General features: G+C 38.9%; 1 protein-coding gene across 3 annotated transcripts; it reads left to right on the top strand.

Moving 5' to 3' along the window:
• The first annotated feature begins 28,632 nt into the window (after positions 1–28,632).
• Positions 28,633–134,787, top strand: TJP1 (tight junction protein 1). 3 transcript variants are annotated; one of them, XM_021680643.2, is made up of 28 exons: positions 28,633–28,809; positions 52,472–52,528; positions 72,187–72,311; positions 73,005–73,107; positions 78,720–78,996; positions 82,933–83,036; positions 83,621–83,789; positions 84,613–84,760; positions 97,436–97,575; positions 98,501–98,606; positions 101,283–101,433; positions 103,944–104,052; positions 104,989–105,208; positions 105,658–105,842; positions 105,946–106,041; positions 109,301–109,383; positions 110,119–110,329; positions 110,640–110,740; positions 114,253–114,603; positions 114,935–115,174; positions 115,800–116,672; positions 116,826–116,923; positions 118,836–119,063; positions 123,883–124,058; positions 126,455–126,932; positions 128,570–128,787; positions 130,622–130,765; positions 133,243–134,787. In XM_021680643.2, the coding sequence occupies exons 1-28, from the start codon at positions 28,783–28,785 to the stop codon at positions 133,335–133,337; spliced, it is 5,313 nt and encodes a 1,770-aa protein (XP_021536318.1). In that variant the 5' UTR covers positions 28,633–28,782; the 3' UTR covers positions 133,338–134,787. The 3 variants fall into 3 exon arrangements, with proteins under 3 accessions (XP_021536318.1, XP_021536316.1, XP_021536314.1); XM_021680641.2 differs by lacking the exon at positions 114,935–115,174 and having other exon boundaries at positions 130,622–130,705; XM_021680639.2 differs by lacking the exon at positions 114,935–115,174.
• The last annotated feature ends 9,392 nt before the right edge of the window (positions 134,788–144,179 follow it).

The raw sequence follows: 144,179 nt of genomic DNA, 5'->3' as shown, positions 1-144,179 counted from the left end.
AAGCATCTGCCTTCAGCTCAGGTCACGATCCCAGGGTCCTGGGATTGAGCCTTGCGTTGGGCTCCCTGTTTAGCGGGGAGACTGCTTCTGCCTCTCCCTCTGCTTCTGCAATCTCTCTCTTCTCTCGTTCTGTCAAATAAATAAATAAAATCTTAAAAAAGAGAAGCCATCCTATAATTGTTAGTACATAGATTCTCTCCCTTGTTTTTAGTTTGTGTGTGTGTGTGTATATATATGTATATATATATATATATATATACATATATATACATACACATGTCTTTCTATATTTTCTAAAATGTTACATCTGACACATGGATTTAGTTTGATAAAATGTATATTTTCCAAGTGATTTTGTAATTTCCTTTGAAAATAGCATGGCAAGAGAATGGTCTTGTCATTTTTCCATGTATTATAAAACTGAGTCAAAGTGCTGTGTGGTATTGATTTTCTTAAACATGATTCATAGAAATCTAGTGGTGATGTGGTGAAGGTCGAACAACCGTCTGCTAGAAATGTGGATGTATTGTTGCTCCCTTGATGTGTTGTGCATCTCTCCTGTGGAAAAAAACAGCTTATCATTTCACTATTATGTAATGCAGAATAGCATTATGTAAGTTATTCTCAACAAAGGATATTCATTTCAGAAGGTCTGGGTTTTGATATTAGGAAATTGCTTTCATGATCCTGCAAATAAACACATTTAGTAACCTTGTAAAATTATATTTTATTGAGCTTTGAATTTTTTTTAGAATGCACTTGTATTTATTTTAGTTTTGATATATTGATAAGTAACCACAGGGCATCAGTTCCTCTTGCTCAGTTTTGATAGCATGGCTATTGTGTTCAATATGAAGCTTGAGGGAGAATAATAGAGCCACATTAAATGTGTATTTCTCCTTATCTAATCTTTATATATTTTTAAGTAAAAATTTTATTGAGATAATTGTAGTTTTCATATGCAGTTGTAAGAATCAGTACAGAGAAATTCCCTGTAACTTTGTCCAGTTTCCCCAGTGGTAACATTTTATGGAAATGCAGTATGTCACTACCAGGACATTAACATTGATACAATCCACTGATCTTATTCAGATTTCCTGTTTTATTTTGTGTGTATGTGTGTACATGTATTAAGTTTTTTGTTTTTTGTTTTTTTTAAGATTTTATTTTTGTGTGTGAGAGAGAATGAGAGAGAGCACATGAGAGGGGGGAGGGTCAGAGGGAGAAGCAGACTCCCTGCCGAGCAGGGACTCGATCCAGGGACTCCAGGATCATGACCTGAGCCGAAGGCAGTCGCTCAACCAACTGAGCCACCCAGGCGCCCACGTGTATTAAGTTTTATACAATTTTATCATGTATCTACCTGACAGTCTATTGTATCTATGACAGTCAGGATACTGAATATTTCCAATACCCCATTATTCTCTTATATTGCCTTTTTATAACCATATAGTTTTCTCCCTTCCCCTGACACACCCAGCTAATTTATCCCCTCTTTCTAAAATTTGATGATTTCAAAATGTTATATAAACAGAATCAAGCATTGAGTACAGAATGAACCTTTTGAGAATGGCTTATTTCCCTCAACATAATTTCCTGGAGAGCTGTCCAAGCCATTGCTTACATCAATTGTTTGTTCCTTTTTATTACTGAATAATATTCCATGGTATGGGTAGATCACAGTTTTTTTTAACTTACCTGTTGAAGAAAATCTGGGCCAATTCTAGTTTTGGGGTTATTATAATAAAACTGCTATGAACACTCATATACAGGTTTTTGTGTGAATATGGATTTTCATTTCGCTGGGATAAATGCCCAGGAGTGTAATTGCTGGGTATGGTAATTGCACGTTTAGTTTTATAAAAAACTGCCGAGCTGTTTTTTAGTGTCTCTGCCATATCACATTTCCAGCAGCAATGCATGAGTGATCCAGTTTTCCCACATCTTTTCTAACATTTGGTGTTGTCACCAAATAGGTATATAACTGCTGGATATGCAGTGATATCTCATTGTGGTTTTTTTTCAAAGATTTTATTTATTCGTCAGAGAGAGAGAGCACAAGCAGGCTCCCCCCTGAGCGAGGAGCCCAATGTGGGACTCGATCCCACAACCCTGGGATCATGACCTGAGCCGAAGGCAGACGCTCAACCGACTGAGCCACCCAGGCAACCCTCTCATTGTGGTTTTAATTTGCATTTCCCTGAAGTCTAATGATGTTGAACATCTTTTCATGTGTTTATTAGCCATCTGAATATCACTTTCGATGAAATGTCTGGTTTTTGCCAATTTTTAACTTGGATTGTTTGTTTTTTGCTGTTGAGTTTTAAGAGTACATTATATATTTTAGCCTTTTGTCAGATATGTGGTTTGCAAATATTTTCTTACAGTCTGTAGCTTGTCTTATCCTCTTAACAGGGTCTTTGGCAGAGCAAAAGTTTTTAATTTTGATGATGTCCAATTTATAAGTAGTCCTTTTGGCGAATTATTCTTTCAGTGTCGAGTCTAAGAAATCTTTGCCTACCCCTAGATCCTGAAGATTTTCTCTTTTTTTTCCCCTGAAGTTTTTATATTTTCACATTAAGTATCTGATCTGTTTTGAATTATTTTTTGTATAAAGTTTGAGGTTTAGGCCCAGGTTCATTTTTTGGGGGTGGATTTCCAATTGCTCCTAACTGTTCTTCTTTCATTGAATTGTCTTTGCTCCTTTGTCAAGAATGTGTTGGGCATATTTGTGTGGGTCTAATTCTGGATTCCACTGATCTTTGCTAATACCACAGTCTTGATTACTGTAGCTGTATAATAGGCCTTGAAATCTCATAGACTGGTTCCTCCCATCTTATTCTTTTTTTTCAGAGTTGATTTAGCTATTCTAATTCCTTTGCCTTTCCATATATACTTTAGAATAATTTTGTTTATATACACAAACATCTTGCAGGGATTTTGACTGGTGGTAATTCTTCCTTAGATATTTGGTAGAATTCTGCAGTGAATCCTTTTGGCCCTGGAAATTTATCTTTTAGAAGCTTTTAAATTAGATATTCAGTTTGACTGTTTCATCTTCTCTGAGTTTTGATAACTTGTAGTTTTTTAGGTATTGGTCCATTTCTTCTAAGTTATCAAATTCCTGAGTATAAAGTTGTTCATTGTATTCCCTTATTATCTTATTAATGACTGTGGGATCTGTAGTCATCCTGTTTATTTCATTTCTGATAATTTTTTTGTTTTCTCTTTATTTTTGTCAGTCTTTCTAGAGGTTTACCAATTTTATTCGACCTTCCCCCCACCCTCCACGCCGAACCCGCCTTTTGTTTGTTTGTTTGTTTGTTTTTTGCTTTTCTTGTTTGTTTTTCTATTTTCGATTTTATTAATTTCTGCTCTTTATTACTTCCTTTTGCTTGCTTTGGGCTGATTTTTGCTCTCTCTTTTTCTCCCCCTAGTTTCTTGTGGTAGGAAGTTGGGTTATTGATTTGAGGTCTTTTTGCATTCTTAATATAAGCATTTTTAGTGCTATTAATTTTCTTCTCAGCTGCTGCTATAGCTGCGTCCTATGTATTTTGATATATTGTGTCTTAATTTTCATTTAGTTCTATGTATTTTTAAGTTTCCTTTGAGGCATCCTTTTTGACACATTGATTATAAGTATTTTATTTTCACATGGTTATTGTTTTCTTGTTTGATTTCACTATGGCAGTGAACACACTTGCATGATTACAGTTACTTTAAATTTTTTGTGGCATGGTTTATGGCCCAACATATGGTCTCTTCTCTTTTTTTTTTTTTTTTAAAGATTTTATTTATTTATTTGAGAGAGAGAGAGAATGAGAGACAGAGAGCATGAGAGGGAGGAGGGTCAGAGGGAGAAGCAGACTCCCCGCCGAGCAGGGAGCCCGATGCGGGACTCGATCCCGGGACTCCCGGATCATGACCTGAGCGGAAGGCAGTCGCTTAACCAACTGAGCCACCCAGGCGCCCCCATATGGTCTCTTCTGATGAGTGTTCCATGAGTGCTTAGAAATAATTTATATTTTACTGAGGTTGGGCTAGTGTTCTACATATGTCAATAAGATCCTGTTAGATAGTGTCGCTCAGATCTTCTCTATCCCTGCTGATTTTTTATCTAACTAGAAGTCCTTAGTTTCTGAGAGGAGGGCTGTAGTCCCCAACTATAAATGAGGACTTATCTGTTTCCCTTTCAGCTTTGTCAGCTTTTGCTTGGTGCATTTTGAGGCTCTGTTGTTTGGTGCATACTAACATTTATATTTAAGTTTAAATTATGTTAAGCATATCTTAAGATGTTGAGAACTCAAGTTCTAGCTATTATTATCTATTTAGACTGCATTTATAGTAGACTAGAGACAAATTTAAAAATAGAAATTTCTAGTATAGTTAATGTAGCAACTATTATTCTAAATAGTTTTCTTTAACAGTTTTCTTACATGTAGGGAACTGGTGGTGCTATATTATTTTAATGTCTTTTTTATATAATAGTAAAGAGAATATATGATTTATAATTATTTAATAAACTTGTTGACTAATATCATCAGTAAAAGAGTTCTAAATTATACTGTAATGGTTGTGAAATGTGATCCTATACATAAGTTAAAAAAACAGAACCAGAATGAAACTTTAAATTCAGTCAAATGGAGTCTCTTAAACTTAATGTCTTGAGTAGGTTTTGTGGAACACCTGGTAGGTTTGATCCTTAGTTAAATTATAATTTTCTTTGTGAAATTTACATATGGCACTTTTACCTTTCTTATATTTGCCACATTCCAATTTATGTTATACTTACTTACATGTGTGCTTGTTTAACAGTATACTATATTATCATTTCTACGGAACCAGATATATAGTGTGATGGTTTTAAAATGTATCCACAAAATCTTTGATGATCTTCCCTTCTGGAAGTGGAGCTTAATTCCCCTCTTGAATGTGGGCTGGGCTTAGTGACCAGCTTCTAGTGAATAGAATAAGACAGAAATGCTGGTGTGTAATGTAGACTTGGTCATACGCAGCACTGGGGCTTTCTCCTTGTTTTCTCTTGGATCCGCCATTCTGAGAAGAGCCATCTGCCCTGTCATGAGGATATTCAAGTAGCCCTATGGAATGGTCTATGTGGTGAGGAATTGAGGTCTGTAGACAACAGCCACATGAATGAGCCACCTTGAAAGCAAATCCTCCAGCCCAGTCAAGCCTATGACTACATCCCTGGCCAACATCTTGATGGCAACCTCATGAGAGTCCCTGAGCCAGAACCACTCAGCTGAACTGCTCCTGGATTCCTGACCTTTACAAACTATGAAATAAGAAACGTTTGTTGTCTCAAGTCACTAAGTTTTAGTATGTAGCAATAGATAACTAAGGCCCATAGCATTTTGTGGCTTTGCATATAGTACGTGCTCAAAAATATTTACTAATTTCTTCAAAAGGGACTGATTTGACTTAGGCATTTATATTTTTTCAGACACTTTTTTTAATCCCAGCCCCTTTATTGCTCCTTGAGCCTCTTTCTGGATCTGACCTTGTTGACCCCTGGCTCTTTCAGATCCCCACTGTTCCCATTTACCTCGACATGCCTAATCTCATGTCTGAGATTGGGATGTGAGAGTGTTGTGACTTTGGAAAGGAGGCAGTTTGGGGTGATGGGAATGCCCAGTGTGTGCCCCTGGGCATGTGTCACTGAGAGGGAGTTCAGATAAGGCAAGTCCAGGGCTTGAGAAGCCAGTGGTGGATGTTGATGGTCCTGCCTGGCCACTGGTGGCCATTGGGCAGGAGAAGAAGTCTGGGAGCCGCATTCTCTGCTGTTTTATAATCATGAAAATACATGATGAGTACTTTTTATTTTGAAGTTTGCCATTTAAATAGAGTGCTTTGTCTTCATTTTTGTTTCACTTTTTATGTATGTATGCTTGTCACTCACCTGGATCGTAATCCCCTCACAAATCTGCTGTGGTCTTGGGAGGTTTCTGTGTTTTCTTTGCTGTTTCTGGGGCTTCCATTCTTCTGGAATTCCTGGGAAGACCAATTAGCCGTAGCTGGAAAATCCATCTTTGAATAGATTCCAGGATATGTTTAGAGTTTAGGGGAGCAGGAGGGAAAGGAGACACATCCTGACCTATATTGTCTCTTTGTCCTTGTGTGTTACAGCCTTCTTATCTCTAGTGTCATTTTAGTGAGATTTAAAAGAGATAAATACATGTGCACACTCTCATGTTTAATTATAAGGACTTATGAAAACATTAAAAACCAAATAAGAAAATGTTTTAAGTTAAAGACTGGCTTTATATACTTTTTTTTGAGGATTGTGGAGTATCCATTTTGGAAAGTTCTCGGTTATCTTCCTACCCTAACGACAGCATATAACACAGTTAGCAGTTAATCAGTCGCTTCCTGAAATGTCTTCTTCACTTGGCTTCTAAGACACTCTCCTCTACCTTACTGGCCACTCATTCTCACTTGCCTTTGTTCCTTCTCCCTGACCTCGCAACACTGGCAGGCCCCAAGCTTGGTTTTGGTTCTTTCTCCGCATTTACACCCACTCTTTTGTGAGCTTATGCACCTATGGCTTAAGGCATCTTAAATTGGTGATTATCAATGCATCCAACCTGGACCTCTTCCCTAACGTCCGTTTTCACATCTCCAAGTGCCTACTCAACATTTCTACATGGATGTCTAGCACTTGCCTCACATACAACGTGTCCAAGACTAGCTCCTGACGTCAGCCTCCAAATCCCGCTGTTTCCAGTCTTTATGATCTTATTTGATGGCGTTTCCACCCTTCCAGTTGCTCAGATCAAAAGTCTTAGCATTAACCTTGACTCCTCTTTTTCTCTATAGTCCATATCTGTCTGTGAGCACATCCTGTCAGCTCTACCTTCGGACTACATCTGGAATTCACAGACAGCACCTCCAGCCATGCCGTCTAGTCCAGGCCACCACAACCCCATCCTCACCGGCCTCCCTGCTGCTTCTACCCTTGTTCTTTCACTTCACTCTCTGTATAGCAGCAGTGGGTTTCTGTTAAAACAATTGCTCCTTTGTCACTTCCTGTGCAGATTCCTCCAGTGGCTCTCCGTCTCACATAGGAAAAAGCCTCTGAGGCCCCATGTGACCTGTCCACCCTGCCATAGTTCTTTACTTCCTTGACATGCTTCCCTTTAGCTCCCCTGCAGCCCACTGGCCTCCTTGCTGTTCCTCAGACACCCTGAGGCCTCTCCCATCTCAGAGACTCTGCAGTTGCTATCCCTCCTGCCCAGAAGGTCTTCCTCAGATACGCACATGGTTCACTCCCTGGGCTCACTTCCTTGTCATCTTCCCAATAAGACCTTTCTGAAGCCACAAAATGAACTGTCCCCTGCCTTTCCTCTGGATTCCCTCTCCTTCTTCACTTGATTTTTCTCCCTAGCACTTACTGCCATCTAACATTTTGCATATTTTTCTTATTTATTTTATTGGGTTCTGTCTTTCTCCAATATAATGGAAGCTGTGTGAGGAAAGGACATTTTATCTGCTCTTAACCACTGAGTCCCCAGCATATAGAACATGATAGATACTCAGTAATTGAATATGGGCTAGAAAATAACTTTTGTCAGGGCGCCTGGGGCTCAGTCGCTTAAGTGTCCAACTCTTGATTTTGGCTCAGGTCATGATCTCAGGGCCGTGGGATCGATCCCTGTGATGGGCTCCACGCTCAGCAGGGAGTCTGCTTGTCCCTCTCCCTCTGCTGCTTCCCCCACTCACGCTCTCTCGCTCTCTTCCTCTATCTCTAAAATAAATAAATAAAATCTTTTTTTAAAAGTAACTTTTGTCATCTTCAGAATGGTTGCTTAAGTTTTCTGACTTTACACAGATATAAAAATAAAAAATAAGAACAGTAAATATCAAATAACAGGTCAAAATTTAAAAAGGAAGCAAAGAATAATTCAGCAAAACAATGAGCAGATATTTATTGAGTGCTTCTGTCCTATTTCATACATGAGCCCATTTAATTCTCATCTCACGAACTTGTAAAAAGCAGTGATTTTCATTTTTTCAATTTATTTTTTAAATTTTTTATTGTTATGTTAATCACCGTACATTACATCCTTAGTTTTTGATGTAGTGTTCCATGATTCATTGTGTATAACACCCAGTGCTCCATGCAGAACGTGCCCTCTTTAATACCCAACACCAGGCTAACCCATCCTCCCACCGCCCTCACCAGTGATTTTCATCTTTATGGATAAGAAAACTGAGGCTCAGAGAAGTCAGATTATTTATACGTAGTCAGCATATATCTGGCAAAGCAAGGACCATGACGCAGTTTTGCTTGTCTAAAACCACAGGTTAATTTAGCATTTCAGAAGTGAAATTTTCTTCTCACATGTGGAGAAGAAACATGTAACTTAAACACTTATCATTCTTGTTGCTTGGGTAGCCCGTATTAAGGGGGCCACAAAATGGTTCTTCCATATTTCTTAATCAGAGATTTGCACTTCTGGTCATACATTCATTCTTCCTTTATACTTATATCTGGAAACTCTCATTTACCCAAATTTTCACCCCTCTCTCAAAATAAGAGAATTTATCTCAGGCTTCCTAGTTAAAAGTTTACCAGAAGATCAAAACACCTCTCTCTACCCTACCACCTCTGGAGATGTCGCCAATTATGGGAATTCTTAATGGGTCTCCAGCCTTTGGAAATCCCAGTTATGGCGTTAAACCCACTTTGTTATGTGTCGTGCTACAAGAAATCAGAAGAAAGAGACCACAGACTCAAATTTGATTCTCAATCAAATCAGTGATGGTCAAAAGGATATAGATTGTATTTTTGGCGATAAGTATTACTTTCTCAATGGCTTACAGTCATTTAAAATTAGTAAAGATAAAGAGGGGCCACAGTTTTGACCTTTTTAAAATCTTGAGGATTTACTAATCCTGCTACTTCTTGCTGGCAAGTTGAGAGACAAGTCAGGACTTCCCAGCTTATACATGACAAAACTTTACTAAGTCAGACTAATTGAGCACAGAGAATGTTGGAATTAGTCAAAAGTAAAATTATAGCATGTAAAGAAATGCAGCCTTTTAATATTTTGCTTATACTGTAACTCCCATTAAATAGTACCTAAGTGTTACAAAGTATAAGTCCTGAAGGGCAGGACTCCTTTTAATGAGTAGTTAAGAATCATTTTTAATCAGCAGGTTGTTTGTACACAAGTATAAATTATTTTCAGTGGGTTAAATATTTTTGCTGAAAGATTTCCCCTGCCCTTCTGCTTGGTAAGCTTTTTGCTGTCGACTAGCCAGACTCAACTTCAGCCTAGCCCAGACTACGTTGGAACCCTGGCTCAGTGCCCTACCACCACGTTTAAGGACCAGCCTTCCAGGCAAGTGGGGAAGGGATCAGCCTCCTTCCTCTTGTCAACCTCATGCAGTCACATTCCCCCTTTGTGGGTTCTTCTTGTTGCTCATGGGAAATGCCAATGTCCTGTTTTTAGAGGAGCAGCCCTCAAATTGGTGGTACCCTTTGAAATATACTTCAAGGACTTTGAAATACAGTGACTCTTATTCTGAGGTCAATTTTTTTCTATTTCAGAGAGTCACACTTCCACCATGTTCTCTCCTAGGGACACCTGCCCCCAAAACTCCCATCCAAGTTCTCCTATTCTCTGCTTCCCTAGTTCTTCTCTGTGTTCTTAGCCCTTGTTCTACTGGTGCTCATCTCCTATTTGATCTCCTTCTCTAGAATGCAGATGCTTTGAAGACAGAGACCTTCCCTTTTTTTCCTTCCTTCCTTCCTTCCTTCCTTCCTTCCTTCCTTCCTTCCTTTCTCTCTCTCTCTTTCTTTCTGAGAGAGAGAGAGCTAGCATGCACGAGCAGGGGTGGGGAGGGGCAGAGGGAGAGGGAGAGAGAGAATCTTAAGCAGGCTCCACACCCAGCCCAGAGCCTAATGTGGGGCTCCATCCCACAACCCCAAGATCATGACCTGAGCTGAAACCAAGAGTTGGACGCCTAACCAAATGAGCCACCCAGGCACTCCCTCCCACCCCTTATTCTTTCTTCTATTCCAAACACCTAGCATGGTGAGTGGCATCTAATAAGGAAACAATTTAGGAATGATGGAGAAGAATGCTTTGTATTCACAACAGAGTGCTACTATGTGCCACTTTACTCCATGGCATTGGAATGTAAAAACTGGACAAGTTTGGAAGTATTCACACTGCAGCCTTCCTACTGTGGAGTTTGCCCCTCCAGCTTCTGTCTCTTCCTTTCCTAGACAAGGGGAAAGTGAGGAGACTATATACAGTTTTAATTCCTGAGCTAAGAATGAAATGGGATGTGGCAGAGAAGGAGGAAGAGAAAGAGACCAGCCCATATATCTGCTCTCTGAAACTTTCCTCCCGGGTCCTCCGGAACCAACACAATCAGGTCAAGATAAGACCAGAGCCAGTAAGAGGGGCCATCTTACTCTAAGGGCCTTCTAGAATGGCGCTTTTACATATCTCACTAGGGTGGCTAGATGTCTTCCGTTGCCTGGTGTCCTGATTCTAGCACTGAAAACCCTGTCACAGTAATCCACTCCCTGGGACCCAAGAAGCCCTGGCTTTTGGTGATGGGCACCGAAGGTTGGGGGAAAAGTACAAAAACCTCCCAAATCGGGGTTGACAGCAGTGGTGCTTTAATGGTGGATGGATACCGCATAGATGATTTACCTTCTGGAGTTGCTGTCGCCGCTTGTCCCCTCACGACGATGGCATCTGTGATTTACGGTTCGTAGTAATGGATCATCTGTTGTTGCAGGACTCTGAGCGAGGAGATATAAGTGTGTAATTAAGGGTGTTGTAATCAGGAGCGTTAAGAATCTGGCTTTGCCTTGGCCTGTTGATTAACTGTTGTGCTTTATATCAAGATAGTGCTTGTTAAAATGTTAACATTGTGAATATTCTGATCGTGTCTTCTAAGAATTCAGATAATTAAAATGATTACAATAGCAATGCCAGCTTGACCCAAATCTCATTGAAAAAGAAGGCTAATTGACTGTGATATTTTAATGACAGATGGAAGGATGTATACAGCTGGATTGGGGAGCTAATGACCAAAGCAGAGCATAATACACAACATACAGAACAAACATTGGAACTGGGCATGGAGAAGGTGGTGTGAAAGCGCCTAGGGAGGCTGAATCCCACTAATTTGGGCTGAGATAAGTGAGTACTTCTAATTCAAAAGTTTCTTCGTGTCCCAAAAAGATACCAATAATTAATTAAAAATAGCTGCTGTGGGCCGCCTGGGTGGCTCAGTCAGTTAAGCGTCCAACTCCTGGTTTCGGCTCAGGTCATGATCTCAAGGTCACGAGATCCAGCCCTATGTTGGGCTCTGTGCTCAGCGTGGAGTCTGCTGCAGATTCTTTCTCTCCCTCTCCCTCTTCCCCTCCCACTCATTCTCTCTCCCTCTCAGATAAATAAATAAATCTTTAAAAAAATAGCTGCTGCTAAATAATCTTAGGCATACCACACCAATGAATATGCATTATGGTTTCATTCCCCTATTGCTCTATGGAACTGACATTTTCTAATTCAGAGGATGCAGTAATGTGCCATGTGGGCAAATGAGAAAACCTAAATCCCAGAATGTTTGCCCCTTATGGTGTAGAGCTGATTCTCTCTGGTCTTCTCAACCAGCACACTATCTATAGTACAAGTTCATCAGATCAAGTGTTCTGCCCAGCTATTAGGTATTTTGATTTAAAATTGAACTTTTGAATCATCATCTTGATTTCTGTGAAGATTTTAATGAAATCTGAAAAAATGAAAAAACACAAAGATTGTTGATATCTTGTTCTACTTTGCTGCTTATTTGCATATCTGGCAGACAGTTCAAATATAAATTTTGAAAATTCCATTCAATCTATAAAGTTCTCACCAAAGAAACTGAAATTATTTTACCTATTAAATACCTACATGGGGGCACCTGGGTGGCTCAGTTGTTAAGCATCAGCCTTTGGCTCAGGTAATGATCCTGGGGTCCTGGGATCAAGCCCCGCATCGGGCTCCCTGCTTAGCGGGAAGCCTGCTTCTCCCTTTCCCCAACTTGTGTTCCCTCTCTCGCTGTGTCTCTCTCTGTCAATAAATTAATAAAATCTTTAAAAAAAAAATACCTATATGCCTTATACACACACTCTTAAAAGAAGCATGATTGTTTATTTACCCGTGATATTGAGGCTTTTATAATGCAAGTTTTGGGTTACTTTTCCATTTCCTCAAAATGTGCAGAAGCATTTAATGAGATGTTTGAATTTATAGAAATGCAAGGGGATGGCCTCTGTAGCACATTTGCCTACAAGATGATTGTCACTGTTGTCAGTTATGAAATGATACTAAAGTGTTGGCTTGCGTAAAATCATATTTTCAAGTGTGGGACAAAAGGAATGTCCCTCTCTAATTTGGAAATACATTGAGGATGAAAATGGGAGAAAAAGTACAGTAAAACAGACATTTATATATGCTCTTTCTTCAAAACTTTTTGTGATTTTTGGTTAGGACATAAGAAGCCTTGAGAAGGATAAAGTGACTGTATCTGAGTCATTTGATACTCTGTTTAGGTTGTGGCAAAAATCCATATGATTATAAAATGAGTCCTTTTTGGAAATGGTTTTCAACTTGGTAAAAAAAAATTATCAGAAAAGGGTCACCAAGTTAAATAGGCTTTTCTCAATGAAACTAAAGCTTTGATCTTAGAAGTTAAAATTACCTTTTTACTTCAAAACTATATTCCTGGAGAAAGAGAGGTTTAACTTATCCATTTGGATTGTTCAAAAATGATAGACAAACTTAAATGTAAAATATAAAACTATAGAACTTCTAAAAAAGAACGTAAGAGAAAATCTTTGGGACTTAAAACTGAACTCATCAAAATTATCCAAAATTGGAACTGATCAAAATTAACTATCTTTGCTCCAGGAAAGAACCTACTGGAAGGATGAAAAGACAATTATAGATTGGGAAAAAGTATTTGCAAAGTTCATATCCAACAAAGTCCTTATATCTAGACTATATGAAGAACTCTCAAAACTCAGTAGTGAAAAAAAAATCCCATTGGAAAATGGACAAAAGATGTAGACATTTCCCTGAAGGAGATATACAGGTGAATTTCTCATTAGCCAGTAGAGAAATGCAAATTAAGATCAGAATGAAATTAACTACATACCTACCAGAATGGCTACAATGAAACATAATGGTAACACCAAATGCTGGAAATTACTCATATGTTACCCATACATCACTGGCTGGAATGTAAAATGGTACAGCTACTCTGAAAAATATTTCAACAGTTCTTCTCAAATCTGAAAAAAATGGATTTACCATAGGACTCAGCATTTGAATTCTAGGGCATTTATCCCAGAGAAATGAAGAGTTATTTTCATGTAGGGATTTGTACACAAATATTCAAAGAAGCTTAACTTATGATAACCCCAAGTCGGAAACTACTCAAATGTCTAAATGGAAAATGGTTAAACAAGCCATGGTAGGTCCGTACAGTGGGATACTACCTAGCAATACAAAGGAAGGAATTATTGATACACACAATAACTTGTATAAACCTTAAGGAAAACATGCTGAGTGAACAAAGCCAATTCCAAAAGGTTACATATTATATGACTCCATTTATGTAATATTCATGAAGTAATATAATTATAGAGATGGGGAACAGATTATTAGTTGCCAGGGGTCAGAGATTGGGGGTGAAGGGTAACGTAAATCTTGAGGCAGAAAGACAGTTGAGTATCTTGGTGGTTGTACAAGACGACAGCGTGATCAAGTTGCATAGAGCTACACACCCACACACACATACACACACAACATAGGTGCTTGCATAACTGGTGAAATTTGAACAGTCTTTAGAATGTACCACTGTCAGTTTCTTGGTTTCCGTATTGTACTAGAGTTGTGCAAGATGCTAACATCAGGGGAGGCTGGGTAAAGGGAGCATGGGATTTCCCTGTACATTTCTCTGCATCTTCTTATGACTCTACAATTACCTTAAAATAAAAAGTTTTATAAAACAATAGATATTTTAGACAGTAATAGCATATATGATGAATTTATAGATGCAAACAACCTGATTAATAAACCTTTAGATAGAAAGTGGATGGACGTTTTTGGAGAAATGGGAATGAATTCCCACAAGTCTAAAAACCTATTCTTTTTTTTTTTAAAGACTTTATTTATTTATTTGACAGAGAGACACAGCGAGAGAGGGAACACAAGCAGGGTGAGTGGGAGAGGGAGAAGCAGGCTTCCCGCAGAGCAGGGAGCCCGATGCGGGGCTCGATCCCAGGACCCTGGGATCATGACCTGAGCCGAAGGCAGCCGCTTAACAACTGAGCCCCCCAGGCGCCCCAAGATTTATTTATTTATTTATTTGACAGAGAGAGAGAGAGCACAAGCTAGGGGAATGGCAGGCAGAGGGAGAGGGAGAAGCAAGGAGCCTGATGCAGGGCTGGATCCCAGGACCAAAGGCAGGCGTTTAACCGACTGAGCCACCCAGGCGCCCCCCCTAAAAACTTGTTCTTGCTAGTAAAGAGAATCATAAGCATTCCATGCTCAAATGGTTTTGTTGAGAGGATATTTAGCTTAATGTCATCACATTGGACTGACACCAGGGATCTGTGTCATGTGGGTTGAAGCTGAACAGAGCTGCAAGTCAAAGTGAATTTTACATATGACTGTATTCAGTTTTGCGGCCACAGAAAGAAACGAGGGGCGTCTAAACTGCTGCAGGTAGTTCAGAGAAATGTTATTGGAAAAGGAAAAGAATAAAAATATCCTATTGTATCCTGGAGCTGAAAGAAGCAGGACATTATTATTTTTTGTGTGCAGTGGGGGTGAAATGTAAGTAGTATCTGTTTAGCCCTGTTGTATTTATAGTTTCCTTTTAAGAAGTCTTACATCTATAAATCTCAAAAATACACAGTATAAAGCCTACAAAATTTAAATACCCAATAAATAATTTTTAAAGGACTAAACTGCTGTATCAGAGGACAGAAAGAAGCATTTTAAAATCTTGTTATATTTTTCTCTTCCATTGTTTACGTAGTCCTATGGTTAGTTACTACTGATTGCCACTACTAACTAGTTCTCCTGTTGTTGTGTTTAACATTTATGTAACAGAGAGGGAAATAATGCAGAATAATATATAATCTCTATCTGCACCTATTTTTTTGTGTTAAAGCCATTACATATGTGTATAATTATTTACTATATATTATATTATTAAGTCTTTTTGTCTGTCATTTCTGCCTGGATTCACTCTGTAAAAGTTGATCACATTGGGAAATAAACTCTTTACGTCGTAGGTGCTAGGAGCCAAAGTAAGTCCAGCCAGACCTGTATGTCTCTTGAGGTGGGGGTGGGGATGGTAAAGAATACGAAACTACTCATCTGTTTGCTCCTCCAGACACCACAGTGTGAAGCATTGACCCACGTGGATTGTGTTTTTCCCTGAGTAAGAGAGTATATTCTGCTTTGAGTTCCACAACTTACATGTACTCCTGAGTAATCTGAACAGGGCGTCATCCCTAACAAAGACAGGGGTGAGAGTGAGGGAGGATGAAGTTAAACGAACAAACAAAACCTGGAAAACTTTTAAATGCAGTTGGTTTCTGGCACATAGGAAGAGTTCTATAAATGCTTGTTGAATAGATGAAAAATGGATTAATGAATGAATGAGTGAAAAGTATGCTTAAGTGTTGCTGAATTTTCTAGTCCAGGTAATTGCATAGGCTATCTCTCAAAAAGGAATTACGAGAATACAGACTAAAAATCTTTTGGGTATTGGGGCACCTGGGTGGCCAAGTCAGTTGAGCCTCCAACTCTTGTTCTCAGCTCGGGTCTTGATCTTAGGGTCATGAGTTCAAGCCTCGAGTTGGGCTTCATGCTGGGTGTGGAGCCTACTTAAAAAAGGAAAAAATTTTTTTGGTGTTTATCACATTTTTTAGTTGACTTAAATTGATTATATATATAGGAATATCATGTTTTATGCTATTTTAGGCTCCAGTTCCTTGCTGTGTTCAGGATATCAGAGAAATGAATTTGGCTTTGTCAGAATATTTCCAAACAATCCAGAGTCAGGAAGCCACACCCTTTGAAAACATACTCTCTCTCACACACAGATTTAAGCTTAGCTGGATTTTTGCATGTTTTCTAATTTGTCCAGCTTTTATAAAACTTTTCACTCTCATATAATATGTGCTCTCACATGGAAATTTAATCATATTTAAAATTAAACACATTTAAAATTAGAGCTTCTCGTAGAAACAGAATCCATGGTTTTATCATCTGTATCTTTCCCAAACTTGTAAAACCTACAAATAACCACATCCAACACTAGCTTCATAGTGTCAGGGATGAAAAGCTTTTGACTGTTTAGATCACTGAAAGTTATGGCTAGAAAAGGTCTTAGAATTAATTGAGCCCCCCACTCCCCAACACACCCCAGTCTCCCCATGTCACTCCCCTCTGTTGTACGGATAAGGAAACTTTAGTCCCAGAAGACCTTTCCCAGATCATTTCCATCTTGTTCTTTCTGATGCTTTCACCATATGTGTCCACATTTTGTTAACAGGAGAGAACATTTATTTTAGTATTAGGTAGAATGATAATGAATCTAATGACTTTTCCTCAGCTCTTTGTATCGCCCTTTCCGAAGGAGAAAGCAGGATTATCAGGAGCAGGAGATCAAAGTGCTGCCCCAAGTGAGGGGTCCTTCTAGGACGGTGGCTTCTGCTGCACCAACCTTCAGCTCAGCTTCAGGTTTTTCCTTTGTCCCCTTCAAGTGTAGTTCCACAAATAATGAAGCTGCCACCAATTTGTCTTTGCTTTTAAAGTCCAGTCTTCCCAAACCCTGTATTTAATGATCTTTCTGCGTTGTTAGACTTTGTTTTATAATGTTAATTCCAAACCCATAGTCCAAAAAAGGCATTTGCAACCTTTACTAAGTAATAGTTTGCTCATTCAAAAGAATATAAAATATGGCCATTTACTTAACAAGATTCTTGTGCTTTAAAAAAATATACTTACGGGCTCCTGGATGGTTCAGTTGGTTAAGCGACTGCCTTCGGCTCAGGTCATGATCCTGGAGTCCCGGGATGGAGTCCCACATCGGGCTCCCTGCTCAGTGGGGAGTCTGCTTCTCCCTCTGACCCTCCTCCCTCTCATGCTCTCTGTCTCTCATTCTCTCTCTCGCAAATAAATAAAATCTTAAAAAAAAATTTTAAAAAATATACTTACAAAAATTATATTGCACCTTTAAAAATATAAATGAAGAAGTTGGATAAATTAGCATGTAAATGTGGGTGGCATTTGTGTGAACAGTAATTCTAATGTACTGAAAATAGCCATATTCATCACAAATTAAAGTATCAAATGAACTTTAAAATAGTTCCAAATGAATAGCTAGTATTATAGAGAAATATTTAACTATCTTGAATTTCTTTTTTAGAAGTTCAGTATTATTTTGCTAATGATACTAAGATGAGCTATGTAATCCTTGGGAGGATTATTTTAAAGTTAATGTGATTTAGCTAGATTAAGCAGTCATAATTTAAAATCCTTTAATATTTTCTTTTAGTAAAAGAATACCTTGGCTAAAACGTCTGTGTGCACCTCAGTGACTTCTGCGTTGTTTTTTTCCTGTGGCACTTTAAACACTCTCTAATTAATCCTTCTACCCGGGCCCAGCATTTGCAGGTGAACATCTGTGGTAAAGAGGAAACAAGATCTGTTCTTAGAGTACATAGGGTGAAACCTGCCTGTTGGAGAGTGTCCCAGATATGTTCATGGGTGCTAGGGTCGCCCCAGCTGTGGCCTGTGGGGGAGGGAGGGTCAGGCCGACTCTCACAGATGTATGCTCTCCTTCTGCACTGGCTACTTGGGTTGCACAATTGAGTCAGGGAAGAAAGGCAGGGCTCTCTGCCAGCAATCCCAAAGACTGGTTCTGTTTTGTCTGGGATTGGTGACTAGAGGCAGAGCCAGACCTTTTTAGTCCTCAAAAAAGAGTTCTACGTAATCCATCGGTCATACCCGCCTCTATCAGTGGAGTGACTACTTGGTTCAATAGCCCTCACTGTACATACAAAAGGAAGTGGTCTACCAAGGTCTCCATCGCCTTTAGAGCAATTTCCAAACGTCCCATTTTTTAGTGACGTGGAATTCCCATTCAGGTCCCTTGATGGAGTACCTGCCATGTACCCCCACAGTCCTAAGAAGCTGATCTTTTGCATATGTTTGTGTAGTACTCCTGTCGATTTAGCCAGACTTCTCAGTTTGTCCTTGCTGTGTAACAAATCACCCAATACTTAGGGTCTTAAAAAACATTCATGATTCTGTGGGCTAGCAACTTGGGCTCAGATCTGAGTGGTTCTTTTGCTAGACTTGCCTAGGCTGACTCATACAGATGCAATCGTCTGTGGCTTGGCTGAGACTGGTTGGTCTAGAATATTCCCTCACTCAAATGTCTGGAGGTTGGCACACTATCAGCCAGGACATCTCATTTCTTTTCCATGTGACTTTGCCAGCAGGCTAAACTGGGCTTCTTCCCATGGTGGTCTTAAGGTTTGCAGCAGCTAGGGAAAGTGCACCCCCCATGCCCAAGTGCTTGTCAAGCTTCTTCGTGTGTCATGTTTGCTTTTTAACTAAAACAGGTCACACAGCTGCCCAGATTCAAGGGATGCGGGGAAAAATGTTCCACCTCTTGATGAGAAGAACTGCAAAGGCCCATTGCAATGGAGTATCCAAACAGGGAATGTCTGACGATTACATATAATCTACCTACCTTTGCTGACAGGAATATTTGTTTTTTATTGTTTTTGTTGATTTTCATGATAAAACATTTCAAATGTACACCAACATTCCAACATACTCCAAAGTAGAAAGAATAATACAATAAACTTTCCATATGCCCATCAGCTAGATTCACCAGTTTTCAAAATGTTACTCCATTGGCTGCCTCTACTTTTTAACTTTTCTCCTTGCTGAAGTGTTCTGAAGCAGATCCCAAACATTGGGCTATTTCAGCTCTGTATGTTTCCATATGCATCTCTTGAAAAGGGATACCTTCCTTTTTTTTTTTTTTTTTTTAAAGATTTTATTTATTTATTTGACAGAGACCTAGCAAGAGAGGGAACACAAGCAGGAGGAGTGGGAGAGGGAGAAGCAGGCTTCCCGCTGAGCAGGGAGCCCGATGCGGGGCTCGATCCCAGGACCCTGGGATCATGACCTGAGCCAAAGGCAGCTGCTTAACGACTGAGCCACCCAGGTGCCCCAAAGGGATACCTTCCTATGTAGCCACAATACCATGACCACATCTTGGTATCGCTGAACACTCAGTCCATAATGCAATTTCCCCAAATGTCTCAAAAATGTCTTTTTATAAAAGGTAGATCTGAAATGGAATCCACCCACAGAAGGTCCATAGCAGTCCCAACTTGCTTTTCTTTTCTTTTTTGTCTACTGACTTGTTTTGAAAACTGGGTCCATTTTCCTGCATAGAACCTCCTACATTCTGTAGTCATCTGTTCAATTCCTTGTGGAGTCCTCTAACTTGCTTCTCCATCTCCTGTATTTCTGTTTATGAAAGTTAGCCCTACAGACTGAGTTTCATTCAGTTTCCACTTTGGGGACATCCATCTTCTGTAGATAATAGTACTGTTTGCTTCCAGTTGTGTCACATGGAGGCATAAATGTTTGCTTGTCTTAGGTTTGAATGATGCTAACATTGCTCAGTGAGTTGATCCCTTGATGACCAATTGCCTGGGTCTGTCGTTTCAAGTGTTTACAAGATGATGGTTTCCTAATTCTATCATTCCAGATTTGTTAGCTGGAGTTATTTTATAAGGAACATCTTGTTATCAGAGTTGTTCCGTTATCTGAAATAGAGTTCATACAAAATATATTCTTTTTTTTAATGTTATGCTAGTCACCATACAGTACATTATTAGTTTTTGATGTAGTGTTCCATGATTCATTGCTTGCGTATAACACCCAGCACTCCATGCAATACGTGCCCTCCTTAATACCCATCACCAGGCTAACCCATTCCCCCACATCCCTCCCCTCTAGAACCCTCAGTTTGTTTCTCAGAGTCCATAGTCTCGTATGGTTTGTCTCCCCCTCCAATTTACCCCCCTTCATATATTCTTTCCTTTAAATCGACAGCTTATAGAATAAGAATTTGGTGCCCAAGTTATATCCAGAGTTGTTCGATAAGTAGTTGCTTGGGGGCTCTCTCACTTACTTTCTTTTTTGTTGTCATTTGAATTCATGGGTTTTAGATATTCATTGTTTTTCTGTTAATTGCCTTTATTTTTCTTTGGGGAGGGCTTAAATTGTTTCATCTTTGGCCAATGGGAACTGCTGTTTGTTGGCTTCTGTATCCTTTTGATCCATTATTCTTTGAGAACTTCCTTGCTTTCTGGCACAAAGTATCCCAAGATTATCTTGTATATTTCTTCTTCTTTTTTTTTTTTAAAGATTTTATTTATTTATTTGACAGAGAGAGACACAGCGAGAGAGGGAACACAAGCAGGGGGAGTGGGAGAGGGAGAAGCAGGCTTCCTGTGGAACAGGGAGCCCGATGCAGTGCTCGATCCCAGGACCCTGGGACCATGACCTGAGCCAAAGGCACACGCTTAACGACTGAGCCACCCAGGCACCCCTATCTTGTATATTTCTTGCTCCAGATCTGTAATCAGTCATTCCTGGCTGGAGATTACAATTTGGGCACTAGATGTGCTCACTGATACTGGGTTTTCATCCTTTCTAGTCTTTTTTATTGGCAAGAGCTAGGAAATCTTTATATACACACATATACATATATATATTTTAAAGATACTTTAAAAATTAAGTTATACTGATTTTTTAAAAATTTAAATTAGAATTGACAAATTTTTATTTAACTTCTTCGATTTTTATACTTTTTTCTCTTTTCTCTTAAGCAGGAAATCTTGGTACATAAGAATGTTAGTGTACCTTAATATATATTGATATATTAACTAATAATATAACCAGTATAAAAGCATACACTATAATATTATCATTATTAGCAGACACTAACCTGTTATTAGCATTATTACTTTGGAATTGTTATATATTTATATGTAACTTTGAAACTATCAAATATATAATATAATGCTAATATTATAAATTGTTGAATGTTAATAATGCTAATATATTAAATATACTAATATATTTGTTAATACACATATATAAATTAACAGCTAATCATTATATATAGGTTAGTGAACTAATGAATATATAACAATTTTATATTAGTTAATGCACACATACATATATTAACAGTTTCAAAGTAATAATGCTGATATTTTTACTAACAGACTACTGAATGAAATTTAAGATTTCTTTGCAGTGCTGTTTTCCTTAGAATATATTATACAAAGAATCTACAATCAAAGTGCTTTGTGCAAGAGGCATTGGAAATAATTCTTTTCTCTGTGGGGTTAGGTCACCAACTTAATGTATGTTTTCTTGCTTCAGTTCATTTTCAGTTTTTACAAATTTTTTTTCTTCTTGATTTCATTTACTTTTTTAAAATATGTAGAATATTTTTATGTTTTCAAAGTTGAAACTACATTATCGAGCATATGTAGAAAAATTATTATTGATGTCCTCTCCTTCCTCCAAAGGTAACTGTATTTATTCTTAGTCTTCTAGTGTTTCTTTTGCAAGTATATGCATCTATTTTATTCCCTTTTAAAATTTATTTTATTCAATTAATTTATTTTTTAGAGAGAGAGCGCACCCTCATGTGTGCGGGTTGGGGGGGGTTAGGGGCAGAGTCAGAGGGAGAGAGAGAGAGAATCCCAACCAGGCTCCACACCTAGCATGGAGCCAGACGTGGGGCTCGATCTCACAACCCTGAGATCATGACCTGTGCTAAATCAAGAGTTGAATGCTTAACCAACTGAGCCACCCAGGCGCCCCTAAAGATTATTTTAAATATAAAAATATATTTACCCTTTTTTAAATGGAGTTTCACTCACTTTTCTATATTTTTTGTTTATTTGTTTTAAAAGAGTATTATTATTAAGGTTTATCACACCACATTGTAAAGAGAATGCAAACATATTTTGGGGGACTGGGTCATTCAGATTCTTTTAAGGAATCTCTCTTTTTTTTAATCTGGTGAGTTTGGTACTCCCTGCCATCTGGGGAGGACAGACTCCAAACTAAAGTGGAGTCAGGAGATTTCTTCTAATCTCAGTTCACTGCTTGAGGCTGAAAAAATATCCCACAGCCTTTCTTTTACAAACACGAGTCTGAGAAAAAAATGTTCCTGAACAGAATAAGAACTGTGAAACTCCAGGTGTACCCTGTGTTGTCCACTGTGACTTTTTGGTTTATACTCTGCCTCATTCCTAGTCCTGTTCACGCACCTGAACTTAAGAAAAGTCTAGAGGCTCAAAATGAACATGTCTAAAATAATTTCCCTAAGATTTGGAAAGGAGGAGGAATCGGCAAAGGTGGAAGAATATGAGAGAAATTAAAGAGTTAAAATTAGCAGAATTCGATGCAGTTTAGTTAATAATATTGTAACAATGTTAATTTTTAAACTTTTAACAAATCTACCACAGTTATATAAGATGTTAACATTAGGGGAAGGTGGGTAAACTCTGTATTATCTTTGCAACTATTCTGTACAGCTAAAATTATTACAAAATAAATTTTATTTAATGCATACCCACACACACACAAGCAGCTGCATTCAATAAAAAAGTATACTTAAAGAACTTCAACAAATCAATAACAGAAGTAACCTAACAAAAAAAAGGGGGAGTAAATGACATAAACAGGCAAGTAATATACCATTTTTGTCAGCCAGATGGGCGAAAATCTAAAAGATTAATATTATCAAGTGTTCATATGGGTGGGGGAAACAGGATAAGTTGATCTGGTATTTTTGGAGGGATGATAGACAGTGTCAGTTTAAAAAATTTATTTTAAATAAACATATACCTCAACCCAGAAAATCACCTTTTGGATGTCTCTCCTAAAGGAAACTTTCACATGTGCACAAGAAGGCATAAATAAGGATTTTCACTGCAGCATTATAATATCAAAACCATCTTAGCTAGACAAATTACAGTATATCCATATTATGGAATACTAGACAGCCATTTTAAAATGATGATGTAGATTTTCATTGCTTGACCTAATCTCCAAGACAGAAATATTAAGTGGAAAAAAATTGCAAAAGTAAATATTGTCTATCATTTGTTTTTTAAAAACCTGTATATTCCTATATATCTACACACACTCTCCCCCCATTCTCTTTGTTTTCATATATATGTGTAAATAAATACAAAAAAAGTTATCTGAAAATACATACTCCGGTTCAGTTTAAATACTAATATTCCTGGGTAATAGCAGTGGGAATGGGAGCATGTGGTCCAGTTGGACTTTTAAAAATGTCTATTGCTTCTTTCATAGAAGGAATGTATGCCTGCATTAGTTGTGACATTAAGGTGAGAAAGAAAGAATGTCAAAGGACTTGGGCATGTCTTGACCACAGAGAGACCTAGAGGTGATAGAGAACTTCTGAGAAACTTGTCACGAACTCATAGAATAGAATCTAAAGGGAGAGGTGGTCTCTAATTTGTGGGGTCCAGTGGAAAATGAAAGTAGGGGACCCTTTGTTCAAAAAGCAAAAGAAACTGCTGATAAAGGTACATATAATTTTTATCATTTATATTGAGCAGTGCCAGTTTTAAAAGCAAAGATCAGAATATTTAACTTGTATGAGTAATCACTTAAATTACACAATCCATATTTTGTGGCTTGTCCCTGGAGTTTGTCCCTCAAGCTGGCCAGAAGAGAGAAGCACAGCTGGACTCAGAAAGGTAGGGAGGAGAGAGGACTCCATTCCTGGGGGGAGCACCCCTGGGGTGACCCTCACAGGGCCCTGGGGGTCCCACTTGCCTCCTGAGTCTACCAGGACCCCCTTCTCACAAGCCACCTGACCTAAATGCCTAAGCTGAGGACAGGGTCCTTCCCTTCCCCAGGGAAGTCAGGCTACAGGACTGCTGCTCCAGCCTATAGTAGACAGCAACTACCAAGGATCCTTAAGCCTCCACCCCTGGCAGCTTGGTACCCCAGTGGAGGCTAGGCAAGAGGCTCACCTCCACTAAGATATGGCCTCCTGTCAGCCTAGGGCTCTTGCCCAGCCCAAGGTGCTAAGGGTACACAAGCCTGACCCCAGCCCTCTCCCAGATCTTTGTGAGGGACAGAGGATGGTAGAGCAGGGAGGGAGAGTGAGCACCGGCAGGGGCTTCAGGAGTTGTGGGAGTGGGTAGCTGAGAAGCCCTCCAGGGAGACCAAAACAAACAGGATCACATGTGAGCTGAGGTCCCCAGTGCATGCCCCATTGTCCCATCACCTTCACTTACAAAACACAAATCCAAAGCGAGAACTGTTAAGACTCAAGACAGTGCTGCATTAAATCCAGTGTAGGGCCCTTCTGAGCAGCTGTGCCAATTGCATACCATCCATCGAAGGTAGCCTGGGTAGGGTCAAGGGTTGCCCTCTTGACCCTCAGCCCCACCCCATCTTTTAAATGGAAGACATCAGAGGAAGCTTGAATTCTGAGATGTAGACTCCTTTGGCTGAGAGAGGATGAAGATGATGGTGAGACAGAACAAAGATGATAGGGCCAGCCAGCCCTGGAGATGGGGTTCAGAGCCCAGGGAGAGCAGAAGACAGAGGAAAAGCAGGTGCCCAGGGTAGGTCTATCATGGTTTGGCAGGAAGGGAAGAGAGTTTCCATTCCTTAATTTCTTTTCCTCTAGGAATCACTGCTTGGGCTGGGGAGGAGGTCTTTGAGGGATCGGTAGGAGAGTATAGAAGATAGGAAACAGGAGCTGGAGAGAAGGGGAGGCAAACTGCTCAGAGAGGAGTCCGAGCCTTGGCTTATCAGTCCGGCTGGAGTCATGGATTCCATGGAATTACGGAGCTAACAATCAGCCTGCTTGTGTGACATTCAGGACCCAACAAAGAGAAAGGTCCACCTTGCCCCAGTCAAGGGAAGGATAGCCTCACTCTTGTTTGAGGAAGGACTGTTCTTTATTCTGAACTGAATAAAAAATGACTTTTTAGTGTTTATACGTCCTTTTAAAAATGAAATGATGTCGGTCATAGTAACATTCTTTTGGTATTTTTTTTTATTGTGGCAAAATGTACACAATATAAAATCTACCATTTTAATCATCCTTAAGTATATTAGTGTTTGTTTTTAAATGTCATTGCTTTGCAAAATAAGTGAAAAAGTTGGTAATCCTATACTGCACCCCTGAAGTGTTTTGTTTTGTTTGAAATTTTACTGGTCTGTGCAGTCTGGAAATTTTATGAGCCTTAGAAACCTTTCTTTGTTTAATCTTGTTCTATGACTTTATCGGCAGGGGAAAACTCTGAAGCAATGTATAGAATTTTTTTTTTAAAGATTTTATTTCTTTATTTGACAGAGAGAGAGAGAGAGAGACAGCACAAGCAGGGACTGCAGCAGGCAGAGGGAGAGGGAGAAGCAGACTTCCCCGCCAAGCAGGGAGCCCGATGCGGGGCTCGATCCCAGGACCTTGGGATTATGACCTGAGCCGAAGGCAGACACTTAACTGACCGAGCCACTCAGGTGCCCCCAATGTATAGAATTTTTAAAGACATGGCATAGGAGTAAGGTTAGAATTACTTTTGTTGTGGTGATGGTGGTGGTTACAATGCTTTGGTACAATTCTATTTCTAGTATTTCATATATCCTCTTCTGTGGCATTATCACAGTTGTCTCACGTTCTGCCATAGTGCCTAATACTTCCCCTTTGCATTTCATATGTAAACTCACATCTCATACCAAAAATAAATGGCTTTTCTAAGGATAAATTTTTTTTTTGTAATGGAAACAAAATATACCTAGATAAAATGCTGGCATGGTTATAGTTGTTCATTTGGTCAAGGGTGTTGTAATAAATGGTTCTATCTAAGATTTGTGAAGATTTTGCGCAGTTTTTTTTTTTTTTTTCATTCTGAGCCGCAGACACCAAAAATCCCACAGGAAGTTCTCTTTGTGAGTGTTGTGGTTTTTTAGTTTCCTGTTCAGTTTGCACTAGGTGATCAGAAATAAGATAATCTGTGCAATCGAAAGAGATTCTTGGTTAAACTTTATTGTTACTCTAAATGAGAATCTCAAACTTGCTTGTTTTCTTCCCATGTGATCAGTCTAGAGGAGCTATAACCACATTCATACCTGAGCATTAAAGTCATGGTTTAATTTTTGTTGTTCAGTGGATAAACTCTTCATTGTTAAAGGGGCAACTATCTGAGATTATGCTCTATGCTTTCCACTTCTTATCAGAGCATCTCCCCAAAAATAAACCATTGGAATGGAGATGTGTTTTTAAGACTTGACAGTAGTGTTTTACTTTCATTTTTACAAGTGACAAAAACTTTCTCTTGTTTCTTTAGAGGAAAGGAAATACATAAAACATGTTACACAGTTTACTTCAGATATTACAAATACCATTGAAAAAATTTTAAAGGGTACTATTATTCACTGAGATAGTTTTATAAATGTAATTCTTAAAGCAAGGTATTCTCAAGGTAAAGATTTTTTGCTTGATTTCATTATGTCTTATACCATGGCAAAAATAAACTAAAATTGTAATCAAATATATTAGATCTTTGACAAATTGTTGTAATCTAGCATTTAAATGATATACGGAAGATGTGATGAAAAGTGACAAATGAGAAAAAAGAAAAGTCTGCATTTTTAGGTATGTCTCTAGGTTTAGGTGCTATTAAAGACACGATGCCTAGTTCTAGGCAGGTTATGCTGATTGCACATCTTAATAAATGGTAAAAGTAATAAAGACATGAAAGGTCTCCAATAATAAAGTAATAAAGCTGTGAAAACTCCCCAGATTTTTTAAAAACAGTGCTTGCCCCTAAGGACATTTTAATTACAATTCTTAAAAGAATAAATAATACTTTGCCCCCAAACAAAAAAATTACACCATAAGTTTAAAACAAAAGTGACTTCAACCATTTCTATGCGGGGGCGGGGGGGCAGAAAGAAAAGAGTAAGGGTTTGATTTGCAGAATGCTTTTTTCTCGTTCAGATAGCTTCAGTTGCAAAATATATGAAAAGGTTACTTTGAGATCTTAATAGATATTTATGTATGATAAACATATTTCTTGGCTAAGAGAAGTTTGATCTTTCCATACAGTTGAGTTCCAAACAGAAAATCATTGTTTAAAATCTGGTGTTTGTGCCTTTTCCCCCTTTCTTGTGTACCTTTTGTGGCACTAGGTTAGACTTTAAGAATGTTATTGTTATGAAGAATTTCTGACATTTGTGGAGAGCTTTACATTTTACAAAGTGTAGAATAATGAGGCTGGAAATGGTTTGTTACATATTCTTTGGCGTTTGCAAGGCGGTCAGCATCGTGGGAAGTGTATGCAGAGACTGATTAAACTTGGACCATGGGCTGCAAGTCTTTAACCTCCTCGTCTGTCCAGATGTGAGCTAGAGAACTTCAGAAATGCAAGGCAGCCTGAGCCCTTCGCTCACCACTAAGAATTGCAGCATTTTGGTTGCCAAAAATACACTTTGGAGATCCCTGCCTACAGGGGTGGGAGAGACTTTGGATATATCTTGAGGCCTAATGTGGGTGGGCCAAGGTATCACAGGTCTCTTGGGTATTTCCCAGCCTGCTTGCCCAGGAGTGCCCACGAAGTTTTAGTTTTAGCACAGTCGGTTTGTCGAGAATGAGCAATCATTTTGACCCTGTTAGGAGCGCTTTAGAGATGAAAGCCACGACGTGCTTTACAGAAAAACGCATTCTGCTTTCAGTGGGGCAGCAAGGCCCGGGCATGTGGTGACAGCTGTGACCATCGATATTTACCACGTTAAGGAAACTACTGTCAGGTATTTGCTGTACCAGCCTTTCCAACAGCCCTTCTGCGTGGGGGCTGATACATCGTGGCTTGTTGAGGAGCAAGCGGACAAGTCTCTGCTATAAGTCGAAAAGGCTTTGGTACACAGGGGCTTTCTCCTTGGGGGTCATTTCTGCTGGACCTTTGATAAAAACAAACAGGAAGACTCGCATGCCAGCGGAAACTGTCCACCAAGTACTTCGGAAACTGGGCTTTTCCTTCCGCGACTGGGGTCGGACCTCGGGAGGAAGCGGGCCTCGGGCCGCTCGCCCCGCCCCGCAGCGGCCCCGCCCCCACTATGGGCCCACCCCACCGTGGCCCCGCCCCCGCACAGCCGGGCATGCTCAGTGGGCCGGGCCGGCAGGTTTGCGTGGCTTCCCGCAGTTGCCGGCGCCGGCTCAGCCTGTGGACGCTGGGTCCCTTCCCCGCGGCTGGTTCCAGGGAAGTTACGTGCGGAAGCCGGCTTCTGAGGAGCCACCGGGCGGACTGCGGGGACGCCAGTGGCGAGCGAGCGGGGCCGACGTGTCTGGGCTGTGAGAGCTTTGGGAGGCCGAGCGAGTGGCCGCACTCGGAGGGAGGCGCCGGCTGGGCGCGCCCCGCGGAGAAGACCCGGGCGGGGCGGGCGGGCGCTTCCCGGACTTTTGTCCGAGTTGAGTCCCCTCCCCGTGGGCCGGGCCTCTTCGGCCGCCCCCGCCCCCAGCACCGCTCGCTCCGGGGAGATGTTTATCTGGTCTGTGGCGTGAGGAGCCGGCGGGCTGGTGGCGCGGAGTTTCGGGTCCGAGGAGCCTCGCGCGGCGCTGGAGAGAGACAAGATGTCCGCCAGGGCCGCGGCAGCCAAGGTGAGCGCCTCCGAGGCCGTCAGGGCCGATTCCGAGCTAGGGCGGCCGCCAGCCGGCGTCGGGCCCGCGCCCCGCCCTCCTCCCCGCGGGCTGCTGCCCAAGCGCCGGGGGCGGCAGCGGGTGGGCCGGGCTGGCTGTGGCGGTGGGCCGCTCGGAGCCCTGCGGGCGGGCCGGCGGAGGGCGGGGGCCCAGGAGGGGGCGGTGGGCGCGCAGAGCTGCGGTCCGGGGCAGGTGCATCGCTGCTGGCGTCGGTGCCTGGCTCCGGCTCGCGGCGGGCTGGGAAGCGCAACAGGTCCGGCGCCGGCAAACTCGGCGACGGGAGTGGGTTCTGCGGGCACTCTGGGGCGAGCCTGCGGCGGGCGGGAGGTCGGGGTTTGGGGTGCCACCTCCAGCAAGCCAGTAGCTGCGGTCTTTGGAGGAGTGGTTGGTCACCGGCGAAACCGTGTAGTTTCGATCTGATGTCAGTGTCCGTGGTATGCGCGCGCCAGCGATAAGACATTGAGGCAGCAGAACACTCAGTGTTTTGTGTGTAGTATGTCGGAATTTTTTTTTCCACACTGTGTAATTTACTTAAGGTAGCATTGAAAAAGAGAACCCCTTAACACTTTCTAATAGTTTAATTTGAATTAAACTTTCAGAAGTAGCACAAAATACTCCTACAAATGGACAATGAGAGGAAGTCTAAAAAATAAAATTAAGAAAGACTTGTTTTTTCCTATCAATTTCTACATGTGCTTTGAAGTACTGGGGCATTTTTTCAGTGCCGTGAAACCAACTTGTATGTTACATCAAAAAGCTGAAGTTCGTAAACTCAGTTAAAATCCTCCTTTCCTTTTCTACATTGTACTCTTTCTCATCGTACAGTAGTACCTGCTCTTTTTAACAATTACAGGCATACAGAAATCTTTCCTAGGCATCCTCTTCTTGGAGAAGAATTTAGTGAAGAGTAAAAATCTCTCTTTGAAAATTAATTCATTACTTCAAACAGTATCGAAGTACTTAAGAAGGTAGTGGTTTTATGTATTTATTTTTCTGTTGGAAATGTTTATTCATAGCATCTGGAACAGGGTATAATATGGCCCTGAAGTTTCTCAACTCAGGACCTTGTTTTTTGGGAGGCAGAAATTAGCAGTTACATTTAGTAGTGAATATATATATATTTTTTAAGGAATATAATATTTTTTCTTTAAGAAAACTTTAGTTTGTACCTTTTTGACCTTATGTTGATGAAGAACAATCTAGAGATGAAACTTGAGCCAGTGATTTAGAATAAAAAGCAAAATTTTGTTTAGATTTTAAAATAAGTTCACATTACTTACCTTTAAGGGGGTTTCCTTTCCAAGGAGGAAAGGCTTTGTTTATATGTTACACATAATGTCACTTTGTTCCTGAGGTGTGATCTATGGTACTTGATAGCGAAGACAACACACTTCATTTTATTATTATTATTATTACTATTACTGTTATTTTTGTAATTAAAGCAACACTACGTGAGGAAAATGCTACCTGACAAGACAACACACTTTAAAAAGGTTATTTCAAATATGGAGAGAAATAAGTTTTCAGTGGATTGTTATAGTAAGATGCTTTAGAAGAAACAATACTTTTCTTCCTGAATTATGGGATTGAGATTTATGGCATATTGAAAAGCATCAGTATTTAAATATTACATTGTAGGGACATGTGTATTCGTAAATATTTATAAATAAAATGTGAGTTGAAAGCTTATTTTGTTTAAATGCTGTATTATGAGCCTACCACAAAATCTGCTGTAGAACAAGGCAGGCGGCCATAAAAAATAGGTGAAATGAAAGAATATTCGCCTTTTCCCTAAGTCACGTTTAATATCTTTTTTTAAAGATTTTATTTATTTATTTAATATCTTGAGGTGACTGAAATGCTTACTACAAGCCAGACTGTGTACTTAATACTTTACATGTGATACTTTTGTTTCCCTACCCTAACCCTCAGTTTAAAAAAAAAACAAAAAGAAGACATTAATTTTGCAGCATGCTCTTTTGTTTTAGCAGAGTAGTTTGTAGAACAACTCTCTAAGCCAATACGTGTGATTCTGTATTCTTTGTAATAGTTGAATAGTCTGTTATCCTAAGAATATGCTGCCGATCATCATTGCCTTACTGACAGACATTTAACTTGTTTTCAGGATTTTGCTATTGTAATAAGTAGCTTTATATTTATATCTGTGCACTATTATAGTGTGTTAAGTCCTTAAAAATGGAATTTTGGGGTCCAAGGGTATGTGCATTTAAAATTCTGATAAATTCCACTCAATTTTTCTCCAAGAAGAGGATGCCTAGGAATAAATACAACATTTGTTGGTAAATTACATGTTATTTTAAAGGACATAAAACCTAAATAAATTAGATGAGGGAGATGGGGAGAGTCAGTATTGTAGAATATACCAATTTTCCCCAAATCGATATATGTATATAAGTGTAATACAACTCCAAATAGAATTTCAGTAGTATTGTAGAAAACTTGACATATAATGAAAAAGTTTATCTGATAAAATAAATGAATGATAGCCATGAAATTTTGGATAAAGAAGCCCCTACTAGAAAACCTAATGTGTTATAAATTCAGAGTAATTTAAAGCAGTCTATCAGCTCAGGAATAGACAGTGGAACCACAGAATCCAGGAACAGTTTTGTATTTATGAGTTTTTAGTGATTATCATCATCAGTATTTAATGTGTCAGCTATTGTTCTAAGTGCTTAACATGAATTAACGGATTTAATTCTTATAGTAACCCCATGAAGTGAGCATTACTATTATCCCCACTTTATGGATGAGGAAATTGAAACACAGATAAAATAATTTCCCTAAATTCACTTAGCAAGAGGGAAAATTAGGAATACATGATAAAAATAATGTAGATTACTGGGGAAAGGATGGGTTATTTATTCAGTAAATAGTGCTGGGACTGTTGGTTATCCTCCCCCCCCCTTTTTATGGTAGTTTTCTGCTTTAAACCATAGGCAAAAAAAAATCCAAATGAACTGTTTGAATAAGAGCAAATAAAATGGATCATAAAATACTAGAAGAAAGTGCAGGATATTTTTTAAGAAATACACCTGAGCTGGAAAGGGCTTCTTTGTATGTGATGTTAAATAAAGGAAAAGGTTTTTATATGTGTAGTGTACATCTGAATTGCAAACAGAATTACTAGTGCGCCTGATAATAAAATTCTAGAGTTGAAAACAGGAATTTGAGGGTGGTTCTCTGTCTAACCAAGGAGTTAATTATGGAAGAAAATGGTGTGGATAATTATTAGGAACATTTCCTATTGGTTGAATCACAGAAAGTGGCTGAAGGAAGTTGCAGTGGCTTTTGGATTTTCAAGCTGTTTCACTTTGGAGGAAGCAATAAAATTTAAGATTGTACTATCATAAATGCTTGTTAGGTTTTGCTGATTAAATGTTTCCATTATGTTTCAGGGACAGTACTTTTTTTTCCTGTGGTTATCTCTAAAATTATAGTGTAGTTTAGTATAAAAATAATTTACATCACTTCTTAGGAATTGATTATATCAAGTGAGGCACAATGTACTTTTCTTTATTTTTAATTTATTTTTATTTGCTTAATTATTTTTTAAAAAGCTGGGCGTGTGCACTTGAACTCAGGGCTTGAACTCACAACCCTGAGATTGAAACCTGAGCTGAAATCAAGAGTTGGAGACTGAACTGACTAAGCCACCCAGGCACCCCTGGACTTTTCTTAATAGCTGAACATTTGAAAGTTAAGAACTGTAGAAAATTAGTCTTTACAGGTAGGAATTGTGTCCTGAGTGGCTGGTACAATGTAGTTTTAGTTTTGGTACTTACTGATCAATGCATATGTGCTGCATATTGCTTTAAAAGTAAAGGAAAAACTCACTGGACTTTATGAGAATTCAGTTGATTGTGTCTGCCAATTTTTAATGAGCTTCACTGTAGTAATTTTTTCTGGATGTGCTAAGTTTATACATTACTTATTTTTCACTAGAAATATTTTTTTATATTAAAGGCAAAAGGCTTTTATTTATGTTAGCATTTCAGACATTTATGGTTAAAACTGTAATTTATGTTCTTTGTTGATCATCCTGACTGTATTTACAACTCTTACGTTCATTTTAGGACAGCTCTGTAAGACAGCTACTTTTCCAATCATAGTGTGCCTTTTCTTTCAGGTTGTGTAATGGTACAAACTCCACTACACTGTTAGGAAAGACCCCCCCCCCTTTTTTTTTTTTTTAAGATACTGATGTTTTCATGTTAGGATCTTAAAACATTTATTTTATATTTAAGAAGGACTCATCTCAGGGTCGTGAGATGGAGCCCTGCATCAGACTCTGGCTCAGCAGGGAGTCCACCTGAGGTTCTCTCTTTACCCCCCACCAAATAAATAAATAAATAAATAAATATATTTTTTTAAAAGAAAGACTCATGCTGCTCATTGATTACTGCCAGGAAGTGATAGAGGAGGTCAGCCATCCACAACCAACAAATAATGAGTTTGGACCAGTCTGTGGCTTTGAGGGCTGTAATGCTGTATAGCTAGAACTGTTCCCTGTTTGAAGGAAAAAGATTACAGTAGTTTCACTCATTTTTTTTCAATCCTGGAAACAGTGTACTGGCTTTGACTTTTACTTGCTCTTTAATCTTTTTTTTCTATTTAGAGACCAAATGTAAACTCTGTACAGTTCTAAGAATAAAAAAGTATAAATAAGACAGATCACCATGCTGCTAAGGAAAGGGTCTTAAAAAATGATTTTGGTGAAAATTTGGAAATGTAATCCTGTTTCTTGACATAATCCTGACATGGTACAAATTCAGTCTACTGAAAGACCATTAGTCTAGCTGTAAATTCGTGTATGGGACTACCCATCCCTGACTGCTCAGTCATAGCTCTTTCCAGGCTCCTGGACACACACATGCACTTGGTATCCAGTACTGATTGAGCCTGGTGGCTGAAGACAGGCTAGTGGAATGAGCAGTTATTTTTTATTAGTAGAGTTTCTGATCAAATGTTAAATGAGACTAAGAGATAGTTGTTGATGACTATTATGATATTTCTGAAATACTTGACTGGAACTTGCTTTCCATCTCTGAATTTTGAAAGGCAGTCTTGAAAAACCTTTTTAGTTTAACAACTTTTAATCTGGTAGGAAGAGGGAGACATTAGAATAGTTTACTGAGGGTTTGCTTGTTTATTTATTTATTATAGGTTTTTAAATTTCATCTAAAATTGGTAGGTTTCAGAACAGTATTTCCAGTATAAGGCAGCAATAAATATAGCCCTTTTGGTATCTCTGACCTAGAATGCTCCTTAATTTATTTATTGTAGAGAAGAGTAGCTTCAGGTTGCTGCTTTATGGGTTAGCCAGGTGCTTTATTTCCATTCCTTCTGAAACAGATAAATTCTTAATAATGAGAAGAGTGCAGTGAGTATATGAGTAGGGAATTTCATTTTATATCTTAAAAATGGATGAAAATAATAGACTCTTGTGTGATCAACTATATCACAGAAACACTGCTTTAGAACAAGAGAAAACCTGTGTTGCCAAAATTTGTACCATAAAACACACCATTTGAGACTTAATAACAAAGCTCTGACTGTTACATATGTAGTCTTAAATACTGAGTCTCAGATGGCCCTTAACTTTGGGATAGATCAGAAGATAAATTTTTAGGGGCGCCTGGGTGGCTCAGTCGTTAAGTGTCTGCCTTCGGCTCAGGTCATGGTCCTAGGGTCCTGGGATCGAGCCCCGCATCAGGCTCCCTGCTCGGCGGGAAGCCTACTTCTCCCTCTCCCACTCCCCCTGCTTGTGTTCCCTCTCTCGCTGTGTCTCTCTCTGTCAAATTAAAAAAAAAAAAAATCTTTAAAAAAAGATACATTTTTATTAGTTTGCCTTGTAGGTATATATGAGAACAAGCTATTTTGTGCAAGTGAAATACTGGGAAGTGAGTTGACTGATGAATGACCTCAGTCATTCTAGTTTATTGTGCCCAGAATGGATGTGAAAACAGAAGCTAATATTACTTTATATGGATACTAACTAGGAACATAAGGTTAGCATATGCTTCTTTTAATTTTTTTTATTTGCTGAAATATTGTTTTTGTTTTTTTTAAATAGTATACATTCCCCAAGAGTGAAAGTTCATTATTTTTTCTTGGTTGTCTTAGGAATTTTCACTCTTTTGGAATTGTCACTAGTAATCTTTGGGGTTTGTACAATTTCTGATGACTGAATTAAACTTAATTCGATTACCTCTCACTTCAGTTCATAATTATAAAATCAGGAGGATTTCAGTAATTGTTGTTGTTAACCCAAGAAACATTCATTGAACACATTTTGTTTTGGATTCCTGTCCTCTAGAAGCTTATAGTTTCCAACTGCCTTACACTGTAATAATCAGTTATGAAATGTGTAATTTAGTTTTACATTGTTTACCCATAAAAAAAATCACACTCACAGACATCTTATAATAACACAGCATCCTGTGTGCTTTCTTTGGTTGGGGAAGGTGGTAGAGCCATATCTAGAGCCTGGGCTTGCTGTTAACACAAGAATTTTAGTATTTTTCTTTGTTAATTTTTAAAAAATGTTTTAATCGAATCTGGATACATCCATGTAAGTATTGTATGCATGTGTTTGGTAAAAATATCTCAAAAGGAGAAAAAGGTTAAGAGTTATAGTCAGAATTTACTTACAACTCCTTGAGAATACTGACATGGAAAATGCACAATATGCTGGCTGTTACTGGTATATTCAGAGTCTGACAAGCTGTGAAATATGGAAAAATTTGGGTTTTGAAACTTTATTCTACATTCAGTAGATATTTATTGGGAACCTAGCATGTGCCAGGCCCTGTTCTAGATGCTAGAGATAGAACAGTGAACATAGCTCTTACTTATGGAGCATTTTAACAGTGTGAGCAGAGAGCAACAAATAAAATACTGTACATGATGATAAGTTCTGGAATTCCTAACATGCCATTTCTGGATCATAGCCTCTTTCTCCCAAAGATTACAACTATCTAGTCTTCTGTGGTACTCATTTTCTAGCTTTTCTTTATAATTTTACCACTTAATTATGCATTCTGTGAACACTGTAGTTTTGCCTGTGAGCTTTACACAAACAGAATCTTCCAGTGTGGCTTCTGTTGTGTATGGCTTCTTTTGCTCAGCATTGCTTTTGTGAGATGTGGGTAACTAGTTCATTAGTTTTCATTGTATTCGTGGATCAGATTCATAGTAATCCATTGTATGAGGACTTAACTGCCAAATCGGCTTCAGAAAAAAAAAGTTTGAAGTAGACTTTTGTGGGGGTTTTTTTTGGAGAAAAATATTGTATTCCTCTGTCTTTGGGGCAAGAATTGGATAAGCCTAGATTAGCCTGTCACTGGAGTATAACAGTTATGTGAAATATAGAAAGCTGCTTTTGGTGTTCATATGATGTTCACCTTGAAAAGTCAAAAGTCAAAACTAAAGTGTTTAGTTTTGAGGGTATTTTATGACTAAGGTCTTAAAATTCATCATCTTGAAGTATATTTTAGTAGGTACCCATTTACCTAACTCTGATCAGGCCAATAAAAGCCACAATCAGGTGAAATACATGCTTTGGACAAAACAAGTAAAAACAGGCCTACTTTTCAAACTATAATTGTAGGAAATCTTTCCCATGGTGTCCTGTAAAGAAACTTTGGAAGATTTATTTACTGGTTGTTGGTTTTAACAGTGTTACGTGTTGAAGTATTTGATCAAACAAATTTATACCAACCCTTATTTTTCTGCTGTGTTGTCTATAAAATCAGAAGACAGCGGCCATGCAAGTAGATTTACATGTGTTGTCAATATGAGAAATGCATGTCAGTAATAAATAGCCCCCCAATATTGAGCACTGATTCTGTGACAAATACTAAGTTACGTGTTTTGTGTGCATTATTTCATTTAATCTTAACAACTCTGTTAGGTACCACTATTCTATTTTAAATGTGAGGTTGCTTGATGCTTTATCCTGCTTATATGCTTTATAATTCATACATGCGCATGCTTATACGTTCGTGTGTTCTAAAGGAGTGTCACAGAGATGAGTGTGGAATGGTGTTAGGTGAGTTTTAGACCAGATAGGTAGCATGAATCATGAAAGCTGGGAGACACAGGGTACTGTGGCAGTCAGAGAGCGCAAGTGGATCTGAAGGAGGTAGCTGTTGCTCAGCTCCAGCTGATTGTTGGCATGGAAGAAAGGCAAGGCAGGCCAGATCTTCCAGTGTTTCAAAACAGGTTGTAAATCTGGATTTTTATGTAAATTATCTTGATTTAAATGTCAGCTGATGTCATTTTTTTATGCCTTTTTACTGTGAAATACAATATCTATATAAAAGTACATAAAGCAGATGTACATTAATAAATTACTGTAAAATGAACACCCATGTAAACACCATCCAGGTCAAGGAATAAAATATTGCCAGCTTCTCAGAAGCTTTCCGCCTTGCCTGTTCCTAATAATATTACCCTAGTAAGGTAGCCATTGTCTTGACCATAAGATCCATATGGTGATCTTCCTAAATAACACCTTTACTCTCCCAAGGCAGTCACTGTTTTGACTTTATGTTTTTAAGATTCGTATGTTGTTGTGTATGAATTCATTCATCTTCATTGCTGTATAGTGTTCTATTGCACGAATATACCACAGTTTATTCATTGTGCTGTTGATGGACATTTGGGTTATTTCCTAATTTGGGCTGTTAAGAGTAATGCTTCCATAAACACTTGTACATTTCTCTTGGTGATCACACAGTTCTCTAAGATTTGTATTTAGGGATGGAATTGCTGCTGGATTATTTAGTGTATCTTCAATTTTAGTAATTGAAATAGTCATTGAATGATGTGTTTTCCAAAGAGGTTGTACCTTTACGCTCTTCATCATCAGTGAATGAGTTTCTTTTGCTTTGTGTTTTCACCAGTACTTGGTGTTATTAGACACTTTAATTTTAGCCCTTCTGGTGGGTCTTTAGTACAATCTCATTGTAGTTTTAATTTGCATTTCTTTGACTAGATGAGATTGAGCAACTTTTCATGTTTATAGCCTGCCTGTTCAAGTTTTTTGTCTACTTTTCTGTGGGACTTTTTCTTATTGATTTGCTTTATATTGTTTGGATAAAAGCTGGTTGATTGCATATATTTTAGATCTATTTTCCAACATGGTGGTTCTCTCTTAATGGTCTTTTCATTAATAGAAGTTCTTAATTTGAATGTGGTTTGAGGGTAGTGGCACAGCAAAAAAGGCCAGCAAAAAAAAGTTTCGAGAGAGAGAACTGTCAGCCGGCCAGATCCTGCAGAGAGAGCGAGCAAGGAAAGGACGGGAAAGGTTATCCTTGAGTAACCCTAAGTTTAGTTGCTTTGCTGTATGAGTTTAGGCTATGGAATCTGAACCTTGAGTCTTGCTTGATAGCTGTTTTCTTATCCATGAAATGCAGATAATGATGACAGTACCCATCTCAGGGTGGTTGTGCACTCTGCACAATGCCCAGCATATAGTAAGCTGTTATGTTAAGCTGTATCTTTTTAAAAAACATTTTAAGTGCCCCCATCTTAATATTAGAGAAGAGGCATGCAGGAATTAGGGTTTTCTGTGTGTGCATCCGTGTATGAACATTTAATTTGTGTATTTATGTATGTATATATTTATTTGATACTGGACATAGATTGGCCTATAAGTTAGATGTCCCAGTCCAGCAAGATGTGCTGTGGTTTCAGAGAAGTCCATGGGCTCTGAGATACTTTTGAAAAATTTATTACAATAGCATTAAGTAAGACATGCAATCTGTATTCTGATGGATTAGAGAATAGAAATTAAAGACCATTCCAAATCCAGTGCACAGTTGGAATATCTACCGGTATGGTAAGTGATTAGCAAATTCTGTTCAGTTTTTAACTCTTGAGCACTTTGTAGTTTTCCACTTGTTCTGTCTGTACTTTCTAGCAACCCCTAAAACTCCCCTCCACTCTCCCCACATACATATACATACATACATACATACATTATAGTCTCTCTGGATTCCTGTAATAGCTCCCTAAGTATAATATACCCCTTCTTTCTCACTCTTTTCAAAATCCAAGTTTTATTAGTTCCCCACCCCAACACAACCTCTTCCTAAAACTCATAGACTTCTTACTGCCTTTAGAAGTAAGACCAAAATCCATGCAATGGTCATTAAGCTCCCTCTGGATTATTTGACCCCTGCCTATTCCTCTGGCCTCATCTTGCATCTTTCTCCTCCTTGCTCTGTGTTCTTAAACTATGCTGTCATCTTTTTGGTTCCTAGTAGATGTTGCACTTCCACCAAGTTTCTTGGAGTTTCTCTCATGGCACTGTTTTTCTTTCCTTTGTAGTACTTACGTAAGCCTGTGATTATATATTTAGTTGTGAATTTTTTTTCTCCCACTAGATTGTAAGCTCCATGAGAACAAAGGTCACAATACTGATTGTGCCCTATTATTCACAGAACTTAACACAGTGTCTAACATATAATAAACTCTCAAATATTATTTGAATGAAAGAAAGAACCTGAGGGCTCTTGCACATACTGTTTTTCTACCTGGAAAGCTTCCCTACCTTCATCCCTCATTCACCAAGCACCTGTTCCAGTTCTGTTCCTCAAGAACCATGTCCTGAGCCCCCAGATTAGGTCAGAACTCTCCTTTAAGCTCTGTACACTTTCTCTTTGTAACACTAGGGCAACTTCTGCATATTTTCTGCTGGTTATTTGGTTAATATCTGATGTCCTTCCTAGACTTAGAGTGGCCTTTTAAATAATATGTTACTCACTTACTGGTAATAGACCAGATTAAAGTCAGTTTAGAGACTCCTAAAAGGTACTAGCACATCTCCAGATCTAGCTGCATTTTTCTTTTCTGAGGGGAGGGGGGCTGCTGAAATAGCCATCCCATGGAAAATTTACTTACTGGCCTGGCATCTTGGTAGCAGCATTCTTTGGGTCTTCCCTAGATCAGTAATTAATTTCTGGTCCCCTCATTAAGGAGTGCGCCGGTTGGATGAGCACCAGGTGTTGTATGGAAGTGTTGATCACTATATTGTATACCTGAAACTGATATAACACTGTATGTTAACTAGCTGGAATTTAAATAAAAGCTTAAAAAAAAAACATAAGGAAGACCTACAGCTGGCCAAAAGACGCATGAAAAGTTGCTTAACATCACTAATCATCAGGGAAAAAGCAAATCAAAACTACAGTGAGATACTACCTCACACCTGTCAGAATGGCTAAAATCAAAAACACAAGAAACAACAGGTGTTGACGAGAATGTGAAGAAAGGAGAACCCTCTTGTACTGTTGGTGGGAATGCAAACTGGTGCAGCCACTCCAGAAAACACTATGGAGGTTCCTCAGAAAGTAGAAAATAGAACTACCCTAAGATCCAGCAATTACACTACTAGGTATTTACCCAAAGGATACAAAAACATTAAGTCTTAGGGAATACGTGCACCTTAATGTTTATAGCAGCATTATCAATAATAGCCAAATTATGGAAACAATCCAAGTGTCTATCATCTGATGAATGGATAAAGATGTGGTATATATATACAATGGACTATTACTCAGCCATCAAAAGAACTAAATGTTGTCATTTGCAAGGACATGGATGGAGCTACAGAGTGTAATGAAGCGAAATAAACCAGTCAGAGAAAGACAAATACATGATTTCACTCATGTGGAATTTAAGAAACAAAACAAGCAAAGGTTGGGAGGGTGAAGAGAGTGAGAGAAACCAAGAAATAGACTCAAGTATAGAGAACAAACTGTTGGTTGTGGGATGGGGGTGGGTGAAATAAGTGATGGGGAGGGGGAGTAAGGAGCACACTTTTGATGAGCACCGGGTGTTATATGGAAGTGTTGAATCACTATATTGACACCTGAAACTAATTTTTTAATAGCTATTTTGATTTTTTTAAAAATATTTTATTCATTTGAGAGAGAGGGAGAGAGAATGAGTGCTCATGAGCAAGGGGGAGGGGGAGAGGGAGAAACAGACTCCCTGCTGAGCAGGGAGCCCAATGTGGGGCCCAATCCCGGACCCCGAGATCATGACCTGTGTCAAAGGCAGACGCTTCATGGACTGAGCCACCCAGGCGCCCCCACCTGAAATTAATATTACACAGTATGTTAACTATATTGGAATTTAAAGATTTATTTATTTTTATTTATTTGACAGAGAGAGACAGCGAGAGAGGAAACACAGGCAGGCAGAGTGGGAGAGGGAGAAGCAGGCGTCCCACTGAGCAGGGAGCCCGATGTGGGCCTCTATCCCAGGACCCTGGGATATGACCTGAGCCGAAGACAGACGCTTAACGACTTAGCCACCCAGGCGCCCCTATATTGGAATTTAAATAAAAACTTTAAAAAAAATTTCCTAGTCCCTTCAATTTATCTTCCCTTTTTTTTTTTTTTTTTTAAGATTTTATTTATTCATTTGACAGAGACAGACATAGCAAGAGCAGGAACACAAGCCGCGGGAGTGGGAGAGGGAGAAGCAGGCTTCCCTCGGAAGAGGGAGCCCGATGTGGGACTTGATCCCAGGACTCTGGGATCATGACCTGAGCCCAAGGCAAACGCCTAACGACTGAGCCACCCAGGCGCCCCCATCTTCCTTTTTTTTTTTTAAGTGGAAGCATTTCATATCCATACAAAAGTGATGAAGAGTATAAAAAATCCCCACATTACCATTACCAGGTACAGTTATCATATTATGGCCAGTTTCATCTATACTTCCAGGGCATTATATCCTCTCTCCCCCATTATTTTGAAGGAAATACCAGGCTTTTTTATCTGTCAGTATTTGAGTATATATCTCTAAAAGATAAGAATTATTTTTAAAAAGAACAGTAATGACCATTATCACACTTTAAAAATAAATTCTAAATCCAAAATTCAGTGTTTAGTCAATGTAAAGTTTCCAATTGTCATAAGTATGAACTTCACTTTCTAAATGTATTTTTTAAAAATCAGGATTCAAATAAGGTCCTCCTGTGTGGTTGTTTGGTGTATCTCCTAATTCTCTTAAACTATAAGGTTCCCCCGGGACACCTGGCTGGTGGAGTATACAACTCCTGATCTCGGGGTTGTGAGTTCGAGTCCCACGATGGGTGTGGAGATTGCTTAAAAATAAAATCTTTAGAGCCTGGGTGGCTCAGTTGGTTAAGCATCTGCCTTCAGCTCAGGTCAGGATCCTGGAGTCCTGGGATCGATATCGTCGGATTCCCTGCTCGGTGGGGAATCTGCTCCTACTGCTGTTCATTCTCTCTCCCTCTCTCTCTCATTCTCTCTCTCTTTCTCTCTCTCGTCAAAAAAAATTTTTTTTTCAAAGAGGAATTCACCTGAGTTTTCTTCTAGTATTTATATGGTTTTATTTTTTACATTTAGATCTATAATTGTTTTGGAGTTTATTCTTGTGCATGGTGAAATATAGATCTAATATGTTTTTTCCAAATGACTGACTAGTTGTTCCAGCACCATTTGATTAACAAGTACATCCCTTACACCAGCAGGTAGAGATGTTACCTTTCTCATATCCTAATTTGCTATTTATTTTGGTGGTCTATTTCTGGATTTTCCATTCTATTCCACTGGTCTATTTCTCTAATCATGTACCAGTACCACACTTCTCATTATAGAATCCTTATAGTATGTCTTAATTAAGAGGCCTTTAACTGGTAGGGCTAGTTCCCCCCTGGTAGGTTTTTTGTTTTTGTTTTTTTAGCCTGTTATTACACTCAAATGGAAACATATAGTATGTGTTCTTTTAATATCTGGCTTGTTTTGTTCAACTTGAACAACATTGTGAGATTCCTCCATATTGGTTCGTGTATTTGTACTTTATTCATTTCATGGCTGTATAATATTGCATCGAGTGAATGTTGTAATGGTTTTCTGTTTTATTGCTCATGGGCCTTAGGTTGTTTTTGGCTTTTGATTATTCAGAATAGTGCTTTTGTGAATATTCTTTTTTTTTTTTAAAGATTTTATTTATTTTTTTTTTAGAGAGCGAGCGAGAGAGAAACAGCATGAGAGGGGAGAGGGTCAGAGGGAGAAGCAGGCTCCCCGCTGAGCAGGGAGCCCGATGTGGGACTCGATCCCAGGACCCTGGGATCATGACCTGAGCCGAAGGCAGACGCTTAACCATCTGAGCCACCCAGGCGCCCGCTTTTGTGAATATTCTTGTAGTGAATGTACACACTTTTGTTCAGTGATCATAGTGTTAATGCATATTGGCAGATTTCAAAGTGGTTATACCAGTTTACACTCCCACTAACTCCCACTAGTAGTGAGTTCTGATTAGATTGTTCACTAACACTACATATTTTCTTTCTCATATTAGCTCATTGTGTGAATTTCTAGTATCCTTTCGTTGTGTTTTTAATTTGTATTCCCCTTTTCATTAATGAAATATAGCACTTTTCCCACATGCTTATTGGCCATTTTGATACCTTCTTTTGTGAAGTTTCTTCCTCGAGTCCTTAGCGCATCTGTTCTTTTAGACTGTCTTTTATTGATAGCAATTCTCTGTGTGTTCTGGATATGAACACTAAGTTGGATATATAGATATTAGCAGGTTATTTTTTATTTTTTGACAACAGATCAAGTTTATTAAACTTTTATATATCTGCCATTAGCATTACTTTAAAAACCCATTTTTACATGAAAATTAATGATGTTGCTCTTTGTTGTATTTGGGAAAAGTCATCAAGTTTTACCTACGTGGCTTGCATTAAAACTGGTATATTTACTCTCTTCGTGTTGAATCTTGAGCAATTACTATAGCCACCTTACTGGTAAGATTTTCAGCCTCAAGATGCCTGATCTTAGAAGCAGGAGGGAGCTCCCTGAACAGTGTGTCTAAGGGAGGCTTACCAGTTGAAACACACCTTGTCACCTTTTGTGCCTTACACATTTTGTGATTCGTTTAAAATAGTTTTAGGGTGTGATTCACTTAAAATAGTTTTAGGGGGGTGCCTGGGTGGTCCAGTCAGTTAAGCGTCCAACTCTTGGTTTCAGTTCAGGTCATGATCTCATGGGTGGTGAGATGCAGCCCAGCATGGGGCTCTGTGCTCAGTGGGGAATCTGCTTGCAGATTTTCTCCCTCTGCCCTCCCCAGCGCCCCCCCCCCACCCTGTGCCCACATGCGGACTCTCTCTCACTCTCTTTCTCTCTCAAATAAATAAATCTTTTAAAAAAAAATAGTTTCAGGGTTTAAGGTGAAGTAAGGCTGATTTTAAAGAAGTGTGACCTGTTGAGTCTGCATATTTGGTCTGTTTTCCATTGAGTGCTTTGTTGTGTATCATGGTTTTTCATGTATCTTATTTAAAAATTGAAAAGATTTTTTAAAACTTCTTTATTTTGAACTTAGAGAAGAGTTTTAAAAATACTAGTTTCCTTATATCCCTCATTGCACTCCCCTTAACATTTTATACAGCCATAGAACAATTATCAAGGATAAGAAATTAACATTGATAAAATAATATTAAACTACAGACTGTATTCAAATATTGCCAGTTTTCAGGATTCTACATTGCATTTGGTTGTTCCTTCCGGTTGGAGTCTTTGAATCTGTAACAGACTCTCAGTCTTCCCTCTGTATTTTATGACCTTTATATTTTTTAAGAGAATTGATCAGTTATTTTGTAGAATGCCCCTCAATTTACTTTGTCTGATACTTTCTTATGATTAGAATGAGATGATACATTTTTGGCAAAAACTATAAAAATCATAATGTGTCCTTGATGCATCATATCAAGGGGTTCATGATGTTGATTTGTATTATTGGTGTTTACCTTGATCACTTGTTTAAGATGGCATTTCTCCACTGTAAAGTTACTATATTTTTGTAATTGATAAATATTTTGGAGGAGATAATGTGAGGATGTGCTAATCCTGTTACTCCTCAAACTTTCACCCACTAATTTTAGCATCTATTGGTGGATCTCACCTGCAATCCCGTCTCATTTGTGGGGTTTGCCTGATGATAATTTTGTTTCCCTTTTTCTTTCCATGTTTGTTAATTGTAAGTAAGGAGTGCTGTTCATTTCCCATTTATTTATTTGATTATATTGGTATGGACTCATGAATACCTATTTTATTTTTTGGGTTAAAATCTAATACTATCATTATTTACTTTGTTGCTCAAGTTATTCCAACTTTGGCTGTTAGAACTCCTTCAGGTCGGTTGCTGTGTTCTCTGAGCAGACATCCCCCTTTTTTCAAGCAGTCCCTTAATTTCTGGTATCACATGATATTCCAGGTTAATCTTACATATTTTCACCGTGAAGCCAACCACTTCTCCACGGAATCCTGGTTGATGTTATTAGAGGATAATATTTAGAAATTTAGATCTCCATGACGGTTGTGCTCACTGTAGTTGGGTTTTTTTGTTTGTTTGCTTGCTTCCAGGCTTTTTCAGCAGATAGAGCTAAAAAATAGACATGTATAATAATCTGTGCATATCTACATGATTCTTTCTGTATCTGTATATATGTCTAAAACCATGGGTTTATGCTTAGATTCCAGTCTAATGGAGTTCATTTTAGCCTTCCTCCTTTTCTTATAACTTTTTTCTCTCAACAGTAGAAACCCGGCTCTCATTATAGTATATTTACTGCTTGGTTCACTTCTAGTATACATACAAAATAGTTTCAAACTTACACCCATACCTCCAGGAGAAAGACTTCTTAACTAGGCTACAGAATTTCTATATAGTTCTTTTTGTTTTTGGCCTTAGAGCATTCAGTCAAGATACTGTTTTCCACAGTTACTTTTTTCTTTTCCACAGTTAAAGTTCTTTTCTTCCCTGCCTTATTCATTTGTAATAGAGTTAGGTTCATTTGTTACTGTTTGTATTCCATTTTTGGTACTCTCCCCTACCCCCATACTTTTGTTTTAATGTTTGGTTTGGTTTGGTTGTTTTTTTGATATGAGAAGGATATATATGGTGAAACAATATTGTGGTTCTAAGAGTCAGAGCTACGTAAAAAGATACACTCAGTCATCCCTGCCACCCCAATCCCTTTTCCCTTTCTGCCTGGAAAGTATTTGAAAAGTCCTTTATCCATCTTGAAGCCATTATAAAATGTCAACCTAAAAAAGAAAGGAGAGAGAGAGAAAGAAAGAAAAGAGTCAACCTAAATATGGTTTGATTTTTGATAACTGGAAAGCACTCCGTTTTCTATAGTGTCTATAACTGTCCCTGATGAGAATTTCTCAATGTTTAATGTATGTATAATGGTAACTTAGTTAAGCTGATTATCCTTTCACATTGATCTAAGGGCAGTGGCAAATACAGTGATTTATTTGTAAACTTGTATTTTAATGTTTTCTGATCATATTTATCATTTGTCTCCTAAATTGCCAACCAAGGAGTTGACAGAATAAAGTAGTTGAAAATTTAACTGATGTTGAGTATAGTGGGGTCTTAGATACTAAATTTACTTACTTTGTATTGAGACTGTCATCCTGTAGTTGCTGCATTCTTATTTTGATCATTATTTGAATTCTTAAGCTTAGTTAGTTCTTAACTTATATTTGAGAAGTTTGTTGAATCCCTGAGTGTCTCCCAAGACCTCTCTTCATTTGACTTTAGATTTATCTTGGACAGCTCCATTTTGCTTGTTTACTTGACAGTCCTTTGGATCAATCCAAATATGTATTTTCCCTACCTTTTAACACGTACTCTAGTCTTTTTCTTTGTACTAGATTTGTATAGCAGTGATCACAATTGAAATTAAATACTTGAAAAGTCAAGGAGGGCAGGGGTCACCTGTTTTATTCACTAAACTTAGGTTGTACTTTTTAAGTTCCTGGCTCAACCTGATCTCAGTAGATAATCTTGCATTTTATTTTGCATGGAAAGTAGCTCAAAACAAAACAAAAACACTTTGGAGAGCAGAAGAATTCGAAAATAATTCAGTGTAGTGGCTCTGCCCACATAAGGACCCCAGAGAGAGAGCGCCACTTGATTTTCCTAATGGAGGACAGCAAGTTACCAAGTGTTCAGCAGGCTGCCTCATTTAAGAGATAGTACTGACTAAACCATTCTAGGTATATATTTAATATTTAAAGGTCCAACAATTTAAAAAACATATGGAAATTTTATTCTTTTGTGATATCTTCCATTTTTATATTTTATTTTGGTGTATTCTCTGAACAAGTATTTTGTATTAGCTCATTGATTTTCCTGTATCCTCACTGGCTGTTCCTTTTCAAGTTCTTTGGTTCTTCCTTTTCCCCTCTAAAATATTTGTATTTAACAGGGTCATCTTAGTCCTTGGGTAATTGGATCTTTTCTCTTGGGTTCAATACTACTTTGTTGATTACTTCTAGATCCTTATCTACTCCAGATCTCAGTCTTGGTCTTCAGCCCTGTATATCCAGCTCCCTACTGCCTGTGTCTCTGCTTCGATAGTTCCACAGGCACCTTCAATTTAAGATGTCTAAAACTGAATTTGTAATCTTTTCTTCTTCCTGCCTTTTACTCAGCTACCCAATTCAGAAACCTATCGCCATCTTTAACTTACCTCCTTTTCACTTTAACTTTCTAACTGGTCTCCCTGCCTTAGATCCATCTTCCCGGTAACAGCCTTCAGATGAGGTCGGACTATGTCACGTGATTGCCTGAAATTCCTTCGTGTTTTCCCATTGAGTTTCAAATCCTTAGCATTATATTACAAGGCCTGTTGTAATGGCACTTTTGCAGCTTCTCTTTTTACCCTTTCCTCTTCCACAAATTGTACGACTCAGCCATCTCAAAGCCAGCTTTATGTGCAGCATCAACAACCTTGCTGATGTGATGTTTCCTTTGAAACATCTCTCCCCAGTTTAACTGGTCATTCTCCAAGCTTGAACTTGAATATTGCTTTCTCTGGGACTCTGTCTCTGATCTTTAACAGGCAGAATCCTCCTCTTCTACACCATTTATGTAGTGTTATAAACTTTCTCCTTGAGCCCTTTAGGGAGAAAGAGGTATCTATTTTTGGCATCCACAAAGCTTAGCATATCTGGTAAATGTTTGTTGAATGAATGAGTGAATAAATGAAGGGTTGCTTTTAAAATAACAGCCGTAAGATGGTAAAACTTAACTGACTATAAATCTTGATCTATATCTAGATAATGTTTAGGAGCTAAGATTTTCCTTCATTTGTAGAACAGTTGCCTTATTTTATTCTATTTTGGATTTGGTTTTATTCCAATTACAGGTTCATCTTGTTTTGTCAGTTCTTGTGTCCTCCTGCCTTTTTCTGCATTTGATCTGTAATCAGCCCTAAAGGACAGCAGAACTGCTTAGAATTGGGATCTGAAGTTTTGGCAGGAATCCCTTCAGAGTTGGTGATCTGAGTAGTGCCTTCGCCAGCTGGAGCTTAGAACAAAGAAACCAAACAAACTCTTGGCAGATTCTGAAATGCAGCTTTTTGCTTCTTCAGAAATTGTGATTCTAGTCAGTTGATGCTGACTTAGAAATGTATGTAGAACTCAGAATCCAGTAGTCACGAATTGCACTCTTCATGCCTGCAATACCTCACTAATTATTGAATATGTAGCCTGTTTGAAATTGGAATTATAATTGGACTACAGTTAGAATTAAAGTCTAACAGAATCTTGGAGCCAGAAAGGACCTTTTACTTGAGATAATTTCATCCAGTTCTTTAATTTTACAGGTAAGGAAAAAGAAGGTCACCTATCTAGTATGACAGATTTGGACTCTGATCTCAATATTTCTGATTTAGTTCATTTTCTGTTTTTATTTATTTTTTATTTATTTTTTTTTAATACGGAACTTTTTTTTTTTTTAAGATTTTTATTTATTTATTTGACAGAGAGAGAGACAGTGAGAGAGGGAACACAAGCAGGGGAGTGGGAGAGGGAGAAGCAGGCTTCCCGCTGAGCAGGGAGCCTGATGCTGGGCTTGATCCCAGGACCCCGGGGATCATGACCTGAGCCGAAGGCAGACCCTTAACAACTGAGCCACCCAGGCACCCCTCATTTTCTGTTTTTAACAGCATCTTTCCAGGTTACTAGGGAATAATAGTGCTGGAATTGTGCTTAAAGGAATAACACTTTTTTCCTGGGTCTCCCAGAAACTTAAATGCTTTGGGAATGAGACTATAGATTTACCAGAAGATCCTTGTCCAAGTTACGCAATTATGCACTGTTTTTCTTTTTAATAAGAAATGAGAAACAAGTTTACAATAAGGATGTTGAGTTTTAACAGTCATTTATTTGAATAGGTGATAGATGAACTTGATAAAACACTATAAAAGGGGTCATAGTGAAAACGTAAGGTATTCTTAGGTATTTTTCCAAAGGAAACCCTCTGCTCCCCCTTTTCTAAAGTATAAAAATTCTCATTAATGAACATTTTTTCTTTCTGTAGTGCTTATGAAAATAGTGTTTGATTTATTAGTATAAGAACTGTTTTATATCAGTTTTACCTTCAGTTTCTGAGTGATTTATTGTAAGAACCCCCTCCCCAGTTTATTACGATCATTTTCTCTTTTTTAAGTTTTTTTTTTATTTATTTGAGAGAGAGAATGATCATTTTAGAACATAGCAAAGTTGAAAGAATTTTACAGTGGATACTTGAATATTGACAAGTAAGAGTCTACCATTATATTTTACTGTATTTGCATTATCACAAATCTATTTCTTCATCTATTCACTTCTCTGTTCATTCAGAACTCCTCATAAGGTCTGCATAGTTATTATACAAACAGCTATGGATAGAATTTTGCTGCTTTTGCCACTGAAGTAACCAAAGGCTAGAGAGTAGAGAGGGAGGACATGCTTCCTGATTTAAACTGGGAATACAGTTTTTTGTTTTGTTTTGTTTTGTGGTTTAAGTGATAAGATTGGCAAGGCATAATATTATAGATTAAATTGGTTTAATGTGCTGGTCAAGAGCCAGCACAACTAACTGCGTTTTTAATGTCTCATTCTCTATTGCCTTCTTGTACTACCTAAGTCTCCCTTGTGATAAATCAAGCTAATAAGGCTATGTTTGGCTTTAAAAGAAAAATGAGCTATTATATTACCCTCTCTTGGGAAACCATTGAATTAGTTGAGATGTGTACTTTTCTAATTCCTCCAACAAAGAAACGTATCAATTTTGATTGGAATGCCGAGAACAGTTGTTGTAGTATTTTTAGTTTTTCCCTTACCCAAACAAAATAAATTTCTCTTACTGCACTTCTCTTGAAGCTTGTACATTAAGACCTTAATGTATTAGATCCCTTACCAACAGTAGAATAAATACTTTTTATGATCAACAGTAAAACATAATAATCTTAAATACTATTTGGTTTCCTAAAACAGTGAATAATAGATATTTGAAGTTTCAAAGGGGATTTGGTGAATGTGGTTTAAAATATATTGGTAGTTTATTCTGATTAGGAATGAAGAAAGGAAAGCAAAAGGATAAAATACCTAGTGAAAAAATGTTACTCATAATCACTTCCCTTTGAAGATGATCATTTTTAACATTTTGTGTCCTTGTAGCCTTCCTTTTACTAGTCATGTTTAAACATAATTAGGATAACAATGTATAAGCTGTTTCATAACCTGCTTTTCTCTTCTTAACATTAAATGAATTTTCTTGTTTGATTAATATTCTTTTACAAAATGAAAAGCTGGTCATTAAAATCATATGGAGGATGATAAAGTGCTTCATACCAAAGAGGGTGTTACCAAGGTACTTGGCTGTTGTCAGATCACTTTCCCTTTACACTGATAGGGAAGAGATTAAAAAGGCAGTGAAGCAATGCTACTGGTTAAAGTGGATCAAGAAAAGATGAGCTTAGAGCTATGCAAGCAGTTCTCATTTTTAATAAGTCAGCTAAGATTGGACAAACTGGCAATTATTGCAGATATTTTTATCATGTATATTTCAGTAGGACTCTCGATGTTTAGCAGAATTACTCATATCATCGTTGCTTCACATTGATGGAGGAATTTTTTTTTTAATACATTAAATCCTGGTCAATTTTTGTGAAAAAACAGAACAGCTTTGTTTCTAGCAGAGGTCTCATTAAAGGGAGGTTTTGCTGCATTTGATTGGAAGATTGAAACAAAACTCTGGTAAGGTTGGTAGTTCTTATCTATGGGAGTGAACAGAGAGATCCTTTCTCTCCCTCTCTCATTCATCTGGCAGGAAAGTTAATCTAGTTGCTTTGAATTTAGGGAAGCAGGCTTTCTTTATAGGGATTCATTTTCTAAAGTGGCATAACCTCGATTAAAGATGCTATGGGAAAGGAGAAATGGGTCCATGGCACCTTGATGGTCATATTCTCGTGATGCTAATGACAGCAGTGTAATAGAAAACGAATCTCACTTGTGAAATCAGCATTTATAACAGTGGGTAACCCGTGATGTTCTGAAATGTGATGCTCAGCATTTTCCCTTTCCATCCTGCCTTTTGTTAATTCTGGAAAGGCCTTTTTTTTTTTTTTTTTTTAATTTTTTTTTTGTTTGTATGGTATATTTTTAGTAACCCAGTTCCATGAAATGAGACTCAATTACTTAAGTCTTTAAGAGCAATTAACCCAGTTTCTAAGAAATGTTTTTAAAATTCTTTAGTGCTTATGCCTTGGATAGTAACTTATTTCCTCTCTAGTAAGAGGTTCTTTTTTTTTTTTTTTTTTTTTTTTTAAAGATTTTATTTCTTTATTCATGAGAGACAGAGAGAGAGAGAGAGAGGCAGAGGGAGAAGCAGGCTCCCAAGGAGCAGGGAGCCCGATGCGGGACCCGATCCCAGGACCCTGGGATCATGACCTGAGCCGAAGGCAGACGCTTAACCATCTGAGCCACCTAGGCGCCCACTAGTAAGAGGTTCTTAACAGGAGGTGAACCTGAACTATACTGTGGTTTGAGTAGTACCTGAATTGGAGCTGGTGTTGTTTTAATTTTATGGTTACTCTTGGGGTATTTTTAGTTATTTGTTTTGCTTTTTTTTGTTATGCCTGTATGTGCATGCATGTATGTGCATGATACATATACTAGAAAAAACTTTTTTTCCTTAGGGTTATAAACAAAGCTTGAGAAGATAATTCTGTAGCAAAACTGAAACTAGGTGGAGCAGTAGTGTTTAACTGTGTGATTTTAAAGCAACCAATGTCCAAACCTATCTAATGGTCTTATCTGGTTTCCTGTAACATGTATATTTATAATTACTGAGTTCAGAGGTATTTGACTTTAACTTCCTTTGCGCAATATAAGGAATACTTTTTAAAATGTTTTGTTTGTCATCAGATATTTTAAAATAGTACTATTCCAACTCTTATTCTTTTCTGTCTGATGTTAAGTATAAAGTTACAGAATTAGCTTGAATACTGATTTCAGCTGGCATGAAATGAATATAGAGCAGCATCTGTCCAAATTAAGTTAAAAACAAAGGAAGTTCCTGTGTGTAGTTTCCTGTCTCTTACAACAAAAACAAAGCAAATAAAAAACCTTCCGTAATTATTAAACTCCTTTCAGAATATCTAATATTAATATATCTATTTTGGTATTTCAGTGTGCAAATTGCTGGATGTTCTCACTTTATTAAAGACATTTTCTTAAAAGATAAATGATTTGTTTTTCTTTTCCTTTATCAGAACACAGCAATGGAGGAAACAGCTATATGGGAACAACACACAGTGACACTTCACAGGGTAAGTTTCTATTGCAGTAAATAATCTGTGTATAATTCAGGATACTGGCAGCTTTGAAAAACAATAGAGGAAAGCCAGATGTCAGGAAGTCGGAAGAAAGGGGAAAAACTTTTCTATATTCCTTTGTTTAAAATTTAGAGTTGCAATAAATTCTTTATTAAGGTTAAAAGTGAACATGATTACTTTTTCATATATTCTTTTGGTGGTTATTTGTATGTTTGTTTTTTTTATCCCTGAGTAAGATATTAAGTGATTTATTTTTAAAAAATTTGAGCCATCGGATAAAAGACATTGTGTGTTGGTATAAATTGTAAACTGCTTCAACCTTTCTGAGTATATGTGCACTTATTGTAGGCTTGGGGTTTAAAATCAAACCAGGTTGTGTGAGCAGTAAAATCTTAAAAGATATTCTTGATTTGAAACATGTAGACCCAAGGTGTTGCTTAAGGAATTGGAGATGGACAGAGAGCACATAGCAGTAAGCTGGGTAAGAGTTAAGAGCTCTGTCTGAAGAGAGACTGTCCTGAATTTGAATCCTAGTGCTGCCTCTTTTCCTTTAGAAATGGGCAAGTGATCTAATCCCCTGCTAAAGCCTGGGTTTTCACAGGTTTAAAATGAGGCTAATGGCGCTTGTTTGTGTTTAACATGAAGTAATAAGCCCCTCCTATAACTCCCCTTTTCCGCCTTTGGAGAGCACTAACTCTTCTGATTACTCTTCCCCTTAAGGAATGAATAGAAGGAGATCAGAGAAATTTTTTCATTCCTTAAGGGGAAGTTTTTTTGAGAGAGTGCTAGTGTGTGCATGAATGGGGAGGGACAAAGGGAGAAGGAGAGAGAGAATCTTAAGCAGGCTCCATGCTCAGCACAGAGCCTGACACGGGCCTCCATCCCATGACCCTGAGTTCATGACCTGAGCCAAATCAAGAGTGGCTGCTTTAACTGACTGAGCTACCCGGGTGCCCTGAGATTAGAGAATATTTAAATACTTCACAGTACTGTTTCTACCAGCTGTGTCCATTACTACGAAAGTGGCAAGGTGTAGGTAAATCATGTTCCTGAACTCTGCCCAACTCTGCCCATGATTATCTTGTGAATGTTTGAATCTGTATGTAATAGATAATGGGTAAATTAATTATTAAAAAACAGTGATTTCAGGGACACCTGGGTGGCTCAGGTGGTTAAGCATCTTGGCTTTGGCTCAGGTCATGATCCCAGGGTCCGGGGATCAAGCCCCAAGTTGGGCTGGCTCCCTGCTTAGTGGGGAGTCTGTTTCTCCCTCTGCCTCTCCAACCACCCCTCCCCACCCCGGCTTGTGCTCTCTTGTTTACTCTCTCTCTCTCAAATAAATAAAATCTTAAAAAAAAACCAAACAGTGATTTCAGATAAGATATACTTGACTTTTTTTTATGTCTCCCTAAATGGTAAAAGAAATCGTTCAGTAATAATGACTTTAACTTTTAATTTTTAAGGCTAAAATATGGCCAATTCCGAAATGTGGTAATAGATAGCAGATTATTTAAATCAGATTAAACATGTTGTAAAATAACTTTATACCTTATAATTGTTTGGTTGTGATATAATTTGGTATTATTTTACCACATTACATTTATTTTCTTAATACCTATATTGCTTTTACTGGTGTAATTTGCATATAGTAAAATTTACCCTTAGAATACAGTTCTGAGTTTGACAAATTCATATAGTCATGTAACCACCAGCACAACCAAAATATAAAACTATCCCATTACCTGAAACTTCTTCTGGTACCCATTTGTAGTCAGCTTTGTTCCCTAACTCTAGCACTTGGCAGCCACTGATGTGTTTTCTGTTCTATACTTTTACCTTTCACACAGTCATGTAAGTGAACTCATACACTGTGTATGTATTATACACAATATATAGCCTTTTGAAACTGGCTTCTTATACTCTCAGCCTAATGCATTTGAGATTTCTCCATGATGTTGCTTGTATCAATAGTTTCTCTTGTTGCTGTTATTTTTAGTTCTTCTTACTGCTTGAGTATCATTCCACTATATGAATGTAGAATAATTTGGGTTGTTTGCAGTTTTTGGTGATTTAAATAATTCTGCTCTCGTGTATGGGTTTTTGTATGAACTTCACTTTTCATTTCTCCTGGGTAAATACTTAGGAATGGACTTGGTCTGGATCTTATGGTAAATGAATGTTTAACTTTATAGGAAACCACCAAACTGTCCTTACCATATTGTATCTCCACTAGCAGTATATAAGAATTTTGTTGCTTTTGTATCATTATCAACATTTTAAATTATCAGGGTTTTTTTTACCCTTCAATTTTAGCCGTTCTAATAGGTATGTAGTGTGTTTTCATTGTGGTTTTATTTTGCAGTTCTCTAAAGACTAATGATACTCAGTATCTGTGAGCCTCTCATCCACAGATCTTCTTTGGTAAAATGTATTTAAATCTTTTGCCCCCTTTTAATTGCGTTGTTTGTTTCCTTTTATTGAGGTGGGGTTTTTTTTTGTTTTTTTTTTAGGTTGTGGTAAAATAAATATAAAATTACTGTCCGTTCAAGTCCTTTGCCCGTTTTTTAATTGGGTTGTTTTTAGTTGTTGAGTTGTAGGAATCTTTATATGTTCTTTTTTGTTTATGTTATGTTAATCACCATACATAAATATCATTAGTTTTTGATGTAGTGTTCCGTGATTCATTGTTTGCGTATACCCCCAGTGCTCCATTCAGTACGTGCCCTCTTTAATACCCATGACCAGGCTAACCCATGCCCCCACCCCCCTCCCCTCTAGAACCCCCTGTTTGTTTCTCAGAGTCCATAGTCTCTCATGGTTCATCTCCCCCTCCGATTTCCCCCCCCCTTCATTTTTCCCTTCCTGCTATCTTCTTTTTTTTTAACATATAATGTATTATTTGTTTCTTACACAATTCACAGCGCTCACCATAGCACATACCATCCCCAATGTCTATCACCCAGCCATCCCACCCCTCCCACCCCCCACCACTCCAGCAACCCTCAGTTTGTTTCCTGAGATTAAGAATTCCTCATATCAGTGAGGTCATATGATACATGTCTTTCTCTGATTGACTTATTTCGCTCAGCATAATACCCTCCAGTTCCATCCACGTCATTGCAAATGGCAAGATCTCATTCCTTTTGATGGCTGCATAATATTCCAGTGTGTGTGTGTGTGTGTGTGTGTACACACACACACACACACACACACACCACATCTTCTTTATACATTTATCTGTCGATGGACATCTTAGCTCTTTCCACAGTTTGGCTATTGTGGACATTGCTGCTATGAGCATTGGGGTGCATGTACCCCTTCGGATTCCTACATTTGTATCTTTGGGGTACATACCCAATAACAATTGCTGGGTCGTATGGTAGCTCTATTCTCAACTTTTGGAGGAACCTCCATACTGATTTCCAGAGTGGCTGCACCAGCTTGCATTCCCACCAACAGTGTAGGAGGGCTCCCCTTTCTCCGCATCCCCGCCAACATCTGTCGTTTCCTGACTTGTTAATTTTAGCCATTCTGACTGCTGTGACGTGGTATCTCATTGAGGTTTTGATTCGGATTTCCCTGATGCTGAGCGATGTTGAGCACTTTTTCATGTGTCTGTTGGCCATTTGGATTTCTTCTTTGCAGAAATGTCTGTTCATGTCTTCTGCCCAATTCTTGATTGGATCATTTGTTCTTTGAGTGTTGAGTTTCATAAGTTCTTTATAGATTTTGGATACTAGCCCTTTATCTGATATGTCATTTGCAAATATCTTCTCCCATTCTGTCAGTTGTCTTTTGGTTTTGTTGACTGTTTCTTTTGCTGTGCAAAAGCTTTTTATCTTGTTGAAGTCCCAATAGTTCATTTTTGCCCTTGCTTCCCTTGCCTTTGGTGATGTTTCTAGGAAGAACTTACTTTGGCTGAGGTCGAAGAGGTTGCTGCCTGTGTTCTCCTTTAGGATTTTAATGGACTCCTATCTCACATTTAGGTTTTTCAACCATTTTGAGTCTATTTTTGTGTGTGGTGTAAGGAAATGGTCCAGTTTCATTCTTCTGCATGTGGCAGTCCAATTTTCCCAACACCATTTTTTGAAGAGACTGTCTTTTTTCCACTGGACATTCTTTCCTGCTTTGTCGAAGATGAGTTGACCATAGAGTTGAGGGTCCATTTCTGGGCTCTCTGTTCTGTTCCACTGATCTATGTGTCTGTTTTTGTGCCAGTACCATACTGTCTTGATGATGACAGCTTTGTAATAGAGCTGGAAGTCCGGAATTGTGATGCCACCAGCTTTGCTTTTCTTTTTCAACATTCCTCTGGCTATGCGGGGTCTTTTCTGGTTCCATACAAATTTTAGGATTATTTGTTCCATTTCTTTGAAAAAAGTAGATGGTGTTTTGATAGGGATTGCCTTAAATGTGTAGATTGCTGTAGGTAGCATTGACATCTTCACAGTATTGTTCAATCCATGAGCATGGAACGTTTTTCCATTTCTTTGTGTCTTCCTCTATTTCTTTCATGAGTATTTTATAGTTTTCTGAGTACAGATTCTTTGCCTCTTTAGTTAGATTTATTCCTGGGTATCTTATGGTTTTGGGTGCAATTGTAAATGGGATCGACTCCTTAATTTCTCTTTCTTCTGTCTTGTTGTTGGTGTATAGGAATGCCACTGACTTCTGTGCATTGATTTTATATCCTGCCACTTTACTGAATTCCTGTATGAGTTCTAACAGTTTTGGGGTGGAGTCTTTGGGGTTTTCCACATAAAGTATCATATCATCTGCAAAGAGTGAGAGTTTGACTTCTTTGCGGATTTGGATGCCTTTAATTTCTTTTTGTTGTCTGATTGCTGTGGCTAGGACTTCTAATACTATGTTGAATAGCAGTGGTGATAGGGGACATCCCTGCCGCATTCCTGACCTTAGGGGGAAAGCTCTCAGTTTTTCCCCATTGAGAATGATATTCACTGTAGGTTTTTCATAGATGGCTTTTATGATATTGAGGTATGTACCCTCTATCCCTATACTCTGAAGAGTTTTGATCAAGAAAGGATGCTGTACTTTATCAAATGCTTTTTCTGCATCTATTGAGAGGATCATGTGGTTCTTGTTCTTTCTTTTATTAATGTATTATATCACATTGATTGATTTGTGGATGTGGAAACAACCTTGCAGCCCAGGGATAAATCCCACTTGGTCGTGGTGAATAATCCTTTTAATGTACTGTTGGATCCTATTGGCTAGTATTTTGGTGAGAATTTTTGCATCCATGTTCATCAGGGATATTACTCTGTAGTTCTCCTTTTTGAGGGGGCCTTTGTCTGGTTTTGGGATCAAGGTAATGCTGGCCTCATAAAATGAGTTTGGAAGTTTTCCTTCCATTTCTATTTTATGGAACAGTTTCAGAAGAATAGGTATTAATTCTTCTTGAAATGTTTGGTAGAATTCCCCTGGGAAGCCATCTGGCCCTGGGCTCTTGTTCTTTGGGAGATTTTTGATGACTGCTTCAATTTCCTTAGTGGTTATAGGTCTGTTCAGGTTTTCTATTTCTTCCTGGTTCAGATTTGGTAGTTGATACATCTCTAGGAATGCATCCATTTCTTCCAGATCATCTAATTTGCTGGCATAGAGTTGCTCATAATATGTTCTTATAATTGTTCATATTTCTTTGGTGTTGGTTGTGATCTCTCCTCTTTCATTCATGATTTTATTTGGGTCATTTTTCTTTTTGATAAGTCTGGCCAGAGGTTTATCAATCTTGTTAATTCTTGCAAAGAACCAGCTCCTAGTTTCGTTGATCTGTTCTACCGTTCTTTTGGTTTCTATTTCATTGATTTCTGCTCTGGTCTTTATTATTTCTCTTCTCCTGCTGGGTTTAGGCTTTATTTGCTGTTCTTTCTCCAGCTCCTTTAGGTGTTAGGGTTAGGTTGTGTATTTGAGACTTTTCTTGTTTCATGAGAAAGGCTTGTATTGCTATATACTTTCCTCTTAGGACTGCCTTTGCTGCATCCCAAAGATTTTGAACAGTTGTGTTTTCATTTTCATTGGTTTCCATGAATTTTTTTAATTCTTCTTTAATTTCCTGGTTGACCCATTCATTCTTTAGTAGGATGCTCTTTAGCCTCCATGTATTTGAGTTTTTTCCGACTTTCCTCTTATGATTGAGTTCTAGTTTCAAAGCATTGTGGTCTAAAAATAGGCAGGGAATGATCCCAATCTTTTGGTACCGGTTGAGACCTGATTTATGACCTAGGATGTGATCAATTCTGGAGAATGTTCCGTGGGCACTAGAGTAGAATGTATATTCCATTGCTTTGGGATGGAATGTTCTGAATATGTCTGTGAAGTCCATTTGGTCCTGTGTGTCATTTAAAGTCTTTATTTCCTTATTGAATTTTGGCTTAGTTGATCTGTCCATTTCAGTGGGGTGGGGGGCTGTTAAAGTCCCCCACTATTATTGTATTGTTGTCGATGTGTTTCTCTGCTTTTGTTATTAATTGCCTTATATAATTGGCTGCTCCCATGTTAGGGGCATAGATATTTATAATTGTTAGATCTTCTTGTTGGATAGACCCTTTAAGTATGATACAGTGTCCTTCCTCATCTCTTATTACAGTCTTTGGTTTAAAATCTAATTTGTCTGATACAAGGATTGCCACCCCAGCTTTCTTTTGGTGTCCATCAGCATGGTAAACGGTTTTCCACCCCCTCACTTTCAATCTGGGGGTGTTTTGGGGTCTAAAACGAGTCTCTTGCAGACAGCATATTGATGGGTCTTGTTTTTTTATCCAATCTGATAGTCTGTGTCTTTTGATTGGGGCATTGAGCCCATTTACATTCAGGGTAACTATTGAAAGATAGGAATTTAGTGCCATTGTATTGCCTGTAAGGTGACTGTTACTGTACATTGTCTGTGTTCCTTTCTGGTCTGTGTTGCTTGTAGGCTCTCTCTTTGCTTAGAGGACCCCTTTCAATATTTCTTGTAGGGCTGGTTTCGTGTTTGCAAATCCTTTAGTTTTTGTTTGTCCTGGAAGCTTTTTATCTCTCCTTCCATTTTGAATGACAGCCTAGCTGGATATAGTATTCTTGGCTGCATATTTTTCTCATTTAGTGCTCTGAATATATCATGCCAGTCCTTTCTGGCCTGCCAGGTCTCTGTGGATAGGTCTGTTGCCAATCTAATGTTTCTGTCATTGTAGGTTACAGATCTCTTCTCCCGAGCTGCTTTCAGGATTTTCTCTTTGTCTCTGAGACTCATAAGTATTACTATTAGATATCAGGATGTTGACCTATTTTTATTGATTTTGAGGGGGGTTCTCTGTGCCTCCTGGATTTTGATGCCTGTTTCCTTCCCCAAATTAGGGAAGTTCTCTGCTATAATTTGCTCCAATATACCTTCTGCTCCTCTCTCTCTTTCTTCTTCTTCTGGGATCCCAATTATTCTAATGTTTCATCTTATGGTATCACTTACCTCTTGAATTCTGCCCTCGTGATCCAGTAGTTGTTTGTCTCTCTTTTTCTCCGCTTCTTGATTTTCCATCATTTGGTCTTCTATATTACTAATTCTCTCTTCTGCCTCATTTATCCTAGCAGTTAGAGCCTCCATTTTTTATTACACCTCACTAATAGCCTTTTTGATTTCAACTTGGTTAGATTTTAGTTCTTTTATTTCTCCAGAAAGGGTTTCTCTAATATCTTACATGCTTTTTTCAGACCCAGCTAGTACCTTTAAAATTGTCATTCTGAACTCTAGTTCTGACATCTTACTGATGTCTGTATTAATTAGGTCCCTGGCAGTCGGTACTGCCTCTTGTTCTTTTTTTGGAGGTGATTTTTTCCATCCTTTCATTTTGTCCAGAGGAGAATAGATGAATGAGAGAACAAAATGCTAACAGGGTAACATAACGACCCCAGAAAAATATACACTAAACAAATCAGAAGAGACCTGAAGCCAGGGGAAAAGGAAGGGAAAAAAAAAAAGGTAAAAACAAACAAACAAAAACAGAATACGAACACATATGATCAGGCTGGTGCATAGATCAGTGCCACACACTAGATTTTGGGTGTATTTTCATCTGTTAAAGGAAAGTGCCTCCCAAAATTTTAAAGAAAGAAAAACACATATGTACAAAAATAAGGGTAAATATGATAAAGGGATGGAATAGGACTGTAAAGATGAAAATTATAAAAGATTGTATAAAAGGAATTGATAAGAACCTGGTTGAAAAAAGAAAGAAGAGGATTTAAAAAGAGGGGAGAGAATGTGATCATGCAGGAGACTAGAACAAAGCCATACACTAGAGATTTAGGGTAAATTTTGGTCTGTTAGAAGAAACTGTATCCCAGAATTTTAGAGAGAACAACTTATATATATATGTGTGTGTGTATATATATATATATATGTATGTATACATACACACCAAAAATAAGGGTAACTACTCTAAGGGACAGAATATGACTCTAAAAATGAAAAATAAAAAAGATTTTTTAAAAAGGGGATTGCTAAGATGTTGGTTGAAAAAGGGGGGAAAAATTCATAAAAAAGTTTTTAAAAAAATTAACTTTGCAAGACTAAGAATCATGGGGAAAAAGCCATGAATTCTATGTGCAGTATTCCCCTAACGCTGGAGTTCTGCCATTCTCATTGATCGGTAAACTTGGTCTTGGCTGGCTGTTCTCCCTGATCTTTTGGGGGAGGGGCCTGTTGCCGTGGTTCCCAAATGTTTTTGCCGGAGGCGGAATTGCCCCGCCCTTGCCGGATCCGGGCTAAGTAATCTGCTCGGGTTTGCTCTCCGGAGCTTTTGCTCCTTGCAAGCTTTCGGTACAGTTTTGGAGGATTAAGGTGAAAATGGTGGTCTCCCAATCTCCGTCCTGGAGGAGCCGAGAATTCGGGGCCCTGCTCCTCAGTGCGCCCCCAGAGAAGAGCAGTCAATCACTCCCGTCTCCCCGGTCTCCGGCCGCACTCCGTGCTCACCCGGCCTGTGACCGAGCGTTTCTATCTCTGGCACCCGACCCTGTGTGGAGTCTCCAAACCCAGCAGATCCCTGCGGTGCGCTCCCGCGGGGCTCCTCCCCAGGGGAGGAAGGGGAGTCTCCCCGGATCTGCCGCTTGTTGGGTCCCTGCTGGAAGAGCAGTGGCCCGACTGTGCCGCGGATCACGGTTTATGGCAACCCCGAGCTGAGAGCCCGCGCCTGGGCTCCGCCTCTGCATCCGGCTTCCCTGCTCCGTTACCTGGGAGCTCTGCCACACTCAGGCACCCCCGGTCTTTCCGTGACCCCGGCTCCTGAGACCACACTGTCCCAGTGAGGGTTCCACCCCCAGCTTAGCCACTGGAGCGACGTCCCTCAGCGGAGCCGACTTCTAAAAGTTCCAATTTTGTGCTCAGCTGCTCTATCACTTGTCAGAAGCGGCCGACGGAGGCCCCCTCCCCCGCCGTCTATCCTCTGGAGTATTGTCTCGGATTCAATTCTCCGCACGTTCTACCTTCCAGAAAGTGGTCGCTGCTATTCTTTTCTTCGATCTCCTGTTGAGTTTGTAGGTGCTCAGAATGGTTTGATCCCTATCTAGCTGAATTCCTGGGACCAGGCGAAATTTAGGTCTCCTAGTCCTCTGCCGTCTTGCTCCTCCCCCTATTATATGAGTTTTTAAATTAGTTTGTTGGTGTAGTTTCTTGATTTTTGAATATTGAACAGCTTTGCATTCTCAAGATAAATTCTGTTTCGTTGTCATACATTATGCATTTTATATATTGCTAGGTTAATTTGCTAGTGTGTTCTTAAGATACTTGTTTCTGTGTTCATGAGGAATCGGGTTAGGATTTTTTCTTGTGTTTTTTTGGTTTTTTTTGTTTTTTGTTTTTTTTGGTATCAGGGAAAGCTACTAGCCTCAAAACAAGCAGTTGGGAAGTATTTCTTCCTGTTGTGTTCCCTGGGAGAGTTCCTGTACAGTTGATGTTATTTCTTACTTAAATATTTGGTGGAATTCACCAGTGTTTACCATCTGGTCCTGGAGGGCTTTCTTATGGGAAAGCTTTTAACTATAAATTTGTTTTCTTTAATTTTAGGTAGGACTATTCAGGTTGTGTATTACTTTGTGAGTTTTTTTGCTTTTTGTTTTTTGGGGTTTTGTTTTGGTAGCTTTGGTAATTTGTATGTTTCAAAGTATTTGTCCCTTTCATCTAAGTTGTCAAATTTATGTACATAAAATGGTTAATAATATTCCCTTTTTCTAATGTTGTAGGATCTGTAATAATGTCCCTTTTGTCATTTCTGATATTGGTAATTTGGGTCTTTTATTTCTTGGTCAGTCTAGCTAGAGGTTTAACAATATTATTGATCTTTTCAAAATACTAGCTTTTGTTTTCATTGTTACTCTTTATTTTGTTTTCTATTTCCTTGATTTCTGGTCTTTTTAATATTTCCTTCTGCTTACATTGGGTTTAAATTGCTATTCTTTATATAATTTCTTTAGGTAGAAGCTAGATCATTTGCGACTGTAGAGGTAATTTGTCATTATCACATTATGTTTGTTTCTTCCTCATACCTTTTTAGTTTTTAAGCAAAATAAGACACTTAAATTAGCTAAAGTTTGTTTCTCCTTTCTACTATTTTGCCTGGTTTTGTTAGGATTTTAAATATAGGGAAATGTTAAGTGCATTTATTACAGATCTGTATCTCATTAGCTTAGGCAAAGTAGGAAAAGATTTTGAATATTGAGAAAACAGCCCAATTTTCTAAATGTGTTAGAAGTCTCATACCACCTCATGGTAGGTGTTAATAGGCAAGTCTTCATTTTCTATTTAGAAGATTAGTGTAAGTTCTTTTCTGTAGCTGACCTCTTGTGCTTTGGTTTTCTTTTGCCATGAGAAAGGTACCAGCCCAGAAAAATGTCATCAGAAGATACATAGTGATCAATATAGAATTCATAATTCTTTGGTTTTAAACATGTTAACTGTTGTGCTGGGAACATAGACCTGTGTTGCCTCCTGGGCCTCATCAAAGAGACTGTGACAGAATAGAAGTTCTCAATAACCATCCCTCCCAGAATTTTTTTTTTTTCAGGAATTGTTTTTTGGAGGTTTCTAAAAATAGCCCTGTCAGTACAAGTTGAGAGACTTATGCCAAAGTATAATTCCATTGACTTCATTCTCTGAGACTGCAGAACAGTACTTTCAAATATGTCAGTCTTTTGGTGTTCCAAGTTGATCCAGAATAAAACTTAGACTAGAGCATTATCAGCAAAATTTGCTGTGACAAGCTGGATGATGAGTAAACATTTTATGTCTTGCAGACCATAAATTTGTCACAACTACTCAACTCTGCAGTGGTATTGCAGAAGCAGCCACAGACAATAGGTCAACAGATCGGTATGGCTGTGTTCCAATAGAACTTTACTTAGTATTTGGCCTGGAGGCCATAGTTTGCTGACCACTGATCTAGAGCAGTGGCTCTCTGGGTTTATTGTAAAGAGAAGTCAATGAGGTCATCCCCCAACTAACAGAGATTCTGATTCATTTGGTTTGGAATGGGGCCCCATGTTTTTAAAATGTTCCAGTTTGAAATGGAGGGCCATGGACTCTGGTATCACATTTTTAAGAAACATTGACAGAGGAATGAGAAAGTCATTCTCGTTGAGGTGAGCTAGTGGGCTTTTGGCAATTGTAAAAAGTAAAGGAGATAATTTGAGGCTATATTCTTTCGGCAGTAATCTGGAGTATAGATACTCAGTATTGCCAAATAAGGTCAAATCATATTCTCTGACATCTGGTGGTCAGTGATAGGAAAGGTTGGAAGTAATTTCTTTTAAAACAACAAAATCCCTGTGGATTAAAACTAACATTTTCTCCTGTTTATTGTCAAGAATAATATATGGTATGCCTCTGTATTGCCTCATTTTTCTATTTGCATTTTTAGAGGAAACTTTCTTCACCTGAGAATACTAGAAGCCATTGAAATCCTATTTAATCTTTAAGGCTAAGTAATTTTGGGGTGCTCCACTGTCTGATAAACACTGTTGTAGTCTTTGAAATTATATCAGAGAATAGAAACAGGCAGAACTCCTTGCCTCGTGGATTCTGGTCCTATTATCCTCAGTGACAGATGAATGTTTTCCTCAGGTTTTCATCTCCTCCATCTCCTACTGCGTTATATAATTTTCTTAAGGGTAGGAAATCTTAATTTTATATCCTCTTGGTGCTTGGTACTTGGTTATGTCCAATAAAAATTATCTAGAAGGTCCACCTATTCAACAAAGTCACTCTTAGGAGGTCTGTAATAGCAGCATTGTCCAGTAGCAGTACACTGCAAAAGCAAACCACATATGTAATCTAAAATTTTTTAGTCTTCACATTAAAAAATACAGGTGAAGTTAATTTTATAATCTTATTTAACTTAATATGTTTAGAATACCATTTTCTGTATGTACTCAATATGTAAAAATTGATATACTCTGTTTTTCATACTGAGTCTTATGAAACCAATGTACATTTTTTTTTTTTTAAAGATTTTATTTATTTGAGAGAGAGAGAGAGAATGAGAGACAGCATGAGAGGGGGGGAGGGTCAGAGGGAGAAGCAGACTCCCTGCCGAGCAGGGAGCCCAATGCGGGACTCGATCCCGGGACTCCAGGATCGTGACCTGAGCCGAAGGCAGTCGCTTAACCAACTGAGCCACCCAGGCGCCCGAAACCAATGTACATTTTACAATTTCAGCACATTTTAGGTAAGACTAGCCACGTTTTAAGTGCTTAGTCATCATGTGTCTAATGGCTATCGTATTGGCAAGTGCAGGTCTGTAGCTTGAGATGGTAAGTGCATTCAGAAGGTCCTGTGTTCCATCCCTCTTGCCACCGTGACACATCCCCACTTTCTTTAGTTTCAGAATTCTCTTAGAAAATGCATATATGTTTTTATGATCCTTTGAGAAATGAAGTAAATTCTCATTTAGGAATTTAAAAGAATGAGTTGGTCATCTTTATTTTCTAAAAAAGCATTATAAAAGATTAAATGAGTATATACTAAAGAATTAAAGGGTGGAAGTTGAATGCAAGGAACCTAGTTAGGAGATAATCCTAAGGGTGTGAGCAGTCAAGTGTTTCAGCAGGGGAGGTGATTGAATGAGAAGTAAGCTTGGAACAAGATGCCAAGACAACACAGTGGGGGAAAGTATAGTCTTTGTAACTGATGGTGCTGGGACAACACCCAGCAAAATAATGGATTTGGACTTATACCTCATACCATGTACAAAATTAACTTAAAATGGATCATAGACTTAAATGTTTAAGGGTTAAAACTATAAAATTCTTAGAAGAAAACGGAGGAATAAATCTTTGTGACCTTGATTTGGGCAGTGGTTTCTTAGATATGATGTTAAAAGCACAAACAACAAAAGAGAAAGAAAACAGATAAATTGGATCACATCAAAATGAAAAGCTTGTATTTCAAAGGACACCCTCAAGAAAGTGAAAGGATAATCCACACAATGGAAGAAAATATTTGCAAACATATATCTGATAAGGGACTTAAGCCAGAATATATAAAAACTCCTGTAACAACAATAAAAAGACAAGTAATTCAATTGAAAATGGACAAAGGATTTAAATAGACATTTCTCTAAAAAAGATACAGAAATTAGCCATCAGGGTAATATACGTCAAAACCCACAGTGAGATATCTTATCTCACCCACTAGAATGGCTGTTATCACTGAAGACAGTAACAGATATCAGTAAAGATGTGGAATTTGGCTGGTGGAAATGTAAAATGGTGTAGCCATGATGGAAAACAGGGAGTTCCTCAAAAGTTAAGCATTGAATTACCATGTGACCCAACAGTTCCACTCCCAGGTATACACCCAACAGAAATGGAAAAAAATTATTCACACAGTAACTTTTACATGAATGTTCATAGCAGCATTACTCATAATAGAAAGTAGAAATAACATAATTGACCACCACCTGATGAATAATGAATAAGTAGGACCCCAGGCCTCTGCCTTCATTTGTAAAAAGGAAATTGAATCGGCTGATTGCTGAGGATCTGTTTGGTTTTAAAATTCAGTGATCCCAGGGTCCATTGCAAAAACAAACAGCTAGAATGAGTTCCATAGAATGTTGAGGGTTGATTGGAAGAATTAAGTGGAGAAGAGGAAAACTATAATTGGCGAAAAAAGCTAGGATTCAGGTAGCTGATTGTAAAAATGTGGTGTGGAAAACCAGGAGAAAAAGTAGAAGGCAACCAGGGAAATCTGTATGTAGAGAATTGGGCATCTTTGAAGAGAATAGAGAAGAATGTTTAGAAAAGAGATTACCCAGATATTTCTGCAACGAATCACCTTTTAGGAACTACTTTTTCCCTTTTCTCTTTTCTTTTTCTTTTTTTTTTAAGGAATCAAGAAATGCTTTAACATGTAAGAGTAGGCAAAGGGCTTTTCTCTAAAGGGTCAGATAGTAAATTGCTTCAGCTCTTTGGGCGATAGTAAGTTCCCTGTCGCAACTACTCAAAGCAAAAGCTGTTATAATGGTATGTAAAGGAATGGGCATGGCTAGTGTCCAGTAAAACTGGACAAATAACTGAACAGATCCCAGGCCATAAATTCCGCTTCCCTCCCAGGCAAAGATATAAACATTTAAGTTATTGCTGCTTGTGGCTGCTTATGGTCTCAAAAGGTTAAAACATGGTGAAAGTAAAAGTCTTTGATGCTCTTCTCCAAAAGCTATAACCTATATATGTGGTAATTTGCATGAGGTGGGGGTTGTACCTCAGCAGGCACTTTTGAAACTGTTTCCAAGTGATTCTCATCCCCAGCCAGATGTGGGGACCACAGACTTCTGGGTAGTCATTAAATGAACTGTAGCAAGCACTGATCAGGATTTACATGCCTTACTAAGAGCCAGGGCTGCATTAGAAGTAGTGGTGCAGGCCAGGTTTTTGACCCTGGCTCACTGCAGCCAAAAACTACACCTAGATTTGCTCATTGAAAGTTTCTGATGTTTTCAGCATTTCTTTATAATATTTTTGTGTTATATTAACATTTTTTAAATAAAAGAATTACCAAGCAAGATGTAAATGAACAACATAAAAGTATATAGAATAAAAGATTAGTCTGAGCCTCTTCCAAGGAGGAAAAAAAAGCAAAAGAATAATCCCACCCCTTACTCCCCACTGCTCTCTAGGTATTCCTTGGGCATTTAGGTTTTCCTCAGTGTTTGTAATTAGCAAACAATCTGCAAGGAGTAACTGTGTATGTATTTTCATATTGTTGGAGATGTATATGTATCTTCAGGGTAAATTCCTAGAAATTAGGGGCGCCTGTGTGGCTCAGTCGTTAAGCGTCTGCCTTTGGCTCAGGTCGTGATCCCGGGGTCCTGGGATTGAGCCCCACATCGGGCTCCCTGCTCCGCAGGAGGCCTGTTTCTCCTTCTCCCGCTCCCGCTCCCCCTGCTTGTGTTCCCTTTCTCGCTGTGTCTCTCTCTGTCAAATAAATAAAATCTTCAAAAAAAAAAATTCTTTTTTAATTCCTAGAAATTGGTTTGCTCTGTCAAAAGATTAGTTCTTTTGTAATTTTGTTAGGTATTAACAAATTCCTAAAGAATTATAGTTTACATATCCATCCGCAGTGTGTAAGAGTACCTTTTTCTCTACAGCCTTCCCAACAAAATGTCTTCGTACTTTTAAGTTTTACCATTCACTGTGTGGTTTTCATTTGCATTTCTCTAATTATGAGTTTTAACATCTTATATATCTTGTGCAAATAATCTGTTTCATTGTTTTATTGTTGTTCTTGTGGGTTCTTTTTCCTCTTTTTCTTATTTTTTAGTAGTTCCTAATATCAGTGGTTTCAAAGTATGGCCTGAGGACCCCAAAAGGTCTCTGAAACCTTTTTAGGCTCCAGGGCAAATTATTTTCCTAACAGTATGAAAATGTTCCTTGTCTTTTTCGCTATAGTTAAATTTGTAGTAAAGGTACAGAAGCAGTGGTGGGTAAAACTAGCCGCCATAGCCCAAATCAAGGCAGTGGCACCAAACGTTACTTAACAGTCACTGCCACACACTCACAGTTTAAAGAACAGTTCCAAGTTTCAGAATGATTCAAAGCGGTAAAAATTACTCGTTTTAGTTTTACCACGTCTCAGCTTTTGAGTAGTTTTAAAATTACGCATTGAAATGGGATATATGCATAAGACACTTTATACTGAAGTACCTGTGTGACTGAATTGGAAACAATTTGTGTGTATGTCTGTGTATGTAACACTATTTTTACTTGACCTGAGCCGATGTCAGATGTTTAACCGACCAAGCCACCCAGGCACCACAATACACAATTTTTAAAAAATATATAATGAAATATGTCATCATTTGAAAGATTTGCCTAAATATTTTTCAAATGACCAAGGCATGCTATTATAAAACCGTGATGGATAAAATACCCATTGGAAGTGCAAAACCTGCCAATGGGTATTTGAGTACAAAAGTTCATTGATAGGTTTCAGATTGTACACTGCAACTGTTAAGAAACTCACACCAAGTTTTGGTATAAAATCAACCATGAATATCCATAATCACCTAAAAGGGCTACTAAAATAACTTCCTTTTTTTAACCACGTATGTGTGTGAAGCTGGATTTTCTTCGTGTACTTTAATAAAAAGCAACTATTACAAGAGATTGAATGAATTTTCTTGAACTTTTTATTTCTTACTAGTAACTGTTGGATTTTTTCAAAGGCCTTTTTAAGGTCTGTGAATATAATCACAGAATTTTTTTTTCCTTTAGATTTAGTAATAGGATATATGTATGATACCAGTGAATTTCCTTATACATGAATCTTGCATTCCTGTAATAAATCCCTTTGTCGTGGAGTATTTGTAGGAAGTTGCCTTCTGTTTGCTCTTTTTTTGCTTAATACTTTTTGTATAGTTATATAGAAATCATTTTGGGCTTTAATATTTGGAGTGAGGTTCTGTTTTTATGGATAGCCACTGTCATTTAGATGTCAATATTATAGTTGCTTTATAAAAAGTTGAGAAGCTTTCCTTCATTTTCAGTGCTCTGGAACAATTTATGGAGCTTTGAGGCTACCTGGACAATGATGTCTTGAAGAATTCTCTTATGAAATCATCTGTGGCTGGTGCTTTTTTTGTGGGATAATTTTCTCTCCTTCATCTCCAGAAATTGCATTGTTTAAATTACATTTTTAGTTTCTGATAGTCATTTCAGTAATCTGTATTTCCCTAGGAATTATCTGGCTCACCTGGGTTTTCTTTTTCTTTGCCTTTTTAAAAAATTTAATTAATTAATTAATTAATTTGAGAGAGCGTGTGAGCACACAAGCGGTGGGGGATGGGAAGGGGCTGAGGGAGAAGCAGACACCCACTGAGCAGGGAGCCTGATGTGGGGCTGGATCCCAGGACCCTGGGATCATGATGAGCCGAAGGCAGACGCTTAATTGACTGAGCCACCCAGGTGCCCCTGGTTCATGTGGGTTTATTTGAATTTGTTCTGTAAAGTAGTTTCTTGTGTTTCCTAATTCTGTGCCAACAGTTGTTTCTTTCTAATCATTTCTTATTTTTGAAATTTTAAGCCTGTTTCTGTTTTGAAATTTGGATATTGTTGGTCTTTGAGTTATACCAAGGGAATGGTTTTGTGTAGTGATTTATTCTTGTAGTAGTATTTTGTGAGGATATATATAGGGAGATGGATTCATACAGATCCATTGTTTTTGGCTACCCAGGGTTTTCCTGTTTATTTTTTTCGACATTAACCTTTTTTTTGCATTAGCTTTATTGTAATATAATTCACATACCATGCAATTCACCCTTCAAAGCATACAATTCAGTGGTTCTTAGTATGTTCACAGAATTGTATGACCATCACCACGTCATTTCTTAAAATCTTTTTATTACCCTCAAAAGAAAGACTCTACCTTAAGCCATTACTCCCCAGTCTCTCCATCCTTTTCCATTCCTTGCTTTAGACAACCACCACTTTATAGATTTGTCTTTCTGCTTTTACAGATTTGTCTTTTCTGAACATTTCTTATAAATGGACTTATACTATATGTGGTCTTTTGTGATTGGCTTCTTTTACAGCATGTGTTAGTGCTTCATTTCTTTTTATTGCAAATAATATTCCGTCGTATCGATATACCACATTTTTTTAAAAATTTTTATTTATTTATTCATGAGAGACAGAGAGAGAGAGAGGCAGAGGGAGAAGCAGGCTCCCAAGGAGCAGAGAGCCCGATGCGGGACTTGATCCCAGGACCCTGGGATCATGACCTGAGCCGAAGGCAGACGCTTAACCATCTCTGAGCCACCCAGGCGCCCTATACCACATTTTTTTTAATCCACTCATCAGTTGATGGACATTTGGGTTGCTTTCCCTTTTTCGGCTGTTATGAATGCTGCTGCTATGGACATTTGGGTTTAAGTCTTTGTGTGGACATATGTTTTAATTTGAGGGGAGTATATACCTATGAGTGGAATTACTGGTGTTTATTCTTTTTTTTTTTTTTTTAAGATTTTTATTTATTTGACAGAGAAAGAGAGCCACAGAGCACAAGTGGGGGGAATGGCAGAGGGAAAAGAAGAGGCAGGCTCCCCCTTGAGCAGGGAGCCCGATGTGGGGCTTGATCCCAGGGCCCTGCCAAAGGCAGATGCTTAATGGAATGAGCCATCTACACGCCCCAGTTTTTATTCTTTTTTAAAAAGAGTTTTTCTTCTTTCTTTTTCTTTTGCTGCTTCAGTAGGCTTTGGGGTGGGAGGAGAAGGTCATGACCTATACCTAGTCCATGGCGGATGTGGTCTCCTTTGTTGTGCACTGGACAACCTATATCATCAGGTGGTTTGGACTGTAGTGTGTAGTATAGTACAATTTATATGAAAACACCTCTGCTTTAGTGATTCTGGAACCCTAGGAAAATATTTGATGTTTCTTTAGACTACTCTGAATGGTTCATTTCCTTTCAAGGGAATGGTATAGATTTTTTTTGAGATTAGGTAGTTTTTTAATAACTTGGAAATATTTTGAATTTTCTTTGTATTGGTCTGCCCTTAGTCATTGTGATTAAGATTTTCAGCTCATTTAGAAGTATATCGTTTGTTACTTTCTTTAATTAAAAATATATTTTAAATGGTTTGATATGATTCTACTTTCTGTTATTTGCAATGTGCATATAAGACATTACTCTAATGCACTACTTCTAAAGAGATTTTTAGCATAATTGAAGGAAGTTGAAATAACATATTTGATTTCCACAGCTCTTGATATTTTATTATACAAAATGGCACCAGATGTTTATACTAATTAAGTGTTCATTCTATAAATTAGTTGCCTGTATTTGTGATGATCACACTAGTGCACTGCCAGTACCTTCAGGAGCTCTTCTGATAATCAAAAATAAATGCAGGATTTCAGTGTTTAGAATTTTTAAATGTATTTTAGTACTTAGCATTCATTCATGTAATCAAATTTTAATATTCTTTTATGTCCAACAATTAATTTATTAGAATATGCATTCCCATACCAGGATAGATCATTCTGATATGTATCCACGCAAGCAAGTGTTTGGATCATGGATATAATAAGATTGTAATTTTTATATTTAAACTTTTTTAGATTGTATGATACAATGAACACTTGTTCTTCTGTAATTACTACTTTAGGCTCCTGGATTTGGATTTGGAATTGCAATATCTGGTGGAAGAGACAACCCTCATTTTCAGAGTGGGGAAACTTCCATAGTAATTTCAGATGTGCTGAAAGGGGGACCTGCTGAAGGACAGCTACAGTAAGCATGTTTCTTCTGGGCACCTGTGTAACAAGCACCGTTCCTACCCTTAGTTCCTGGCATACTCTGCTAGTGATTTCTTTAAATTAACATACATTTCTACTTATCTCTATCATAAATGGAAAGCTAGTATCCCTTACCTTAAAGGTGGTCACTGTAAAAATTAAGATGGTGAAGAGAAAACTTTTTACTCAGTTTGGGATGGGATTTAGCCTTCAGTAACCTCTCACTCTTAGTCTTGTCCTTATTGTTCAGTTAAGATAAGCAAGATAAAGAGAGGCAAAGATACACTAGCTCGCAGAAAAGTGAGCGTATAGTCGGAAGGATTGAAAGAAACCTAGAAGGAGAAAGACTTTATTTTTTAAAAAGGGAATAATTTTTTCCAGCTATGTAACATAATATTATTTAATGCCCTCTAATTGTACCACCAAAAATTATTTTTTGTATTGTTTCACTCTTTTGTAAAAACATTGTATTAATGATTTAAAAAAATTAGTGGCCTGTGGTTCGTTACTAAACGTAGGAGATCAGAAAGTAAATCGTTTGACGTTATTGTATCATTGATCTGAAGACAAATAGATTAACTAGCCTATAATTAAGTATTTTTGTGGAAGTACCCATCTTGAAAATATATTCACAAACTTGTCTGTGTGTTTTTTTCTAACGTTATTTTGGTGACCTTTTTTTCTTTAGGGAAAATGACCGAGTTGCAATGGTTAATGGAGTTTCAATGGATAATGTTGAACATGCTTTTGCTGTTCAGCAACTGAGGAAAAGTGGGAAGAATGCAAAAATTGTAAGTATCTTTTACCTTTAATTTAGTAAAAGTATCAACTTTATCGTTGGTATGTTTCTGGTTTTTTAATTCATCTTAACCCTTTAAGAAAATGAAAACTCGATCAGTAGTTCTAAAGTTAGCTTACAAGAGTGTTTCTTCTAATACTGGTAGTATGTTTTATCACTGTGTATATTTTCTCAAAGTTCAGATACTAGGATTTTTTTTTTTTTAATTGAAGAGGAAAGGTGGGGGTGATTGAATGGTCACCTTTTTATGGCTTAATCTTTCCTTCTTTTTTAAGTACTTAAGTTAGACTGAATCTTGGCATGTAGTCTGTTTGAAATATTTAGCCCTGTTTTCTGTTACAGGATTTTTTTAATGGGCAAGTTTTACATTGTCCCTTGAACACATACATCATCAACCACTTTCCTTGTTACTGTGATACAGTTTGAGGAGAGAGAAAGTGGTAAGATTTTCTTTGTAGGGTTGTTCAGGGTGCATTTTAATGTTACTGTTACAGTATATAGCTGGAATCTGTCTTCTATTTCGTTATTTCTGCAAGAAGTCTTTTTTTTTTTTAAGTAAGGGAAAAGAAATTCAATTAACTCTTGATAACTGGCCTCAAATCACAGGTAAAACTAAGCAAATGTGGCACAAAGTGGATTTAATGTAAAAGTCCTATTTAAAATTACATCCGTGTTTAGGTGCATATTAGCTACTTTTTACCCACTTTTCTCCTCCCCCAGGTTTTTGCCCATCTAGCTTCTGAAAGGAATGATAAAGGCACTGCTTTGAGGCCTTAGTTCAGGTATAAAGAGCAGAAAGAAGAGGCAGAGTAGGCATCTAGATGGTTTGCCCTGCCTTGTCTATTTTCTGCTTTCTTGCAGACACTCAGAACCACAGTGGACCCAGTGGAAGGGAGAGGGTGTGAGGGGAACCCTGCACTGTGTTTTGACCTTAGGGATTTGGTGAGATCTAGAAGGTGTATTCCCTGAGACTCTGCACCCCACAGTTGCTAGGCCCTCTTCCCTTGTGTAGGCTGCTTGCCATATGGTTTATTTCCACACCAGTGTTAATGCTGGTGAGGTGAGAGTTTTCTCAAATTGCAGTAGATCCACTGTTGAGTTACTGCATTCTAAATGACAGACATCTTCTTTTGAGTATATATTTTCACAACTTCATTGTAATTACATTTTTATAGCTGTAATGTTATTTTTTTTTTTTAAGATTTTATTTATTTATTTGACAGAGACATAGCGAGAGAGGGAACACAAGCAGGGGGAGAAGGAGGGGAGAAGCAGGCTTCCCCGTGGAGCAGGGAGCCCGATGTGGGGCTCGATCCCAGGACCCTGGGATCACGACCTGAGCCGAAGGCAGACGCTTAACGACTGAGCCACCCAGGCGCCCCTGTAATGTTATTTTTAAATCACAGTTCATATACATACTGGCTAGTGGGTGGTAGAGTTTTTAAACAGTTTTTAAAACATGAGATTGTAGTGTTTACAGAAGCAAATTGCTAATTTTTATAATTGCTTATCTTAAAATTGAGTGAGTTTTAGCATGCTTGCCTTAGCTGCTGATCCTGAGTATTGTTATTATTATTTATAGTGTTTTTCGGTTGCACATTCCACAGTGAGCATCTTAGGTAATTTGGGTTTTTATCTCTGTACATAAGGTTGTGAGCTTCACCTATAACCCCAACTTTTTAAGCTCTCTGTTCCTCTGAAATGTTGAGCTGTTTTGTTTGCCATGCAAAATATTCAACATATACACTCCACATTAATAATGCATCTAAGAAAGTTGTATTCCTACATCCTGGACCTGTCCCATAGAAATTATTTTATAAGAAGTAGGTCTAAAACCTGTAATGAATTTGAAATAGGAAAAGGATTTGGGGCAGCTTCAAGGGTGGATTTTGCTCTGACTGTACTTAGCTATATGAATTGGAAAGGCAGAACTTAGGAAGGTTGGGCAAGTGTTTTTTGTTCTATAGGGAGAGGTTATAGGGGGATTGGGTAGAAGGGTGTTTTAATCAGCAGAGAGCTGTTGTTCATTTCTACATTTGAAGTGATTGGATCATGTCTTACTTTGTTAAGTTTATCATTGCCATATGACTTTTAGAATAAAACCCCATTGTCTTAGATTGTGGCCTTTCATTGTGAGGTGTCTTTCTTAACTTTTAATTCATCCCCGGCCATAACCAGAACCTCAGGGTCATTATATACATTGTTTTTGCTTCTTTAGTTTTTTTTTTCAGTTCTGAATAACCAGCTCCTCTTCCCCCCACCCCCCACCCCCCTGCTAATCTCTTTTCTTCCCTGTGCTCTTACATTGGGGTGGTTGGTTGTTTATATGATTATCTTTCCATAAACTAAGAGCTCCTTGGGTATTAAGCAAATAAATTATTTCTTTTCTGTTGAACTAAAATGTTAGAACCCTATGAGATAATGTAATTACCATAAATAGGGTAATTTAGCTTTAACAATAAGTGAAGTTAGAAATTGTTTATGACACAGTGAGCATGTATAATTTTTACTAAAATTCTGACCATCCTAAAAAAGCAGTATGAAATAAATGATTGGGCAGAAACATCTCCTAGAGATGACCTCTGTGAGCACTTCAGTATATCTCCATGTGGCTACTTACCTAGCCCATACATGGGTGGGCATTTCAGTGTCTGGTTTCTACAAGTATTAAAAAAAAATACTGTGTTGAAGATCATTGTGTTTCTACCTACCTGTTCAGTTACTGTTTAGGAATAACTTCTTAGGAGTGGCTTTTCAGTCAGAAGGCATGAATGACTTGATATATGTATTCCCGGTGCCCTTCAGAAAGCCAATAGGGTATTGAGAGTCCAATTTTATCAACAGTTTTTAAATCTTTGGCCAACAGTCTGAACGTAGTAATTCAAATGAAATATTTTACAGTACAAATGAGTTTGATCATCTCGTAGTGTATATACTGCCCATTCATGTTTCTTTTTTCCTTATTCCTTTGCATCACTGTGGTGATGATTGTCGTACTAGAGAGCTGTATATATTAGGATGGTTAGCCTTATGTCATATATACTACATGTATTGTTTGCCCATTTGCTTTTGTGAGTGTAAGTTGTTTATGGTGATTGGGGGCTTGTTTTTATGTCATTTCGTTTCAGCACTGAAATGCTTTCGTTTTTGTGTTGTCATGTCTGTCAGATGTTTACTTGGTTGGTTCTGCCTTTGGTGTCAGGCTTACAAAGGCCTTTACCTTACCAGAGTTACAAAAACATATATCCTTTATTTTATTCTATCTAGTACTTGTAGAATTTCATTGTTTTATTTTACATTTGAATCTTTAATTTAGCTAAACTGTTTTGAAGTAGGCATTTCCCCCCAAATTTCTCTTTCAAAATTTTCAGTGTTAAAATCAAGCATAATTGTCAAACCTGCTAAATATCTTCTTGTAGGTTTATGACCATTAATTATAATATACATAGAGAATTATAACAGGATTGGATATTTTTCAATAGGTTAAGCACTTAACTGGTTGCAAATATTTCATTATAGGTATAGTTAAATGCACGGTAAAGACCTTCTCCAAGGAACTTGAATCGTAATAGGATAGATGAGTATACACAGTCATAACCATAATGCACATCGGACATTGAGAGTAGTTTCAGGTACAGTAAATTTCCAAAGAGGTGGCAGGCGCTCTCTTAGAGGAAGACATGGAAAGCTCCTGGCCCTCATCTGGTTACTCTGTTTTTGTTTGTATGTTGCTAGGGGGGGGAATTGAAGATTTAAAGTAATACTGCAAAAGTATTACTTCTAAAATAGTTTGTTGGAGATTGAAATAGAGGTGAGACTAAAATGCAGAGAGTCAGTTAAGAATGCTTTACAGTAAATGTTACTTGATAAGGGCCTGAGCTGTGGGGCACAGAGGGTGGAAAGACAGGCAGCCTTCTCTCAGTTCCTAACAGGGAACTGAGCTGTCTGTTCTTGTCATGTGTTGGCATCTTGCTGCTGCTTCAGCTTCAGTGTTGTTTCCTCAGAAGGGCCTTCTCTGATCACCCTTGGTAGTAGAAAGGAACAGCGAGCAGTATTAAGTGTAGAGCAGCCCTTTGAAGAAAATTAGCCACAGAGGGAGGAGATAGGATAACTTGGAAATATGTAGCAAGACAAAGGAATAGAAGATTAATTAGCAGATTAGTAGTAGGCAGAGGAGAAATTTGAGGGAGAGATGAAAGTCATAAGTACCTTCAGGGGTTGTTATTGTGAAGAAGGTATTAGAGATGGGTAAGGATAAGAATAAGAGCTCATATGGGAGGATTTCATTCATTCAGGAAGAGGATCAACTTGGTCTTTGAGCCCCGAAGGAAGACTAAATAAATGAGATACTAAAAAAACGTAGGAGTGTAGGGGAAGTGAAGTGGCACTGATCTCTGTAAGTCAGGCTAAGCAATTGGGGTCTTGGAGAATGGTTTTGAAATACCTGTGTTAGCAAATTCCATAGAGAGGCAAGAGGCAGAGGAAAGCATTACTGAACAAGCAAAAGAATTCTGTCAAGTAAGATGAATTTATGGAGGACCTACTCAGCAAAGTGTGGAAATGCAGCCGTCTGAAGGTGAAGATAATACAGGACTGGAGTTTGTCATGGCAGGTGATTGAGAGGTCAAGAGAAAGTCATTTAAATATCACAGCATGACATTTCACGAAAACTTGGGAGGAAGGCAGGTGAAACCAGGAAGGAATTAATGGACTGGGAGAAGAGATGAGAAAGGAATCGGAAAGAAGATGGGAATAGAAAAGTTTAAGTAGATCAAGGCATCAAAAGTAGAGACAAGGAGTGTTAACCCAAGAAGATCTTACAGATCTCTGAAGAGATCCAGGGTGTATCAGGGTGAGAAGGCAAGGTGCACACAGTCCAGGGATTAAGAGGCCACTCAATCAAAAGGTATCGCTTGTAGATCTTGAACCTACAGAAAGTGAAGGAAATAAATGAACAGGGAAAATTGAACCACTTATCAGAGTCATTGAGGAAAGAAAGCCAGAAGATGGGATTTATACCAAGATGAGAAATTATAAATTGGAGAGATACAGAAACCGAAAGTAGTTTGTATTGGTGAAATATAACAGAGTTACTAGCTCCAACTTTACTAAGTTGAATGTTAGTGTGGAAGTACAGTAAATTTCTCTGTTAAGGGTTTCAGTAGGACAGTTATGGGCCTTGATATTGATGGATTTTGAAAATTTCAAGGTGCCAAGTTGGGCTTGCAAGTTTGCTTGGTAACAACTACAGTATATTTGATGGTATTAGAGTACAGTGCCCCATCCTTTATTTCAACCACCCACAATTACTAGTTTTTCTTTAAGCTTGTGATTATTATACCTAGAAAATCTTTTCTGAATTAAGTAACTAAGGACTTCATTTGCCTCACTATTCCAGATTTGGTTCTTAACCAGATCTGTTTAGAAAACACAACCATTATGGAAATGTATTTCCTAGTAATCTGTTAAAATTTTTTGTGTATTGTGTGTCTCTGATACATAATTAGATTAATTGATAAGGGACCAGAAAACTGTAATTTTCCTTTCTCTTAGAAATGAAAGTATATGGAAATCAGTCAGCTTCTTTGTAATCTTTATTTGTAGACCATTCGGAGGAAGAAGAAAGTTCAGATACCAGTTAGTCGTCCTGATCCTGAACCAGTGTCTGAGAATGAAGAAGATAGTTACGATGAGGAAGTCCATGACCCAAGAAGCAGTCGTGGCGGTCTGGTCAGTAGAAGGAGTGAGAAGAGTTGGGCAAGGGATAGAAGTGCAAGCAGAGAGAGGAGTTTGTCCCCACGGTCTGATAGGCGATCTGTGGCCTCCAGTCAGCCTGCCAAACCCACCAAAGTCACATTGGTGAAATCCCGGAAAAATGAAGGTATTCTCTACCAACTTGTTTATCATTTTTGCATGAAAATGTTTACACTAATTGTGGTAAGAAGTAAAATTGCCATCCCTTCCTATCCTTGCTTTTGTTCTTTTTTGTTATCTTCATTGTTATGTCCTGTTGCCGTAAGTCATGTCCCGTTTAGCAGGCTTTCGGAATCATCTCTTTTCTCTTGAATTATTTTGTTGTAGCAGATAGTCCTTCAGATAAATTGTCCAGTAGTTGGATTTTGGATTCCTTGTGATTAGGATAGCCAAATGCAAATTATGCTAACAAATGTCATACCGTGACTAAGCTCAAATTCAGTGTTTTATCTAAAACTAATGATGTAATGTATGGGGATTAACATAAGAATAAAAAAAAAAAAGAAATACATAAAAATTCAAAAAAAAAAAAAAATTCAGTGTTTTACCTAGCTGTTAGGATCAGTAGTAGCATAACCATGGGAAGAAATCTTAGGCTTGAGGGGTGGGGGGCAGAATACTTTTTAAATGAAGAGATTAAGGGTAAGGAGCCCCCTGATAGGGTATCTCTCCGTAATGCAGGACATCTTTAAAATTTTTGAAACTGAAGCCAGCTGCCTCCCCTAGTTAATCAGATTTGATAAGAATGAATCTGTGGCATCTTCCTGTTGTGGACATGTCTCTCAAATGCTGGAAAGCATCTGTGACTGATCATTTTGGTAAAATGGTGGTGTTCTAAGAATACCATGCGGGCTCACTGTGATCTGCTCTACCGGCACCTGACATACCTTTTTCTAGTTCTTGCTCCCCACCTTACTCTGCAGTGGACTTCTCACACTGCCTAGCCCTGCTGTTTCTACTTCATTTTACCACTCATTTTCCAACCCTCTCTGGCCTGATATCTGTTTCACCTTGCTCCCCAAACCATTCATACTAATTCAGTAGAAATTTTCAGTCTTTATTTTACTTGCCTTTTCAGTACCATTTTACATAGCATTGACCACTTCTATATTTTATCATCTGTGCTGCTGAAGTGAGCACGACTTCCTGTGTTTTGAAATTATGTCTCCTCTCGGCTTCAAGAGAATGGTGGTAATACTGTGTCCTTCTGGGTCTCCCACCTCCTTTTTGTATCCTTTGCAACTTCATTCTCCTCATCCTACTCTCTAACCTTAGGTAGATTTCTGTTCCAGAATCTCTTTTTTCCTTCAACATAACCTCTTTACGCAGTCTCATCTACTCATTGCCTCAGTTATCTGCTGCTAATGGCAAACCTTATTTCTCCAGTCCATGTCTGTGTACTTTTGTGAGCCAGCTGACCATTAGGCATAGTCACTTCAGTGTTTCATGTAGCTCCCTCAAACTCAACAAATCTCGAATGAAACTCACATCTTCCTCTTAAAATTGTTGTGTTTCTTATGAAGTCACTCGTTTGATATATTCTCATCTACCCAGTTTCTCATGCCGGTTATGGATAACATGGTAGTTATCCTTAACATCTCTATTTTCCTCACTTCCCTATACCCAGTTAATACATGCTAACTTCCTGAATACCACGCTTAAATAGCCATCCCACTTCTGCCTTTCTCCACCGCCAACACCCTTATCCAAGCTACCATAATCTTTTTTTCTTTCAGCTGTGTTGAGATGTAATTGACATTGTGTATAAAATTTTATACATTTAAGATGTAAACATGATGGTTTGATATTATAAAATGATCACAATCAAGTTTATCACAGCCATCATTTACATGATACCTTAGTTACCTCACATCCTCTAATAGTTATGGTTTGTTTGGTTTTTTTTTTTTTGGTCTCGTGAGCAACCATCATCTCTTAAGTGAACTTAATGAGTCTCAAAAACTAGTCTGTGGATCCCTTCCAGTCAGTTCTGCAGACACCTTCACAGAGATGCATTTGTTTTTAACCATCTTGTCTCTACCACCCACCCCACCTACACACAGTCATCCTTCTGGTTTATCTATACTACTAAAGTAGTATTTCTACTTTAGTATTTCTTCTTCAGAGAGACCTTCTTGGACTCCATACTGGACACGGAACCCTGTATTGCCTTTATCTGACCTCCTCTCACACTTATATTTGCCCCTACTGTGTGGAAGTTGCCAGAGTGCAGGGACTATCTTTCGTTTGCTGCTTTTTATCCATAGTGCCTGGCACATAGTTAATATTTACTCAAGGAAACACTTGGAGTAAATGCATATATGAGGATTATTTTGAAGTCATCTCTGTATTGGTCATTTATAACTTTATTTAATCTTTTGTTTTAAAGATTTTTTCATTTATTTGAGAGTGAGAGAGAACACAAGGAGAGAGAGAACACAAGCAGGGGCAGAGGGAGAGGAAGAAGCAGGCTCCCCACTGAGCAGAGAGCCCGACACGGGGCTCCATCCCAGGCCCAGGGATCATGACCTGAGCTGAAGGCAGACACTTAACTGACTGAGCCACCCAGGTGCCCCTGTAACTTTTTTTTTTTTTTTTTAAGATTTTATTAATTTATTTGACAGAGACACAGCGAGAAAAGGAACACAAGCAGGGGAAGTGGGAGAGGGAGAAGCAGGCTTCCCGCCTAGCAGGGAGCCCGATGTGGGGCTCGATCCCAGGACCCTGGGATCATGACCTGAGCCAAAGGCAGATGCTTAACGACTGAGCCACCCAGGCGCCCCACCCCTGTAACTTTTTAATCTTAAATAAGGACAGGTTTGTCATCAATACTGTATTCTTTTGTGATATAACAACCATTAAGCACATATACTTGACTGCCTAGATCCCCTCAAAAGTCATTTTATTTTTTTTACCCTGATTTTCCTGCTTGTGAGCACTCTTTGTATATTTGCCTTAACTTTGCCTTAAGTTAACTTATAGAAGCTTGAGTTAGCTGACCTGCTACCCATCCCATATTAAAAACAAAACCCCAAGAGGGTTTTTCTTTGGGGGGTCTCCCCCCTTTTCCTTAATGCAGAAAGACACAGTCCTTTTCTCTCTCCTGAGAGAACCAGGAGCAGTGCTTTTCAAACTGTTGGTGTTATGTTGTCGTCATTGTTCTAGTTTACAAACAGACAAAATTCTACAGTTTTGCAGGTCCCTGGACAGTTTTCTGGACTCTCCTGGTACCTTCCTCAACTCTGGCCATTTCCTCACCCATAGATAGAATTAATGTTGCCTCACTTTTGGACACTTGGTTGGTGTTAAAAGGAAAGGATTGGCATTTATAACTCCTGCCTGTATCTGCACAGCTAGTTGAAGCCTTTGTTTGCACTAATACAAAGTTTCTGTCCTAATGCTCTGTATATGTCTCTCCAGTGTAGAGGTGTATGGAATCGGAAATTGGGGAAAACAAAAACAGTGTATGCTTGGTAACACAAGTCATCAATAAAATTGTCAACCTTTCCAGAGCTTTTCCAGCCTCAAGCAGTTCACTTTTTAGAATTGTATTCGTTAAATCTTCTGAGAAGCTAGTGTATTATTACAACATAGAAAGAAATGGTCTGCTCTTCAGGGCTTTTTTCTCTGAGTAAAATGGGAATAAGGTCTGTCAGTCTTCGCTTGAATCACATACTTCCTTTGCTTTCACATTGCTTTGATGATTAGAGGAAATGTCATCTTTACAGGGTAACCAAGAATAATTTCTTGTTATTGATTGTACTTAAAAACTCAATGTGGGGGCGCCTGGGTGGCTCAGTCATTAAGCATATGCCTTCAGCTCAGGTCCTGATCCCGGGGTCCTGGGATCGAGCCCAGCATCGGGTTCCCTGCTTGGCGTGAAGCCTGCTTCTCCCTCTCCCACTCCCCCTGCTTGTGTTCCCTCTCTTGCTGTCTCTTTCTCTGTCAAATGAATAAATAAAATCTTAAAAAGAACAAAAACTCAATGTGGTGATTACTATTATGCTTTTAAACTCTAAGTCTCAGCATTTTACACTAAAGACATTTAAATATGTTCTTACAGAGTATGGTCTTCGATTGGCCAGCCATATATTTGTAAAGGAAATTTCACAAGATAGTTTGGCAGCAAGAGATGGCAATATTCAAGAAGGCGATGTTGTATTAAAGGTATAGTCCTGTTCTTACATTTTAATAAACTGAAATAAAAAACAAATTCTAATGTATAATCATATAATGCTTCTGCTCATGTTCAAAGCAATTTTGCCAAAAAAATTAAAAATCTATGTTTGGGGCACTGGATGGCTTGCCATTTCTAATGGACAAAAACGGTTTGTTATTAACATGTCAACACTAATGTTTTTCTTTAGGCATGGAGTCATCCTGAGCGATTAATCGCTACAAATGAATTACCATTCACTGGTAGGAGCTACTTTGTAGGTAGATATGTCTAGTCTTATACAATAAGTGTTTTGACGACTGCCCTAAATATTATTGAAATGTTAGTTTGCTTATAAGCAATAGAAAGTGACAGGCTCAGTGATAGTAATTTGGGTTTTCTGATAAAGCAACAGTATATTAAAATTTTATTATTTCAGGGAAGAGGAGTACTTTGATAATACAGGAAAGTATAAAGGGACTATTTTGCTTCTTACGGCAAGCCAAGGATAATTTAAATATTCCTGTTTCATAACATTAAGTTAACATTTATATTTTTGTCATTTATTTTCAACCTAGTTTCTTTTCCATTGCAGATAAATGGTACTGTGACAGAAAATATGTCACTGACAGATGCAAAGACATTGATAGAAAGGTCTAAAGGCAAGTTAAAAATGGTAGTTCAGAGGGATGAACGAGCTACCCTATTGAACGTCCCTGATCTTTCTGACAGTATCCACTCTGCTAATGCCTCTGAGAGAGATGGTGAGTACAGTTCTGTTTGGAAAGTCCCTTTAAGTGCCCTATTAAAGTTGTAGGAAGATTTGATACGTTTGAGCGAAATAATTTTCTACAAGCCAGACACCTTCAAAATCTAAGAATTACAAATATTTATACTGGGGGTAGAGGGTTTACTTTTAGTTACTTTCTAGTTTTACTGAGAAAAAATCGCCATATATCAATGTGGAAGTTTAAGGTACATAGATAGCATGATGGTTTGATTTACGTATATTGTGAAACAATTACCGTAGTATATTTGGTTAATGTCTATTATCTTCCCCTACAGATAAAATAAAAAGAAAAAAGTTCTCCTTGTGATGAGAACTCTTAGAATCTAGTCTCTTTAACAACTTTATATACCATAAAGCACTGTTAGCTATAGTCATCATGTTGTACATTACATCCCTGGTGCTCATTTATTTTGTAACTGGAAGTTTGCACCTTCCTCTAATTCCCCTTCCCCCCTCCCCCTGCCCTCCTGGTAACCACAAGTCTGATCTCTTTCTATGAGTTTGGTGGTTGTGTAGGTTTGTGGGTTTTTTTGTGGTTGTTCTGTTTTGTTTCGTGTTTGTCTTTCTCTGACTTATTTCACTTAGCATATGCATTCAAGGTCCATCGATGGTGTCACTTTTTTTTTTTTTCTGTAGGCAGCTCACCATTTTTATCAGTGATTGATAAAGTTAATGCTTAAAACAACAATTTTATATGAAATTATATTTAGTAGCTTATATCTGTTATCATTGGAGTACCTTAACGTTTTACTATAATCATTTCATGGGAAAATAAATAGCACCCTTTTACCTAACAGACATTTCAGAAATTCAGTCACTGGCATCAGATCATTCCGGTCGATCACATGACAGACCTCCCCGCCACAGCCGGTCACGATCACCTGACCAACGGTCAGAGCCTTCTGATCATTCCAGACACTCTCCACAGCAGCCTAGCAGTGGCAGGTAAATCACACTCTCTTGTTAATATAGTTATGTGTGCTTGATACATGTTTGTGGTATTGCTTACAAATAAAACTAGAAGATAGATTTTCTTTTGATTATGTTTTTTTGTGTGTTTTTGTGGGTTTTTAAAAATCAATTTAGGGATTATCTAGAAAACCAGAGGTCAGTGAAACTTCTTAAAGAATGAAAGAATAAATATTTTAGGTATGCAGACTACACAGCTTCTTGTCACTATTCTGTCTTTGTAGCACAGAAGTATAACTGTAGACAGTATGTAAATGAACAGGCAGGGCAGTGTTCCAGTGAAACTTTTTATAAAAACAGTTGGCCTTGAGCTGCAGTTTGCTGATCCACCGAATTAGAAGGTGCTAGCCAGCTTATAGAATCTGTTGCTTGGGAAAGTTAACTGTACTAGCAGTCCTTCCCTAGACAGTTTAATCTGGACTTTGTTTTCCTTTTTAAAAATACACTCTGTATTTATGCCAGAGAGTCTGGTACACTATTAGTATATGACTTACCTGAGTTTATATGGTCTTTGGGGTTGCATGTACATTTGAGAAACTGAAAATTATTGCCATTATCTCTAGAAAAGGGCACATGTACACATACATGTAGCATTTTACATAAAATTTGTGGACATTCCCAGGGTTCTGTAGGCCACCCAGTTGATCTATGGTTTTTAATAATAATCCATTTGGAGATCTTCAGGAGGCACTTGAAAACTTGAGTGAAATAGTTTAGGATTAGAGATGGTAATTTGGGACTTAATTGCATGGAGGTGTTAGCTCAAGCCATAGAAGTCACTAAGGTTGTGAAGAAAAACAATGTGGAGAGGCCAGCAACTGGACTGTGGGGAGTACGTTCCTTGAGGAAGGTGAGGAGGCAAGAAAGAAGTAAACAGAGAAAGGAGGAATATCTAGCCAGAAGAAAGCTTTTTAAAAGATTGTCAAAAGCCATAGTGATATGACTGTGCAGTGCTGGTTTTGAGAAATTTGTGAAGTTGATTCTTTATAAATTTCAAATTTTAGGTTTATAAATTAACTCTGATCTTTATTTTAAGGTTGTAATGATTTTTTAAAAAGGAATATTAATAGTATGTCACAAGCCATCCTGGTTTATCTTACAACTGACTATTATTTTTAACTGCTACAAGTTAACATATTGGTTTTAAAAATCTTCCTGACACAGCATAGATGTTACCTGGAAAAAGATTGCTGCCACAGCACATGCACAGTGATATAACTAACACCCTTGGATGATTCATGGGAGCAGATGTAATTTTAACACATTTCTCTCACCTAGAAACCATGCTGGTATCAAACAATTTGGACATGATTTTCCTTAAAAAAAAAGAAAGAAAGAAAGATCCAAATTTTGGCCATTAGTTTTTATTGTGAGCAAATTTAAAATTTTAGAAAGTTTTTTGATGTCTACTTTTTTTCATTAAATTTCATTCACACTTGGCATCTGTAACTTAGAAGTTGAGGTTTTTATAAAAAAGATTTTTTATATTTCAGTTGGGGTGTTTTAATTGGGAACCTCAGGTATTCTCATGGGTAATACCAGTTATATGAGATCTTTTAAAAATACAGAATCCTAGGCCCTGTTCTCAGATGGAGGCAGGGAATAGTGGGGTTTTTTTGTTTTAAGTTCCTGGTATCATTCTCTTCTGTGCACTACCAGATTTAGGAACATGGTTAGAACATGTAGCATATACTAAAGAAAAGAGTACTTCAACTACAGAAGACCCAAAGTCTTCAGGTTATTTCCAGATTTTTGTGCTGAGAATTTAATTCCTGAGAACTCTGTGACCTGCCCATAAGCGAGATGTACAGTAGTAGCAGTTGCTTAAAGGTTTTTTCCTTCCCCTAAAGTTCATGTTAAAATCCAGATAACTGTGGAGTTGTAGAGGATTATCCTTTGTTGAGAAACAATTTAGATGTTATTTTAAGAGTAAAATCCTGGTGTTAAAAAACACCATGAGTCCTATACAGCATCCCATCATTGTTATGACCTACTTACATTGTTCTGTGTGATGTTCTTTCCTGAGAAAGCAAACATTACATGGACAGACCTCTTGAGAAAAACACATTAGCATGTGTTATAATTATCATTATAACTAGGTGAGCAGTGTATCCTCACTATTGTTTAGAACACGGTTTGGCAGACTACAGCCTATAGGCCAAATACAGCCTGCTGCCTGATTTTTTTATAAGGTTTTATTGGAACCCATCCTGTAATGGCGTAATTAAGAAGTTGCACCAGAGACTATGGCTCACAGAGCCATATAAGGAAAAAGCCAGTCCCTGGTCTAGAATGTTAAAATAGTCGTGTTTTTAAACTAAAAAACAATGTGTGTATAGAGAGAGTTACTACAGGGATTTCCTTATACCTTGATGCTTGTTGCCAAGTTTGTTTTGTATTTTATTCAGTGATGTTTCAGAGCCCACTCTGGGCTAAGACTTGCACTCCAGGAGCTGGGGATACTGAGAGAGTCCACAGCTGGTGGCACTGCTGCATGGTGATAACCAAGTAGCTTTCAGTGAGAAGATTCTTTGACTGGTCTCACTGTGATCCCTGCCCATCTAGAGAATATTTGATTTGCAGGCTATGTTCTAAGCCTCTGCTTGGGTATAGTTTACTCCCCCTACTGTGTAATGTTTAATTTAACAGATCCGTCTGAGGACTTTTCCCCCTTGGGTCACAGTTTACCTTTTTTGTTCTGTCCTGTGAACTGTTACAGTAAAGGTGACTGTGGTGCTACTGATTATCATAAGCAGGTGCAGTATTGAAAAAATTGTAGTAAAAGCTCAGACTAAGATAATGTTGAATTTGCATTGTAAAGATTATGTTTTGTATTACTTACACTCAGGCATTCCATAAACTGACAAAGTTTATTTAAGGCCTAAGTTGTCTGAAGTTTTTAGGGAATGTATTTTAACAAATAGAAAAGGTTTAATTTATATTTAGCATGATGGTTGCTTTTGAAGTGCTTGAAAGCAGTGTTTTAAGAAGTTTGAAACTTTGGGGTGCCTGGGTGGCTCAGTCGTTAAGCGTCTGCCTTCGGCTCGGGTCATGATCCCAGGGTCCTGGGATCGAGCCCCGCATCGGGCTCCCTGCTTGGCGGGAAGCCTGCCTCTCCCTCTCACACCCCCCCCCTGCTTGTGTTCCCTCTCTCGCTGTGTTTCTCTCTGTCAAATAAATAAATAAAATCTTAAAAAAAAAAAAAAAGAAGTTTGAAACTTTGTAAAATTTTTAAATATTCTCTTTATTCATTGTTTCTCCTGAGAGAAAATGCTTCTACTAAATTCTGAAGATAGTGGTATCAGTATTGATATGGTTTATGATATAGTAAATGCATGATAGTAAAATTGAATTTTACAAACGAGAAATTTCTAGACTAAATCCAAGTGGTTAGCCCAGTTAGTTAAGCTGATACATTTGAGATGAAAACCATTTCCTATGTGGTCCACCTTTTACTATCAGCTTTTTACTATACAAGGTTGAATTTAAGCTCATGATCTTGTTCTCCAGGAGTGCCAGGTAAATCCTAACACCTATGTATGCATGTAATGTATCTGCTTAAATACCTTAGAGAAGTCTTAGCTTTTAAATTAAAGATCATTATTTTTACTTACACACTTCACATTTTTTGTTACCGTCCATAATTGTTTTCTTAGGTATTAGAGAGCTATAAATATTTTTTGATTCTAGTATATATAGTTTCTGTCAGATATTACTTGGTTCTCTCTGGAACTTTGCCAGCAGGCTAAAAATTATTGAGACATTTACATGTATCAGTTGGACATTTCTTTTTACTCTTTTAAAATGTGGAGATGTGCCCATTTTGTGACTGGTGAATTTCAGATTTTGTTTCCTGATCTTCGGTTTTAGTTCTTTGTCTTAAGTAAAAAATGTTTTATTACTTCCTGTTTAATAGATAGATGCTTTATTCAGAACAAGATTTACATGTGATAATGTTGGTAATTAACTTGTAGGTACTGCTACATTTTCTTTTTCAGACTATGAAGTCCCTCATGTTTGTTTGTTTGTTTTTGGTTTCTCCTTCATCTTTGAAAAAAAGGGCCAGGTAGAAAGATACGATTCTTGAAGTGTCTCTGAAAATAATGAATCGATTAATGACTTCTTGCCCTTGGCTTCTATGCCTTCCAGTTGGACTAAGGCAGTTGGTTGTGAGTTGATGCAGCACCGTGAACATTTTACAGTGACAGTTCAAGGATTTTTTTTTTTTTACCAGTGATCTTGACATTATCCTGCTAATTCTTACTAAGCTAAATATTTATTGATATCATGTATATGTTATCAATATATGGTTATAAATTATGCTGTGAACAGTCTAGGCAAGATCCATGCTGTCACAGAACTTTAGGGCTTATATCCAGGTGAAGAAAGCAGATAAGTAACTTTGAAATATGAAAAAGTATTTTCTTTTAGTGGCAAGTACCATAAAGAAAAAGGATATAGTATGATAGTGAACGTGGAGGGGACAATATTAGATAATATGATCAGAGAAGAAGGCTTCTCTAAAGTGACCTCATCTTGAAATGAGTAAGAAAGAGCTGTCTCGATGAAAATTATTACAGAATAAGAATAGCACATGCCATTTCTCGACTGGGAATAACAGTAAGATGACCTGTGTGGTTGGATCACAAGAGCAAAGGAGAGAGTGATTGGAGTTCTAAGAAGTTTTTCTTTTGTTTTGGAAAAAATTGTTTCAGTAGGAAAAATATGGAAGTTTTTAAAAAAGTTGTTTATTACTTGAATTAGGGTTTTTTGGGGTAAGATTCTTTGTCTAACATTTAAAAATGAGTGGAACACTGATGACCCATCCTGAACTTTTGTTACTTAGATAAGAGCCAACTTGTTTTCAGTCCTTGGGAATTTTAGGTCACCAGGTTAAAATTGCAAGCTGACGGTTTGTATTTGATACGCTTTCTAAGGAGCCAGGCTGAGGAAAGACCATAGTTGGTGCATTTCTCTAGTAATTAACTAGAAACCCAAGTGTAAGAATGTGTGTGCTCAATGACTGCTGGTCAATTTTAACTCCTAAGGGGAGTTTATGGATCTAATGGCAGAAAAGCAGGCTTAAATATTATACTTTATAGCCACAATTTAAAAAGTAAAAGTATGAATTTAATTCATCAGCTCTTATACAAGTACAATATAAAACATAAGATATGATATTTAAAAATGGACTGTCCACTTGGTAACATGTGTTAAAAATAGTAAATGTATGAATACTCTTATTTCCAGATTTAAATAATGTAGAACAGTCTTCTGTGTTGTCCATGTGAGAATCTTCATAAAAAATGAGAGTGTTGCAACATTGGCCCCTGGTTGTAAAATCAACCAAATGTACCTCTGAATCAGATGATTGTTTTACTGTAGGGTACCTACATGGGTCAGTCGGTTGAGCATCCGATTCTTAGTTTTGGCTTGGGTCATGATCTCAGGGTCATGGGATCGATCCCTGCGTCAGGCTCTGCGCTCACTGGGGAGTCTGCTTGGGGTTCTCTTTCTCTCTAAGATATAAATAAATCTTTAAAAAGATCATTTTACTCCAAATATTAATCTAAGTACCTGATAATCATTATACCACTGATGAAGGCTTAACGGTGCTATCCTTAAATTAAAAAAAGGTCTTCCTTAGTCCTTCTCATTATTAAAAATTATGCATTTCTACAAAAATCATAGTTTGAACAACAGATGTTTTCCTTCTAAATCAGATGGACCAGGTTAGTCATCATCACCATCATAAATGAACATGTAAGATGAGAAGCTCTGTACAAAATGATAAGCTTCATACAAGTTTGTATCTCTGTTATCACCTGAAAGCCGTTTGCCATAATGAGCAGTTAGATACTCAGATTTTTTCAAAAACATATACACACACATGTATTTCTAGAAAGTAGATTACAATATGTAAAGAATAAACTTAAATTGTGGGAAATTAGCTTGTAAATATGCAAAACAGGTATAATTATTCCCTTGCCTTCTCAGCATACCACTCTTTACTTCTGTGCCCACATACCATCTTAGAATCTCTGCATCTCTTTGCCTTTGTCATCCCTAGAAGTCTGTATGTGCCATGCAGAAAGAGAGAATTTTTTTATTGCTATTAAGGAGGAACTACAATGTATAAATATTTTGTTTCTATATAAAATTTAGCAGATTGAGCAATGGTCACAACAGTCTAAATAGTCAGACTTGAGTGTGCCTTTAGTTTTTCTTTTTCATTTCTTCTAGCCCTCCCGGCTGAACTCTCCTGTTACTGGAGAAAACCTGTGGGATATGGTTAAGTTAATTTCTAAACATATCTTTATTGATAATTATGACTGAGATAGCCAGTAGCCTTTAAAGGAATTAGTATCTCGTTTTTGTTTTCATCCTAGGTTCTATAGGTCTTGCCTCCCTTTATGCAATAAGTGAGTTTCTGAAAAAGTATAAATCCCTTTTTTAGGGTAAGTCATTTACTATGTAGTAGGAGTTTGAAGTTGGTTTTATAAAAGAAGGTTTTACTGGAGTGAATGGTCAAGCCTCAAGTTTATTTCCTATATTAGGGTCATTTTTAAAATAAGGCATGACTGACCAGTCAGTTGAGAAGGTGTTTGAGAGCTAGAAGCATAAAAGAAGGCTGCATGAAGAACTGGCAGTCTGGCATGTTTTGTCAAAGAGGGTCCTGTCAAGACAGAAAGCTGAATGCGGAGTGAACCCAGCAAGTTTAATATAAAGAGATTAAATATAACAGGATTGGAGTAACAAAGGATTAGCTAGTAAGAAGTAAAGGGAACACTAAAGAATATAAGAATCGGGTATAGGAACATCCACTCCCCCTGGTGCTGTGATGGAATGCCAAAGAAGAGGCTCCCCAACCCATCCCTAGGGCTCAGAGCTAGCCATGTTGGAAAAGGCACACCCGTGCATAGCTCACTGAATGGCAGAGAATTTGGCTCTGGTGTGTCACCAGAAGAACTTGCAGGAACTTTTCCCTGTAGAGTGCTTGGAACAGGAGTTTCCTGGGCAAGTATCTTGTGAGAGACCTTTACTGCAAAACCATCCTAGGGAGCCACTGGGGAAAACTGCTGACTGCTATGTGCTGCAGGAGCCTGCTGAGGGGACACACACCAGAACCCAGAGGGAGATCCCCTGACCAAGCCGCCTGCCCTCTACCTATAGGCCCAAACGCTTGTGATTTTACTTATACCTGAAGTTTTTCACTTAAAACAATTTGTTATTCCTTGCTGATCTGATAAGAGTGTATGTTACTCTGCTACCCAGTTTACACAGTTGACTGGATAAGGCTTAAAGAAGGCTGTTTACAATGAATTCATTTATGTGAACTGTAAAAACTCTTCAGAGACCGTGTTCCACCCCATCTCTTAACAACTGTCTTCCATAGAGTTTTTAACCAGCCCAGAGCTTCTAGATAAATGGATCACTGCCATTAGATTGATGTACAAATGAAAACTCTGGAAAATAAACCCTGTCTCCTACCCTCCAGGGGAAAACAGAAATGCCCTTAAGAGGATCTTGAGGTCCTTGAGAATGTCTGAAATGTCCGTCTCGGCTACTCGGAGCCAGAGTATGTGGATAAACATGAGTCTGACTCAGGACAGAAGTGGTTTTTGTATAAAATAAAGTCAGCCTTCCTCTTAATAGCAAAAAAAAAAAAAAAATTCTTTTTTTTTTTTTGTAAAACTTAGATATTATTTCAGAGCCAGTTGGGTAGAATCATGTACGGAAGATTTGAGGAAAATGTGTTTTCAATGTCACAGCCTCGCCAGTTTCTTTTGATAAGTGCCACTGATTATAGACGAATTCAGTTTTTGTCTTGCAGTAGACATAATGATCACATTTGCTCATAATAGAACTTTTTAAATGTTTGGAAAATTTGATTATTTTATTCCTGTACTGTAACTGTAGATCTGCATTGCCCAACATTGTTGCTACTAGCTAACCACATGTGGTTGCTGAGTGTTTGAAATGTGGCCAGTCCAAATTGAGATGTATTTTAAGTGTGAAATAACACATTGGATTTTGATGACTGAGCACACACACAAAAAGATGTAAATTACCTCATTAATAATTTCATTACCTAATGAAATAGTATTTTGGATGTAGTGGGTTAAATAAAGTGTATTCACTGATTTTACCTCATTTCATTTAATACGGATTTTAGAAAATTTACAGTTACATAGACGACTTGCTTCATAATCCTGTTAACAACACTGCTCCTGATCTACGTGTATTATTGAATAATGCCTCCATCTTTTGGTAGATAACAGAAATGCACTAAAGAGAGTAGTAATACTCCAAATATTAATTGTATGAAAGATTTCATAGAATAATATGAGTTCCATCCGCCTGAAATGTTATTTAAGTCATAACAGTTGTTACAGGGGGAAGAAAAAAGGTGATGGGCAATACGGGATGATAATTAACCGAAGATGAAAATACTGGCAGTTTTATGTGATGGAGCCCTATTGCACAACAAATGAAAACTTGTTGGTTATCATTACGGAGGATGTTTACATTAAAGTATTATAATTGATTCTAAGTTACCAAGATGGTAGTTATCATTAATGTCAATTATTTTAAATTTAGGAAGTTTAAGTTATAAGAAAGAAAATCAATTGTAAATATTTGTTTTTAGATCTTTTTAAAGCAGTTTAAAATTTGCTTGTTGCAGAGCAATAAATCTGTAAAACTATTAAAATTATGCATTCTTTAATCTCATTCTCTTTAAAATGTTCGTATTTGTAATATATCATTTGCATTTTTTAATGCAAAATAAAGAATATAAGGAGGATCTTCTATTTTGTACTGCCCTTTACACTCTGAAGTGCCTAGAGCAGTTTGGGGATAAAGCTTAATTGTATTTATCCTTGGACTAATTGTACACGAGATTTTATTACATAAGCAGTGGCTAAAAATTTTGACCTTTTATGATTTAAAAATAGTTCATTCTGGTTTGATTTAGAAAATACCTTGACTTTTATAGTTCTTCCTAAAAGACTGTTTTACCTACATGCAGCTCATATTAATATACATAACTTAAAACTAGAGTACACCCCCATAGAATAGTTAAGTGAATAGAAAATAGAAACTATGAAAAGCCTATGTTTTATCTTTTCAGGAGGGTAACTGAAGAAACTTTTTCTTGATAAGAGACTGCTAATAATATGCATTAATAGGGGCGCCTGGGTGGCTCAGTTGGTTAAGCGACTGCCTTCGGCTCAGGTCATGATCCTGGAGTCCCTGGATCGAGTCCCGCATCGGGCTCCCTGCTCGGCAGGGAGCCTGCTTCTCCCTCTGACCTTCCCCCCTCTCATGTGCTCTCTGTCTCTCTCATTCTCTCTGTCTCAGATAAATAAATAAAATCTTCAAAAAAAAAAAAATAATAATATGCATTAATAGAACCAAATTCTTTGTTTAAAGTTAGACTTAATTACATTTAAAAATATAAACATTATTTTGAAATGAACATTGTTTTACAATATTTTAAAACATTTCAATCTTTACTCCGTAAGTAATATGTATATATTCTTTGTTGTAAAAATTGAAATAGTATAGGTAAACCTCAAATTCCACTTGGGTTCGGTTTTGTCTACTTCTCCCTCTCGGGGGAAACACTGTTGCCTGTTTGGGCATGTGCATGCATGTGTGTTTGTATAGAGCTATGGAGACACCTCTTGATGTCACACCATAGATACTCTGCAGTTTGTGCTTCACATCTTGTTTCAGAGTTATTCTCATGTTTTTACATATAGCTCTCTTTCATTGTAACTTATTTTAATATGTTAGTTTTTGTCTTCAATTATAAAAGCAACGTATGCTTATTAGAATGAGTAAAATAGGTCAACTCCACCTTACCCCATTTCCCATTGCTCTTGAATTAAACCTTTCTCCATAGTTACACATACTTTTACAAATAAAAGTATCATATATAGAGTTTGTGATTTTATTATTATATTATATTATATCATATTATTTTTTTGTCAGCAGCAAAGCAAGGTTTATTGAGTGATAGCAAAGTGAGATATACAGAGCTCCCGAGGAGGTAGGGGACCCAAGAAGGTTGTTCTGTGTGTGTTTTTAATTAATTAAAGAAGGTCAGACTCTGCACACTATTTTCCAGCTAACTAATTTTACTTAACAATACAGGGTGAACATCCTTCCATCTTATTCTTTTGATGAGAAACTTTACATATTATGGAAATTCTGTTTCTAGGTCTTTGTGCAATCACTGTTGTATAAGCATCTTTGTCCATGATTTCATATACTGGCTCTTTTTATTTCTGAAGTCATTAAAGAGTATATTGGTATTATTTTTAAATTTTCATGGATAATGCCGATTACTTTCCAGAAGTAATGTTTGAGACTACACTTGTTTCTCAGAATTCCATGTTTATCAATCTGATGGTTGCAAATTGGTAACTCCTTATTTTCAATTGATGGTTTCCTGATTAGTGGAGCTGAGCATCTTTTATGAGATTATTATTATTATAGTATTATAGTATTTTATATATAGTATTGCTTCCTTAGTGAATTGCCAGGTTCATTTTCTGTTGCTCATTTTTCTGTTGTGTTGTTCTTTTTCATTTCTTCATCAGTCAATAGTAGCTCTTTTGGGGAGTGCGTTGTAAATATAAGTCTTTATAATATCTTTTCCTGTGCAATTAAACATTTTTAAAAGTGAAATGTTTTCATCTTTATGGCTTCTGGATGTTTATCTTACTTATCCCCCTATCTAAGATTGTACAGATTCTCTCCAGGCGTTTTACAGTTTCTGATGCTATTGTTGCTGGCATACTTTTCCCTTTCATTTCTTCTGATTATAGAGGACATTGAGGAAAGTCTGTTGATTTTTTTTAATGTAATTATAATTTTCTTTATATAATTTGTTTTGTATTCTTTTATACTCACTAAAATTCTCCTCAGTATTTCAAGCCTGTTATCTCATGATTATATCATCTGAGTCTTCAAAATAGTGGTAAATAACCATAGTATTGGCAGGTATCACTGTGTGTTATTACTGATTTTAGTGTAGATACATTCAGCATTTCCCTGTTTAATATGGTCTTGGCTTTTGGTTTTGGAAAATAGTCTCATTATTAATTGTATTGCCTGTATTTTTGCTTTATTTGTGATTTTTGTTAGGAATGGCTGATGAATTTTTTTTCACATTGCTGTTTGACCGATACTTTTTTCTTATAATATTTGGATGTAATAATGAATTATGTGATAGATTCTTAATGTTAAGCCAGCCATATACTTGTGAAATAACCCTGCTGTGATCATTGTAAAATGATCTTTTAATACATTACTGTATTCCCTTAGCTAGCATTTTATTTAGAATTTTTTCCTCCATTTATAGCTTAAAATATTTATTGTTTTCTCTGTTTGTCCTGTCATTGTCAAGGTTTGGGTGTTAAGGTACTGTTAGCCTCAAATTGAATTGCTGATAGAATGTTGAAAATTTTTGAAATACAGGAGATTTTTATGATACTGTTCTCTGCATTACTATGCATGTTTGGAATTTTCCATAACAAAAAGTTTGGAAAAAATGCATTCTTGGACATGTATGTATAGTTTCTCTAGGATAAACCTAGAAGTGGAATTACAGGTTTTTGCATGTTTGCCTTTTTTGTTTCAATAAGTAACTCCCATTTTGCCCTTAAATAGTTGTACTTATTTATATTTATTTTACCATCCCTGTATGAGTACCTGTTTCTCCATGTCCTTCCCTGTGTTTTATATTATCGTGTGAAAGGTCGCATGAATGATGAGATAATTAAAAGCTCTATTTTAATGTGCATTTTCCTTGTTACTGGTGTGAGTGTGAACATATTTTCATGTTTATTGTTATTTGTATATATTTTTGGTGAATTGTCTCTTCCAAATACTCATTTTTCTCTTGAATTGTCTCCTTTAAACTGATTTATAGTTCCTTATATGTTCTAAATATCAAATATATATATACAAATATATATGTGTTGTTAGGCCAATATATAAATTGGTCAATATGTAAATATGAAGGTATTAAACTCATTACATATCTGAGGTCGAACTATATGAAATAGCTCGTATTTCAGCTGTTTGAACTAAAAAAACCTCATTTGGCATAACCAAAAAATAATATATATATATTTTTTAATTACCTGCATTTCTATGTAATCACTGTTGTTGGTGTATGAGGGTTGAGTTTTACTTTTAACAGTCCACTATTTTCGATGATACAGATTTTTAAAAAATATATTTTGGACTTAAGTTCCATCTGATATCGCATTTTTGTCATTAATATGCATAGAGATCTAATCTTTCTAAATTTGTGGACATTTGTCCTAACATCATTTATTAAATAAATAACATGTTTTCTGACAATTTTGAACTGCCACTTCCATAATAAATTTTACTACTGGGAAATAGATTCATCTATTTTCTGTTTTGTTACTTTGATCTGTTTTTCTATTTCTGTGGCAATACCACTCCAGTTTTACTAGGTTTTTATAATATTTTGATAGCTGTTAGAGCAAATCCCTTGTCATTGTTTTTCAAAGTTTGCTTGATTGTTCTTAGACTGTTCTCTTACAAATGATTTTCACAGTCATCTTTATGCTCATAATTTTTTAAATTTTATAAAATAATGTGTAGTCTCCGGAGCAGAGAGGAAGAGAGAATTTCTAAACCCGGGGCTGTCTCAACTCCTGTGAAGCATGCAGATGATCATACGCCTAAAACGGTAGAAGAAGTTGTAGTTGAGAGAAATGAGAAACAAGCACCCACTCTTCCAGGTAAGCCTAGCAAAATACTACATTCAGAAAATATTTGCAATCAGATTAAATAAAATAATTGTCAGAATTTACAGACAATTTAAAGATGTTTCAGTGATTATGGTTATTGTTACTTCTACAGTTACTACTACTGCTTTTCCTACTACATGTGTTTGAATTTTTCTGTATTTGACTTACAACATATTCCTTATGGGTATGAGGTTGGCATGGATCAGTAGGCTTTCATGAGTTTTTAAAAAATTTTTCTGGATAGAAATTATTCATAGTTAGCAGCTATTCACAATGAGTAAAGTTGTTCTTCACCAGTGCTTATTTAGGAGAAATATTAGATTGGCTTAAAAATTTTTAAGTTATTTTACCTGTTGAAAGTGTTTTCATAAACACTAGAAGTTATACACTGTAGAGATGTATGTGAGACCAGACAAGATCCATTTGTTTGAAAGGCCAGGAGATTTGGGTTCTATTGTCTCTCAATTTTTTCTCTCAAATCTTTTTACTCTGCTTGTTCAGTAGCAAGAATGTAGATATTTGAAAACAAATTTTACCACAGTGAAGAAGGCTGCTTTGACTGTCTTAAAGAAATGTAGGGATTCTCTCTTCTTCTCTTTTTCCTCTTCTTCCTCCTCTCCCTGTCCCCCACCCACAGATTTTTCAGACCCTAACAGCTGAAGCTTGGGAAGGCACAGGTAACCATGTAATGTGCATACTTGCTATAAAGACATCAGAATTTATAACTGTACTCTGTACTTTAAAATATATATATATGTTCCTTATCAGGTTTTCTGAGCTTATATTTTTGTTGATGAATTCTTATATATATATTTTGCGGGCTTTTTATTGTTTGGTATTTTCTGGGTTGCTTACATTATTATTCCAGTTTTTAATAAAGTGCTTCCTGCACAATTTTTAAATTTCTTTCTTTTAGAACCAAAGCCTGTGTATGCTCAAGTTGGACAACCAGATGTGGACTTACCTGTCAGTCCGTCTGATGGTGTCCTACCTAATTCAACTCATGAAGATGGGATTCTCCGGTAATGCGATTATAAACTTGTGTTGTCTTCTCTTTCCATTATTCAGCATTATTTAAAGTGAGAATTCAGTTGAGAACCATATTGCATATCCTTTTTAAAAGAGTGTATACCACTTAATGCTATGATTAAGGTTTTATTTCACATTATTTATATGATAGAATTAGAGATTAGTGAACAAAAAAGAAACTTTGGATGTTGACTTTCTCACCACTGTCACCTACCTAGTTTTTAGGTTGGGAATTACAAAAATTAAAAAATTGTTTTCTGCTTAGAAATCAGAATTTTCACGAGTTTTCTATTGCCCTAGCATTTAAAAAAACAAACACCAGTGTTTCTCCATTTTAACACTGTTGATATTTTGGGTTGGGTCCTTGTTTATTGTGGTGGACTGTCCTTCACACTGTGGAATGTTGAGCAGCATCCCTGACTACCAGCTGCCAGTAGCACCTCCCAGTTGTAACAACCAAAAATGTCTCCAGACTTCGCCAAATGTTTCTTGGGGACAGAATCACCCTTGGTTGAAAACCTGTTCTAGATTAGTTAGCAACTCAAAAGTACGTTTTTTATATTCCACACCTTTTACTGTTCTGTTTTATACTTAATGAGATTGAGATGTAAATTTCAAACCATCTTGATCATCAAATTAGTCTTTTGTTGCCTGTGTGGTGAAAGGGACATGATGTGAGTAATTCAAAATAACCAAACTTTTAAGTGAGTAGACCCCTACTCTTACCTGTTTTCTTTGCTTAAGGAAATTGGGTTGTTACTGCAAGACCCAGCTAGATAGAAAGAACTGAAATAGATGGGTAAGACACAAGATTAAAATTATATATTGTGTTAATATCAGATAACTGATAATGCAAAATTTTATAAATTATGAAGGAATAGTTTCCTTTTTCCTTTTCTTCAGAATTGCTTGGAAGATTTTATAACTCTTTAAGGTTTAAGAAAACTGAGATGATTAATTCCAGAGACCTATTTCTCAAGAGAGCCCTGAAGAACAGACACTAAAGAGGATTTGAGGTTGTGGGCTGAGCCAGGAAACATTTGGTTATTCATTCAAATCCAGTGACTGGATTTGGGACAGAAGTGGTTAATGGATTTACTTTTTGTTATTGCAAGTAGTTGATGTAACACCGGTAAAGCAGAATATAAAATGTCAGTCATCTGGGGTACATGACACTGAGACTGGGCCTAAAGCTGTCCTTTAAAAAGACAGATTTTACTAAGGGATGCAGACTACAATCAATGATTTTTACTATATCAGTGCGTGTTACAAAAGGCCTACCAGGGACCTGGAGTCTCAAGGACTTTGAGGAAGTATTTAAAAAAGCTCTCTGTACAGTTGGTTTGGGAGAGGACCTGGAAAAGTGGACACTATCACAGCTAAATGATTCACATGGCCCATGGTAACACTGGCCAGTACTTTCATGGAGGGACCAAGGGTGCCATCAACCCTGACAGTGAGTGACTTCATCTAACCTACAGGCTCTGATGTTTACATGTGGTAAATGTTCGTTCTAGGTAAGGAAATGGGACACGTGTGAATACCTTATAAGATCTAAAAGCTTAAGGTGGTCTTTAGTTGTTTTAAAAGAATTAGACCCCCTCCCCTCCTTCCTCAACTCATTTATTCATTTATTTGATTTGTGTTTTTTACTTTCATTGGCTTCTAATCATTTGTTCATTGTTACTTAGTGAATTAAGAGGAAAGGGACTTTTTCTGCACTTCATGTCAGAATAGGTAACAGAATTGTGTGTCTTCTTGACTAGAAAAGTGGGAGAGTTACGGAAACCTAGATGGGTAATTTGTAATTATGTATGTAATTTGTAATTAATTACCTTAAAGTGTAGTTTGTAATTACCGTTTCTCCCTACCCATTCTTTTAAGACATCCTTTAGTTTTTAAGGACTATTGCAAGGTTTTGGCACTACACTGATTATAAAAGAACGTGCATACATTAGTTCCTTTTCCATTCTCTGTCTAGTAAGAAAAGGGCAGAGATTGAATATGTGACTAATCCAGAAAGGCTGAAGGATGATAAGTTTTTTATTTAAAATTCAAAGGGACTGCAGAGTAAGTGATCTGTGTCAGAGTGCACCAACTGCCAAGTTTAAAAACCACTATCTCTTGGATGTGGCGATCACAATGGAGAGATTGAGATGTAAATTTCAAACCATCTTGATCATCAAATTAGTCTTTTGTTGATTGATTTTGATTCCCTGGTATTAGGAAAATTTGTCAATTTATGCCTCAGTTTCTACCTTTGAAAAACAGTACTTCTCAGTTATTCTGTATAGGTGATATGGTATGAATTGGAATGGAAAAAAAGGAAGATGTTTTTAACCATTGCAAATGCCCCACATGCATCCAAGACACTAAGAGTTGGGAAAACATTGTTTTTATAAAGTAGTTTTATAAATTAGTTGTAAAACCATAATTGCATATTAAATTCAGATATTTTTAAAACTTATTAATCAGAGAATAAAAGAAAGTGCCAGGAAAGCTGATTTGGAATTCTAATACTAAATTGTATTCAGTAAATTAGTGGTATGAGGGGAATTTCAGAGATGATGGTCCTTTGTTTCATTCTGAGTGTGGTTTTCATTGTAGCAGTTTACTGTAACTTTTCAAGCTTCTTTTAACCGTTTCAAATAAAATATTTGTTTTAACAGGCCCAGCATGAAATTGGTAAAATTCAGAAAAGGAGATAGTGTGGGTCTGCGCCTGGCTGGTGGAAATGATGTTGGAATATTTGTAGCTGGTGTTCTAGAAGATAGCCCTGCAGCCAAAGAAGGCTTAGAAGAGGGTGATCAAATTCTCAGGGTATGTCAGTATATCAGAGATATGGTTTGAAAGTACTTAGATCTTTAGAGAAAGACATCAAATACAGCAAACCTATTATTATAATTCAGTTGTAATCTTAAGTCACAGTCTTTTGAACCAAATAACCATTCAGATGAGGAATCCGTCTGGTCTTGGTTATATTGGCCTCGTCCCTTCCCGTTTCTGCATTTGCTCTTGTTTATTGCTGTGATATGTGTAACTACAGAGTGTGATCCTCTGGTTTCATTTTAATCTCTGATGTTCGTAAAACCTACCAAAAAAAAAAAAAAAAAAAAAATAGGCCTTAGATCCATATAATATCCACCAAGTAGTCTTTTTAAGTTCAACTAGACATTCAGGCTGGCAAGACTGACATGGGCCACAACTTACCACCAGTTGTTCCTCTCCCATGAGAGAGGGAGCAGTCCTTGCAGCAGTCCACATAGCTCTGTGGGACTTTCTTTACCCTGGGGATGGCTCACATGCAAGGAAATGGGGTGTCCATCGGGCAAATGTGTCAACTGCCTTGGCTCTGAAGCTTCATACCCCACAAGAGACAGGACCAGTTACAGGAGTCAGAAAGCCCAGCTTAGGTGTGGTCTCTTTTCTTTTGATGTTGTTGTTTTTCTATCTTTGCCATAAGCGATGCTGTCCAGTCATATAGTATCATCTTTATCTGTCTCCTTAAAACATCCAAATCTCTTGGCAGATAAACTATGTCCTGTTTTAACCAGAAGATCATCATCTATTAAATGTGAGTTCCTGTTTGCTCCACCTCTCCAGCGCAGACTGTCATTGCCACCTCTGTTCAGGTCTTCCTGCATTTGGCTACCTCCTGCCCCCTGTCCTGGATTCAGTCTCCAGATCAGAACCTTGCTGCTTTGCTCATGTTTTTCTCTTTCTCTCTCTTCTGGCTCTTCGTTCATCCTCCACTGTCTTACTTCTCTCCTTTTGCTGTTGAAATTGTTGTCAGTCCCTGTCCTGCTTCCTTTTCAGTCATCACTGTCCTAAAGTTTTATCGTCTGGCTTCCATCATAACCACTGCTTAATCTGAAGTTTCATAAGCCATCATCGACCTAATGGCACCCTCAGCCCTCGTTTTCCTTTATTTCCTAGCAGTGTTTTGACTGTCTTAAGTAATGTTTCTTGAAGTGCTTTCTTCCTTAGATTCCCTGACACTGTCATTCTGGTGCTCTTTTAATCTTGTAAATTCTTGTCCAGTCTTCCTTAATGGTTCTTCTAAAGCTTGGAGAATGTCAGCAGCTCCCTGCTTCTCTCTTGCTACAGGTCTCCATCTCGATTTTGAGGGCTCATGTCGGCAGCCCACCATCAGAATCTTCACTTTGAGCTCTGCCTGAGTCCCCTCCCCACTGTGCCAGCTGCTGTGGTCATTGTCCTCCATCTGTCCTTTCCCTTCAGACCTCTGTGAAAGTCAAGCTATCATCTTTGACTTACTGGCTTCCATCTGACACTGTACTTTCATTCCTCCTGGTGATATTTACATTGTACTCAGACACAACATGGAGAATGTTCACTATACTAAAGAAATTAAACAGACCTATCTCTTAACCACCTCATATCCTATTTGAAATCATCAGGGCATACATACATCATTTTATTTTATTTTTTTAAAGCTCTTATTTTCCTTTTTAAGTAGGCTCTACCCCCAACATGGGGCTCAAACTCACAACCCTGAGCTCAAGAGTCACATGCTCTACCAACTGAGCCAGCCAGGCACCCTTATGTACATTATTTTAAAATTATTTCTTAATAATTTGCTTTTGTTTTATATCATAAAAGTAGTGCATGTTAATTTTTTTTTTTAACGGGGAAAATTTTCAAAAGGTAAAATGAAGAAAATCTACCTGTGATCCTGCATATAGTCACCAGTAACATTTTTATAAGTTTCCTTTGGTCCTTAAGAGCTTCTGATATAAGTACATACTGACTTTGCAGACGGTGAGCCTACATCATACAGATGCTTTTACAGAGCTGGGACAATGCATACCCTGTTTCTTTTTATCTTATTTCCTTCTGACTTCTTTTTCAGAGACTAGTAAAAAGTAAGACTCTATTACTAAATTCACAGGAAATTAAAGAAAATCTTTTTTTGTTGAGGTATATTGGTATACAATATTATATTAGTTTTAAGTTACATTCGTGGAATTTATGATTTCAAAACTTAAAGCCAGAGAGTTTATAATAATAAATATTTGGAATTAGGAGTTGTCTTTTTGGTCTAAATTGGTTAGATTTTGCAGTAGATGACCATTAATGCCAGGATGCATTGTGGCTACTCTTTGAATGAATTTACACCTTTACTCATTTTACTTGCTTTCTACGTATTTTAAATTATATTATTTTTCTCCAAAGGAAAGTCAGTTTTTCCCCTCTGAAAGCTGTGATAGTTCCAAATTAGGTAGTCTGAGAATCTTTTTTTTCTGTGTAGTTAAGTATTTTCATAATCTTAAAATATGGCCAAGAGTAATTTGTGAAATGTATTTTAACAGGTAAACAATGTAGATTTCACAAACATCATAAGAGAAGAAGCTGTCCTTTTCCTACTTGACCTCCCTAAAGGAGAAGAAGTGACCATATTGGCTCAGAAGAAGAAAGATGGTGAGATACTGTCAGAAAATGGAGAAAATCTATAGAATTCTGAGAACTTAAATAGGGATTTTAATTTCCATTTTTAAATAATTCATTCAAAGTTGAGTGATAAATGAATTTGTTAATGTCAGAGTTTAAGTCACTCAGAGGCACAGTCTTACACTATGCTCATTAGAAAGCACGATTATAGAACCAGTCTTTATGACATTCTAGTTTAAGTAGCTATCCAGCCCTTCACAAGGCATAGAAAAATCCTAGTTGTTTATTAGCTGTCAGAACCATACAAAAGTGTACAGTTAGCTTCCAAATTTTTTACTAATGTTGTCTAAGCAATACATTTTTGTTAGCATTAAGTAAAGAGAATGCCTAATTTTCTTTGATTAGGCAGCTACACTTTTCAGTTAGAACAGGGTTTCTCAACCTCGGCACTAATTGTCGTTTTGGGCCAAATAATTCTTTTTTGTAGGAGCTGACCCATGCATTGTAGGATGCCTAGAAACATCCCTGGCCTCTATCCACTAGATGCCAGTAGCACACATACCCAATCAAAAATGTCTCCAGATAGTGCGAAATATCCCCTGGGGGAGAAAAATTACCCTCATTTGAGAACCATTTATTTAGAAAAATGGGAATATTTGTAATATTTGCAACAAAATTAAGTTAGATGATATAAATAGCACTATGTGTGGTTTTGGACAAGTTGCTTGATCTGTTTCTGCATTACTTTCCTCATCTGCAAAATGGAGGTGCTAAGCATTCCTATTTCATGAGGTAATGGTGCTGTACATGAAATAGAATGCCTAATGTGGTACCTCACACAGGGGAAGGATCCAACATATGTTGAATGCAGTTGGTTTTGTTATTACAGCATCTTCACATTATCTATTCAGAGTAATTTCTTATCTGCCTAGCTATTGATAATGTTTTTGTTTTGATTCCTTTTAGTTTATCGTCGCATCGTAGAATCAGATGTAGGAGATTCTTTCTATATTAGAACCCATTTTGAATATGAAAAGGAATCTCCCTATGGACTTAGTTTTAACAAAGGAGAAGTGTTCCGTGTTGTGGATACCTTGTACAATGGGAAACTAGGCTCTTGGCTCGCTATTCGAATTGGCAAAAATCATAAAGAAGTAGAACGAGGCATCATCCCTAATAAGAACAGGTATGAATGTTTAGATACCTCATAGAATAAGTTAAGTAAATGATGATGGAAGACTTGAATCCCACTGGGAAATTTTGGCAATGTAAAGAATCAGTTTTCATTGAATTCACTCTATGACTGACTTAGTTGTACAAACTCATTTTATTTTATTTTATTTTGTTTTTTTGTTATTCCTTTATTTATTTTAAGTAGGCTCCACGCTCAGTGTGGAGACCAGTGTGGGGCTTGAACTCACGATCAAGATATGAACTGAGATCAAGAGTCAGATGCTTAACCCACTGAGCCCCCCCAGATGCTCCAAAACTTCTTTATCTTAGTTTAGCCATTAAGATTTAAACTGCATGTAAAATTCTGTCTAGTATTTTGACATTTTGTTTCATCTATGGATCTTTTTCCGTTTTGTTTTTTTAAATATATTTATCCATCTGTCTGTATTCTATCTTGTCCAGGGCTGAGCAGTTAGCCAGTGTACAGTACACACTTCCGAAAACAGCTGGGGGAGACCGTGCTGACTTCTGGAGATTCCGGGGTCTTCGCAGTTCCAAGAGAAATCTTCGAAAGAGCAGAGAGGATTTGTCAGCTCAGCCAGTTCAAACAAAGTTTCCAGCCTATGAAAGAGTTGTTCTTCGAGAAGGTAGTTTATTTTTTATAGATTAACCTTAATACCATTTAATGTCAATGTGCTTAAGAAAGAAAAAGTATAAACTATGTTATTTTTTCTTTGACTTTCTCCCCAGCTGGGTTTCTGAGGCCTGTAACTATCTTTGGACCCATAGCTGATGTTGCCAGAGAAAAGCTGGCAAGAGAGGAACCAGATATTTATCAGATTGCAAGTAAGTGGCCTTAAGACAGACTTAGATGAGGTTGAAGGTGTTACCTTATTTGGTACTCCTCCAAAGGATGGGTCTGATCCATTCGCTTAATAGAAATAAAACTTTCTGTAAGTGAAAATTTGCAGTTTACCCAGTTTATTTAATTTGGAGGGAAATTTGATTGTGTCCTTGTTCTGTTAATTCCCTTTAATAATAAAAAGAATCACCATTTATGAAGCTGTGGGCGTCATATGAAAATTGTACAACAATCTTGTTTAATCCTGACAGTATCACCATGGGGTAAATATTAATTGTGTATCCATGCTGAAGTTGAGCAACTTAAGTCTTAGGGTGGTGGGGACCATCACCAACCAACCTCTTTACTCTAAACTTTCCTGATGACACCCAGCTAATGAGTGACAAAACTCAACTTTGAACCCAACCCTTCCTGGCTTCAGTCCAGTGCTTTCAGTCATTGAGCTAACAGAGACAAGTATATAAAAAGGGTAATAAAAGCATGGTTCATGCCATCAGTTATTATTGTAGGCATTTTTAGTAAGTTAGTGTTAAATATAAATATTGAAGATACAGTGCTTTAAATGCCTAACAGATTTTGCTTACAGATTCTTTTATTATTTAATTAGTTTAACTGTTGTGGTACTTTAAATATACAGACCTAGTTATGACCACTTTGGCTTGCTGTAAGCTATATATAAAAACTTTTTTTCCTCTAATTATAGAAATATTCACTATTTGGAAAGCTTAGAAAATTAATTTTGACATATATCATCATCATCCTAAATTTTATCCTATTGTATTTTCTTCCACCCTACTACTGTTTGTAAGCAGACTTTTGTGTGGAACTTTATTCTCTTTTCCTTTTTAATAGATACCACCTTTTTTTTTTTATTATCCATCCTGCAACCAAATTTTGGTTGATTAGTTTTCTGTTGTTTATACATAGTTGGTTTCAAGTTTATATTTTACTTTTATAAAGGATGCAGAAATCTGTCCCTGTTTTATTTGCTTATTTCTGCTCTACTTTGTTTCCCAAAGGATTTATTTCCTCAGGAATATAGCTTTTCCCATATTTATGATAATTTTCTTAGAATTCCCAAATACAGGCAGGAATAAGCTACGGAACATGAGCATTTTCTAGTTACTGCTGTGTATGATGGCTGTTGCCTTCCGAAGGGTTGTGCCTACATTTGTAGTTGTCGTTCTTACCGTCACTAGATGAGACCTGCATTAACACTTTTAAAGAATCAGAGCAGTGCCTTTTTTTATTATATTGCTTTTCACTTAGGTTGTTGGTGAAGTTGAATGAGGATATTTATGAAACTGAGAAGATTTGCAGACAAATGATAGTAAAATTTGAGCAAGTTTAGGAAGTTTATTTCTGATTCCCCATTCAGTTTGTTAGTTTTTTCAGAAGAGGTTTTTTTGGGTCATCGTTTGTAGGTAACATTTGGCCTAAAGAAGTTGGTGGTGACCCCACCCATAACCAAACTTAGCGTTTATAAATTCAGGAAGAGTAAGTGTGAAGACTTAAAAAGCTCTGTGTGAGGGAGTAATTGATTGCTTTAATTGAGTTTATTCTATACTTCAGCCAGCCTCTTAAAAAGGATTCAGGTAGCTTAATTATGTATCCTCTCGGAGTCCAATGAGAGTCTTTTTTGTTAAAAAATTAGTAGCATTTTCTCCAATCAAAACTCCCAGTTGATCTCTTTGTTTAATTCTCTGTTCACCAGATTTGAAATTTTGCCCTGTTTGCTCGTGGAGCTTTATCTTACGATAGTCTCATTCTCTCGAGTCATTCATCTTGCCCTTCAGTGGGACCTTTGTCCTTCCAAATCTCTGATTTTGTCTGAACTGAAACACCAGAGCTCCTCTTTGCCTTTCAAGCTTTCTTTGTGACCAGAGTCACAAACATTGCTGTGCCTTTTTAGTGGGGAACTTTGTGTAAATTGGGCCTCTGAGATTTTTGGCTAGTAACTGGCTCAAGCTGCACTTGGCATTTTATATACCAGTAGGGAGGGACAGGTTGCCAGTGTGAAACCACAGGCTGTCTCAGTTACAAATTAACAGCCTTCTCTGCTCCCAGGTTCCAAAAAGGCCTCTAACCCAGAACTCCCCAGCCAGTCTGCTACAGCATTGTTGCTGATGGGTTGTGGACCTGCCCAGGTATTGATTTCGTCAGCCCCCAGTGGCTGGATGGGGCTCCACCCAGAAGAGGCCTCCTAAATTTATCTCTGTTGCCGTACAAATAATGTCATTTTCTCTGCATGTTACAATGTGTAAAACATTTGGAAATAGTGCCATGCAAACCCATCCTAGAGCGTTAGGCAAAAGGAAAAAAAGTGTGTCCATTCATACATATTTTTACATCTTTTTTTAATGTCTTTTTCCAGAACATAGTTAGAAAATTTTTGGAAAACATAAAAAACATGTATATTAAAACTCACATTATTTCAAGTTTAAATATTTTATTTATACCAAAATAGAATTGATAATTTTGTTTTCCTTTAATGGAAGCAAGCTCATCAATATTATTTTAAAATTTACCTTTTTTTTTTTTAAGATTTTATTTATTTATTTGACAGAGACACAGCGAGAGAGGGAACACAAGAAGTGGGAGAGGGAGAAGCAGGCTTCCCACTGAGCAGGGAGCCTGATGCGGAGCTCAATCCCAGGACCCTGGGATCACGACCTGAGCCGAAGGCAGATGCTTAACGACTGAGCCACCCAGGCGCCCCTAAATTTACTTTTTAATACCTCATTTTCAATCGAAAGAATTGCTATGTTTGACAATTTTTCTTGACCAAGTGACAGTCTTAAATAATTTTTACTCCTTTCACTTACAGATTATTGTAGATTATTAATTTTGATCTTTCAAACATATTGCAGCAAAGTATTGCTTGATTGCTGAGGTTTTTTGGCACCCCATTGAATACTGCTCTTGAAGCGAGTGCCTTACTTGCCTTCTCTAATCCCAGAATTGTTGGGAAGTGTTAATCTAACCCAGTGGCACTCAGTCAGGGGCAGTTCTGCCTCACTGAGGATACTGGCCACTCCTGGAGACATTTTTATTGGTCATAATGTGGACAAGAGGCATGTAGCAGGAGGTGGCCAGAAATGCTGCTGAACAGGCCCTAGCACAGGACAGCCCCTATAACTAAGTATTACAGAGCCCAGCATGTGGTAGTGCCCAGTAGTTGAGAAACTGGTCTAACCAATGCACATCTGATGTTTTGTTTTTGTCCTCTGATGTCATGAATAGAAAGCGAACCACGAGATGCTGGAACTGACCAACGTAGCTCTGGCATTATTCGCCTTCATACAATAAAGCAAATAATAGATCAGGTACGTTATTAAAAGTTTACCTATTTCATTATAATCTGTGAATGTTGTATTTTTGAGTGGGATGGAGTTTAGTTAATTTGGAAGTAGTAAAGTAGCTTTTCTAAAAGTATTACTGGTCTACCATAAGAAGATTAAGCCCCCCTACTGAAGGGCATTCCAATAACTTTCAAGGAAACAGTATTACATGCATCAAAAGATATTTATATGCATAGGGGATATATTGTTGACTCTACAGGATCATATCAGGAACATTAAATTCGTACACTCTTTTTCACTTTACAGAACACAGATAATACTGTCAACTTGCAAGTATTGGGGCTATCTTAAAGTGAGCTGGTGAAGTTTTTTTTTTTTAATTGGGCCAGAAATTGTATTGAATTCTGATTACAAATTTTGCTAACATACTCTTGAGACATTTTGGAGCCCGATTAAAGGTCCATTACCATTGGAATGTAGTCTAGGCTGTGACTTTTCTTTTCCTCCTTTCAAAGGACTTTTTTTTTTTTTTTTTTGGCTCTTATTTTTTATTTTTTTTTAGTAACATATAATGTATTATTTGTTTCAGGGGTATAGGTCTGTGATTCATCAGTCTTAAACAGTGCTCACCATAGCACATACCCTCCCCAATGTCCATCACCCGTAGGCTGTGACTTTTTTTTGAAGGTGATCATTCTTAATTAACAGTATCTTGTGTCCTTGTTTGTTTTTTTTTTGTGTGTGTGTGTGTGCCTCCAGGACAAACATGCTTTATTAGATGTAACACCAAATGCAGTTGATCGTCTGAATTATGCCCAGTGGTATCCAATTGTAGTATTCCTTAACCCTGATTCTAAGCAAGGCGTGAAAACTATGAGGATGAGGTTATGTCCAGAATCTCGGAAGAGTGCCAGGAAATTATATGAAAGGTCTCATAAACTTCGTAAAAATAATCACCATCTTTTTACAAGTGAGTATATTAAAGGCCTTCACGTAATTTAAAATATCTAGGCAACAATATGTAGACAAAAGTATTGTGTTCAAATGCTAAAAGCTATATATAACCTTTGCCTTGGAAAGCTTCCTGTTACATTAACAGCTGCTGAGTCAAAGAAAATGTACACTGCCAAAATAGAAATTTCAAAGGTGTGTGTCCTCAGACATTCTCCTTCAAATAACTAAGAAATGATGATTGAGTTGATGCATTCAGGGTTGAATGAATTCTGGCTTTTGACAGTGTTCTAATTGTAAAACAATGTTGTTAATTTATTTATTTTCAGCTACAATTAACCTAAACTCAATGAATGATGGTTGGTATGGTGCATTGAAAGAAGCAATTCAGCAACAACAGAACCAGTTGGTATGGGTTTCTGAGGGAAAGGTAAGAAACTTCCTGTTACTTAACCCTTACAGTAGATGATATGACTAATCAGAGATGCCTTTGAGAGTTACCATTGTCTTCTGATTAGATCAGTACATTAGAGTAATTTGGAGAGAGTTTGCTTTTAAGTTTTTATAATTTGTATGTAGGGGTCATGAAAGTTGTTTTTGATAGTAAAAGTTTCCGAAATTTCCCCACCTATTGAATTACCACTTGAGTGGTGCTTTTCTCAGAGTTCTCAAATGCTAACTAAAAGAGCAAGAGTTCTGGCTCTGCCCCTGTCTGAGGAATGACTTAGAACCTGGCTTCATTTTTTTCCCTTCTCTGAAAGGAGAGTTGAGTGGGCTGGGTGGCTGGGTCCGTGTTCCCCAAAGTGCTGTCCTCTGCACATGAGATTCAGGACTTGGTCTGGAAGAAAAAGGAACTCTTAATGGCAAGTAATGGGTGGGGAATACTGTAGCCATAGCCCCCTGGGAGGGGCGGACAGCACAGTGAGGGGCAGCACTGTATCCACCAGCATAGGAAAGGCTTTGAGAAGTTGTAAGTAAAGAACCTATTTTATTACTTTGTTTACCTAGGGAATTTTTTTTTCCACTTAATACCTGTTCATATTGTTATAGCATACTAGATGCTGAACAGAGCAATACATCCTTTTTAGATACAAATTTTGATTTTCATATACATTCAAATGGCCAGCTTTAAAATAACTACTTCCTGTTGTCAGTCTTTCTGGTTTTATAGCAGTCTTTGATGGGAAAGGTCTGTTAATTTTATTGGGCAAGTTAATACAGCTGAAAGAAACTTTTGTTTTTAATATCTTTTACCTTCAGTACAATATTAATATGTTTTGGTTGCTAGAGAAGATTGAGAATATCTCTTGTTTTGTTTTGTTTTAATATTTCCTTGTTGGCTTGGTTTTTGTTGTGTTTGGCCCCTGCATGGCTCCTACTTGCCTCTGCCTGGCTATGGCTACAGATGCTCTAGCAGTGCATGCTGCATGCTTAGGACCACTGTGCCCTTTATCCAGAAAACACAACCTCTGCAAGAACAGATGTGAAAATGTTTACATCTAGAGGTCGTGTCTGGTCTGCTATTCCCACCTGTATTAATGTGTCAGAATCGTGGTTTTTTTCTACCTCGATTTGTCTGTCAAGTGTCCCAGCTGATATGCCAGTTATTCAAAGTGGTCTGATGATCTCATATGCATAGTCCATCCCCTAAAGTGGTACTGAGGAAAAAAACCACTGTATCACTTTATAGAAACACACTATTACTAATTTTCACTCATATGGCATTTGATACAAAGGATTGCAGTCCTCTCCATACTAATCTGTAAAAACACAATTCTGTTAGCAGCCTTTGTTAGGTAGAATGGTTAATAGCTTGCATTGGTGATTCCCGAAATGAAATTAGTTTATAAATGCACAAAATATACTATCTGCCTACCTGAGGGGTTTTTTTTTTTTTTTTTACCCACAAATCTTAATTTTCTATGATTTCTTTTCGTGATACTATTGTGTGCTTCCTGTCTTTGCTTGGATTTTAAAATACAGGTCTAACTCCCCTAACTTATGTGAGGAAAAAACAGATTTATTAGAATAGATTGATGCATTTTGTAAATCAGAATAGGTTGTTACAGTTTATTTTTTTTTATTTTTATTTTTTTAAAGATTTTATTTATTTATTCATGAGAGACAGAGAGAGAGAGAGGCAGAGGAAGAAGCAGGCTCCCAAAGAGCAGAGAGCCCGATGCGGGACTCGATCCCAGGACCCTGGGATCATGACCTGAGCCGAAGGCAGACGCTTAACCATCTGAGCCACCCAGGCGCCCTAGGTTGTTACAGTTTAAATCAAGCTTCATAGATCTCCTGCCCCTTCTATTCGAGTATATTTTATCATAATAGATTCTTAAACCAAAACCATTTCATTCACATTGACTTTCCTGAGCGAACTACTCTGGTCTAATTGCTGGAAAGAGTTCTTTTTTGCAAGATCTGACACAGTCTTACGTGTTCCTACTAAACCAAGAAAAGTCATCCTGAGACTTTCTTAACATGTAGGCATATGTCACTTCTTGGTCAGCGCAACCCATGGTTCTTGCTCACTGTGCATTTCATACCACTGCAAAGGCTAGGTGGATTGGTGAGTTGCAAGTTAATTCTTCTCCAAGGACTTAAATATTTCCCTGGCTGGCTGCTGGGTTATAGTCTTCCAGAACCCTGGTGAGTTAAAGGTTAGAGTAGGTAGCAAAAAGACTTCTCTTCTGCAGCAGCCGTTATAGAGTTGAGAAGCCATTGAGATTTCGATGGGAGAGACTCTGCTGTAACATAGAGCAGAGCCCTGGAATTCTCACTTCCTGAGCCCAAGAGGTACTCTGTTGAAAACCAGAGCCCCTGGGACACCTCACATACCCTAGTCTTTCTTATCTGGAGGGCAGTACTCAGGGTCAGGCTCTTAAGAGAGCCAGGCATAGGACTGTGTGGAATGTTCCATTCAGGCAGCTCAGGCCTTATGTTTGTCCTTCAGTCTGTGCTTAAAATGGAAGAAGGATTGTCTGAATTCTGGATTCCAGATCCTTCAGCTCTCCTGCCAAACTGGGCACAGTGTCCAGGCAAGATCTTCAGGGACTGTTCTAATTAATCCAGGTACTAGTTTCAAACTAGTATCTAATGACAGCCTGTTGATGCAACTCCTTAGATTCCTTTCCCTCAAATGCTTCTCGTTTTCTTTCTGGTCTACTCAGAAGATAATGTAGACTAATAAAAACCAACTCAGATCTTAATTACTTAAAAAAGAGAAACATGATGGCATTTCTCCCTCACCATCCATTAGATACTACATCTGTGAAAAATAATAAAGACAATAATTCTTAATTTAATGAGGCAGCTGGCACTTAGGTGATGATGCTTTTCCATTGTGTTTTACAAAAACTTGAGGACCAAATACCAACTCTTTTAAAAGCAGTTTTCTTTATATATATATATATATATATATGTATACATACATATATATATATGTATATATGTATGTATATATATATATATATAAATATATGTAAGCTCTTACTCAACTTGAACTGTGGCATTTATTTTCATAGTTAACTCTTAAATGCGCTGTTCTGTCAGTGTGTCCTTGTTTCTGTGAGTTTGGTTTGGTAGCATTCTCCCTCTTCACCTTGCTTTGGGCTGATAAACTAGTGACTGATTAGGTTTTGTAAACCTGAGTGTGTCAGGGTTTCTTCATTGACTTCTGGAGCTGAGCCTCAGAGTCCAGCTTTGTTGTGGCTGAGCAGCCACCATTTCGTTCTTCCAGGCCCTTCAGATCTCAAAGGGTGCTCTGTGTGTCTGCATGTGTGCTTGTACAGTCTTCTTGACCTTTCCTTGCCAGACGTTTCGAGAAATAGATGTGACTTCTCCTAAGAAAAATATCCTTTTCAATCTCCCTTGTAAAATAAAGGCCATCTCTTAAAGAACTACTGAATAAAATTTTTAATTTACTTTTATTTGACCCAGGCGGATGGTGCTACAAGTGATGACCTTGATTTGCATGACGATCGTCTGTCCTACCTGTCAGCCCCAGGTAGTGAATACTCAATGTATAGCACGGACAGTAGACACACTTCTGACTATGAAGACACAGATACAGAAGGCGGGGCCTACACTGATCAAGAACTAGATGAAACTCTTAATGATGAGGTTGGGACTCCACCGGAGTCTGCCATTACACGGTCCTCTGAGCCTGTAAGAGAGGACTCCTCTGGAATGCATCATGAAAACCAAACATATCCTCCTTATTCACCACAAGCGCAGCCACAACCAGTTCATAGAATAGACTCCCCTGGATTTAAAACAGCCTCTCAACAGGTAAGCAGCAAGCATTCAACGTTTTGTAGTTAGAGGTGCATTATTAAATTTTAGAATGTGGTGATTGAGTTGAAGAATATATTTTGTCCTTTCTTCGGATTAAGAATTAATCTTTAATTTCGATTTGAGAATACCAAGGACTTAATTCTAAACTTTGTGTGTTCGTCTTACACAGCAGTATACTGAATTTTTTTTTTTAATTGAGGACGTGAGGTCATAGTTTTGTTATTCAGCACACTTAAAATGTATGTCTACCAACCCCTATAAATGGAAGTGGGAAGTTAGCAGTAAACAAAAACACTATATTTAAAATATTTTAAACACTTCGCAGAAAGCAGAAGCCTCATCTCCAGTCCCTTACCTTTCGCCTGAAACAAACCCAGCATCATCAACCTCTGCTGTTAACCATAATGTAACTTTAACTAATGTCAGACTGGAGGGGCCCACCCCAGTTCCTTCCACATCTTACTCACCACAAGCTGAGTCTTTAAGAACACCAAGTACTGAGGCAGCTCACATAATGCTAAGAGATCAAGAGCCATCATTGCCGTCGCATGTAGATCCAGCAAAGGTACCTGTGCTGCAGTGTTGCCTCATTTGTCGCTCTCCATCAGTCGAGCACACGATCATTTTCGCTTTGCCCTTTAAGTGTTCCTTTGGCTTTTTTACCGTGGGCTTACACACCATAGTGCTTTCGAATCTGTACGAATCATTTCAGTTTTGTAGTTTGCATGGCTTCCAGTGGTATACTGATAATTTGAAAATAGGCCTTTTAATTGGCATTTGTGCTTCTGTTTTTATTATTTTTATTTTTTGGCTTTCAGTATTTTAGAATTCCTTGTCATAAGCATTTTTGTGTTTTGTAAATTATGGCGTCCATAAGTTTTCCTTATGATTTTTATTTTTGGTGTCCAAATCAAGTAGAATCAGTAGTTCGGTGTATTGATTTTCTGCTAAATTTAATAATTATCTGTAACTCACTTTTCATTTAGAACATGCTGAAACATAAAAGCCCCCCTACCTGCATTATAAATTTTGAGCTTTCACTTAAACTAGCTTTCTCACTAATCTCTTTCTTGTCTTGGTAATAAGTGGTAGAACATACCATTTTCACATATAAAATTCTATTTTCGTCTCTTAAGGTAGACTAGACTTGAAAACAAGCCTTTGTACTTACACATGAATTTTTTATACAGGTGTACAGAAAAGATCCCTATCCTGAGGAAATGATGAGACAGAATCATGTTTTGAAACAGCCGGCTGTTGGTCACCCAGGGCAGAGGCCAGACAAGGACCCTAATCTGAGTTATGAATCCCAACCCCCATATGTAGAGAAACAAGCCAGCAGAGACCTCGAGCAGCCCACATACAGATACGACTCCTCAAGCTACACAGACCAGCGTTCTCGAAACTACGACCATCGTCTCTGCTATGAAGAGCGCGTTCCTACGTACGAGGAGCAGTGGTCATATTATGATGACAAACAGCCCTACCAGCCTCGACCTTCTTTTGATAATCAGCACCCTCGGGACCTTGACTCCAGACAACATCCTGAAGAGTCCTCAGAACGAGGCTATTACCCACGTTTTGAAGAGCCAGCCCCCCTGTCCTATGACAGCAGACCACGCTATGACCAGCCACCCAGAACCTCCAACCTACGACATGAAGAGCAGCCAACTCCTGGATATGACGTGCATAATAGATACAGACCAGAAGCACAGTCCTATTCTTCAGCAGGCCCGAAGGCGTCTGAACCCAAACAGTATTTTGACCAATACCCACGAAGTTATGAGCAAGTACCATCACAAGGATTTACCTCTAAAGCAGGCCACTATGAGCCTCTCCATGGTGCTGCAGTTGTCCCTCCTCTAATACCCGCATCTCAACACAAGCCGGAAGTTCTGCCTTCAAATACCAAACCACTGCCTCCAACCCCAACTCTGACTGAAGAGGAGGAAGATCCAGCAATGAAACCCCAGTCTGTGCTCACTAGAGTTAAAATGTTTGAAAACAAAAGATCTGCATCATTGGAGAGCAAGAAGGATGAAAACCACACTGCTGGGTTTAAGGTAAGCATGTAACCATGCCTTTCCTGCCTTGGCTGCATGGGTACATTCAGCGAAGGAGCAGTTTGGAATGCTTCCCAGCTCCCCCTCCCCTGCTTAAATGAAGCTCTCTTGTAATTCTCTGTTCTTGGGGCATGTTTTTGTTCTGTTTTGCAGCCTCCAGAGGGAGCATCTAAACCTCCAGGTGCTCCCATCATTGGTCCTAAAGCCACTCCTCAGAATCAGTTCAGTGAACATGACAAAACACTGTACAGGTGGGTATGCGTTTTGGTGTTTGGGGCCTGGAAGTGACCAGGAATCTGACCCTTTCAGTCAGTGGTGGAGCCTCTTACTACGTCAGTAGAGGAGAGGAAGGAAAAGGGAGAGGGTCTTCTTTGTCCTTAAATGAAAACTACCAACCTTTCTAATTAAGACAGTGGCCCTAGAAAGAAAAATAAAGGTCTTGATTATGTCTTCTGTAACAGATCTTTGGTATGCCTTTAGTAATCAAGTCTTTCAAAAAGATATTTTTCTAGCAAGTGATTAAAATAAAAATGTTAAAGCCCTTCATTTGTATTACGTTCTTTAGTTTTAGACGTGTTTTTAGACACACGAACTCTAATCTAGTGAGCACAGGCTGGGGTTTCATTGCTGGATCTAGCTCTTAAGTTTCTAGGGGTAAGGAAACAGACTCAGTTTGGCTAAAATAACAAATTAATCATTTAGTGAGCACGTGCCATATGCTTGCCATTGCTCTATACACTTCAGTGCAGTGTGGGTAGATGGTCCTTTCCCCCATTTTAAAGAGGTGCACTGAGGCTGAGAGGAGTTGAAGTACAGTACAGATGCAGTGTAGCTTACAGGACTTGGTGGAGCTGGGAGAGAAACCTGGCTAGCAGCTCTCCTAGCAGGGTCCTTGTCACACTGCGAGTAAGTGAGAGACTGGGTTTGAATACAGTTTTTCTGCCTAACTCATGCTTGTAATAAAGAGGAACTACTATCCAACATACAGATTTTCCTCTTAATGATGTCTAGAGCTTTTCATGAAAACGTAAACTAGTGCGGGTCTCCTTTAGCCAGTATCTTTAGCAAATGAGCTATTTTACATAAAATAAACTTAATTATTGAAAGTTTAGCCCCCTTTTTGGTGTGAAACCTATTTATTTTTGAGGCAAGGTTTCTAAATTTCACTAAGCAGAGCATACATAACAGCGTATAGACAGTCCCCAACTTCCAGTGATGTGACTTATGATTGTTCAACTTTACATGGGCGTGAAAGCAATACGCATTCAGTAGAAAGTGTACTTTTTGAATTTTGATTTTTTCCCCCCATATATGATACAGTACCTCTCCTGGTGCTGGGCAGTGGCAGGGGCAGCTCCCAGTCAACCACACAATCAGGGTAGATGACTAGCACACTTAAAACCATTCTATAGCCATACAAGCATTCTGTTTTTCATTTTCAGTATAGTATTCAATGAATTACATGCGATACCACTTTATTATAAAATAGGCTTTGTGTTAAGATGATTTTGCCCAACTGTAGGCTAAAGTATGTGTTCTGAACACACTTAAGGTAGGCTAGGCTAAGCTATGGTGTTTGGTAAATTAGGTATATTAAGTGCATTTTTGCCTTATCAATATTTTCACCTTCCTCTGGATGTATCGGGATGTAATCCCATTGTAAATTGAAGAAGATCTCTATTAATTTGCTTAACAACTTAATTTCTTCCCCACTGCTTCCTGTGCCCTCTAGAACTTTGGACTATATAGATTCATTTCCTTATATGAGAATCATTTATCGATCGTGGATTAAAGTTCTTAAATTCTCTCAGTTATTACTTGTTGCTAAAATTGGTGTATGTACTTTGGGAAGTTCTCCACTCTCTTAGTTATATGTTCCCTTTTCGCTTTCTAATTAACTGCTTCTAACCTGCCATGAGGCTCTAGCCAAATCATTATCAAGCTTATTAGATTGTGTTAAAGGCCTCATGAGCCAGAAGAGGGCTGCTTTCTGAGTATAATGAATGAAGGCATGGGATGTGAAATGCCCATTTTGACTATTGGACTGCTCGGCTTGATCCTGAGTAATCATAGTAATGAAAGGTCAAGATAAAATATTTATATATTCATTTTCTTTGTAAAATTAACATCTAAAAAGTTGTTTCATTTGTCATTCATTGTCAGGATCCCAGAACCTCAAAAACCTCAGATGAAGCCGCCTGAAGATATTGTTCGGTCTAATCATTACGATCCTGAGGAGGATGAAGAGTATTATCGAAAACAACTGTCATACTTTGACCGAAGAAGTTTTGATAACAAGCCTTCTACACACATTCCTGCTGGCCATCTCTCAGAGCCTGCCAAGCCAGTTCATTCTCAGAATCAACCAAGCTTTTCTAGTTATTCTTCGAAGTAAGTTATTTCACCAGGACTTACCTTTTAAAAATAAGAGACATAAAGGTTCAGTTACATAAGGTAGAGTTAATCACATGAAATTCAGTATATTTGGAAGGGATGCAGTTAAGTCCATAATACATGATTTTTGTCACCTGCAGTCATTCAGCAGTGTGCATGGTTTCTAGCTCTAGTACGTATGTGTGTGTTTTGTTCTTAAACTCTGATACCAGATAACACAAAACTTTTGCCTTATGGAAGATACTAAAAGCAAAGTGTTTTCAGGTAAGGGAGTAAACTGTGAAGACCCTGAGTTTTAGGTGAATCATAAGTCTCCCCTCTGCACAACACACTTAATGCTGGTTCTTTTCCTTCTTTTCTGTTTTTGCTTTTTAAATATGAAAACGCATGGCAGGGGGCAACATTATTTGAAGGAGGACAATAGAGTTTTGTGGGGGGTTTTTTGTTTTTTTCAAGGTGAGAAAGAGCTTATCTTTTTTTATTGTTGGAGCTTGAGGGGACTTTAAGGATTTCTGGTCCAGTTTTATTCATGAGGAAACCGAGGTCCAGTGAGGTGGCATGACAGGGGTAGAGCTTAAGACCTAGCACCCAAGTTTCTTGACTCCTAGTTGTCTTTTCCCCATTCTGTGCTTCTCCCTTTTGTTGACTTATCTGTTGGGGATCTTGTTGATTTGTCTTTCTTTCTTGGGGTTTTTGTTGGTATACAGACCCACTGAGAGTGGGATATATAAACTCACATAGGCACAGGTGGGTTCATACTTCAGCAAAACAAACCCACAAGAATGAGAAACAGATGTGGATTTATTACAAGGAATTCGTTTACACCATTGTGGGACCTTGCCATAAGTTGTACGTTCACAGGACAGGAAGAGAAGAGGCAGAGCTGTTTGGGAATCTCTGAGTTCAGGGAAGGCCTAAGTTCTCTTTACAAGGGTCCATCCAGATCTCCATTTTGATTAAGTGAACTCAACTGATTAGAGGCATTACATCTGTAAATCCCTGTCACAGCAGCACTTACAGTAGTGTTTGAGCAAAAGATGGGGACTATAGTTCGGCCTACCCAAGCTGACACATCAAAAAGCCATCACAAATTATTCTTGTGTCGAAGTTCCAAAGCACCCAGGTATTTAGTGAATTAGATGCTTGGGATTATCTGGATTTAACTATTATTTGTTATTTACTATTGAGTGAAAATTTTTTTAGAATATTCTTTAAAACCTCTAATATTAAAAACCTAATTTTAATTACCACTCTATTCTTAGACATCATTTGAGGTGAAGTTTTCAAACCTTTTTTCCACTGTCATCCATTTAAATCTTTGTCTAGAGAAGAAAGCCGTTTGTGAGAACTACAAATGCAAACCAGAGTGCTGCAGTGGGCGTTGTTAAATGCAGACAGTGTCCAGTGTTGTGAACCTCCCCTAACGCAGCACTAGAGAGGTGCCCGGTACATCTGGAGAGGGTGTCCAGACTCAGACAGTGAGCCGTAGTGAGCTCATTTAACACATTCATTCTTCTTCTTCTTTTTTTTTTTTTTAAGATTTTGAGACAGCACGAGTATGGGGGAGGGGCAGAGGCAGAGGGTGAAGCCGACTCCCCGCTGAGCAAGGAGCCCAACAGAGCAGTGCATCATCCCAAGGACCCTGAGATGATGACCCGAGCTGAAGGCAGACGCTCAACCGACTGAGCCACCCAGGCGCCCCACATTCTTGTTAGAAGCAGGTCCAAGGGTGTAGTGTAAAGAGAGAGATTTTATTAATTTATCTTATTTTTTTAATTTTATTTATGTACTTGGTAAACAAAATACAGCCTTAAAAGAATACATTTAGGTCTAAAAAGTAAAGTCTTTTCAGAGAATCAACTGACAAAGCATTTTTGGTTTTGCGTTAATTGGGTTTTTCTACAGAGAAGATTTAGTGACATTATTTGTGATGTATAATTTTCCAACAAGGTCTAGAACGCTGCCTAGTGTTTGGTGGGTGGGGACTCAGCGGCGCAGGGCACAGTGTACTTGGTGCGTCATGCCCCCCCTTTCCATTAATGCAGTTCTGGGAGGAACGAGTCTTAGCTGGTCCGAGGTTCCTCAAGCATATATTGCCTTTGACAGAAATAGATAACATCTGTCTTTGTGAATAGGCCTAGAACTCTTGAGTGTTTGGTTTCACTGTTTCCTGTTGTGAGTGTTATGGGAGTCGTAGAGTGTGACTTGAGATGGACACCAGTATACGTTCCCTCCTTTTGTGGCATAAAGTGAAAACTCTTCATAGCTGTGCTGCATTTCCCCATGTGGATATCTGGTGGGTAGAGCATTGGGAAGGGGAATAAGGAATAAGATGGGATGACAGAGAGGAGGTGTTTCTGTGTCTCCCCCTTCTAGTGCTGTTGTACTCTTGTGCCCAATTAAGACAACTTTAACAACTGGAAAATAATTTAAAATATACGACCCTCTTTGTCCTGTATTTCAAAACCATTTGCTGTTTTTTTGTCACCAGTAGACTGCCTGCAGGCCTTTATTTTCTAAAGTAAAATATAGAAATAGCAAAGTTGTCTTCTTCCGGATAGTATGTGCTTACGTTCCATTTAAAAGCACGCCTCAGAAATGATGGGAATTAGAGAGGGGAGAAGTCTGCTAGCATAAGACAGACATCCCAGAAAGCAAGTGGCTATCACCTGTCTTACAGTTCTGGAGAGCCCAGTCGGAACTGGGGAGGTTTGGAAATAGTGGCTTAGCAGTTCGTCTTCACAGCCTGTGAGGAGTTTCCAGGATTCCACCACAGGGCTGGAAGAGCAGTCTCCCTCTGGGTCTGTGTACCTGTCCCCGCCCAGAGACTCAGTGAACTTCTTCAGGGATTTTGCTGGCACTAGAATCTCTCCCTCTCAAGAGTCCACTTACTGTGAGACTTCCAGGTCTCAAAACAAATGTTAGCAGTTTTCAACTTTTTAAGAACTAAGTAAGATTGATATTAGGTGATTTCTGTGTGCGTGTGTGTGACACAGTTCAGTGAGAGAAGCTGTGAGATTCAAGCATGGCAGCTTTACAAATAGGCTCCACCCATCCCAGGACTTAGCTCTAGGACTGGTGATGGATAAGGTCTTGCTAGGAAGGAGCACAGATTCATCAGTCACGTTTCAAAGGCAGTCCTATTTCCACTCGCCCGCTCCTCATTACCCTGCTGGGGACCCGCACAGCCGGTGGGTTGGAGTGCTTCTTCCTGTTTTTGCTTAGAGGATTTCTTTTGCCCGGCCCTCTTCTTTTAATAGAGCATCTCAGTCTTATTCAGAGCCTGCTGATTATTCCTGGTATCCCTCCTTTATTTAGTTCATTTCTTCACTCACCACTGGCAGGTGAAGCCAGAGGGCAGAGGTGGAAGAGGAAGAAAGCTCAAGCACCTTGCTACTCACTAGCTGCACAGTTAAAATATGTGGAGGGCGGGCCGGCAGGACCTAACTACGTTACTATATTTTAATTGACGGGTGATTTTCCTAGCTTAAATGAAAGTTAGTGATATATTTTTTTTATAAATCAGATTCTCCTGAAATGGTGGATGTGTATTTTTTTGGTTGCAATTTTAAAATGACATTTGAATTCCATTTGCTGGAAATGTACTTAGTTAGATTGACCATTTCCTTTCGTTTTTCTATTGCGCTTGCTTTGCCGTCACCTAGATTTCTTGGCTCTTACGCTAGCTATGACTACTTGAAAAGGAGCGTCAAGTGGTAAGACTGGCATTAATGTGAGGCTGTTACATAAGGTGTCCCTCACTGCGTCACTGGCATTATGTGCACTTTCAGATTGTAAAGTCTTCAAATGCTCTGCGTAAGAGCCTGAAAGCAGCGTAACAGCATCATTTTAAAGCTAATCACAAGACTAGACTTCGTCAGTGAAATTTTCTGTGAAAGTACATTCCAAATGTCTGTTTTGTTTGTGCACATAAAGCCAGTGCAGCTTTGGCTCTCTGCAAAGGTTTAGATGGCAGTGTTGTAATTATGGGTCTATTTTAAAGATTTCTTTTGTTTGAATTTTATGTGTTACATATTAACAATTGGCGATCTGAAAAAACAAGCATACGTGGCACAATTTGACTTAAATGAGTCTTGTAAAATCAAGCAACGTCTGCTACTCCAGCAGTTGTTAAACAAAAAAATGGATCCCGTAAATTAAGGGCAATTGCCAAGTGAGAGATGTCCAGAGTTTTTAGTGTTGCTGGAACACAACCACACCGATTTCATTTACATATTATGGCTGCTTTGGGGCAGAGTTTGAATAGTTGTGCAAAAGCCTCTATGGCCCCAGAAGCCAACAACATTTATTGTCCAGCCCTTTACAATAAAAAAATTTGCCAATCTCTGGGCTATAAAACCATTTTTTGTGGTGCTTTGAGCGTGACAGAAGTCAAGGCTTTTTTGTACCTTAGATACCAAATCAGAAATGAATCTAAGGAAGATTTGGGCCAGTAAATATTTTTCAAAATATTTGGAAGACTTTCTCAAACCTCTCAACCATTACTGGTTTTTTTTTAAGCGAAACAGTTAATATTACAAGTATACCCAAAATTTCATCTGCCTTTTGGTTGCCATCTTCTGGATGTTTTACTAATATTCTTCGAGTATCTGTGCTGTCTTACATTTCTTGTGCTGATAAATGGTCGAATTTGTTTGTATATTTGGGTAGAGTTAACCATTTATACTCCTAAGAATAAATTGTGAAATTTCTAGTTTTTTGTTTTTTAAACTCAGGGATACTTAGAGGAATGAGAACTTGTTTTGTAAATGTAAATCCATTTTCATATGTTGGCCTTGTCTTCGTTTTTTCACAGGGGAAAGTCTCCTGAAGCTGATGGCATGGATAGATCATTTGGTGAGAAGCGCTATGAGCCGGTCCAGGCCACTCCCCCTCCTCCCCCATTGCCCTCCCAGTACACCCAGCCTGCTCAGCCCAGTACCAGCTCCTCTCTCGCCCTCCACACGCATGCCAAGGGGGCACATGGTGAAGGTAGGAAGTTTGAAAATTGTCATTACTGCTGTAATAGAGTAATACTTACAAAATTGAACTCTTGCAGTTTGTAAGCAAGAGGGTTTTTCATTAAAATATATATACTTGAAACCTTTAGCCTGGGAACAACGAAAACTAAAGGTTTTCGTAAGTAAAGTACATCTTCTGTTTTTATGACTATGACCATTGTATCAGATAAGCCTTTTAGCTAAATAGATTTTATCTCCTTTACTAGCACAGCTCAAGTTCTGGAAATTAGCCAGCATGTCTAAATCTAAATATTTGGTGGTTTGTAAAAATCAGCTATGTTCCTTCTTCACACGTGGATATAGGAGAGCTGTAAAGTTCCATAGAACATGTGTCCCTCAGCAGCTTGCAGTTAGGTACTGTGGCAAAATCCCAACAAGGGGACCAGCATCTCCCATTGATTCATCTTAACAGCTGTACCCCTGTGGTTTTGCCTGCACTCTCTCCTTCACAGGTCTCTGCGCAATAACTCTTACCCCGTACCCCCTTACCCACGCCGTCTGTCTCCCTGGGACACTGGTGCGGCTCCTCTCCCTCATTCCTGCTTGCTTCATCTTTCCCTTTCCCTCTGCCCTCAGATGTGTACAGCTCACTAGTCCGTTGTTCAGAGCACCTTGCTTTGTTCCTGCTGCCCCCTCAAACTGTCTGTGTCTCTTTGCCTTCCATCATACTCCCCAGAAGGGGGATTGCTGCCTTCACCTCCAAATGCCCCTTGTCTTATTTGGCCCTTTCAAAAAAAGGGTTGTCTGTTTTACCCTAAGAATATACCACAATTTATCCATTCTCCTGTTGCCTTTTTGCTACTACAGACATTTCTCAGCTATTTTTGTAGGAATCAAATTCTGGGCCAAGTCTTCAACCAGATGAGCTGTAGAGTCGTAGTGGTACATTGACATTACCCCATGTTAGGATTTTCTTTCCACACTCTCACGTCTGCTGATAAAGTTTTAATTCTTTCCAATTCTTAAACGCCTTTTATTTCTTTTTCTTGCCTTTTTATGCTGGCAAGGACCTCAAATAAAATGTTGAGTAGAAGTGATGAGAGCAGACATCTTTGCTTCCCCATCTTAGGGAGAAAGGATTTAATATTTCACCCTTACCATGTTAGCTATTGGTTTTTTTTGTGGCTTCTCATAGCTACCCTTTATTATGTTTTAAATATTCCCTTCTATTCCTTTCTAGTTTGCTGAAAGCATCTGGTCACATGCATTAAGATGATCATAACCTTTTTCTTCTTTGTTCTGTTAATGCAGTAAAATATGTTGCTGGGTTCACAAGGAATTTGGGTTTATTATTATTATTTATTTTTTTTTTTTTTAAAGATTTTATTCATTTATTTAATTGACAGAGACAGTGAGAGAGGGAACACAAGCAGGGTGAGGGGCAGAGGGAGAAGCAGGCCTCCTGCAGAGCAGGGAGCCCGATGCGGGGCTCGATCCCAGGACCCTGAGATCATGACCTGAGCCGAAGGCAGACGCTTAACCAACTGAGCCACCCAGGCGCCCCTATTATTATTATTTTTTAATAATGTCCTTGTCTGGTTTTGCTGTCATTGTTGTGCTAGTTTCATAAAAGAGTGCCGAGGACATGTTTCCTCTTTTCTCTTTGTTTCTGAAAGACTTTGTGTAGCGTTGATGTTATTTTTCTCCTGAATGAGTTGCTTGAGTTCAGTCGATACTACTTTATACTGCCACCAGCCATACCTGGGAATTCCTCTTCTACATCTTTGCCAACTCTTGGTGTTACCAAACTGAAGTGTTGCCAATCTAATGGGTGTGAGATGATATTTGGGGTTTGTTTTGGGTTTGCATTTTCCTAGTAGTGAGGTTGAGTGTCTTGTACGGTAACCGAGCATTCTGGCCTTCACTTCCGTTGTTGCCTCTGCAGGGCTTTGCCCATCTTCTCTTTGGTAGACTCTTCTTGTGGGTGTATAGGAGTTCTTTAAAGGTCTTAGATCCTAATTCCATATAATTATACAGGTTGTAAATAGCTTCTCCCATTCTGTGGCTTTCCTTTTGACTTTAGATGAGTTTTATAGTGATTTTTTTTTTTTTTTAACATAGCTGTATTGGCATTCTGTTTCTAATTTGTTATGGATGTTGGAGAGGGGATACTCAGACACCAGTCTCTAGAGGCCTGGACTCTTGGAAGCATGACCCTGACTCCAAGGCAGCAGGATACACTAAAGCACCACATGTGTCCATCCCCCTCCTGGTCCCTCAGTGTCACAAGACAGCCACCAGGGCTCTAACCCTGACCTGGGCCGTGACTCCAGCACCGGGACAAGTTAAGATGGGAGAGACACCAGAGGGGCTGTTAAAGTTTTTTGTGGAAGTTTTAAAAATGTTTATTTGTGTTTATTTTTTCAGGTAGTTCAGTGTCGCTGGATTTTCAGAATTCTTTAGTGTCCAAACCAGACCCACCTCCATCTCAGAATAAGCCAGCAACTTTCAGACCACCAAACCGAGAAGACAGTGTTCAATCTACTTTCTATCCCCAGAAAACTTTCCCAGATAAAGCTCCAGTTAATGGAGCTGAACAGACTCAGAAAACAGTCACTCCAGCATATAATCGATTCACACCAAAACCATACACGAGTTCTGCCCGGCCGTTTGAGCGCAAGTTCGAAAGTCCTAAATTCAACCACAATCTGCTGCCAAGTGAAACGGCACAGAAACCTGACTTGTCTTCAAAAGCCCCAGCTTCTCCCCAAACCCTTGCGAAAGCACACGGTGCAGCACAGCCTCTTGAGTTTGACAGTGGGGTTGAAACTTTCTCCCTCCATGCAGATAAACCTAAATATCAAATGAACAATATCAGCACAGTGCCTAAAGCTATTCCTGTGAGGTAAGAGTTTTGCCTTTTTCTTGGTCTTGTGGTTTGTCTGATGTGAGTGTGGCATAGTTTCTGTGAGTAGGGACTTAAAATGAACATTTTAACTTCAACTTTAAACCTAACAGTGTTGTCCAAAGTGTTGTTGCGATGAATGCTGTTACGTGAAAGGTCCTACAAGAGGTACAAGATAATGTTAATAAAGTAATAAAGTTAATGACCACGTATGGTCTGTAGGCATTGTCATTATCCGCGTTTTACTAAGAACTGCGGTTGAGTGACATTGTGGTTTGCGCGGAGTCACAAACCAGTCAGCTAGGGTGAGGGGGGCCTACATTCAGCATCCCCTGGTCGTCTGACCTCAGAGCCCATACTCTTAACCAACCATAGCTTTCCATAACCTCTAACCTTGGGCTGGTGAGGTATGCTTGGAGAATATCTCAAAAACATAAGCATCTGTGTTCTTGTCCGCTCTTTGTTCAACAGTAATGTTAGAAATAAAAATGTAACAACCTCAAAATGGTTGTTAAAAAATCCACTCTTTTTATAGTTTGAATGAGTAAGATGTCTGAGCAAACGAGAGAAAGCGAACCTACCTGGATCCATATTCCATCTACTCCTTTCCCTCTTGTCCTTACGTGGTGACTGACCAGACCCATTCTGGCCACACGTAAGCTCACCTCAGCCTCAGCCTCCCAAATCCACTTATATTGTTAAGCCACCACCTGCTGAAACCGAAGCACCAGCAGGCAGAACCCAGGGCCAGGAGGACCACCTGCGGTCTGCTTCCCAAGAGCAAGAATGCTCACGGAAATGTGCTGCCGTCGCCTCTTTGTGAACCTTTCCAGTAGTGGGGGATGGGAAGCCTGTTCTTCCTCACACACAGCAGCATTGTCCCTGGTGCTCTGGTCGTGCAGGAATGAAGCTGCAGCCTCCCTTCATACACTTAACTGTGTCATTCCATCTTTCTGCTCACCCTTAGGTTGTGACTCAAAGTTTTACTTCAAGAAATCTTGATAGCCTACATTTTTGAAGCAGTCATTGAAACCACATCCCCTTGGCCTTGGGTATTCTTTGTGTACTAAGTGAATATACTGTGTTTTTTTTTCATGGGTGCTTGAGGTGTACCCCCACCAAAATACTGCTTCACGGCACTGTGGAAGCCTTTGACAGCAAGGACTGATACTCAGGGAGTACTGCTCAAAATCCTAGGGAGGTGGAGAACCTAACTGGTACTTACCAGGTCTCATGTGCCATCACTTGTAACATGCACCGTTGTCTTCGTATCACTAAGAAGAAGAAAAAGTGCTGCCAGTTAAACCATGAGTGCCAGTTTTAAAACATGAATTTCATGGTGGTTAAAATGTGTTTCTTAAAACCAGTGAACTGTAGCAGTTGGGTGAGCAAGGTGATCAGACTTTGTGCATTCTGGTTGCAAAAATTAGTAATGAAAGGAAATCGATTAGTTGTCTTCAAAAGTGAAATTGATTTCTCCAGGAAGAATATGACTTATGCCTGTGAGTAAAATATGTCACTGAACACTTACCTTCTTGATCATATGGAGAAATAAAATGAAACCACCTGTTGGAATCATAGTGGAAACTCCTTTGTATTGTTGGGGGTTTACTCATTAGTTGTTTCTGAACTCTCAGCCCTTCAGCTGGGGAAGAAGATGAAGATGAGGACGGTCATACTGTGGTGGCCACAGCCCGAGGCGTGTTTAACAGCAATGGCGGGGTGTTAAGTTCCATCGAAACCGGCGTTAGTATAATTATCCCGCAAGGAGCCATTCCTGAGGGAATTGAACAGGAAATCTATTTCAAGGTCTGCCGAGACAACAGCATCCTCCCGCCTTTAGATAAGGAGAAAGGTAAGTGTGTTTATTTTTCTGTGTAGTTTTAATAACCAGAGTTGCCCTCTGTGCTCTTCAAAGCTTGTAGTGCTCAGTTGAGAGGATAATCTGGACCCCTTTTCTACTTTGCCAACCCCAGCATGTTCCTCCCATCAGGGAAGGCCCCTCAAATGAGCACTGTGGAGGGGGGTGCCCCTGGAATGGCGTCATGGCTATGTAGGGGGTGGGTGATAGAGGTGAGCACGCTAGACTTCCCACACAGTGGGCTTTACTTTCAATGTGAAAGTGACAGTGATGACAGGTGACCAGGCCTTTGGGCATTCCTCCACCTGTCTGCTGGGTGGTCTTAGCTGACCTCACCAAATCTGTCTTGGAGCCATTCACCCCTTGCATCTCTGGAGATGGGTCTAGGTAACACCCACTCAGAAAGGCTTTGCTCCATGCCTGTCACCTGATTGTAGAATAGAAGCGTCTTAGGGCAGGTGCTCATCACCCGTCCCTGGCACTGGTAAGGGCTCAACAGAGTAAATAACATATCCCTATCAGGTATTACCATGTGTGTTTCTGAACTTCTTAAGGAATCTAGGAAAGCTGTTATTTTTCATAATCTTTTTTAAGATTTTATTTATTTGACAGCACACACAAGCCGGGGGAGGGGGGGAGCGACAGGGAGAGGGAGAAGCAGACTCCCTGCGGAGTAGGGAGCCCGATGCGGGGCTTGATCCCGGGACCCCGGGATCATGACCTGAGCCAAAGGCAGACGCTTAACCGACTGAGCCACCCAGGTGCCCTATAAGTAACTTTATAAAACGTACATTTGATGAATATATCTTACAAAAACCCCATGATCTAATGCAGTTGCCACCAGCTACCTGTGGCTGGCTACGTTTGTGTTTGTTTGTTTGTTTTTGTTTTTATTTTTACATCCTTGGTTAAAAATTTCATTGAAAACAAAGGATACAAAATAAAATAGTATTTCACCAAAATTTAAAAAGAAGTGATAGACATAAGCAGTTTTGAAATGCAGTCCTACTGGGCTAACATTATCCTTTGTTGTGACAATAAGGAAATCACAGATTATTTTAAAAATCATAAAAATGACTATAACATTATTAAGATGGGGCAAAGTATCTGTTAAATGCATATTCTCTACTTTGTCATAAAATTGATTCTCAGATTAATTTTTCTGCAAGGAGTTTTCATGTAATTTTTTTTTTCCAGTTTTTCACTTTTTTTTTTTAAAGATTTTATTTAAATTCAAGTTAGTTAACATATAGTGTGGTATTAGTTTCAGGAGTAGAATTTACTGACTCATCACTTACATATAACACCCAGTGCTCATTGCAACCCAAGTGCCCCCCTTAACGCCCATCACCCATCTAGCCTACCTCCCCTCCGTCTCAACCCTCAGTTTGTTCTATAATTAGAATCTCTTACTGTTTGCCTCCCTCTCTGTTTTTATCTTATTTTATTTTTCCTTCCCTTCTCCTATGTTCATCTGTTTTGTTTCTTAAATTACCTGTGGCTATTTTGAGTTGAAATGTGTGGAAGTGTAAAAATACACACTGAATACAGAGATTTACTGTCTTGATTACATGTTGAAATAATAATGTTTTGGATATACTGGGTTACATAAATATTAAAGTTTATTCACCTGTTTTTTATTTCACAGTGGCTACTAGAAAATTCTAAATTACACCTGTGTCTTCTATTTTTCTTGGTCACTGCGGCTGTAGAGAATTAACTGCATTTGGTTTTAAAGCACATCATTAGAAGGGGGCATGAGGAGAACTGTGGTCTAGAAGGAAGGTGGCCATCTAACCTCTCACCCCTACCCCCTCCCTGACTGTAGGTGAGACACTGCTGAGCCCCTTAGTGATGTGTGGGCCCCATGGCCTCAAGTTCCTGAAGCCCGTGGAGCTGCGCTTACCACACTGTGCGTCCATGACTCCTGACGGTTGGTCTTTTGCTCTAAAATCATCCGACTCCTCGTCGGGTATGCTGTCTTCACTCTGTCCTTTGGGGGCTTTGGGTACTGTCGTTGATTAATCCCTGGGCTGTTGGAGCTACCCATGCTGTTTGTGAGCACATCTCTACCTCTGTTCCTGTGGCCTTGTGTAGGCGTCACCACTGTTTTAAAATTTCCTTGTGGTGCATGCATAAATGAATGTGGAAAGGTACAGAAGTTTCTGCCTTTCAAACATTGATGATCTGACCAAAGGTTGACTGTTTCTTGATGTTCAGGAAAATTATTTGTTCTGTCAAAATTATTAAGATGCAGTGGGAGAACTATTACTGCCCTACATATACAGGCATTTTCATCTTCCTATTAAAATGATTTGATTCCTTTATACAGTAATTTCTATTTTTCGTTACCATTCCTTAATTTCTCAACCTACAAAGTATATACACCAGAAACTTGAAAGACAAAAAGTACCTTCCACTGTGATCAATACTTGGCCATGGTTTCTCAGTGTAAAATTCTAAATATCTTCTATTATACACACTACTTTTAAATGGCTTTTTGCTCTTAAGATCATAGCTTCAAAGCTTCCATTGCATTTTCACATTTCTCACTTCCTTGGGTGACTACATCAGTTACCAGTTGAAACATTCTGTATTTTTGGTATAGATCACGTTAATTGAACCTCATATAGAAAAATAAGAATTTAAAGTTTTGTTTCTGAATTTTTAATAAACCACGTGAGCATTATACAGTTTTAATATGAAATAGAGCTTTAGGGTATAAAGATTACAGGAACATACTCTATTACTACCCAAGATTAAAAATTATATATAAATATGTATTTCCTAATATCTACAAGTATACCATTTTCTGGAGAAAGCTAATAAATTAATTCTAACACACTAGATAGTGGAGCTATTTCCTCAGGGACTCCACTAGTGGAGAAGCATTTTATTAGCGTAGTTTGAATTAATATTAATGAAGCTGCATTTTAAACATATATTCTGAAAGGCTGTAGCATGAGCTCTGATTGTTTTCTAAACCAAATTAGGATGAGAAACTTTAAAATAACTGTTGTAGTTACTTGTTTTATAGTGATTTTTTCCCCAAATACTATATGAAGCATAAATGATTTCTCTATTTGTCATTCCATATTTTATGCCACAGAACATGAGTTATTTTGTTAGATTGAAACAACTTTTTCCTTTGTTAAGTTTGAGTACATTCACCTAGAGCAGAAATGTACTTCTGTATAATTCTGTAAGGCTTTAGAATGCTTTGTTACTATAAATTTCTGTTCAGAAAGTCAAAGGTAGATTTTGATGACAACTGACTTAATCCTAACAAAAGTTAGTATATTGGAAAGAAACTTGAGCCTAAAGTTAAGATTTTTAATTTACTTCTAAAGAGTTGTCGTAGCTCTACTTCATTGCCTAAACAAGCTGTTATCTGCAGTACAGCATAAGCCCATATGTATTTGTGAAGTGATTTAGCTTCTGTTTAATCACTGTTTTAAAACTGCTGAGCCCATCGTAACTCAGAGACCATTTAGATGATGTACAGCTCACCGTAGGCAGGGTCTCTCAACCTTAGCACTGTTGACATTATGGCCAGATGATAATGCTTTGTTGTAGGAACTGTCCTGTGCATTGTGGGATGTTTAGCAGCATCCCTGGCCTCTACTCACTAGATATGAGTTGTGACAGGCAAAAACATCCCCAGACATTGTCCCACGGGGGTACAGAAGGAAGGCAAAAGTCAGCAGCTTTGAACATCACTTATCTTGGATGCCATAGAGACAGTCGTCCCAGCCGTCTTCACACTTGGTGTCCACTACCTGGGGCTTCTTAGCTCTAGCTGCAGATCTCAAATCACCAAGAGCTTGTTAAATTCAGATACCCAAGCCCCGATTCAGTGAGTGAGTTTTCAGAACTACATGAGTGAGCAGTCGGTGACTTTTCAGAACTACATGAGTGATTTTATTGTACAGCTAAGATCAGGTCTGAGAAGGTCTTGGTCCAGACTTAAACTGATTTTTTTTTTTTTGTAAAGGGGAAGGAAGAGTCTTTAGGAACCAGATTCTGCAGAACTTTCAGGCATTCATATGTTGGTGTGTAATTGAGTATGAGAAATATGTTCTCCTGCTCCGTTCAAATGGGTGACCATATCATTTTTGTCCCAACACTCAAAAGTGCTGTTAATGATTATGTGGACCCGGGCACTGGAACTATCTCAGGCATATATGGTCGCCCCAGCTTCTATTTATTGTTTGAAAAGGCATGAACTTGAAAACACAGTAAAAGAGAAATCTGAAACAGCTTTGAATCCTTAGATTCCAGTGGGTCCTCATTGAAATACAGCACCTAGAGTTTTGATACAAGTGCATATGCTGAAGAAATAGAGAATTGTATCTGAGTATATGTCCTCATGTTACCCCGTGATTGCAAAGCATCACGGCTAGGGGTTTCACCAACTGCAAATGACAGGCACTTCTTTTTCTCTCCTAGGTGATCCTAAAACCTGGCAAAACAAGTGTCTTCCTGGAGATCCAAATTACCTTGTGGGAGCAAACTGTGTTTCTGTCCTGATTGACCACTTTTAATTCTTAAAATATAGGAACTTGATTAAATAATGTGAAACTGGGTTAAACTTACTAAATCTAAATGGAAGCACTCTATCAAGTATTACACTTTTCTTAGAATTGATACTGCAGTTTGTTAGTATTAAGCATTTTGTTTGAACAGATGAAGATTAGTGAGCATGCCCCTGCACCGTGGTCCAAAAACATGCTGCAGACTGCGTGTTTTGTGATGGAAAAACTAGCGGCATTGGCTGGAGGGTCAGAGATGGTTTGCTTTGTAATGATTTTTGTACTTTTTTATGGTCACTGCTTACTTCACATATTGATTTCCGTTAAAATACCAGCCAGTAAGTGGGGTGCATTTGAGTTCTATTCTTTCCAAAGTACACTGTTTGAAACTTTATTATGGCCCTGGCCTGGCATACACATTTTATTTTATTATGCATGAGGTAATATGCACACATTTAAAAAATGTACCTGGGCCATATAAACCAGTGTAGTGGATTTAACAGAAATGTACAGCAAGGGGAATTTATAGCTTTTTTGGGGGGTGGGGGGGTAGGGAGTCAAGTGAAGACAATTACTTACTGTATATGAAAACACATTTTTTTAGGGAAGGACACCAAAGCATGTGAGACTGGTTCTGTGGCCTCTTTGGATCTATAAATTGACCATATCACCACAGACATACTAACCAGCAGGAATGCCTTACCCTCATGTTTTTAATTCTTAGATCATTCTCTCCGTGTATTACTAAGTTTTTATGGCTTTTGTGTGCATCTAGATACCGTATCATGAAAAAGATTGAGTAAATTGTGGATTTGGTGGTTTCAGAAATGTATAATCACCCAGAAGAAAATAATGGTGTGATTTGGGGATTTTTTTTTTTTCCCTCCTCCGAGGGGCAGTGGTGGTTTTCTGTTCTTTTGGCTATGCATTTGAAAATTTTGACGTTTTAAGGATGCTTGTATATAATGCGTGCATACCACTTCTGTTCTTGGTTTGTAAATTAACTTTTATAAACTTTACCTTTTTTATACATAAACAAAACCGAGTTTCTTAAGGCTACCTTTGTATTTCTCTCCTGTACCTCTTGAGCCTTGAACTTTGACCTCTGCAGCAATAAAGCAGCATTTCTATGACACATACAAGGTCATTTTTTTTAAGAAAAAGAATGCACAGAGTTGTTACATTTTTAAGTGCTGCATTTAAAAGATACAGTTACTCAGAATTCTCTAGTTTGATTAAATTCTTGCAAAGTACCCTGACTGTAATTTGTGATACCATGCTGTGCCCGAAAGTGTATTTTTTTACTAATAGACAATTTATTATGGCACATCAGCACGATTTCTGTTTAGATAATATACCACTACATTCTGTTAATCAATCATTAGGTGTGACTGAATTTCTTTTGCAGTTATTAAAAAATCTCAAATTTCTAAATCTGCAGAATAAAACTTTTTAAAATAAAGTGCTGGTTTGGTCTGTTTGCCCACTATTTGCAGTTTTGTGCAGCTTTATAATCCTGTTTAAAAGCCCGCACACTGGCGCTCTTCACCTAGTCACCTGCCGCCTCGGGCCGGTGGGGCGGCCGCAGAGTGATCGCTGAGCAGCGCTGGTCACGGAAACCTTGAGAGACCGGGCAAGAGGGGGAGACCAGCTGTAGAATTCTCGGTGGTAGTCCCACAGCGTCTGTAAATACACATACATTTAGGTGTGCATTTCTGTTCCTTAGGACCAATTTGTATATAGTTTTGTATCCTGTTTTTTTCCAAAAACAACATGGGCATTTTCTTGTGTTACTACATTTGGGGGTAGAAAATGATTTTTAATGGCTATTCATATTCCATCGTGATTGCCATATTTATTTAACCACCACCATAGTGACATTTAGGTTGTTGCTAGAAAGCGAGCATCTATGTAGATTTAGTCTATTTGTTTCATCTATTTTGTCATGGTTAAAATGTGTGTACAGTAAAAGTATCCATCTTATATGTATAGTGTATAGTTCTCCAGATTTTGACATATAGTTTTATAACCATTACTATTACTACATCAGTTTCATCATCCCCCAGAAGTCCATTGTACCCCTCCCCCATTCCTCCAGCCCTGAGCAGACAGTGATCTCTTTTCTATCCCTGTAGTTTCTTCTTCTTGAGGATCCCCTGTGAGTGGGATCCCGCAGTACACAGCCTTGAGTGTGCCGCCTTTCACTCAGCAGAAAGCATTCGAGATTCATTTACGAGGTTGCAAGTATTAGTTCTTTCTTACTGCGGGGCAGTGTCCCACCTGCCCCACCGTGCGTGCACGCCTCGGTCTGTTTATTTAGCTCCAGGTGCACTTGGGGCTGGTTTCCAGGTTTGGAGATGATGAATAAAATACCTACAAATGCTACAAACATTTGCATATAGGTTCTTGTGTTAACATAAATTCTTTCAGTTGATTGAAGCCCCTAAGAGTGGGATCACTGGCTCATACTGAAGTATAGGTTGAACTTTCTAAGAAACTGCCACCCTGCCTGCCGGGGTGCCACCCTGTGTGCATCCCGCAGCTGTGTCGGAGCGGCTGGCAGCCCCAGGCCCTCACCGGCAGTCGCCGTTCTCATAGTTCTATTTCAGCTGTTCTAATGAGCTGTCTCCTTGTCGGTTTGATTTGCGTCTCCCTGATGACTAGTGAGGTTGAGCATCATTTCATTTATCTGCCGTGCATTCATTGGTGAGGCATCTGTTCAGATCTTTTCTCATTTTTTTTTTTTAAGATTTTATTTATTTGACAGACACACAGCGATAGAGGGAACACAAGCAGGGGCAGTGGGAGAGGGAGAAGCAGGCTTCCCACTGAGCAGGGAGCCCGATGCGGGGCTCGATCCCAGGACCCTGGGATCATGACCTGAGCCGAAGGCAGACGCTTAACGACTGAGCCACCCAGGCGCCCCTGGATCTTTTCTCATTTTTGTAAATTGTGTCGTTTCCATACTGTTTTGAGAGTTCTTCATATAACCTGCATGCAGATTCATTATCAGATGTGTGATTTGCAAATATATTTTCTCAGTCTGTTTTCTTAATAGTGTCTTCTGAAGAGTCTAAGTTACTAATTTTGACAAAGTCCATCGTTTCTTTTATAGATCGTGCTTTTAGTGTCATATCTGAGAAACCTTTGCCTAAATCAAAGCACAAAGATTTTTCTGTTTCAAAAGTGTTTCAGTTTTAGGTTTTATATTTATGTCTGTGATCCATTTTGAGTTAATTTTATACATAGTGTGAGATACATATTTTGTTCCATTTAGCCTGTTCTCTTATTTTTATTTCATTGGTAGTTGGCACACAGTGCTACCTTGGCTGTCCAGGTGCACTAGTCTGTTGTGCTTCGAATGTGTCCTTGTTGTGACACAGACCCACATACACGGGGCCTCAACGAGACTCCAGGTGCCTGTCTGTATCAGTTCGTGGAGGGGACGTAATCTGCAAGTCTGTTGTTTGTACCTCCGTAACTGGCCTTTACTGCGTGAATGCCGGGCAAGGTTTGTAGACCTGGTGCTTTGTAATGTTTACAGCAATAAGGGCATTTTGTTCCCTCAGACCATCTTCCTGAAATGCTGAGCATGGGACACTGAAATGACTCAGAGAGTCAAATTCTGGTGTCAGAAGGCTGTTTCTGCCCTTTGCCGTATGACTAATGTTCTCGTACTAGAACACCTCGAGAATGTCCGTCCACCAGTGGTACTTGAGTCAGTACCTCCTCGTTACTTTTGTTTTTTTTTTTTAAGATTTTATTTATTTATTTGACAGAGAGAGACACCGAGAGAGGGAACACAAGCAGGGGGAGGACAGAGGGAGAAGCAGGCTTCCCACTGAGCAGGGAGCCCGATGCGGGGCTTGATCCCGGGACCCTGGGATCATGACCTGAGCCAAAGGCAGACGCTTAATGACTGAGCCACCCAGGTGCCCGAGTACCTCCTCTTGACTTAGCGCATTTTCCCTTGGTGCAGCGCGCATCAGGCATCACACAGGTGGAGACCCAGGCGATGGGACGCGGATCTGGACACATTGGCTGTCCAGCCTTAGGTGGGGACACAGTGGGCCAGTCGGGGAGGTGGCAGGAGATGCAGGCAAAAGGAGGACAAAGTCGTTTGCCTTGACTGGCAGTTTGAGAATCACTTGCTGGTTAAAAGGCTGGCTCCTGTTGTTGCAGAAATGACTGGGCACAGAGATGTCCCAAGTTGGGTCACTGAGGATGACTCTGTTCTTGGCTTTCTTAACCAAGTTTCCCCAGCTAGGGAGCCGGGGAAACCTGCTGTAATGTGCAGACTGACAGCACCATGTGGTCACCTCAATAAATGTGGTCACAATGAAAGTAGGCTCAGTTAATGGCATTTTTAACTTCTCAGTGTGCTTTCCTTTCAAATCACTTGACAGTGAAGGGACAACTACCCAAGGGTAGAAAATCTAGTGTTTTCAGAATTCACAGAGAAGGTATAGTTTAAACTTGTTCCAGTCCTGTCTTGTAGGAAACCATGGCTTTACAAACGGTGCACGTTAGAGCTCGTCTTATCCAGCGCACGGTGAGCACTCGGGTTGGCCGGAAGTTGGTGCAGAAGGTGCTCCCTGCAGAACCGTGTGACTGGCAGGAGCCCTCTGTCTCCGCTCCCCCTTTGCAGGTCAGGCTGTTTCCAGTGAACTGTGTTTTCAGTTGTCTTAGAAACCACATACCTATGAAGACTAAAAATGAGTTCTGTTACCACTGAGTGTTTTCCCTACTGGAAGGATGCCAGGCAGGGAGTATGAAGCCGGCTTTCACACCTGACAAGTGCAGCGAACGGACTGCAGAAGATGGCCCTGCATCGTGCTGCCCTGCTCCGTGCTGTGCGGGGGAGATCACACACACGGGGGTGCGGAGGCTTTGATGCTGGTGTATTTGTGTGAAGCTTGAGGTCACAAATTATTTTTTTTAGGATTTTATTTGAGAGAGAGCACAAGTGTGTGGGGGGGGCAGGGCAGAGGGAGAGGGAGAAGCAGACTCCCCGCTGAGCAGGGAGCCTGACACGGGGCTCGGGCCCAGGACCCCAAGATGATGACCTGAGCTAAAGGCACACGCTTAACTGACTGAGCCACCCAGGCACCCCACAATTTTTTTTTTTTTAAGAAAAATTTTATCCACAGATGTCCTCTTGTTTTTGTTTTTGTTTTTACTAGAACCTGAGATACAAGGAAAATGTGAAAACAGACATGGAACCAATTTGCTATTGTCTAAATGTTGGGGAGAAAAGCACAGTATTCTCACTTAAAACTGTTCAGTGCTTGGCAACTGGTTTGTGGCAGAAATAAGCTTTAAATCAGAGGGCAGAGGGTTCCATTAGCCAGAACCTCCATGTTAGGGCTTCTTGGAGGGGACTTTCAGGACATGGCGTTTCCCAGAGCATCTGTAAGAATGTGTCCCTTCCATGTTGTATGGGGACAACTTGAAGGTGAGGGGGAAGCCAAGCGGAAGGCAAAGCTTGAGGCCTAAGGAACCCCAGTCTTGGTGCCCACCGGGCGGAAATGGAGTCCTGAGTGGAGAGCCATCCATAGGGTTTCAGAAATCCTTGAAGCCAAGTTAATTTAGAGCAAAACTGACTTAGCAGACTGGTAGTTACTAGTGTAATGCAGTAGTCCCGGGGTTTCATTGGGTTCATCTAAAGAGAGCCAGAGAGGAGGGTGGAGGTGCAAACGGAGGCTCCCCAAGTGGGACCAGTACCCCATGGACCTGGGGCCTCCCACCCATGCCTTCACGCCTCTTCCCCTACAGGACAGGGACCTGTCCCCCACTTGTAGCAAGTGTTAACACACCCCATTTGTGACAGCACGTAGCGTGGGGAAGCATCGGAGTACGTGTCCTTCCCCCCACCCCCTCACCCCCAGATGTCAGAGCCTGTCTCCCCTGGCTTGTGTGCAGATGCTGTGGGGACACAGGGCAGTCCTGAGAGCAAGTGGAAACCAACAAGGCCACACCAGTCCTCCTCACAGGCAGGCCTCAAGCCCCAGAAACACGCAGCGCCCCTCAAAGAGTTTTTATGAATATCTTCCACAAGAAGCGAGACCAGGTCAAGGCCCTCACCCGCGGGGTCACAAGTTGACAGAGCAATGCTGGGAATGTTCTGCTCTGGGGCAAGCAGGGTTAATGAAGGCATGTGGCCATTATCTTGGAAAACTGAGCCACCCTCTTGCCTGCAGGAACCACCCCCCCAGATGGCACTTAGTTCCTCTTTCAAGTGCACTCCTGTTTCTTACACACAAATTTCTTCTAAATCATCTTGATTAGAATTTGGAGGAAGCACAAACTGCATTATGTCTCAGGAGAGAACACTCGGATCCCCAGGAACATGCTAGCTAGCATCGGTAAGTGTGGGTGATAGTTACAGAAGGTTCCAGCACTTTGACTTGTTGTTTACCTTCAGAGAAATTACCCAGCGGTCGAGGATGCCATTCTCGCAGTGCCCTGGCACCTCCTCTTGGTCCTGGCACTCAGCCCGACACCGTCCTCCTCTCTCTTGCTCTTAGTGACCTTTGTCACCCCTGAATGTGCCACACTCTCAGCCCAGCCGGGAGAAAGCCCCTCTCATTGTCCTCCCTGCTCTTTTCCCAACGGTAGTCCCCGCCTGGGGCGGAGCAGTGACTGCTCAGCGGGGCAGCTTGCTGCAGCAGGGAGTCTGTCCTGGCGCATAGCCGATGGCCCCGAACTGGAGTTTCCCCCGCAGGGCCCGCCCTGGGGAATGGCCTGGGACACTGCAGAGAACGAGTGCAGCATAGAAGCGCATGCGGGGCACGTGCCCGGTCAACACCCGGCAACACACTAGTCCCAACCCCACCCAGTAAAACCTATCTGCCGGTTCCACCCCACGATCCGGTCTTATCAAGGGCAGGTTGGAATGTCAGCACTCATCTCCCGGTGACCCTTGGCCGCACTGCAACTCTCACTTGGGGAAATTGGCAGATGGGTATCAGTGGCTCACCCAGGCGACGGCCGCCGCGGTGCGGAGGGAAAGGCCTCCAGTGTGTGTGGCTGCCGGCCCTGCGCTGATTAGGCCGGCGGCGTTGGGGAGGAGCTGGAGCATCCGTGTTACACGGGGGACACGAAATCACATCCCAGCTCCACTGCAGTATTTGGGGGAGAGTCACGCAGGACAGGCCAGCCTTTGTGAAAGTGGCCGCGTGTTAAATTTAGGCACCGCTGTGTCCACAGGCCGCAGGAGGTGCTAATTCTGGTGGTTGTGATGACAGAAGGGTCTGGGCCCTCTGCCACGGAAAGAGAGGACAGTGTAAGAGATCTACCCATGCTCCGCCTTTGCACAAAGAATTTAAAGCCTAAATGGTTTTTGCTTTCAAGGGCAAGGAGCGACTTACAAGTTACCAGAACCAAAGTGAGTGTGTAGGGCAGTTGTCTGGTTGCAAACGGGCAGCCGCATTTCTCGTTTGCCTTTGCTCTGATGTGAACAACTGGGATCCTGGGGAACATTCCTTTCCTCCTGCTGGATCTCTGTCCCCGGATCTGTGACTAGATCGCAGGCTGGAGGCCAGGTTTGTTGTTCGTGGGTGTTACAGGCGACCCCTTTCAGAAAACAGTCCCGTTTCCAGAAGGCAATGAGACGTCCCCTCTGATGCATAACTGATTGGGCAAGCATTCTGCGTACTCAGCCGACAATCTGTGGAATCGTAACTCTTTTATTTGCAGGAGCGCTGCCCACCTTCCTGTTTCCTCTGTCTCACGGTATGTTCGAGAGCAGGAGGCCGCAGGGACGATCGCGCTGCTGCCCTGGGCAGGACGGGTGATGGCACGTGCCCCAGGTGGGGAGGCTGTTGCTTTCCACGTGATGACTTCGGCCTCCTCCATGAGCTTTTCCGCAAACGTTGTAATTCTTGTCAACTTACTGCAATTTGAATTTCATGGCAGTTCTACATTTTATGCTAAAATTACTCATTTCCCCCCACTGCGGCAGGATGATGAATACGGTACAGATGGCGCCCGCTACTGATCTCATGAGCCTTGCAGTTAGGAAGAAAGCGATAAAAACCCCAGACTTGTTACCTACTGAACACTTTCCAAGTTCGAAATGCGCGCTGGAAAGAAAAAGGGGTCACCAGCCACACTGCGGAGGCAACAGGGCCCCAGGAGGACAGAGGCCGTCCCTGGCCAGGCAGGGCCTCCGCCCTTCCGCCTCCGGGTCTGGCCTCTCTTCCTCCACCTCTTCTTTCTCCTTTCTTCTTCTTCAGCTTCTTTACTTCCTTCCCTTCACCTTCTCTTCACCTTCCCTACATGACAGGCTTCCTGAGGAGATGAACAAACGTCCTCGGCCCTCAGGGCAAGGGAGTTGGGTTAAACTCACGCTGCGGACCAGGGGCAGGGGCCTGGTGTGGCCTGACGGGAGAGGCCACGGCGAGTGACATGCAGCCCCCCCAGGGAGAGGGGAGCCATGTCCACGGACGCCCACTCCTGCAGCGCCCAGTGTCCTGCTTGCACCGCCCCCCCCTCCCCCGAAGGCACAGCTCCTTCCCCGTGCCTCCAGTCAGTGCGGGCCAGCCCGCTTCCCGCCCCCACGCCCAGGCGCTGCTCTTCGTGCCTTGTGGCTCGGCGGCCTCCCCGCTCCGGTTCTGCACGAGCCGCAGCACTTTTCTACATTGCAGCCCCAACCCGCAGCCCCTCAAGCTTCCTCCTCGGCCCGTCCATTGTCTGAGGCCCGCCCCCGTGGGCGCCCACTGCCCGGCTCCGCTCTGCCTCCTCCTGGCCGAACCCGGGCTCACCTGCCGGAAGTTAACTCCTGCTCAGCCGCCCGTTTGGGAACGGGGGACTTCATCTCTGGTCTCGTGTTTCTTTCAGATTTTCTTTTTTTAATTGAAACATGGTTGTCCTACAATATTATGCTGGTGTCGGGTGTACAGCATAGTGATTCGAGGAGGCTGTATGTTACTCAGTGCTCACCTCGATCAGTGTAGTGTGATATGACTGACCATGTTCCCTATGCTGTGCTTCTCAGCAGCACTTTTTTTTTTTTAATTTATCTGACAGAGAGACACAGCGAGAGAGGGAACACAAGCAGGGGGAGTGGGGAAGGGAGAAGCAGGCTTCCTGCTGAGCAGGGAGCCAGATGCGGGGCTCAATCCTAGGACCCTGGGATCATGACCTGAGCCGAAGGCAGACGCTTAACCGACTGAACCACCCAGGCACCCCACAGCAGCACTTTTGACAAGACCTGAGATAATGGAGGTAACCGTAGACACCCATCCATAGATGAATGGATAAAGAAGATGTGTGTGCACACTCATACACACACACACACACACAAAGTGGAACATCAACCACAAAAAAGAATGAGATCTTGCCATTCATGACAACATGGATGGACCTAGAGGGTATCATGCTAAGTGAAATAAGAGAAAGACATTCCATACGATTGCACTTATATGTGGCTTTTAGATATTTTAAACACAATTTTATTATGAAAAGTTTAGGCATACAGAAAAGTCAGAATAGGGTAATGATCTATAGACTGTCTTGATTCAACAATTGCTATGCTAACTTTTCTCCATGTTTGCTTTATCTCAATCTACACACACACACACACACACACACTCTCTCTCTCTCTACAAATACGTTTGTTGCCCTATCATTGGAGACATCATGACAAAGGTGGCATTTCAGATGAACAAGGAAAGATGGACTCTTGAATAAACGATACTGGGACAGCCGGACAGCCCCTTGGGGGGCGTTGTGCCCCACTGCAATCTTTGGCTGAAACAAATTCCAGACAAAACAAAAATTTTAATCTGAAAAAATGAAATCCTGTAAGTACTAGAGGAGAGTATGGGTGAATATTTTAATAATTTGGGGGCAAGAAAGGCCTTTTCAAAGATTTTATTTATTTATTTGAGAGAGAGGGCAAGGGAGAGTGTGCACCTGTGCAAGTGGGGGGAGGAGCAGAGGGAGATGGAGAGAGGATCTCAAGCAGACTCCACGCTCAGCACAGAGCCCAACGCAGGGCTCGATCCCATGACCCTGAGATAATGACCCAAGCCAAAATCAAGAGTCCAGTGCTTACCTGACTGAGCCACCCTGGCGCCCCCCAAAAGGCCTTTCTAAAACTCAAAAGCCATGAAGGAAAAGAGATAAATAAATATGACAACAGAAAAGCAAATGTCTACAGTAGGCCTCATGAGCTGACTTAAAAAGAATAAGAAAAACCATGGACAGCAGATCAGAAGTCAAACGACAAATTTTCACCTAGTCACGTGACTATTTAAATATCAACCACCTACAATTAAATCAATGAAAAAATTCAGTGCATTCTCTCTAGCCACAATTCAAATGTTTTATAGTCTCGCATGGTCAGTGGTTACCACGTCAAACAACGTAGATTGTAAATCTTTTCTCTCATGGCAGAAGAAAATATTCACAACACCTTGTAGCAAAGCTCCTTCTCTTCATACACAAAGAGGTCCCGCAGCTCAGTTTTAAAAAGAAGACAAATCCAAGAGCAGAGCTCAATAATTGGCAGTTCCTGGAAGTCTAATAGCCAGGAAAAAGGAAAACACACTCAACTGCGACCACCACTCGAGAAATGTCAACGACAATACCAAGGTCTCATGTTCCCCTTGGGTCTCAGCGTGGCGAAGACTAAAAAGAGAGAGGACACTCGGAGCGGGACTCAGCCTCGGGAAACACATGCTCACACAGGACAGTGGTTCCCCCCATCTCCGAGGATGACTGAGCGAGAGACCTTGAATGTAAAACTTCCAAATCCTTTGGACCCAGCAGTTCGGCTGCTAAACATTTATCTCACAGAAAAACAAGTCAGGTCTACACGGATGTTGGCTGTGGTGTGTTCAGGCTCTC

The sequence above is a fragment of the Neomonachus schauinslandi genome, chromosome 9 (assembly GCF_002201575.2).
Source record: "Neomonachus schauinslandi chromosome 9, ASM220157v2, whole genome shotgun sequence".
NCBI lineage: Eukaryota > Metazoa > Chordata > Mammalia > Carnivora > Phocidae > Neomonachus > Neomonachus schauinslandi.
This window is presented reverse-complemented; position numbering and strand designations above follow the sequence as displayed.

Bases quoted from the DNA above. Each gene is read 5' to 3' on its own strand.
- TJP1 (XM_021680643.2), top strand. From the start codon at position 28,783: ATGTCCGCCAGGGCCGCGGCAGCCAAG. The intron at 104,053-104,988 runs GTGAGATACTGT...GATTCCTTTTAG, and splicing joins GGCTCAGAAGAAGAAAGATG to TTTATCGTCGCATCGTAGAA. The intron at 106,042-109,300 runs GTAAGTGGCCTT...TGTCATGAATAG, and splicing joins AGATATTTATCAGATTGCAA to AAAGCGAACCACGAGATGCT.